Below are 144,179 nucleotides of genomic sequence, written 5' to 3'. Positions count from 1 at the left end.
CGACCGTTTTGTCCTTAGCTTTCTGAAAAGTTGTTTTACTAAATTTTCATAAAATTTTTCACGATACATAATGAACTTGCACACGAAGGTAGTTAGTTATGTTATTCCCAAGATAAGGACGGTTCGCGTTTGCGCTACATTCGTTCTTCTATAAATTACAGAGAGAGCAACAATATAAGGTGATCCCATGTTGGTTGACCCAAATGTGCGAACACATCTTCAAAATGTTTGTTTTTTAATGCTTGCAACGATTTACGCAAGCAAACAGAAATTATGTTATGTTTCATTTTTCACAGCTGTCCTTTTATCGATCGTCGGCCACCGATGACAACGCCGTTGTTGTGGACATTCACTTTTCAAGTCGACCTTTCAACATTTCATTTTTTTTTTTTTTTACATTTCGTTATTTGTTCTTTCTTTCCTTTTCATTTTAACACAGTAAATATGTCGACTAGACAAAACGGGTTTAATTAAGATTTTTATCTTTTCATTTAATTGTTATAAAAATAAAATTAAAAAATTCAGGAGTGCACGTTCGTATCAATATGCTAGTGACAGAACGATTCGAATATTTTCCCGTTTCCGAGACAATTACCGATTATGGTATGAATTCGCGATTACGTTACAATTACTGATTCTGATTCTAAAATCGCTCAATCGTCTACAAGAATAGAATTTAATTTTTTAGGGGATAGGAGCAAAAAAGTGCTAATCTACAATTTTTGGAGTTTAGATATAATTTTCTTTTTAATTTGATAATCTTTTTAATGGTGTCCTGTTATATATAGTATTTAAAATTTTGATAACCTCATTCCGGGATTTTTTTTTTCTATATTTTTCACTTGTGCTATTTTCTCCATTCATTAACTCGTGACATCTTTTATCTCTGACATTTTGTCTCGTGCCATTTCCACCTTAATTCGTTATTATAATTTATAAATTTTAATTTTACTGATAGTTTATTGTTTATCTTTAGTAGGAAATCAAGCTTGAAACAACAACAACAAAAAAAAATTAATGAATCGTTTTGGGAACCAGAAATGATTTCGTTACCGTCAAAAGTTCCAATTTTTTCCATTCCGATTTCGATTAATAGTCCCAACGACATGATATTTTCCTTACGTCAGGTGGTAGAAAAGGTCCGTGAGAAAAATCAGGAATTGTATATGGTGTTTGTTGACCTGACGAAGGCCTTCGACATTGTCAAGTTTTAAGAAGGCTTGGTATTCCAGAAAACATGCTGAACGTGATTATTTCCTTTCACGATGGGATGAAGGCCAGTGTTGTCTCAGATGGTATGATGTCTGATCCATTTGATGTTACGAATGGGACCAAACAGGGATGTGTAATGGCGCCAGCCCTCTTTGCGCTCTTCTTTTCACTAATGCTGAAACATGCATTTGATGATTTGGACACTACGTCAAGTTTCAATTTCGGTCATCCGGTGGCTTATTTAACCATCAATGGTTTAAGGCCAAGACTCTTCTTCACACCGAAATTATTCGCGACTTGCTCTTCGCTGACGATGCCGCACTGGTAGCCACGTCCTTTGAGGAAGCCCAGGTTCTTCTTGATCGATTTTCAGCCGCGTGCAGGGCCTTTGGCCTGACAATTAGCATAAGGAAGACTGAGGTAGTGCATCAGCCACACCCTACCCCAAAACAAGTTGAAGGCGTAAAGCAAAATCCACCAGAGTATAGATTTCCTGCGCGCAAGCTGAAAGTCGACGGTCATGATATCAATTATGTCAAGTCCTTTTCTTAACTTGGTAGCAAGGTGAACCAGGGCGGTTCTCTTGATGATGAAATTGTCAACAGGATTGCTAAGGCCACTTCTGCCTTTGGAAATCTTCGCCATCGCTTGTGGAACGAAAGGGGTATTCGACTAGACACAAAAATCCTTGTCTACCGTGCTGTTGTTCTTTCCATTCTTCTTTATGGATCTGAGTCATGGACTCCATACAGACATCACATTAATCAGCTGGACGTTTTCCACAAAAGCTGTCTACGCTCCATATGTGGTCTTAGCCTCCGCGACAAGGTATCAAATGCCGAATTATTCACAAAATGCAAAATATCTGGCATTGAATTATTCCTTATTCAATCGCAATTGTGGTGGGCTGGTCATGTATTGAGGATGCCCGATGACAGAATTCCAAAAATTGCGATGTACAGTCAATTTGAGGGTGGTAAAAGAATTGTCGGACGTCCTTGGCTTAGGTACAAGGATAAGTTGAAGAGTAACTTGTCTGCAGTGAACATACCATATAGGAGTCTTGAAGATGAGGTGAATGACCAAAAAGGATGGAGATCAAGGTGTTTTGAAGGTCTCCAGAGGTTTCAATCTGAAAGCTTAAGGCAACTGAAAGGAAACAGAGTAAGAGCAAAACGACTAGCAGCCGCACCAATATCTGCAGCGTTAAATCCACATTCATGTTCTATTTGTGGCCTTGTCTGCAAGTCCCTTGCTGGACTAAAAAGTGATGAGAGGCAAAAGCATAAATGAGTTTTAGAAATATGGGTTGTCCGAACCTCATACGTCGAAATCGACGGGAGAGTCCATCATATACCACACATAGATACACATTTAGGCAACTTCGAAAAAGTGGAAAAGTGCTATCAGTCATAATAATCGATGGTTCGAAAGGGTTCTTATAGTTGTTTAAGGAAAAGTACTTGTTTCTTGATAGCATTATATATGATCATCAATATAATGCCGCATTCAACTAAAGGTTTATTTTTAAAGATCCCGCCATTGCCTTGCTTGTGTGGACATTCCATCAGTGTAGGATTGACAATTTCTGTTGGTCATTAGATGTGATTATCACTAATTAATGTTACATAGTATTACTATATATATATATATATATATATATATATATATATATAACTACTTAATTTACTCACATAAAATTAATATACGAAAGTATAGATTTATGCGTAAACTTTAAGTATTTACTTCAAAAGTGCTCAATACGTAGGTAGAGCTAGTTAGTAATTTATAAAATATGTATGGCGATTAAGCTACACTGAATATTCCGCGTTTCATCCACTCTAGGACTCTTCAGGCTTATGTGCGAATTATGTGGCTGTCTATCGTTTTTATATGATCCTCTTCTATTGAGATTTTAACGATATTAACGATAACGATATTAAAAATAACGATAACGATAACGATATTTAATAAAAACGATAAACAACCACAGAATTCGCGCATAAGCCTGAAGAGTCCTAGAGTGGATGAAACGCGGAATATTCAGTGTAGCTTAATCGCCATGTATATTTTATAAATTACTATATATATATATATATATATATATATATATATATATATATATATATATATATATATAAAATAAATTTTTTTGTTGTTGATTTTTTAAACGATAATAAGGTTATCGTCTCCACCTTGGAGATCCGGTGTTTTCTTAAAAAGTAGCCCTCTTTTTATTTGGGCGTATTTATTTATTTATTATTATTTAAAAAAACAGTAATCTATGTACACGCGTGTTTCGGGGTCCCACCCCTCTTCAGCGTAGCTGACTGTTGTTAGGACTCAAACCCCCGACCTTTGTATTTCAGTCCAGTGTTTTAATCCATCACGCTATGATGACATAGACAGTTTACTGCTTAGTTTTTATCGTTTATCTATTTACGTAGTTTTGTTGATTTTTAAACGATATTAAGGTTATCGTCTCCGCCTTGGAGATCCGGTGTTTTCTTAGAAAGTCGCCCTCTTTTTATTTGAACGTATTTATTTATTATTTTTTAAAAACAGTAATCTACGTATATATATATATATATATATATATATATATATATATATATATATATATATATATACTAGCAAAAGTACCCGTCGTTGACTGGGTGCAAAAACAGCCTTCAGAAAATGGACTCTGATTTATGAAAGTATGATAGGTTATGAAAAGGAATGTTTGTAAAGAGATAGCTTCAAATTTGGGGGTATCAAAACCAAAGCAAAATATGATGAAAGTAAATATAGAATAGATGAACCCCATAATTTATCATACCATACCTGTTCACACCGAAACACTTATCACAATATTCTGTGGATCTATATTAAAAACCTTGTTAAACTTTGTGACATATTTCCATTCTATGGAGGTCAGGCGCGAACGAACATCCCATAATTTTATTATATCATATTTCTTCAAACTGAAACATAATTATCAAAGTATACTTACGCAGATAGATATGAAAAGTCTTTATTAAAATTTGTGCCTATTTACATTCTATGGAGGCCAGGCGCGAACGCAGACCCCACAATTTTATTATACCATCCCTATTTAAGTTAAAACATACTTATCAAAGAATTATTATGTACATCTATATCAAAAACACTTGTAAATGTTTTGTTTTTTAATTTTTTTATTTCCATACTTTGTGGACCAGGCGCGTACCCAGACCCCACAATTTTAATGAATCATCATTATGCCAGATCAAACATACCCATTCCTGTGTCTCGATACATTTTCTATCATTATATGTGAACAGTTTTCTATAATAGTCAACCATATAGGAGCCTATTCGTGACCAGACACACGCAGACGTTCAGCTTTATATATATATATCCATATCTTCTTCTATCTATCTATATCTATCTATATCTTCTATACTCCTATAAATTCGTGTTTCTTTTGTGTGTATTGACATTCATATTAAAAACCCTCTTCTCTATTTATTTAAAAAGAAAATACAATTTTCTTATATATTGGTTGTGGAATTGCAGTCACTAGCAAAAGATCTAGCTAATTTGCATATTCTTTTAAAAATTCATTTTAATTAATTGCCTATTAGCTTTTTTCGGTTTTCTTATGGGATAATCATTTTTAGTTAACTATTACGTGTAATTATATTCAAGCAGATATTCTACATGATTTATACTCGCATAATATTTGCGTAAAAAGTTTACAGCAAACACAAAATTGTTTCCATATATATTTATGTATACGTATATATTTTTGTTGCATCTATAAAAGTGAAAGTGTCTGTCCGTCTGTGTGTCTGTGTACATTTCCCTACGCAATAACTCTGTCAATTTTTAGTCTACAGACTTGAAATTTGATATACAGAGTACTGAGATTTGGGAAAATCTATGTTATCGGTTTTCGGTCAGAAATTTGTCTATTAAGGGGTAAAAGTCTAACGATTTGACTTTTGAGAACTCTAACAAACTCCTCCGACAATTCTGGGTATAAACACTTGAAATTTTAGATATAGGTTCCTTGGACATGGATCTAACTTAATATTTTGATTTGAGTCCAAAACAATAAATGTTAAGGGGTCATAATAGGGATCAAAGTTAAAAAATTGACCTTTTTTTTTCTCAGCATACACCTCCAAACACCCGGGCAATGCCGGGCCGAAATGCTAGTATATATATATATATATATATATATATATATATATATATATATATATATATATATATATATATATATATATCCAACCACCCAAAGCATATAATTAACCACATCCCCAAATCCATAGAAAACAGAATCGGTACCAACTCCTCAACACGGGAAATATTTATTAAGCACAAAACCTTCTACCAACCAGCCTTAAAAAACAGTAGATATACCAATACCACCATCAACTACATTGAACCAAACCTCCTTAACAATAATAATAACAATAATAATAATAATAATAATAATAATAATAATAATAATAATAATAATAATAATAATAAGATACAGAGCTAGGAAAATCATTTGGTTCAACCCTATTTTTAATATTATGATCAAGAATAAACTTGGAAAAAATCTTTAATTTGTTAAAACTCACTTCCCCTCAAACAACATATTGCATAAAATATTTAATAAAAATTCTATAAAGCTCAGCTACATTTGAAGTGATAATTCTGAAAGAATAATAAAAACAACACAACAATAGAATACTAAACAGTAACAATAATAATTACAATAATATTAATAACACACAAAATTGCAACTGCATAAATAAGGCAGAATGCCTACTTGGACAACACTGCTTACAATCTGAAGTTGTCTACAAGACTACTATTGCACCAATAGAAAATATAAATAATAAAAAATATTATATCGAGCTTGCCGAAACCTCATTTAAAGATCGCATTAGAGTCCACAAAATCTCCTCTACTAACCCCAAAGACCCGAACAAAACACCCCTAACTAACCACTACCTAAGCCTAATCTAAAATAATCTTACACCCACTATAAACTGGGAAATTCTTTAAAAAATCCAATACTTGTAAATCTCTATATTCACCTTGCTCTCTTTGTGTACATAATTTTTTTTCGTTTTTCTTTTTTATTCTTTATATATTTTTATATTTGTATTTTTATTGCATTAGTAATGATAATAATAGCTTTTAAATCTTTATCTCATCTGTAATAATAGTAAATATAATAATTTTCTATCCTATCAACTTTTACTAATTATTTACAAAAATATACATTTATAATCATTACCCCTTTCATTTATATAAAAGATTTTATCTTAAATCCTTTGGACGCATGTATCCACCGTCTTTTAAACTGAGCGTATCTTTGCCCTATCTACCACCACGACAGTAGCTGGACACAATAAAGCTTCTAACCGATGTATGACTGAATTAGCACGTGCAATTTTCTTTACCGCTGTCCTCTATTGATACTTGTCTGACACACTCCGTTCCGTTATTTATCCCTTTCGCTTTCCTTTTCTAACTCTGTAATATTTTCGCTTTCTTTCTTCCTCTCTTAACAAACAATCTCCTCTCTACTTTTTAATTCGTTTTAACTTTAATTTCTTTCTTTCTACCCTTAATCTTTAACTATGATTCTAACTACATATAATCTATATTTCTCCTCCACCCCTTTTCCTCCCTTTTCTTTTTCCTCCCTTTCACTACACCCTCTCCTCTCTCTATCCAGCACTTCAAATCTTGGTTTTTGGTGCTCCTTTGTAATTTTAAATAATCTTTTATTTTGAATTGAATTGTCTAAAGAGATCGGCAGGATAATATTATTGTCCTGTCGATTGAGACAATTTGTAATGATTTAAGCAAAAAAAAAACGAGATTGAAATAAACGCACACACACACACGCACACACATACACACACACATATATATATGTATGCATATATATATATATATATATATATATATATATATATATATATTAATAAATAAATAGTGATGTAAATATATAAAGTATTAATAATAGAAGATGGTGATAAGTAGTAAAATGGATTAATCCTAATCTTATAAATACAACACTGGTAAATTAAAAAATCATTTCCATTTTGAATTTGGAGACACGGACCAATCTCACGGGTAAAGGAGACAGTTTTCTATAACATGAATAGGTTAGCCTAATTAATTATGAGTAGGTAACTAGATCCAATATCTGGAACATTTTTTGTTCTTGTGATTAATGGAAGTGGTGTTTGATCAATACTGTTGGGGAGTCATGATTTAATATACGAGGGGCGTGCAATAAGTAATACCCCTGACCCACTTCCCATAGCGGTAGAGCAACGAAACTTGGCACAGTTATTAGTTTTTCTCTACATTGGAACCACCCAGTGTTATGAATTTCTCCCATCGTTTGATGCAGCTCTGGAGACTGTTTTTGTAGAACACCCCAGGTTGGTCCTCCAACCACGACGTGACTTCAAAAATCAAGGCTGCATCATCTGGGGAAACGCTTTCCTTTCAAAAACAACTTCATGGCTGGGAAGAGGTGGACGTCAGAGGGTGCAAGGTCAGGAGAGTAGAGAGGATGAGGGAGGATTTCATAACCACACGCCCGTGCTTCTGATCTGGCGACATGCGAGTTGTGGACCGGAGCGTTGTCCTGCAGGAGGAGGGTATCTTTGCTGATCTTGTCCCGCCTCTTGATTTTGATAGCTTTCCTTAATTTCCTCAAAAGTGAAGCATAATAGGCTCCTGTAATTGTGGTACCCTTTGTCAGGAAATCTGCCATCACTACCCCGTCCTGGTCCCAGAAGTCTGTGAGCATGACCTTGTCAGCGGAGGGCTGCACCCTTGCCTTCTTTGGAGGTGGTGAGTCCAAGTGCATTGACTGGGCTTTGGTCTCTGGATCATAGTGATGTACCAAGGTTTCATCCTGTGTAATCAGTCTTTTGAAAAACTTTGATCCATCTTCTTGGCACATCTCCAAATTCATCCTCGAGCACTCGACGTATCCTCGCTTCTGGAATGGTGTGAGCAACCTGGGAATCTATCTGGCAGACACTTTATGCATATGCAAATGGTCATGAATGATAGTTTCCACAGACCCTGTACTAATCTTGACATCTTGGGCTATTTGGTGAATAGCAATGCGCTGATCTTTCAAAATGGCAGCCTCAACTTGACGGACAGATGCCTCATCAATGACAGGAGGGGGAGCGACCAGGTCTGGAGCTGTTTCCACAGACTTCCGGCCATGTTTGAATAAACGATGCCAGCGTTTTACAAGGTCATATTATGGGGCATTATCACCATAAGTTTCTTTCATTCCATCAAAAGTCTCCTGTGGTGTGCGTCCTTTCAAATACAAAAACCGGATCACTGCTCGACATTCAACAGGCTCCATTTTACACCTGACTTAGTTCAAACACCTGTAAAACAGAAACCACAATCAGTTCATAGCTGTAATTTGCTACATAACCCGTAGAGATAAAATCATTGCACATGCAAAATTTCAGCTAGACCAGACAACTGAAAGTGGGTCAGGGGCATTACTTATTGCACGCCCCTCGTACTGTTTTGTTTTTAAATCCCCGAAACAGTGTTTCATGGTAAACAACTAATGATCCTTTAAATTAATATTAGGACAATTGTGAATTCGAGAGAGCAAGTTGATGCATTGATTGCAGGTGATTTAATGACTTACTGACTAAATAGTTTTCCAACGAATACTAAAAAAATATAAAAATTAAATAAGTTTTTTATACAGTTTTAAAGGTTAAAAAACTTCCAATATATATATATATATATATATATATATATATATATATATATATATATATATATATATATATATATACATACATACACACACACAAACACACACACACACACACACACACATATATATATATATATATATATATATATATATATATATATATATATATATATATATATAGCAATAATATGTACATCTACAATCTACAAATAAAATAAGTTTAAGTCTCCTAAAAATCGTACTAGAATTGTCTGCAAGGACTCGGAGCGCGGTGGTTAGAATACTTGGAAAAGTTCAGTTGTAAAAGTTGAAGTTTTAATCCTCAGTATCGGCGGCAATTACTTTTCTCCTAATTCTATCACAACTGACGGAATGCGAGTATTCTATCCCCGTGGATTAAATAAAAATCGAAATTCCGTGCAGTTTCTCGAGATCTACAATAAACACCTGAAGAAGGTCGGAGCTTACATCAACCGAAACCTTGTTAATATGACATTTGAGTAGTCCTAAGAATCCAAATAATACAGGTGGTTCACGTATATTAGAGTCAGTTTAAACTGCGGGTTGTCAACCTGAGACGCACTCACACTATTGTGCCTAACAGAATAAATCTATATTTTATATCTATGTATTGTTTTACACTAGACAGTACAACAATCTTCTAGAAATCCTATATTCACATTAACTGGTAATGTGTTTGTGCGTCCGTACAGTCCTAACTCTTTTCATTTAACTACAGAGAGCATAGACGCTGTACTGCAGTTTTATTCGGCGATAATTTAGGCGGTTATCAAAATTATTTTTAAAATGTTATGTCACTTCTCGCAGGCAGTTAGACTTCAATTGTCATCAATCCAATGTTACAAGAATGTATTAATGGTCATGAAATTCACAATTTTAATTTTTTTTATATTTTATTCTATGTTGTTAATTCATCAATGACTCACCGTTTATCGAGTTCTAAAGCCACTCGAAAATACAAGTAAAATACTTATACACCGGGAATGTCACAGCGATCAACCGCAAGGTTTTACCAACAAAAAAATGTTTGAATTATTGTTTTACTTTCGCTCACACCAAGCAAAGCACTGAAACGTAAGGGGTTACTGTGAATTAGAGGCATCCTATATCGGGAGTTGTACAGCAAGATATTTGTTTATGTTACATTGAAACTTCTACATGTTGCTAAATTCAGGGAAACAAAGAGCGTGGTCAGAATTCCGAAGGTTAGCAGTTCGAGAAAAAAATGCTATTAGAGTATACAAGCTTCAGGACTTATACAGTGAAGGGGTGGGAGTTTGCTGACTAACGATATGGTCAGAGCAATTTACATCGACGTGGCACCAATGAAGCAAGTTCATCTGAGTATATTTCATTAAAGTACTCGTAAAACAAGCACATGGGTGCAACATTGCGGTGATGGGACAGAGACTGAAGGTTGATAGATAGTGCGGTGACCACCTAAGTTAGAGATATTTTTTGAACCCAGTCTAAAAGTGAGAGGTTAGTGGCCAGATTTGACAATAATACCCCATGCATGGGCGAATTGTGACTTTATAGCAAGTAAGAGAAGTTTTCTAGTCCGGTAGAGGGAGCCTACATTCTTTGCAGCAGACATGGCAGTATCTTTTATAGATTTATTCCAATTCATGTTATCCGTGAATGTTAAGCCGAGTAGCTTGAATGATATACTCTTGACTCAGGTGCTATTAGCCGTGACAACCGATGGTTGAAAAGGTTGTCAACTAATTGCCGTGAATGAAAAGATATTATTGAGAGGAAATGAATAGAGGGCGTTGGTTTTTTAAACTTTTATAGAATTTACGCATAATAAGAATTTCATGTTTTAAAACACTTCTATTGACGATAAACCTATGTGGGTTAGCATTTCTATTACTGACATAAATTATTTAAAAAGAAAATACAGTTGATTTTTTTACCTATTCATATTCAACCTATTTGCATTTTTCAATAATATTCAATGGAAAAGATAAGTATTTTAAGATCGGTTGTAAGTAAAGTTATCTGTCATCCCCACGTTCCCTCTTTTCTACAGAAGAGACATATCTGCTCTATCGTTATTTTCATGGAAAGTTTCAATCTATGATCTATATTGCTAAACTTTCACAAAAACACTCATCTAGCTACCACCACGAGAAAAGTTTCATCCACTCTTTGTCTGTGCCTAAATCTAAACACAAATTCCATGAACAAAACTTCCCGCTGTGGAACTCTGTTCCAGTGGCCTGCTTACTAGCTGACTACAATATGATTGTTTTAAAGTTTAATGTAAACAAATTCTTGTTGAGCCGTCCCCTAAAATAATCAAATTTTATCCAATTTCCATCACTACTACACTGTTGTCCCGGTGACCACCATCGAGTGGCTTCTGGGCTTTGATAAATGGTGACTTCTTTGTAAAATAAAAATGATATAATTTTCGAAAGTACGGCCAGATTAGAAAGGACTAAAATAAAGTTTAAATTCCAAATGCAAAAGTAAAGTTTTTGCTCTTATGCATCTTAATCTCTTCCAGTCTGTTCGTATATTTTACTTGCGTAAATAAAATGATTGGCCACTGAATACTTTACTCACAACCGATCTTTACATGCTTATATGCTTTATATCAAATATCATTTTTAACGTAAATACGCCACGAATTAGTAACCAAACCAAAATAAATTTTGGATTTTCCACTGTAATTTCTTTTACATAATTTATGTCGGTAATAGTAATTTTTCCTGAATCTCCTCTGGGACAAAGTGCTGAGATACGATAAGAATTATTAGTCATGGTCTCCGTTCAGTCGAAGAGACAATGGATACCTTCTGTAAGGGTGGTTGCGCGTATAATTGTGAAGCACGGGTTGTGTAATCTCCAACAATACCTTTCTGAATCGACACGGTTTAATTTCGGACACTGGCTGAAGGCGATCGACAGACGAAAGAAAGACTTTCACGGGCTACTAAACACAGCGTTAACATATACATACACGCAGTTTATACACCCATGTAAATGCACATGCCGCCAGTCGAAATAAATATTACAAAAGACACGACAATATGCAAACATATGCCTATGCATTTACACACACATAAACGCACATAGCGTTTATCTCAATTTCTCTCTATCGTTCGCTAAAAACTTCTCGGACTATTTGAAGTCTTACTTTTTACAGATACCTATTTCGCATTGTCTTAATTAAATTGTCAATTAATATTTTCTATGCATGAATTTTGTAATTTTCTTCATTTGAAAATGTCCTGTTCTTTTTATCATTATTAGTGAAATGCCGCATTTTTGTGCTTTGTATTCTCCGTATCTGATTAACGTTTAATGAAGATAGAGTTTAAGATATTAGTTGGATGTTCGTGAAGAAAAGGAATCAGTTATACAGCGTTTCATGGGGTTGTTTTCTTATCTTGTAACTGGTGTGATACTTTGTTTATTTTCCCAGAGAAAATGTGTAAATGATAAAAATATGTGGGCATTGGAGGAATTAATCTTCGAGCGAATGCAACTCGAGCACTGTTCAATCTAGGAAATTGCCTCAGAATTCCTGACTGGTAATGTTTTATAGACGGTGTATATAACGCGTGTGTATATTTACGAGTATCTTTAACATCTGTAATGTCATGTTATATACAGAGTATATTCCGCGTGTGTACGGAACGTGTTTGTGGTCGTTTAGTGTTCATGTACGTTTATATCACCGTCCGTAAGGGTGGTTACATGAAATGATAATCATAAGAAACTTCTTAAGCCACTGATTACCATGGTGAATACGACCATGCTCGATAGTTTTAACATTCAAACTCCTTGACCTAACATTCACATACAAATTGAATTAGAATAAATTCATAAAAGATGCTGCCAAGTCTACACATCACAAGCAACACAATAAATTAGAGTTCAAATAGTGAAAAACCACTATAGACATTTAGTAGCACGTACACACATTCAGATGAACTCTCCGGCACAAGTACATATCTCTGTATCCCATGTTGGTATCCTATTATATAACACAGGGGGGTTACAATTTCAGCTGGTCGGGAGATTCGGACCTGGCCACAAAGCCATCTCCTACTCCATTAGCAAGAAACAAATCACACGACCAACGTTAACCGCGAGAAATACAGTTGAAATTAACATTTATATACAGCGTAAATGTCAAGACGGTGAGAGTGATCTTATAACATCATAATCTGCGCATTTGAGCTTAAGTGACCGACTTTAATTTCAACTTAGATTGCTCAATAATAAGAACCGAGTTCTTAAAGGGCTGGAAGAGAGAGAGAGAGAGAGAGAGAGAGAGAGAGAGAGAGAGGGAGAGAGGGAGATAGAGAAAGATAGAGGGAGAGTCAGAGAAAAGAAAGATACGAAGGTAGTTTGCGTCACTATGGTATGCTTCCTTGAGGCTATGGCTGAAAAGTGACGAGAAACCACTTTTCCAGAAATCCCGTTATATTCACAACTTCTGTTTACACATTGAGGTCATCCTGTAAACCACTATTTGTCAATCATTCTTACCAACTGAATTGAGAGATTTAATTTATTCATTTGTAAACGTATTTGTTTTTAGTTTTCTTTATACTTTTCTTCTCGGGCAGAAAAAAAATCGACCGTAGTCAAAATGAATGCGCAATTGTCTCAGGAACAAAACATAAGATTTTTACATAATCAATAAGTAAGAGAGGGACCGGTAACCATTGTTTGCTCTTCTCGGACGGCTGGCCAATATTTTATGACAATTTCCCCATTTACTTTCCTACTGGTCAACAGAATTCATTCGAATATGTTGGTCAATTAAAGAAAAGAGGGACGTGTAAATTCTTAAAGTGCGCCTATTTAATCCATGTATTAAAATTCAATTTGAAACTTTGAAGCGACAAAGCTGCTTGTTGAAATGCTTAAACGTATGTAAAATAAAGCGCATATACACTCATGAGCAAAAAAAAAAAAAAAAAAATAGGCTAAGAGTGAAAGAAGGAAAAAATCGATTTTTCAATATTTTTCCATGAATTTTTGTTAATTTTAACTGAAAATATCTATTTTGCAGATCATTATTATGATAGCATATAATAATAAGTGGAAAAATTAATCCTAAAAATGGTAAGACCGCATCTTGGCGAGGATATAAAAACTCGAATTGCAGGATTAAGGCAGTCCAAAATGACTTACAAGCAGATTTTTGATATTTTAAGAAAAGAAAATGTGAAAACATTTGTTTTTTTCTGCAGTGAAACGAATTGGTCAAAGGTTTGAAATCGACGCTTGGTAAAAGGGAAATCTGGATCTGGTCGCCCTAGAGCATCCACTTTGAAGGACGACCACAGACTTAAATCAACTGTTTTGAAAGATTGAAAGAAAACTTATGTTGACCATAGCAAAGAATTCAAAACAGGGACCGGAAATTCTCTTTCTAGATATACAATATCTAGACGAATGAAAGAAATGGGATTTTCCTTTAAAAGGTGTGCAAAGAAGCCATTTTTATCTAAGAAGAACATCAATGATATAAAGAGATTTTTCTCATGTTATGGCAAGAAAGATACAGACTGGTTCAGGAACGTTTTCTGGTGAGATGAATCAAGATTTTGACTTGTTAGTGATGCTCCCGATGCTCCCGATGCTCCCGAATGGTGCAATCGAAGAAGTGGAGAAAGATTTTCGCCAAGTTGCATAAAAGCGACAGGTAAACACGGGAATGGAGGGATAATGGTATGGGGAACTTTTACTGCATCAGGAGTTGAGGAACTTATTAGATGTTAAAAGTCAATCAATGCAAAGGAATAGATTCGAATATTAGAAACAGAACTGTTAATAAGTATTCAGAAGCTGGGAATATTCCAGAACATTATTTTTCAACATGATAATACCCCTGCACACATGATTTTCTGATAACTCAATTGATGTGATATTTTGACCAGGTCAAAGCCCCGATTAAAACCCAATCGAGAATATTTGGTTCATATCTCGTGCATTAGCCGGAAGAACTTTTTTGAACAATGACAAACTGTGGGAAGCTGTACAAAGCGAATGGAATAACATCTCCTCTTCACAATGTTCCACTTTGGTTGAGAGTATGTCTAAAAGGATTGATCTTTTAAAGAAATCAAAAAGGAATGTGATTCCATCCTAAGCATTTATTAAAGTAAATGTCTTGTTCTGTGTTATTAGTCTTGTTTAAGTTTCTTTGTTCAATTGTTCTTTGTTCAATATAGCTTTTAGTGCAATAAAATGTATAAAATGTGTTTGCCTCATTTTTTTTTTGCTCACGAGTCTGTATATATATATATATATATATATATATATATATATATATATATATATATTTATATATATATATATATATATATTTATATATATATATATATATATATATATATATATATATAGAGAGAGAGAGAGAGAGAGAGAGAGAGAGAGAGAGTTTTGGAAGGCTTTTAAACTTAAAAACTATATTTTAGAAAATTCCATTTTTAGTCTTTCGTTGGAAAATTATTTTTCAGTAAATAAATTACTCTCCTGCAATCGTGAACAAACCAGCTTTCTCGAACTAACAATATTCATGTGTTCTTAGGGATTATCAGTTGTTTACCATGAAACTCTGTTTTGGGGGAATTTAAAAACAAAATAGTATATTAAATAATGACTCCCTAGCACTGTTGATTAAACACTACTTCCTCTGAATAAAAGAAAAGAAAAACGTCCCGGATAATGGATCTAGATTTTTAGAGAGAGAATGAGAGACAGACAGACAGACAGACAGACAGACAGAGAGAGACAGAGAGACAGAGAGATTAATATTATATAAGCCACACCAATTGGAAATTTTAAGGAAGACAAAAACAGCAACTCAAAACAAGAACTCAAAACAAAACCTCAGAAAGGATAAATAAAAGGGGAAAATGCGAAGACGAATACAATAAAAGTTAGTCTATACATTCATCTTAGGTTTGCATATAATTAAAAGAATTCTACCCCCCCCACCAACTGTCAACAGCTTAGCCACATGAAACGGCACTTCCATTGCCCCTCACCCCTACTCTGAAACTAGAAGACTAAAAACAAATGAACGAATAATAAACGAGGGATAAAACATAAAAAATAACACATCAAAAGGAAATTAAAGTGATCAGCAATAAAAGATATACAACCATGAAAACAACCGAAGATATGGAAAAATTTAAATCAAAGGCAATAAATAACTACCAAACTAAAAGAATCACCTGACACTTCCTTACTAAATGACGCCTTAAACACTGGAAACAGCATCCCACCTTCTCATACCACACTACCGAAAAAACCCTACTCCTCACATTGACAAAGTATACACCCCAATTTTACCCCCGGAATATCTTATAAAAAGCAATGTAATCTTGACACATTTTAATATCAATTCTTTTTTTTTTGGCCTGATGAAGTGTTGTCCCTAAATTGAGACTCCACTAGAACATGTATGCACACATATATATATATATATATATATATATATGTATGTGTGTGTGTGTGTGTGTGTGTGAAAGTAATATAACAAACGGCCATTAGCGTATAGACACGATACACTCTTTGTAATCAAATGAAGCTTATGACATTTTACCATATTTATCATCGTGATTTCAACTGTCTCAGAAGTAAAATAGTTATAAATGCTGGTTTCTAAACGGTCGAGTCTCGATTCCGGCTTTAGGTAATTGCTTGTCTTCTTGTTTTCCTTTTAATTGAGCACTCTGCTGGAATTCTTTTTCCAAAAAAAACTAATCATATATATATATATATATATATATATATATATATATATATTATATGTGTGTGTGTGTGTGTGTGTGTGTGTGTGTGTGTGTGTGTGTGTGTGTGTGTGTGTGTGTGTGTGTGTGTTTGATCGTTTATGTATATTCATGATTATATTTAATTTATTTATTTGTTTATTTTCTATTGTTTTAAAACTATTTTGTATCGCTATCCTAGAGTAAATTTTATCTTGTTCTAATAAATCAGTTCTAATAAATAACAATAACCAATGGATAAAAACTAAAATGAAAAATTCGTTTGATTTGGCGATGGGTGGCAGGGATTCTGCAGAGGCATCAGATCTTGTGGGATTATTCATTCTATATACCCTCACAAGCATATTTGATACTACGGATATCGGCCTATATAGAGATGATGGACTAGCTATAATAAAAAACTCCAACAAAGTCAAGTGAGATAACTTTAAGAAAATCATACACAAGGAAATGAAAAAATTAGGCCTAAAAGCAGGTGTATTAGCTAACATAAAAATAACAAACTTAAATTTAGATGAAAACACATATGAACCCTACTTAAAAGATAACGCTACTCAAATATACGTAAACCCTGTCCAATCACCCACCATCAATTATAAAACACATTCCTAACTCGAGCGTAAGTAGACTCAGTAATAACTGAAGCGATAAAAATGCATTTAACAGGTCAACCAATATCTATGAAACAGCCCTAAAAAATAGTGGATACAAAAATATCGATATCAAATATAAGCAACAAAACACCAATAACTATAATAGAATTAAAAATAGAAGAAAAAGAACTATAATTTGGTATACAGCCCCATACAATCAAATGTTAAAAACAAAACTTGGCAAGAAATTTCTAGATCTTATTGAAAAACACTTTCCCGCAACCAACCCCTTACAAAAAATTTTCAATAAAAATACCTTAAAGTTATCCTACAGTTGTTGCGAAAATTTAGAGATGATAATTAAAGCACATAATAACAAAATGTTAAATAAAAACAATGTAAACAACAACAAAATAAACAATAAAAAAATAGACACTATGACAAAAATAAAACTAACACTAGCAGAAATAATAATAATAATAATAATAATAATAATAATAATAATAATAATAATAATAATAATAATAATAATAATAATAAACCAACCCCGGACAAGAACAACTATACTATAAATAAAAATACTAATAACGAACAAAATAAATGCAACTGTAGACACCGCACACTTTGCCCACTTACAAATAAATGTCTAACCAAAAGCATAGTTTACCAGGCCACAATATTTGCGAAAGAAAACCCGAATAACAAGAAATATTACCTAGGTATGACTTCCTTAGATTTAAAAACTCGATACTATGACCACAAAAGTACATTCAACAATAAAAAACACCGTATGAAAACAACATTAGCGAATAAATACTGGGAACTCAAAGAAAGCGGACATTCGCCGGTAGTTGCGAGCCTATCCTTGTTTTATCGTTATTTTCATGGCAGGTGCTCGTCTGAACTCCAATCCCTGGTCCCCCCTCGCCAATCTTTCACGAAAAACACCCGTCTAGCTGAATCCACTGTGAAAAATTTCCCCCACTCTATATCTGTGCCTAAATCAAAACGCGGATTTCATGAGCAAAGCTTCTTTCTTAGAACTGCACGCCTGTGGAACTCTGTTCCGTCTGCCTGCTTCCCTCCGGACTACAACTTGGATGTCTTCAAGTCTAATGTTAACAAATTCCTAATGAACCGCCCCCCTAATTAAACACTTCATAAAATCTCCTCACTAACGTGATGTACTTACAATAACCCTTATCCCTGAGTGGCTTCCGGGCCTTGATAAGTGGTGATCACTGTGTAAAAAAAAAAAAAAAAAAATAGTCGAATGAAAAATAATAAGACAAGCTAACACGTGTAGGGACCTAGACGACCCATGTAGATTATGCCTTCATGAAAATTTGGAAATGGAATATTCAGATGAGACTGTTGATGAAATAATGATCTTGTACAGCAGCGCGGTCGCTAAAGCGAGACATCGAGATTTTTAAAAGTCACTGCTGGTGTTCTTCGGGATGATACTACAGCTCCCGATTTATTTATAATCTGTTTGGATGTCATCCAAACAGATTATACAGTCTATAAATTGAAAAGAAAGCGATTAACATTGGTACCTGCAAGAAGGAGATATCCTACAGAGAAAAATACCGAGGCAAGCTATGTCGATGGCCTTACAATGTTTGCTGACACAACAAAACAAGGTGAAGACCAATTATGCTCCATCAAAACAAAAATGGAAATGCATATGACCTAAATGTCTACAAAATGTTGATGAGCTTTCCTATCATGAAGTAAACTTCCAAACAGACTGAGCAAGATGAAAGTCAAATCCTCGTACAAATATGAAACGTGGCATCTTTGAATTCGTGTAGCAGTATACAAAACAACATCTTTCTCGGATGTAAGCTTAAACAGAGAAAGACGAAACAAATTTGCTGGTCACTTAGCTATTACTTCTGTCCTTTTAAATTAATCGATCGTATATCTGTATTTATTTATTATTTTACATATATTTCAGCTTAACAATTGCCTATGGGGATGAAACGCGGAAGGCACTGTGTAGATTAATTACCATAACTATATTTTTATAAATTACTTTAGATTTTATGTGTGTGTATATATATATATATATATATATATATATATATATATATATATATATATATGGTAAAACTGGAAATTAGTAAAAACCTGAAGAGAGTGCTCAATACTATTGCAAAGCAAATATGTGTTTTATTTTTTTATTACCGTTTTATCTGTTTGGTTACATATGTTTCGGATGTTGGACCGTGTTTACGATTTTTTCCCCCTCTTTTTTTTTTCTCGTATTCTTTCTAAAAACAATTCTTCCTAATATTAACCAACCATTTCTGTAGGGTCTGACGAGGTTGTTAGATCGTAAACACGGTCCAACATCCGAAACATATGTAACCAAACAGATAAAACGGTAATAAAACATATATATATATATATATATATATATATATATATATATATATATATATATATATGCACCCCCAGTATTCGTTAAGACATGCATCTAAGAAAAGGAAAACTGATGCAAAACTTGAGGTTAGCTGCCTGCTCTGTTTTGTGGAAGCCATTGCACCAAATACATATACCAAAGGGTGTACTTGGTTCCGCACAAAGCCTTCGCCACTATAAACAAATCATCTGTGTGTATTTACGAACAATGTAGTTATTGTAGCGTAGCTCATCCGTCGAAATCAACGGGAGGGTCCTCATATTTTAACGGAAATAAATATTCAATTATGTGTTCTCGATTCTTCAACCTTATCTCTTCATAAATTGTATTCCTCTATCATTTAAGCAATTTTTACTTTCATTAAAAACAAATAACCGTTAATTTTGAATAAGAGATTTTTAAGATTCTCCTAAAATTCTAGCAATGAAAGTTTGTGTTTTAACCGATCGCTATAAAGACGAGTGGAGACATAGGCCCCGCTACACGCATCTTTCTTAACAGCCTGGGACCGTTAACGCCGCGCCACATCGAGGACCGATGTGTATTCACTTGGCTTTACGAGTGCCTCTCTGTCGCCACTATTCGTGGAAACGCCTTCAGTCTTCTCTCGGCCTGACAAGTCACTAGGACATCCGATAAAACTTCCTGATATTTGCATGGTGGTTTCGGGAAAGTCATTTTATTAATTAACTAACAGAGGAGCGCCCAACCTTGTTTGTCGTAAAATACGCTTAAATATATTTTAATTCATGCAGATTTCATATTTATTATTACAATGCCAGATTGAATATTATATATAGTATTGATTTCAAAAGTTTTTAAAGAAAATGCCTTGGGTGCAACAGCTAGAATCGAAACCAAAACATTTAGCTCACTAGTAGCGTTACCTAACATTTGAGCTAACCCGAAAGACAGCTAAAAAAGATTTCAAATTAAATTACTTCTAGCTATGGTTGAATTTGCGCATGCGTAAAACTTATAAAAATATGTTGCCAAATTGAAATTAATATTTTGCATTTCAAGTTGGCGACATATTTCTGTACGCGTTATTCACTCATCCAAACAAAAGTTTAACTCGTTATAAACCATCGTTGGTGCATCATTATTATTTCCTGTTAATTTCAATATTATGTGACCTGTAGTTTAAGAGTTTATTGGTTAAATATTTACACACACACACACACACACACACACACACACACACACACACACACACACATATATATATATATATATATATATATATATATATATATATATATATATATATATATATACTGTTTTATTTTTAAAGGAGATGATCATTTGCCTCCCCATTTTTCTTTTCAATCTTGTTTTTAGTTAACTGTCGCTGAACATTTTCCCATTTTGATTAGTGGTTCTTGTCTTTGTGTGTTATTTACTCTTTATTATATATAATTTTTACTGTATTTGACAGTTTCATTTGTTGAATAATGTTTTGTTTATTCACACAAAAATTAAATTTTTTACATGAAAAGAGAAGTTTAGCCTAATTTTATTCTCATACATTCCTTCTTAAATTAAAAATAAATATTTCTTTTTATTGTTAAGTTTAAACACTAAATTACAATATTACACAAAAATATACATGACATACTTTTACTAATGAAGCTTTTCTGTTCATCATTTAAATGTCTTGCAAGATGAACCTTGAACGGTATTTATCTAAAATAAAAAAAACTCCTAACTTTCGGTCGTCATTAATAAGTGAATGACTAAACCATACCGCAATAATTAAATTTAACTATTAGAATATTTTTGAAATAAATTACTGTAATTAAATCAAAGAGAATCAAAATAAAATGAAAGTAATAAAAGAACCAACTGACAATGCCTGCCAAATGCGGGTAAGAAGACGAGTGACAATTTATGGTTAAAAATTACGAAAACTGCTGTTGTAAAGTGATCAAGACGTTGCCTTTAAATTAAGTTAATATTTAAAAATAGCTTCCGTTTGAAAACCATTGCGCATGTTATAATCCTATATTTCGACATGACGTTTTTGTACGATCTGTTATCTCGACAATTGTGTGTGACTTTATGCGATGTTAACTTGAGCGCGGTCGATTAGATATAAAAATAGGCCATTTCTTATCGACAAATCGGATTAAACCAATGAGAAAATTAAAATATGTTTGTTACTGAAAGGTTTTGTGACTAAGACCGTAGATAACATATCAACAATTTGGTGGGTCGCATCTGAGTTTTTATGGAAAGCAAATTAAAAATGATTTGGATTATTTGGATTATTCGGACTACTGTTCTCACCTAAGTGTTATTTTTACAACATTTTGGTTGCTCCAGCTTTCTTCAGGTGTATCTTGTCGAGCTTGGGGATTTTTCTGTCAAACTCGGAAATCGGCATAGAATTTCAAAGGAAAACTTTCATTTAATTCACGGGGGAAGAATGCTCTCGTCCCGTCAGTCATAACTGGGTAGAACAATGTCAGAGGTCACGTCGACTGAAACGTTGTAAAATAACACTGAAGATGAGAACAGTAGCGTTTTCTTTTCTTTCTTTTTTTTTTTTTTTTTTTCAATACCACAAATTGTACTCGTTTACTTAGGTCGAATAGCAGACTTGAAAATTAGGTGTTACCTGACCAAACAAAAATATATAAGTCCCATGAAAACAATGTTTTGACTAAGAGCCCAATAACACAGCTTGTCCGGAGTGGCACTTGGGCCCAACAGAACGGGAGCTGTAAAAAAACTAACTCCTCAAAGATCCAACTCCTGCGTCTCTAACTGATTCAACTGTCTCATTTTGTCGAATCTCTTTATCGTTGACCAAAAATCTTGGATGTCGGCCTTTGTTAGTGGTCATCATTCAACCACACAGAATCTGACTACTCGAAATATCCACTGAAAATAACGACTGGACAATCCATTCAAGGAGGTTTATGGGCATCATATCTTTCATATTTCAAATATGTCGGTTTCAGCGCGATTCCCGATTTAATGAGATACTTATTTTATTCCACACAAAGAAAACATCATGTATCGGCCCACTCATTGTTCGATTCAGTCACTTCTACAATAAAGAAATTCTAGTTAAAGAAACACACACAGTTTAAAAAAATTACCATGTGTTTTTTTTGTTTGTTTTTTTTTGTTTTTGTTTTTTTTGCTGTTTTTTTTAAAGTCAATTTTCACTCTAAACAAGTCACAGTGCCACTTTAAAATAGGGAGCTACTATCGGGGACATAAGTTGCAGGGATATTATGAAGGGAGATGAGGAGCAAGATGTCTGTTCACACTACATTTGAACTTCTGCATGTCAGTACAGTTGAGAAAGCAGAATCCCGGAAGGGAGTTCCAAAGTCTAGCAATTCTGGGGGAAAAAAAACTATTGGAGTAGATGGCCTTCTTACACCTAGGGATCTCTACTGTGTAGGGATGGGATTTAGCTGCTTGTCGGGTTTGTCAGGGGTATGCACGCTGAGAGGTTACAAGTGCTTGTAGTTCATCAGAGTATTCACCATTAAAATACTTGTAGAACAGGCAGAGGGATGCAACATTTCATCAATGAGACAGAGGCTTAAGCCTAGATGACAGGTCAGGACCTATTAGGTTGGTGACTCTCTTTTGAACCCTGTCCAGGAGTGAGAGACAAGTAACAGATGCACCAGCCCAAATGTGACAACAGTACTCTATACATGGGTGAATGGTGGCCTTATAGAAGTAGAGGATACTTTCAGGCATAAGTAGCTTTCTAGCACGGTAGAGCGAGTCCACCTTCTTCACGGCAGCCTTGAACGTTGGGCCGAGGAGTTTAAAAGAAGTACTTTCAGTCAATGTGTTTTTGGCCATTGCTATTCCTGGTTGAGAAGGTTTTTGTAATTATTGAAGGAAACAAGTTTAGTCTTGGCAGCATTAAATGTGACCATCCATTTTTGTTCCCATTCCACTAGAGATTGGAGGTCTTCATCTAATGTTTCTGCCATTTGCCTAGATATGTGTTCATTTGTTTTCCCCTCGAGCCCGTTAGAGAGAGTAGTGTCATCAGCAAATATACTCATCTCAGAAACAATTTTATCAGCGAATAATGTTTGCCTGAATATATATATATATATATATATATATATATTTATTTACCAGTGGTAAAAATATATATATATATATATATATATATATATATATATATATATATATATATATATATATATATATATTAGAAATTGGTATACTTAGACAGCATTTTTCATTCAAGCAAACATTATTAAATGCAACGGAAACACTTTGATTTATGATTGTATTTTTTTTTTTAATTTTTCGATTTTTCATACAATCCTTTTTATATCAAAATAAAAAAAATATCAATAAAGGTTTCATTGTTGTTAAAGCGCTTGTGACATTAACAACTATAGAATCTTTATTAATATTTTCGATTTCGATATAAAAAAGATTATACGAAAAATTGAAAAATTAAAAAAGAATCATAAAGCAAAGAGTCTCTCTTGCATTTAATAATGTAATATATATATATATATATATATATATATATATATATATATATATATATATATATATATATAAGAGCAAATAGTTAATAAAACATGTTAAAAAGCACTTTGAAAAAGAGTTAAAAATATATTTAATCTGAAAAGGAAACACTTAATAAGTGGACAGTCCTTAATCCGCGGAGTTTCGAAGAAATACTTTCCTTCTCATCAGAGGGTAGGAATTAGCAAAATACGGGATCGGATTTTGCATACAAAAGTATTTGATGAAACCCCAAGTAAGTCAAAGATCTTACTTGATAACAAAAAGTGAAGCAAAGGGAATATGGTGAAGAAAAAGGTGATTTCACGTGAATGGATAGTCTGGTGAAAGGTAAATCCAAAAATATAAATCCAAGAAAGTTAATTAAATTTCCATTCGCACAAGTAAAATCCAAGGAAATCACGTAATTGGAAGATGGCCCAAAATAATCCAAAAGGCCGAAATCCATGGAATAATTCACAAATATGTACAAGGAAAATGGGGGAAAATTCCAATATTATTAATAAAAGAATATATGCGTTTGACACGGCTGCCGAAACAAAATGTAATTTTATATATTTATTTATATATATATATATATATATATATATATATATATATATATATTTATATATATATATATATATATATATATATATATATATATATAGATAGATAGATATGTGCATATATATATATAGTATATATATATTATATATATATATATATGCATATATATATTTATATATATATATATATATATATATATATATATATATATATATATATATATGCACATACACATACAGTCACACGATGGAATCGTTTTTATTTTCTACTGTGAAACATATAATATATACGGATGAAGATATTGATCTTTAAACTCTGTCAGCGATCATCTTGTAATCATAAGCAATTTTTTCATCTTCTTCTTGGTTGAAGCATTACCAATCTTAAAACTAATGGTGTTAATATTCTTCAAAAGAAAATTAGTTTATTAGTTGTTTTAATTTCTTAAAGATTCTTAAAGATTTTGGTCCATCCATACAGTGATGTTATTAAATCTGACGCACATTATATTTGGAGTTATCTTGTTTATTATTTTTTCACATCACCAGTAAGTAAAATACATATTTTTGTACAATCTTTTGTGTTACTCTTGTTTCTTTAGGATCTTGTGTTTATGGATATCTTATCTGACAGCAAAATAGTGTTCGGGAACAAACCATTTTTATTTTTGCTTTTTTTTTTTTGTCTTATTTAGAAAATATTGGTTCACGCAATGATGCATTTCATTTCCTTCTGTAACACATCACAGCAAGTTGGCAACAATATTTACGTATGGCGTCATTCATTTATTGTTCAATGAGTAATTTAAGAAATAATAATTTTATGTTTTATATCAAACATATTTTATTCAGTAAATAACAAATAATAGTTAATTAATTAAAATAAACATACACAATTCATCTTTTTTAACACCTCCTCAAAAAATCTGGCTATATACACGTCAAATACTATCTAGTAAGATAATGAACCAAAATGGGTGATTTTTTTTTTTTTTTTTTTTTTTTTTTACACAGTGATCACCACTTATCAAGGCCCGGAAGCCACTCAGGGATAAGGGTTATTGCAAGTACATCACGTTAGTGAGGAGATTTTATGAAGTGTTTAATTAGGGGGGCGGTTCATTAGGAATTTGTTAACATTAGACTTGAAGACATCCAAGTTGTAGTCCGGAGGGAAGCAGGCAGACGGAACAGAGTTCCACAGGCGTGCAGTTCTAAGAAAGAAGCTTTGCTCATGAAATCCGCGTTTTGATTTAGGCACAGATATAGAGTGGGGGAAATTTTTCACAGTGGATTCAGCTAGACGGGTGATTTTCGTGAAAGTTTGGCGAGGGGGGACCAGGGATTGGAGTTCAGACGAGCACCTGCCATGAAAATAACGATAAAACAAGGATAGGCTCGCAACGTCTCTTCTGTGGGAGAGGGGTTGCAGGGTAGAGAAAAGGGCATCCCCCACTAAACCACGAAGTCTATTTTGTACTCTGTCAAGGCATGATAGGCTGTTTTTGGCAGCTCCTGCCCAGATATGGCAACAGTATTCCATCCTTGGCCGTACTTGGCTTTTATATAGATAGAGAATTGCATCAGTAGTGAGATATCTTCTGGAGCGGTAGAAGGATCCCACCATCTTTCCAGCGACCTTGGCAACAGACTTGATGTACGTGTTCCATTTCAGATCAGGAGTAAAGGTCAAACCCAGAAGCTTGTCAAAACACGGGGCCTCACCCAGACGAGAGCCATCCATCACAATTGATGCCAGCTGGGGATCAGAGCGTTGATGATGTAAGGATAGGAGTTTGGTTTTAGATGCATTAAAGGTAACTAGCCACATCTTCCCCCACTGAACCACACGCTCGAGATCAGAGGAGAGAGAATCCGAGAGAACTTCGTCATTTACAGCCTTTGATGTGTTGCCGTAGATGGTCGTGTCATCAGCATAGATGTCAACGAATGATTTAAGTATGTGTTTAGGGAGGTCATTGATGTAGATCAGGAAGAGAGTTGGGCCGAGGATTGACCCCTGAGGGACTCCAGCATTTATATTGCAGGCCTCCGATTTTTGTCCATCTACCACTACTCTTATGAGCCTATCGGAGAGAAATGATTTAATGATTGAGAAAACATTTCCAGTTATACCGTAGCTGGAAATCTTGTGAAGTAGACCCTTATGCCATACTTTGTCAAAGGCCTTTGATATGTCAAGAGCAATTGCCCTAGAAAGGAAGCCTTTGTCAAGAGATTCTTTTTATCATTTTACATTAAATTATATGCGAAACTGATCCCCCACTCTAAATTCTATTCTATCTCCCTCCATATTTTTTATAATTCTTCTTTTTTTTTACATAAGAGTTACCACTTATTAAAGCCAAAAGTCCACTCGAGGATACGGGTTAATGTGACAACAACATAGTAATCGTTAGTGGTAGAAATCAGGTATAATTTGATTATTTAAGGGAACAGCTCAATAAAAATGTGTTTACATTGAACTTTAAGACGATCATATTATAATCAGATGGAAATCAAGCCAGCGGAACAAAGTTTTAACTTGCGGGCAGTTCTAGAGTAGAAGCTTTGTTCATGGAATCTGCGTTTAGATTTAGATATGTTTACAAGTAATCGCTTAAAAAGTAGAATCTCATTTCATTGGTGCGAGGAGGGGTAATTTAGCTGATGGCCCTAATCTACAAAATTAATAGCTTTTAAATTGTAAAATCCCCTGTTATTAACTAGAAAATCATAAACTTATAGTTATTTGCCCTTGAGTTCGTGTTAACTTGTTTATGAAGACGACAAATATATTTTCCAGCCTAGTTCAGGCATTACACATAAACTATATAATTTGTCATAACTTATGTGTTTCCACAGTTTTTCTTACTAAGTCATTATTTGAGTAAATAAAGTTGTTTTGGAAGAATGCCAATTTCACTCGAAATAACCTACGTGACCGAAATAGAAATTAACCTAAATTTGTTAATCTCTCCTCTTTCTGATTGGTCAATCGGGTACAAAACGGAAATCTATTAAAACTCACATCATTTTGTTAAAAAGCAAAAACAGTTTGATAAATTTGTTAACATCACAAGCACAGCTAAATCACTCTCACCAACACACAAAATGAGATGCAGCATTTCAGGCGATTACACGTGAACAACCTGAAAACTTGACCGGAAGAAAGGAAACAAAAATAAAAATAACAATGCCACCTCATTTCTGTGACACTAACTTTTTAGGGCAGTTAACTAAAAACAATGACACTATCCTCCCTATTCTAAAGAAATTATTATTTTTTTTTTTTTTGTTATTACTGTTTTTCCAACAAGTTTTTCGAGGTGTTCACGCATAAAAAGGTAAAATGTCATTCAAGGAAGGTAATTTAGTGAGGTGTTAATCTAAAATACTAGCATTGTTGCTGCTTCTAATTGAAAATAAATCAATAATCATTTTTTGTTCGTTTTTTTTTATTGGTTTCATGAATTGTCATTGAATTGTTTTCTCTCCTTTTTTTTTTTATAAAAAGGGTCAGTACAAAAATCTTGATACGTTTTCGTCTGTCCCAGTTTTTAATCTGAAAGTATATTTTGCGGGTTTAATGTCCAGTTTGGAAATTATTTTAACAAACAAAACGTGTCACGCATGACTAATCAATCTGAATATCTGATTAACGTTATAGAAACGACGTGTAATTTTTTTTTTTTTAATCTCTTACAATATGTGGGGTTCTTCTTCTATTAAATATATTTAAATTTACAAATTAATAATTTATTTGAGTTTCTTTTCTTTGTTTATATTTGTATTTGTCAGACATAAATATTGATTTAACATTTATGAGAATTTACCTTAATTAATTAAAGCTGTCATATCGATCGTCTCAGCGGTCATATGTTTATCTTATTAGTACGATATAAATAACTACAACATATTTGCTTATGTAAATAATATCTGTATACATAAAAAGTTGAGGGGTTTTTTTTCTTGCTCTTTTAGAGTTGGAAGAGAGTCACCGGTACAGCGGTTACACGTGCTGGTATTTTATAGATCTAGAGGAAGATAACTCCTGCTTACTGCCGATTAGTTCAAGGGGCATAACTGTCACCTCCACATACCCCACTCCTCTGTGACCACGGAATGTATGAACGTGGTCAATTTCTTTGGTCCGAGAATTCATGCGATTTCCCATGTCTTGTAGGGACAGACCTCTCCACTCTCATCTTATACGACTTTCCGGTGGTTATCCGACTGCTTGCAAATATTCTCCAGTGTCGCTTTTCTTCATGCCTGTTATGTCATCCACTTCCATTTCATCATCTCGACTGTGTTGTGGATCCACTTCCTGACCAATTTCGATTAGTTTGTCAGAGGTCTGATTTGGAGGTGGCGCTGGTGTATCCAATGTGACGTGAAATGGACCATCCATGACTGGGTAGATTTTCTGACGGAATCAGCGGTTGCATAGCATTACCAAACCATTACCATCGACTCATACCTGGTACTGCCAATTATCCCATATTTTACGATCCTCCCCATTTTCATTCACTGATAGGGATGTTTACCCTTCTGGTTCTGGATCAATACTAAGTCTCCAATCTGAAGTTTACGGAGTGGATGGCAGTGTTGTTTATAGAACTGTTTGTTCTGCATGTGTCTTTTAGTCATCGCCAGTTCTCTTAGTTTGCCTATCTCCTTCCATTGCCTCTGCGTTTGGTACTTGTATTTAAGGAGAGGGAATTGATCCTTAATGACTCGACCATAGAGAATTACGATCAGGGACATGTCAAGGAGCTGGCCAGAACAATTTGCCTTGCGTTCACCAGCATGCTGTTTACTCCTGATGTGTGGCATTGAGTGATTCCAACACCTCCACCCAGAGTTGTCGAGGTATTAAAATTTTTGCCTTGATTGTTATCCCTTCTAAGCAATACAATTCTCTGCACATTGGCCAGAACACTTGAGCTATGGGCAAGAGGTTGTTTCTTGATTTAGGGAAGCCGTTTCTGATTATGCCTGCTAAGGTTCAGTTTTCTTCATTGCGGTCATGGCGGCGACAATCCTCTCTCATGTGATAGCTCTCAGCTTGGGGTCGCTTCCATACATCAATGAGAATGTGGTTTTCACTGCAGTGTAGATGGTCTGAGTAAAGTCTTCATGTTGGGTGCCTATATCAGGATGCATAGTCGGGTGCTAAATTTAAATTTCCAAGACAATGTTTTATTTTTAATTTGTACATCAACGTCCCTTCTTTAAGATTTACCAGGCAGATATTTTTAATATTTTTTATATTATTTATATTTATAAATATTTTCTTATCAGAAAATATTTTTACCCAAGTACAAATATTCGGATTGACTAGCCTTTAGACAAGGGATAAGGCTTCACCTTTCACTCGTGCATATCAAGATTTCGCCTCACTGGTTAAACGGGAACCTGCCAGAATAATTTTCTAGTAACCCTCCCGCACCCTATGTTCAGCTCGCTAGGACATCTGCAATATTTTTGAAATAGAAAATAGGAAATCCCTGTTTTGCTGTAGTCAGTTGACAACCTAGTCAGTCTGTTCATTTTAAACATCTCAACGCCCTTCCCAATTTCCTTCACTATTATCCTCTTTGATTTTTGAAATTTGCATTCCAGCATATCATCCCGATAGAACTTCATATTCTTTGTTTTCAATAATTCCTGGAAAGGTGCTATCACCTTTGCTTGGGAAAAAGCATATGATAAATGATTCACAAGTCCAAACAAGCACCTGATACCATTAATACTTGTAGGTGTAGGGAAATGGAGACTAGCTTCTATTATCCTCTTCATGGGCTTAATACAACTATTGGTGATTAGGAATCTCACAAACTCCACTTCTGTCTTGGCAAAATTAAACTTATATGGGTTGAACACAATGCCCTTGTCCACACAGTGATTGATGAACTCAATCGTATGCCAGAATGAGGATTCTATAGAGTCATCCCATAGGAGGCTGTTGTCTATGCTATAGGTTGATTGGGTCATATCCACCACAATGTCGTCAAACCAAAGAGTATATCCATCATCTGACCTGTGGAACCTTGAGGAGCCTGGTAGTATCTGTACCAGCCCTACTTGATGGTGATGAATGTGGTAGTATCCTGTGCAGCTGGGGATAGCGGTAGGTTGTGGTATCCATTCCATGCATTCAGAAGCATCTTTCACATATTTGCAGGTATCATGGACACTTGGTCAAATGGGGACAGTGTATGGTGTGTCTCTCTCATGGTGGCATCATTCAGCTTCTTTAAGTCTACCATTCGCCTTGGGGAAGCATCTTTCTTTGGTGCCATAATAATCCTTGAACACCTGGTACTGGCTCTATTATTCCTAGAGCGATTTCTCTGTCAAACTCTTCTTTAATTCTCTTCTTTCAGTGGTGGGGAACAGGCATCAGTGTATGTATAATTGTAGACTTTAATGTCTAGTTCTTTACTCTCCATTGTCTGCAGTGATTGATAAGGACATGTGCTAAATGCACTGGATTTAAAGTGGTCTAGCAACCATTGCTGAAATTTGTGTCTATTGGCTTGTATAAGCTTGAAAGGTACAGTTTCTGGCTTTGAGGAAGCTGGTGCTTTGTGCAGGCACCCACAAAGGGCTGTTTTCTTTCATCCTCACAGAGTTGCTCTGTAACAATGATGCCGGGAAATTATAAGGCAAAAGACCCATATCTTTTAATACAATTTGCGATAAGTAAAAACCAAATGTATTGTTCAATACATATACTGCTTGCTATGTTTCTTTTGACCTCACCATTATGTGTAAAAATAGGCCTCCCTTAATGTGTAGCTGATTATTGGTTATGCCTATTATCTGCTGGGTGCTTGGTACCAAGTACTCATCTAGATACCCAAGGAGTCTCTGAATCTAGGGCCTGACTGATAAAGTCTGGGCCCCTGTATTTGCAAACACTTGGATTGATTGGGTGAGTGTAGTCTCAGCTTTCTTTGGTACTCGTTGAAAGGTTGCATGCATTTTGGGTATCATCGTCATTTCTTCCCCTGTTGTGTCGGTGAGTGAAATTTATTCTGGAGTGGTCCCCTGAAATCATTTCCCATTCCATTCAAGATGAGGACAATTATTGACTGTACACTATTGGTCTTGCAAGTGTATCGATTCTTCAGAGTTGGCGAAAATAAATAACTTCTCACCTCTCAAAGTTTCATTTTCATCTCCAACCATTTTCCAGCACACCTTCTTCACGTGACCGGTTATTCCACAGAACTGGCATTTTAATTTTACCACCGGACAATCGTCCTAGCTCTGGGTCTCCTGTATCAGCCATTTCTGGTTTGATTTTTACACTTTGGACGATGCAAGGGACGACACAGTACCAACGAGAGCAAAATGTGACACAAATTCGTTTTAAATGCTAGAGAAAATCAGCTCTCTAAAAAGAGGCTCTCTAGGTGTAAATAAAAATAAAAATTGCCTCAGTAGAGAAGGATTTTCTCCTACGTTGACTAAAGACAAATTAACTTAAGTGTACCTATTTACTATGCCTCCCCACGGGACAGAGTTAGACACCAGGGTCGTTTTTTAACGTGGAGAAAAGGTACAAAAATAAAAATTGTCTCAGTCGTGAAGGATTTCTCCTCCACTGAAAGAGAACAAGAAATAGAAGTGCAGCATCTGAAGAACAGATACTACACTTTGATCTTGACCAAGTGTAGCATCAGAACATATACTAGACTGTGATCTTAGCTTGAGGGCCAAATTTTACTTTTCCTATTTAAAAATTATTAAAACAAACTTCTTAATATACTCAGTCATAGATATGCGAGCGACTACATGAAGGTTAACTAATTTGCATATTCCTTTGAAAAACAAGCGTCGATTAATTACTTATTTTATGGTTTCTTATTAGATGATTGGTTGCATTTCACTATTATGTTTAATTCTATTTATGCATAGTTTCTATATTCTGCATAATTGTGTAGAATTTAAGATGAAAATGTTCTAGTATACAGAAATATATATATATATATATATATATATATATATATATATATATATATATATATAAGTGACCATGTTGGTATGGGTGTGAAAAGTTTCTACAAAACTTCTCTCTGAAGATTTGGTCTACAGAGTTGAAATTTGATATATAAGGTATTTGGACCTGTAGCATACTTTCGATTGGGCTATTAGCTGGCAAAACTTGCTGCTGAGGGGTCAAAATTGAAAATAAAACAGTTGATCTTGGTAGGGTAATCAACTAAAACATTACTCCTGCTGTTACTTAAATATTTATAACTCAAAGTCACTTCATTTTTAATCTTCCATATCAATCTGTCGGTAGCTCAGCTGGTAACTATACTGGAGAGATAAATAACAATTAAGGCTGGAGTGCTTAACATTCTGGGTTTGATTTTAGTGGATGATACCCAAGTCATATTTTTTTATAACTTTTGAAATCATTACTATATATTGGATAATAATCAATATCGAATTGGCTCTATAATAAGAAATAAGAAATCTGCATGAATTAAAATATAATATTTTTGCATATTTTACAATTGGGCAATGCCGGGCAGTATGCTAGTATCAGTATAAGAGTTAAAAACAAAGTTATAGAGATATATATGCACACACATACAATTCAGAATTAAAATCATTCTCGTCGTGTTCAATTATATTTACTTTTAACATCTATTTTGATTATTTTTATTTGCATACATATGTGGATATAAATTTCATTTGATATTGTCAATATCTGTTCTGTTCAATTAAAATGTTTTGCACCAAGGGAGCTTTTCTTTTTACAACATATAATCACCGCTCATCAAGGCCTGGAGGCCACTCAAGGGTAAGGCTTAATGGATACCGTAATGGTCGATGATGATGGAATTTGATAAGTTAATTTATTTTAGAGGACACTTCTTCAAGAATCTGTTCACATTGGACTTGAAAACGATTATGCTACAGTCAACCAAGAAGCAGATCCAAGGTATTGTCTTCCACAGATGAGCAGTTCTAAGAAAAAAACTCTGCTCAGAATTTTCACTTAGATTTAGGCACAGACAGAAAGTAAAAGAAATTGCTGATAGTTGTTATAGCTAGTCAGGTGTTTGTCACGAGAGATCTATAGGCGGGAACCATAAAGTGAAGTTCAGATTAGCACTTGCCATGAAAATAACGATAGAACAGAGATGTATAATTAATTAAACGGATTAAATACAGAGATAGGTTTGAAATTCCATACAGAGTTCCAAGTTTGACTAAAAGGTTCACAAATTTAAAATAAATGTGGAGCAGTTATAAATAATGACTTATTTATTCTCTCTCAGAGAAATGTCCCTGTTATGCAATTTGATCAATCAGCTTGCAAGGTGCATTGATTACATCTGCCCTAAAAGACTACTTCAGCTCCTTTGGAAGTCATGATTGCTCAGCAAAGAAATTCCTCTGTTTACTAGACACTAAAGTATTGAATATCTTCACCTAAAGAAAACTGCAAGGTCCTTGAAAGGAAAAAATGTGCAAAACCTTTGCTGGGCCCTCCTTTCCAACACTGGTCATATCGAAATAATTTAGTTGCTGCAGCTGAATAAGGTGTTTGTATAATTTGGAAGTAGATGATTGCTTCTGGAATGCATTCAGCAGCATCATTACCACATAAATTAAGTGTGTGCCAACCATAAGAAGAGAATATAGTAGTTTTTTTTTTTTTTTTTTTAAATTCAATTTTCACCCCAAACAAGGCACAGTGCCACTTTGAAGCAGGGGGCTACTATTAGGGACTTAATTAGCAGGGTCATTATGAAGGGAGAAGAGTAGAAAGATGTTTGTTAACATTACACTTGAACTTCTGCATATCATTGCAGTTGGGAAAGCAGAATCCCAGAAGGGAGTTCCAAAGACCCGCAGTTCTGGGGAAGAAACTATTGGAGTAAAAGGCTTTCTTGCACCTAGGGATCTCTACTGTAAAGGGATGAGACTTAGTAGCTTGTCGGGTTTGTCGGGGGTAGTTACGTCGGGGAGGTACAAGTGTTTGCAGTTCGTCAGAGCATTCACCATTAAAGTATTTGTAGAACAGGCAGAGGGATGCAACATCTCATCGATGGGACAGAGGTTGAAGCCTAGATGACAGTTCAGGACCTATCAGGTTGGCGACTCTCTTTTGAACCCTGTCCAGGAGCGAGAGACAAGCAGCAGATGCACCAGCCCAGATGTGACAACAGTACTCCATACATGGGCGAATGGTTGCCTTATAGAGGTATAGGATACTGGCAGGCGTAAGTAGTTTTCTAGCACGGTAGAGGGAGCCAACCTTCCTTGCAGCAGCCTTGGCAATGCTCTCAATGTATCTATTCCAGTTCATATTCCCTGTAAACGTTAGGCCGAGGAGTTTAAAAGAAGTACTTTCAGGCAATGTGTTCTTGGCCATTGCTATTGGTGGTAGAGAAGGTTTCTTGTAGTTATTGAAGGAAACAAGCTTAGTCTTAGCAGCATTGAATGTGACCAACCATTTTTGTCCCCATTCCACTACGGATTGGAGGTCATCCTCTAGTGTTTCTGCCATTTTCTTGGATATGTGTTCATTTGTTTTCCCTTCATATCTGTTATAGAGAGTGGTGTCATCGGCAAATATACCCATCTCTGAAACAATATTATCAGGGAGGTCGTTTATGAATATCAGGAATAATAGAGGTCCAAGGATAGACCCCTGAGGTACTCCCGCATTTATGTCATATTGTTTGGATGTATGTCCGTCGAGGACAACTTTGATTTTTCTATTACTTAAGAAGGATTTAATTACATTATGAATTCTTCCAGTGATTCCATATGATCTAATTTTCCTTAGAAGACCATCATGCCATACCCTGTCAAAAGCCTTAGATATATCAAGGGCCACCGCTCTACCCTCCCCTGTTTTATCCAATGAACGGTATATACGTTCAGAAACTACAGTTAAGATATCTACTGTTGAACGGGCTTGCCTGAATCCATAGTGTTTGTCAGTCAGGAGTTTAGCAGCTGTTAGGTGCTGGACTAGGGCTTGATTAACTAAGGACTCAAATATTTTGGCGAAAAGCGGGAGGAGGCTAATGGGGCGATAATTTAGTGGGTCAGTTCTTTCACCAGAATTCTTGAAGACTGGTACCACAGAGGCGGTTTTCCAGCAGTCGGGAAAACAAGATTCGTTAAGGCATTTATTGTAAAGTTTGGACAGAACTGGAGCAACCTCGGTAGAGCATTTTTTTAATAGCACAGCCGGGTATTGTTCTTTTATTTTTGCCACATTATCATGACCTTGTGCCTTACAATCAGCAAGTGGAATAGCATGGCTTTCGAATGTTTCAATAATCATTTGAGCAATTGTACATCCTGCTTTGTCACTACAATTTACATATTTCAAATATCGTTGCTCACGTTCTTTACCTCCTCATCATCTGGGAGCATGGTAGGCTGGTTTAAGGCTGTGGATGGAGATCTATTCGGGTTTGTCTCGGATGATCATTTTTTTCTGAAGTTTTTTGATGGCATAGAACGTATTTTTTTTACTTCCTGGCAGAATAGTGGATGCTCAAATCAACAACCATCAATTATGTGCCGGTCTGGCATGGTATATAATTCTTTCAATGTTTCGATGTTGATGATTTGTGTTAGTCGGTTATGCAAACATCAAACACATACTTATAGATATTGTGTTTTTATATATGTATATATATGTGTGTGTTGCATGTCTCTCTCTCTCTCTCTCTCTCTCTCTCTCTCTCTCTCTCTCTCTCTCTCTCTCTCTCTCTCTGTGTATATATCCCAAGTTCAGATGTCTAACTGATAAGCACAATGAGGGCAAACCTCGAATCTTGGACTTCCAGCTTGTTGGCTGTCTTGGCTTTTGTGAGCTGCAACGTTAATCTGGCTGTGGAAATAATTATATATATATATAAAATGAAATCAAGATTTAAGACAAAAATTAAATATAGGCATATCTGGATTTATTTGTAAGTTCTATAAGGAAGAAAAAATGTATAGAAAGAGAAGTTATAAATGCTCTTCATACCTAGGCATTGTGAAGCCTAATATTTTTCGTCAGAAAAGAAGAACTGAGCTAGGTTACAGATATAAGGAAATGTGACATCTAGCTTAGGATATGTTAGGAAGGAAATGCAAAATAAAAAAGAAGGAAGATAAATGAAATATAAAACATAAATAATGAAAGAAAAACAAAACAAAAAGTAGGGAGAAATATGGCAATTTCATAATTGGGGGGAGGGCTATTGAGGCCAGAGAGGATCGATAGTAGTGATTAAAATAGGGTAAAATTCTAATAGAAGAATGATACCGGTATCCAAAATGAAATGAATAAACGCGTTTCTTCACACATTTTCTGTGCATGAACCAGCCTGAATTAATAAAAACAAATAATTATATTTTGAACCAATCAGAGAACTTTCCTTAAAAAGCCAGATAATTCTACATAAATAAAACTGTAGATGTATGTTTCTGTCTGTGTGTAAATATTTAACTGATAAACTCTCAAACTGCTGGTCGCATAACACTGAAATTAACAGGAAATCATACACCAAGGATGGTTTATAATGAGGTAAAATCTTTTCTTGGATGGATGAATAATGCATACAGACATATATCAGCAAATTGAAATGCAAACTGCTCATTTCAACTTAAGGGCATATTTTTACTTGTTTCTGCACATGCCTGAATTAAATTCATTTCTTCTAGTCATTTGAGATTTAATCTTTCTTTCTTATCTATCTCTAGCGAGCTGCATCAGTGGGAGACATGGCTGGAGCACTAACTGTTTTGGTTTTGATTCTAGCTGATGGCACCCAATTTATTTTTTGTTTTAACCTTTGAAATTACTACTATATATTCAATAGAGAATTGGCTATGTTAGAATGAATATAAAATCTGCATGAATTAAAATATATTTAACTGTATTTTATGACCTGGTAAGGCCAGGCTACACCCTCCACATCAGCTAGTCTTCAATATGCCAGTTGAAACGAAATTCATGGATTGGTGTCATCGGCACCTCTCTGTCAGGTTTTGAGCTTGCTGGAATCTCAAGTCATGCATGCTTATACCTACAAAGCATGGCACGTGCACACACACACACACACACACACACACACACACATACACACACACACACACACACACACACTGCTTAAATTCCTTCATTGTTGTATGCTCATTTAAAACCAACTCATCCACTGAAATATTTCTAACTTTACTCAATGAATTTTCTTTCTAATATGAAAAAAACAATGAACATTGACTCTTATTAACAACTTCTGATGAAATAGAATCGAGCATAGAAGTTTTGATTACGATTTTCTGACCTGTGTAATGCACGGCAGCTACTATCGACTCTAGTCATAATCATATTTCAATATATCCAGTGGAAATCTTGAAAGCAGGAATCATTTAGGGGAAGATATATATAAGGCTTTTGAGGTGGGTATTTAAATGTGTATTGTGTGGGTATTTAAATCAAATGTATGATTATCTTGTGTAGGAGACGGGGAGTCTCGTCGTGGGCGACGAAGCGTTTCACTGAAGAACCACGGCAACACACAGCGAACCAACAAACAATGACAGCCACGGCGCGAAGGTAACTAACAAAGCTCAGCTGACTGCACGAATAGAAATGGAACCCAACGGTCACTGTACTGATCGCCACGAACGTCAGAACCCGACTGCCTCGCACCTCCAATGGACCGATTTTTATTCCTCAAGATGGCCTAGCTAATTTGCATCCCCGCGAGATCTCGCGCGATCCTGCGAGATTCCGTCTCTAATAAAAGCAGGCAGGCGCCATCTTGAAACTCTTTCGTCCGCTGCCCCAACCACAGGATCAGCCACCACACAACACGCCAGGCACACACGGACCCTCTTGCGCCGAGGGCTACGGTTAGTCTCACACTCCCCCCTGGTCTCCAGATCACATACGTGACACGGCGGACGTGGCCGTTTGATTCGAGCACTCCTGCGGAGGGGTATTGCTGGGACTTCCTCATCGGAGCTCTCAGAAGTGTCATCGGCAGCATCAGCATCAGCATTAGAGCTCGCAGTTGAGTCATCAGGTTCGTGGGGAACAGGTTGGATCCATCGCTCATCGTCGGATGACTCGCTCCTTCCACTGCTCGCAGTTGAGTCACCAGGTTCGTGGGGCACGGGTTGGATCCATCGCTCATCGTCGGATGACTCGCTACTTCCACTGCTCGCCGATTGGTCAGCGCTTAGAGCGGGCCGGACATCCCTTACGTGGCGCGGAGTATCATCAACTAGTATGGCCTGTTCACTGATGACGCCGGTGACCCACCCCCTCCAAAAGCTGCTGGTGCACCGGCTGCCGGGTGGCTTCACCCAGACGGTGTCTCCCATTTGGTACGTCCCCTGGGGTTCTCGTTGGTCGGGTAGACACACTTCAACGTCCTTGACGCGCACGTGGTAGTGATGAATCGCATCAGCGGGCGCACTGCCGCCAGTCACGGCGTCCTTAGGCGTTGTGTTGTATCTGTAAACCGCCTCCGCGATCGTACACTTCTTCCTGGCCGTGATCCTCTTCACGGTTCGGTGGCACCGCTCCGCTATGCCGTTGCCGCTCGGCACATACGCGCATCGGTGTCGAAGGCGGATCCCCCAGTTGTCCATAAAATGCCTAAATTTCCTGCTGCAGAACGCTGTGTCGTTATCCGTGAGGATCTCCTCAGGCGGCCCCCTTTCGTAGAATATGGATTCCAATTCGTGGATGACACTGGTGGAATCCTGCCTCGCTAATTGGCGCCAAATCGCGAACCTCATTGGTCCGCAGTCTATCAGCGTGAGGAAGTGTTGGCTGCCGTAGTGGGTTATATCCATACCCAACCGTCACATCCATTCCCAGCTGTCCTTTCCGCCATCTGGCTGGGGTGGGGTCGATGGACTGGCACGTTTGGCACTCCCTGACCACTGCTCTTACTGCGCTTTTTGGTATTGATGGTCTAGCCAACTTCACAAAGTAGTAGGTCCGTTGTACTCCGGGGTGCCCACTGTCGTGATGTATCTTCCTGATTTCGTCCTCCTCGACGGAGGCAGCACACAGAGGCAATGGCTTAGCTTCTTTCTTCATAGCCTCATACCATCTCCGTGGTACCCGAGTGAGCTTGTCGGCGAGGTTGTAGTCCGAGGTGACGAGCACTACGTCTACGGACAGGTTGTACTCCATCACCAGTTTTTTCACAGTCTCCAGCCTCCGTCTTATCAGCATTTCGCTAGCTGCCTTGGTGCGTGCCCTGGCCTTGCTCGTGAGTGTGTCTGACACCCAGTGGTGCACGCAAAATGAGTCAGTGTGCACACTCAGTTTCTTCACTTCCCATTGAAGTGCCAGGTTAATGCCCTTTATTACAGCGTCGAGTTCTGCCAGGTTGATATGGGCAGCATCATTTGCCGGTCGCAGCCAGCAGGCATCCTCAACTACGGCCCCATCTTTCTCCAAAATTACACCGATCGCTAGAGAACTTGCGTCCACCCACACGCTCAGTTCGTCTCCCTGCACGCACCAGTCCCCTGTGGCGGGGTCATTCTTTTTCACACTAGCGACGGTCTCCTTTAACATTCGAACCAATAGTTCATCGGTTATCTCATCGTCCCAGCCTTTAGTGACCGCATTTGCCCTCCTTTTTATGACGCCTGTCGCCGCACAAACCCATCCGCATACTGGAAGGTGCCCCGCAAGTTTCCCGCACAGGGAAAACACGGCACGTCTTGTGTAAACGTTGGGTACGTCGGGAACTGCGGTTCCACGCCTCCACTTCAGGATCCCTCGCTCCTCTTGAACACTCAAGCCCAATACGCGGGCGCCATCCTCAAGCCGCTCAGAGTCCTTGCAGTTTAGACCAAACTCGGCAAGTTTGGATCTTACGCGCGAAGATGACACGATATCTTCGTTCACGTATACATCGTCAATATACGCCGATGTTCCCTTTCTGATCCATTCTTCTTGTGATAACACGGCATTGACGATAGCCTTCATTATCTGGGGTGCTACGTTTAGCCCAAATCCGAGTCGCGTAAGACAGTATCTCTTCCCGGAAAACATCACTGTCTGGAAAGGCCACATCGCCTCTCCGATTCGGACCTACAAGTATGCTTTTCTCAAGTCCAGTAGGGACACATTGGACCCCTGCCGGCGCCACTCTCGCAGCTTGCTGGCACAGACATCGGCGTCCGCTGTGAACGCATCAACATGCGCATTCAACTCGCGGTAGTCCATTACCGGCCTCACCTTTGACTTGTTAGGTTGGGCAACTGCCATCAGCGGTATCAGGCCCTTGGGGGGCCCAAGTTTGTCGTAGGGGTATGGAATCATTCACGGAGCTCGCTTTCGTATGCAGGCCTTATCTGGTCAGGCATACGGTACTCTGCCACTTTGTTTTGTAGTTTGGCCGGTTCCTTGTCTTCTGACCACCTCCAAGTGGCGGTCCATGCCTTCTGTTGGTCGTCGAATTCCGCACTGAAGTCCGGCTGGTCGACTCTTAGTGCTGCGCACACCGGGGGCCTATCCTGAAACTCTACAACGCCAGCGCGCATTATGCGCACGCCGCCCAGGGCTTTGATGGCATCGTCGCCTAGCAACAGGTCGAAACTCAGCGGCTTTTCGCGTGTCACCAGCGCTTCGACGTTGGCCGAGTTCCCAGTTCTTGTGCGAATGTGTACCACACCCACGCCGCAACACATTCGTATTTTTCCAGTAATGGTAGTTATCCTGATGTTCTTCTTTTTCCACGCCCGACAGAAGTCCGCACACACTATGGTGCGGGAGCAACCGGAATCAAGGAGGGCTGAACATAACGTGTCGTTAACTCGGACCTGAATGACAGGGAGCGCCTTGTTTATTTTCTGTTCGGGGAAGAGGTCGGCACTGGCACCTTGTCCCCGTCCCCATTTCCCGCACAGTCTCAGGCCATGTGCCCAGTCTTGTTACAGCGGTAGCAGCGAACAGCCATCGACCGCCTTCTACAATTTCTTGCCATGTCGCCCCACCCGTTGCATCTGTAGCAGATGACATCACCTTGCGGGCTGGGTCCCTGAGACGGTCCTTCGCCACTTGGTGGGGCCTGTGCGACGGCGACTACCGGTTCCTGCACCGTCGAGTCATCCTTCATTATTGTCCTGGCTCTGTCCACTAGGTCACTCAGCGGTAGTGAGGACATGGTAGAGGTTGCTCGCAGGAGCTGCTTTGCTCCAGCGGGGAGTCCTGACAGGAATTTGTAGGCTAGGGCCCTCTCGGGAAGACCGCCGAACAACACCGTCAGCTTCTTAAGTTCGGCGAGATACACGTCCACAGTTTCGCCCAAGCGTATAGACCTCGTCTCAAACTGCTCCCATGCAGTGGCGGGGTCAGTTGCGAACGCCCTGTACAACGCCGCCTTGATACTTGAGTAGTCACACTTCTCCTCAGCGCTGAGTTGCTGATATACAGCGAAGGCCCCGCCGGTCAGCCGCAGAGGAATCACGCGCTCAACATTTTTCACGCCGGACAACTGACAATGTAACTCGACCTTCTCAACGCAGCTGAGTACCGGGTCGGATCCGTCGAATTCCGGCATCAACTTTAGATCGAACCTATCCGCCATTGAAGAAAAGAAAACCAAGTTCGGAGTGGGAGGGCCGAAATAGCTTGTATGATTATCTTGTGTAGGAGACGGGGAGTCTCGTCGTGGGCGACGAAGCGTTTCACTGAAGAACCACGGCAACACACAGCGAACCAACAAACAATGACAGCCACGGCGCGAAGGTAACTAACAAAGCTCAGCTGACTGCACGAATAGAAACGGAACCCAACGGTCACTGTACTGATCGCCACGAACGTCAGAACCCGACTGCCTCGCACCTCCAATGGACCGATTTTTATTCCTCAAGATGGCCTAGCTAATTTGCATCCCCGCGAGATCTCGCGCGATCCTGCGAGATTCCGTCTCTAATAAAAGCAGGCAGGCGCCATCTTGAAACTCTTTCGTCCGCTGCCCCAACCACAGGATCAGCCACCACCCAACACGCCAGGCACACACGGGCTACGGTTAGTCTCACAGTTATGGATGGCAACGTTATTTCTGGTTTGAAAAAAATTAAGTTTGGACTCAGAGAGATCGTTAGAATGGAAAATTAATAGGGTGGAATGGCACCGGATTAATAGTGAATAGGCTGACAGCTACCTAAAAACCTGAAATTCACTAAATTCAATGGGAGCTTATTTGAGGAGAGGGAGTAGCAACATAGCATAAGAGTCAAGGTGCAGTGCTCTTATAGGGTTTTCAGAGTGGGAAAAAGAGACAGGTCAAGCATAGCAGGTGCTATACAAGATATATGAGGATGATAAGTTAAATATATTAGTCAGTTGAAGTTAAATTAATTTAAAATAAAGTTAAATGGGTTCTGATCAGTTTAAGACAATTAATATTAAGATATGGAATTATTAAAATAGGATTATTAAGGGCAAAGTAGAGATTCTGGATCACTATTTTCTTCCTCCAAAATTTTTTTTGTATAATTAAAATTTATAAAAATAGGACGTATTTTATGTTTTAAGGAGATTATGCCCTCATAGTCCCCTTACAAGTGTACTCAGATATTCTGAAACACTTTCACTGTTTTCCCTGTTTAATTTTCTATAAGTATACACGTTTAGATTTTTTGTAGATTCTCTAACCTTTCTTTGTATAGGACACACACAGACATTGAGTTATATATATATATATATATATATATATATATATATATATATATATATATATATATATATATATATATATATATAGATAGATAGATAGATAGATAGATAGGTAGGTAGAGAGAGAGAGAGAGAGAGAGAGAGAGAGTGAGAGAGAGGAGATATAAAAGAGAGTAGGAACTTATGGCATGTACACATAAATATATATATACACTCGTTATGAACACTTATATACCCCCCCTACATCCAAACAAGATAGGCTCGTAAATAGACGTTTATATACATGCATTAAATAGATCCTGTTTAGATACATTCCCGACTATGGGACAATTAATTCTCTAAATAAAGATTGAATAACCGAGATAAATTTGAAAATGAACAGTTCAAGGGGAGTAACTCTGAGAATTATAAATTTTCATTCAGTTTTTTTTTTTGTTCAGTTTTTGTAAGATAATCTTGAGTGTAACAATTGATAACATTATTATTATTATTATTATTATTATTATTATTATTATTATTATTATTATTATTATTATTATTATTATTATCATCATTATTTTTAAAAAATAAAAAGATTATGTTTTTTTTTTAAATGTTTTTTTTTTTTAAATAAAAAGATTATGTTTTTTTAATTTTTTAGATGAGGGTTATTATCATATTATTTGGATTATTTGAACTATTGAGTGTTATTTGCACATTTCGGCAAATGTAACTTCTACAAGGACTTGTGATGTAACAGCAAAAGTACTTGCAAAATTCTTGGTAACACTTTTGAAGGTTGAAGGTTCAATCATAAGTGTGGACGATACTAAGAATACAATTGCAAATTATAACTTTTCTCTGGTCATGGCTCAACAAGAGCATGAATTAAATAAAAGTTTCCATTCCAAATTTCATGAAGATTCCCAAATTCGACAGAAAAATTCCCGAGTATGATAAGATGCACCTAAAGAAGGTCAGGGGTTACATCAGCCGGAATATTGTGAAAATAACATTCAAGATAAGAATAGTAGTCAGACTCTATTAGACCTGTCAGATGACGGGATCAGGGAAATAAGAAGAAACAAGAAACTTAATTTTGGAGATGGGTTTCTTTGTGCCAATAATTTGCATATGAGGAGTGTCAATTAATTGGTGAAAACAATTAGTTACGTTTTAGACAGTTAAGAGAGCAGAGACTTGAGAATTGCTGCCGTGAAGTTTATGTTAAGAGAAGTTTGTGCAAATTCATGAGTAGTTCTGACATTTTTTTTTTTTTTTTCAATAGACACCTTTTTATTTTTAGATTTTGTTTCATATACATGTAAATTTACAGTCAGTAGAAGAGGAAAAGAAAGAGATGACTGTTGTTGCTGCTGCCTTTTTGTCATGGAAAAACTACATGGAACAAAATCCAACTCTACACCTTTTGTCACTCAAATTAAAAAAACAAGGCATTCAAATTAAAAACTAATGCATTCAAACTAAAAAGTAGTGCATTCAATTTAAAACTAAGGCAATCAATTTTCAATCAAGTTTTCAATTTTATAAACAAATTTTTTTGCAAACAATTCATGATGAAACAAGAAGTAAAGAAAGACATGATACTGGGTAAATATAAGACAACATCAATTGATGCAAAATGCCATATATCAAACCTGCTCAAAATCATGAAGATTAGTGTTCCCTAGCAAGGGCAAATGGCTGTACTGAAAGTACAGTGATAAAATGGGTTGTCAAGGGTGAAAATGCATCAAAACGAATCCATGAGGAGGAGCCAAAAATGAATTAAAAATGTTTTTATCTTGTCACAAGGATTATTTAATAAAACTGTTAGAGGATAATTGTTAAGTAATCTTGAAATATTTACTTGAAAATTACAGAACCACCCAAATCCAGAAATAGTAATAAATGTATCTACAAGTACAATCAAACAACATCTTGATGGAATTTGTTTTACCCTGAAAAAGATTATAGGCATGTCTATTGGTGTAAATGCATCAGCTAATAAATCTAAAAGAAATATTTTTTAAGGTTTACTTCAGATCATAAAATTATTTATTATCAAGATGAAAGTAATTTAAATATGTTCTGTAGAATGTAGATCTCTATATGGTCAACAATGCAGAAGGTCATCATCTAATTCGAAGGGACCAAATGTACATAGTGTTGTATTGTATGGTATTGTAAGGTGTTGTCTATTTTGAAATATATGAAGGCTGCATAAAAAGGTGATTTCATCTAATGGATTGTACAAGCACTTGAATATTTGGCTAAGACAGTGAATTTAGATTAGGTAGTGGTTGTTAAAGATAATGCTCCATCTCATTCTTCTGTAGAAAATTCTTTGCTCACAATCTTAAAGGTATTACAATTCTTCAGCTGGGACCATATAGTGCACCATTATCTCCAATAGAGCTTTTTTGGTCTTCTATAAAGTCAAAATCAAAAGAGATAATGTAAGAATGGTTAGTTGATGTATTGGCGGATTTTTTTTATCAGACTAACAATTCCAATATCGGTTGAATTATGCAAAAGAAGTGTTTAGACTAGCAGTCACCCAAGTCGATAACATGCTTTATGTGATTTAGTATTTTTAACATGCCCAAATGAAATATGCAGTTGTAATTGCTGAAGAAGATTTGTTGTATAGAGAATGATTATAAAATAAATATTTATTTTTCGTTTTTTTCATACTTATTAGGTTATTTATTATTCAAAAAAAGTTCTGTATCATGGCCAATCGCCCATTGGATTGATGAAAATTTATGGAAATATATAAAAATAATTTTTTATGAATAAAAAATTTAAAAAATTAAATATTATATACAAAAAATTGAAAATATAAACATTTGGTAAAATTCTAATTTTAAATACGTGATTATTGTCTACAAAAATCCTTATTTTTAAATTGAATGCACTATATTTTAATTTGAATGCATTAGTTTTAAATTATATGCCTTATTTTTAATTTGATTGATAAGAGGCATAGTCTGCAAAAGAATTTACATGATTGAAATAGGAATTAATTCCCTGAAAACATCATTCAGTCATGAAAACTATAGACAATCATTCAAATTTCACCAGGGCCTATGTGAGATATAAGAAAAGCAAAATAATTGCATTAATTATCTTCCTTATCTCCCAAAACTTTGAATTATCTCCCTTGACTTATATGCTTCTATGTTATCTAAAAAAAATGGTCGCAGGGAATAACCAAAAACTAACTATATGATTTGTGTACTGTTCTGGAAATGTAGAAAAAAAGACAATGTTATGATACAAAACTAACACCAACTACATGCAAACAAACTTAGTACGAAATTCCCTCCTAACCCGTCTCCGTCTATGTTCTTCACCCTACCTATCACATCATGATGAGGGTCTGAAACGGCTCAACACCAGTGGTTTGACAGACCAAGAAAAACGGTCACCACAAAAACGATGGAAGTTTTATGAAGCACAAATAAACACTAACGTGCACTTCTGAATACACAGACTGCATTTAATGCAGTATATGCAAAAACCTGACGAAAGTTTAGACGACTTTGTCACCAGAGCCAGAACGCTTGCACTAAAGTGCAACTTCTCTGAAGAAGAGCTGCATGAGAGAATCATCGAGCTAATAATTGCCTCCACACCTTATGAAGCCTTCAGGAATGAACTATACAGCAAACCCAAAGGACACAGGATCGCTGACGTCCTCACTGAAGGCAGAAAATTCGAAGCCCTCACAGCTGGAAACGACCAACTTCAATAAATCCACGAGTCACAAAAAGAGAATATCCATAGCATACACAGGGGCAGGAAATGCAAGAACTGTGACACATGCCACAAACCACGACAGTGCCCCGCATATCACGATAAATGCTCCGCATGTGGGAACAAGGGTCACTGGGCCAGATGCTGTAGGTCCATGAAACAGCACAGAGAGGGTAGACCTCCTAGTAGAGGCCACAAAAGGCAACCCCACTACCACCGGCATCATAGTCAGAAAAGAAGACCAGAACGTGAAAGAAGAAACCAAAATGTGGACAACATAGACATTGATAGCGATAGTGACAACTATCACAAACACTTTTATGCGATCACGATCAGTGACAAATGCATGGACAGCATCGACAAGGAACCCAGGAATGAGGCATACATAACCCTAACCGTCAAGCCTCCCCACATACCCAACTCACCACATACACTCCAGTTGAAGGTTGACTCTGGGGCATCAGGGAACACTCTCCCAATGAGAACGTTCCGACAAATGTATGGAACACACAAAGCCACCCTAAACATACTACGACCATCATCACACATAAGACTCACATCTTATAGCAGCAACACAATCACCTGCGCAGGAACCATCAACATTCCATGCCGACACAAGAACTCCAAATGGATAAACGCCGTATTCTATGTAGTAGATGTTCCAGGCCATCCGTTGTAGGCCTGCCTGCAAGCGAACAGCTCAACCTCATCACAATAAATGTTGACACTATAAAGAAGGCAGTGCCAGAACTTCCGCATACATCTATCCACGATGTCATGCAACTTAAGGAAGCGTATCCAGAACAGTTTGACAGAATCGGAAACTTCAGCGGAACGGCTAAACTTCTGCTAAAAAATGATGCAGAACCATTCATTGAACCTCCTCATAAATGCAGCATCCATCTCAAGGACAAAATCAAACAAGAAATTGAGAGAGTGATAGAAGAGGATGTGCTAACAAAAGTAGAGGAGCACACAGACTGGTGCTCCAGCCTGACTTTTAGCACAAAAAAGGATGGATCTCTCAGGATATGCATCGACCCTCAGAAACTTAACTCGTTTGAAAAGGTGTCCGTACAAAATACCCACGGTTGAAGAACTGAACCCGAAATTTACAAAAGGAAAAGTATTCAGTAAGCTAGATGCCAAAGCAGGATTCACCTGGATGAACAATCCCAGCTACTGACAACCTGTAAAACACCATTTGGAAGGGTCTGTTCGAAACGATTACCATTTGGCCTAAGTGTCTCGCAAGACATATTCCAAGCAAAGATGGACCAGATCCTTGAAGGTTTGGAAGGTGTAGCTAGCATAGCTGACGATGTGGCAGTATATGGAGAGGACGACGAGGAACATGACAGAAATTTACGAAACCTTATGGAAAGAGCAGCTAAAACTGGTCTGGTGTTTAACAGTAAGAAATGTGCCATCAGAAAAAACATCACATTTTTCGGAAACATATACACACCCACCGGCATCAAGCCAGACCCTACCAAAGTACATAACATCCAACAGATGCCACAGCCACAAAGCAAGGACGAATTACAGTGCTTCTTAGGAATGTTGAACTATCTTTCCCGATATATACCAAACTTCGCTGAGAAAGCACACCCTCTGCGCAGTCTCCTGAGATCACAAACACCCTGGATATGGGATCTAGACCACCAAAAATGCTATGATGACCTAAAACAAATGATCACTGCCGATGCCCTTTTATCCTACTACGACCAAACAAAACCAGTAACACTGGAAGTGGATGCATCACAGAAGGGTCTGGGGGTAGCACTGACACAGGCAGACAAGCCAATCGCATTCGGTTCTAAAACGCTGACCAAATGCCAATCCAGATACAGTAACATCGAGCACAAAAACCCATCGCCTGGCAAGAGAGAGCATATACTGGCCTAACATTAACAAGGACATCGAAAAATGTGCCAGTCATGCTCACTCTGCCAGCAACACCAGGATGCCAACAGACGGGAACCACTCAAGCCACACAACATTCCATCACAACCATGGCAATACATTGCATCAGACCTGTTCGAAATAAATGGATGGCAATATCTCCTCACCGTGGACAGGTACTCAAAATACCCAGTGGTTGACGAAATGCCCACACCCATTACCAGCAAAGCAGTAGCTGACAAAATGAAGGGCTACGCATCCCTATTTGGGCGACCTGACCAAATCATGATGGACAATGGCCCACAATTCACCGGGCAAGCCTTCCAGAATATCATTACATCGTGGGGTATTAAACATATCACCAGCTCACCACGCTTTGCTAGAAGCAATGGATTTATTGAGAGACATATGCAACATGTCAAATCAGTAATGAAAAAATGCCTTAAAGGCAAGGGTGACATACAACTAGCACTACTGCAGATCAGAGCAATGCCAATAGATAGCAACCTACCATCACCCGCTGAACTACTGTTCAGACGAGCTATACCCATGACACTCCCCAGCCGAGCAGAGCCCAGAAAGGAAGAGCACCGGCAGCAACTAGAAGAAAGGTCAGACGAAATAAAGAGAAACCATGACAGTAAGATGCAAACCAGAGACCTACCACCACTATACCCAGGTCAACATGTGACCATAGCAAACCAAGATGACAAGCTATGGTACTCCGGGACAATTGTTCAGAAGGATAGGGACAACCCAAGGAGCTACATTGTACAGACTCAAAACGGGACCAGACTCCGCCGCAACAGAGCCCACCTTCGTGCTGTACCAATACGGATGGCAATGAAGGAAGTCTGCTTTGACGACCCAGCACCAACAACAATGCAGAACACAGGACAAACCCATGTACACAATGGACAAAAACAAACTAAAACCCACGGCAAAAATACAAAAGGTACACAGGAAGACCCAGTCCAAGAAAGTCCAACCCGTACTCGATCTGGACAAGTCATAAAAACCCCAACAAGATTCAAGGACTAAAAAAAAAAAAAAAAAAAAAAACAACAACACACTAATACATAACTAAACAGGGGGGATGTTATGATACGAAACTAACACCAATTACATGCAAACAAACTTATTACAAAACTAATAATAGCTTTACTCTCTATGTAATTATCCTGATTAAAAACACACGTATTCCGTTCCCTCCTAACCCGTCTTCGTCTATGTTCTTCACCCTACCTATCACATCAGACAATTGAAAAGCAAAAACATAAAATAAAAAATTGCCATAAAAAGTTTAGGAATTTCAAAAATTGCCCCATAAAATCGTAAAATATTATTGTTGTGTGCATAGATTTCTGATTTGGAATAATTGCTTTAATTTCATTGTGTTTTTAAATCTTCCCTAAAAAGTTATATTTATAGGAAGTTGTTTCATATAATAGTTTATTTAAAGATTAAATTATCAAACTGGGAAAATACCCCTCTTTATCTTGAGAAATCTTTTATGAATAATATTTATTTAACAGATATCCACAAAAAGCAAAAATTTACCTCCCCACAAGGGCACAGTTAGACATATGTTTCATGTGTTTAGGTATCTCAACACATAAAGAATAATCAACAACACTACATCAAGTTTTCACTGTGCCTCTGGGGGCATCCTTTATTGAACTGCTAAAAAGGGAATTCATAAATGATTCAGCCATATGTAGCAGCAGCAGCAACTCACATATACAAATGACAAGGCCATGGTACCAGCTGACTTCACAGCAAAGGAAAAGAAAAGGAGAGAGATTTGGAAACACATAGGGGGTGACAGTGAGGCAAAGCACATACCAGCGAGAGAGATTTGAAAAACCCACGTGGCGGCGACTGGATTTGAGCAGATGTGTTGATGCAAGACGAGAAAAAGCATGTGTTTGACATGGCAGAGTTTTGTTAACCACATGGTGAATGAAGAAACGTGTGAAATCAAGATGCAGGCATAGTTTATGAATAAATGCTTTTTATTTCAAGTAAAAAAAAAAGCTGAGTCAAATTTCTGTCTTTTGTTTCTTTGCAAGACTTTCGTATAGAGTTGGTGTTAACACTGACTAAATGTTTCATTTTTTAAATCTTTTGTAAGGCCAAATCTGGATATATGGTTAGGTGGGGTGTTACTCTCTGGGTTTATACCATGTGTTGTGGTTGTGTGTGAAGTATGTTTTTGATATGTCCTAAGGTGGCCTATTAATTCAGACAATCAAAGATAAAGTATTCTGTGAAAGGAATAAATAAATATATACTCTGGTTTGAATGCTGAAAGAGAAGTTTATTTGCGTATTTACATAGAGACAAATAAAGCGTGTTAATGTTCAGGGGGAAGTCTCTGTTTTTTCTTAAGGGTCCGGTGAAAACCGGTGACTCAGTTCTTTATGTAGAATGTTCCAGGTTAGTTACTTATCTCCACATAACTCCCCCCCCCCAAGCCAATTTCTCCTTGGAGAATTTTGCTTAATACCATTTGTTATTAGATCTGGGGCTCAGTCGGTTAACTTTTCTTTTCACCCTAGTACTTTTTCTCCTCTACACCGTTTGTGGGGGTGGAGCTGGTGGTGAAACTGGTACTCTCTGACCTGAAGTAGAAGATACTACTCTCGGAGTAGGTTGTGCTATGGGTAGAGGAATATTAAAAGAGCCATACAATATCTCTAAGGGCAGTTCATTATCTTCTGCCTGTTTGTAATCATCAGTGTGTCGAGGTCTTAGCTGATTCATATGCCTGTGACAGTCAAATTTACTACTTCTTACTGAATATAGCATGTTCCCAATTCTTTTCATAATCATCCCCTCCTCCGAAAAGCTTTGCCTAGTCCTATAATTCAAGAAGAATATTTTGTCACCAGGTTTGTAGAACCTTGTCGAGTGATTTTCTCTCATTGCTGTTGTCTTAGTTGCATTTGGTAAAATCCTGTCAAATATGCATCTGATTTTCCGTGCGAACATTAGTTCAGCTGGTGACAAACCAGCATTCGTGTTTGGGTTAGGAGTGATCCTGTATACAGACAAAAAATTTTCAAGACTCTTCTCATCAGTGTCCATTCCTTGATGTTTTCTTAAAGCTCTTTTGAATGTATCAACAAATCTCTCTGCGAGGCCATTTGACCTTGGATGGTATATTGCAGTTGTTAAATGTTCAATGGATAGGGCCTTGCAGAATTCTTCAAACTCTTTGCTGGTAAATTGGGTGCTGTTGTCACTGACGATAGTTTTAGGTACTCCAAAACGACTGAAGAGATGTTTTAATGCATCTATAGTACTAGTCGATGGCGGATGTTTACACTTAAGCACATCCGGCCATTTTGCAAAGCTGTCGATACCCACTAGGAAGTAATAGCCATTCAATGGATCTGCATAGTCAATGTGTAATCGCATCCATGGTGCATCCATCTTCGGCCACTATTGTGTCTGTACAGGTGGTACCTTTGCTGCTAGCTGACACCCTTAACATTCTCTTACCATTTTTTCGATGTCCCGGTACATATTAGGCCAATATGTATATCTGTGCCTGAAGGCCTTCATTCTGGACATGCCTGGATGACCGTTATGGAATTCTTTTAGTATTCTCTTTTGCAGTGTGGTCGGTATGACAATTCTGTCTGCACACAATAAAGTCTGTGAGCAAATCGAAAATGGCGAAATTTTTTAGTCTTTCTTTAACTTGTCATTTAGCTGCACCTGGTTTTTCGTTCTTACAATGAATTCATCTGTTTCAGCTGCCTTATTGATGTCGTCCAGAGCCACTAGTAGCTCTCGAATCGTGTTGTACAGCAGTTCGGAGAGTTATCTTTTAATGCAGCTATCACTGTGTCCTCTAGAGGTTCTGCACACTTTTGAATCAATCTTGATAGTCCATCTACATGTCCAATATTTTTGGATGAAATGTACTCCATTTTAGAATTATAATTCAACAGAATTATGCTCCATCGTTGAAGTCTGTTTGAAGTGTGAGTGGGTATGCCTTTTTTATATCCAAAAATAGTCAACAAGGGCTTGTGGTCAGTCTGCAACGTAAAAATCCTGCCATGAATAAATCTATGGAATTTTCTAATTACATAAATTATTGCTAAACGTTCTTTTACAATTTGAGAATAGTTTCTCTCTGCAGGCAAAAGTGATCTGGAAGTATGAACTATTGGCAGTGCTAAATCAGATAGCAGGCATTTCTTAATCTCTTCAAATGCACTTTGGCACTCCTTTGACCAAATCCACTTTCGTCCTTTTTTTAATAATTCGTTCAATGGTGCTCTCAACTTATGCATTTTTGTGATATAGATAGCATAATATTGTGCTAAACCCAAAAAGATTGTAACTGGGCAACATTGCTAGGTGCTGGCATCCTCTATATGGCTTCTGTTCTCTGAGGATCCAGTCTTCTGCCTTGGCTGTCAATGATTTAACCCAGATATTTTATCTGTTTTAAAAAAAAATTCACATTTTTCGGCACTCAATTTGAAACCAAATTCCTCAATTCTTGGGAAAACTGTTCCTGCACATTTCTACTGTTTACAAGAATGTCATCCAAATATGCGATTGCAAAACCTAAATCGGCAAACATTGTGTCCATTATTTGCTGAAATAATGCTGGAACTACTTTCAAACCAAAAGAGAGCCTTTTGAGTCCGAAGAGTCCTAAATGGGTATTGATACAAAAATACTTCAAACATTCTTCACTTACTTTTATCTGAAAGTAAGCCTCAGATAAATCAATTTTGGAGAAAATTTTCCCTCCATTCAGCTTTGTAAAAATGTCTTCAGGGGATGGGAGTGGATAACTATGATCCATAAGACAGTCACTGAGGTCTGTAGAAAAATCGGCACATACCCAAATCCTCTTATTTTTCTTTTTAACATATACAGTGGAGCTTGCCCACTCAGAATAGTCAACTTTTTTTACTACAGCATTTTCCTGCAGTCTTACCAGTTCAATTTCAATATCTTCTTTTGAAGAAAAAGGCACGTTTCTTTTTAGCTTAAAAGCAGGTTTCACATTTTGCTTTAGTTCAAAATTCACTTCGGTCTTAATACACATACCTAACCCCTCAGAAAAAAACCTGGGGAATTCACTTTTTAAGACCGTAAGAAAATCCTATTTTGTTTGGAATTTTTCTTTTCAGCTACACTCACACTGTTGCAAAATGAATTTATGGATAGCTCCCATAAATCAAACAAAACGATCCAATCAATTCTGAAAAGGTAAGAATTGATACTTGGAACAACTGACACTTTTGTAGAAAAAGTTTTGATCCAAGGGATACACTGCAATTAAATTCTCCCATGAATTTTAATCTCTTGCCGAATACTCCTTTGGCAATTTTAAATGTTTTTTCCAGTTTTGGACACCCAATCCTCTTCCAGGTCACTTCGTTGATGATTGAAATATTGCTACCTGTATCCAAAAGTAGTTTCACTATGTGACCATTTATTTTGGTATTGATAAATTTTCTTTTACTTCCTTGTCTCACTTCTTCTTTTGACAACACCGCATTTACTTTAGACTTAAATTTTTGTGTTTATTTAATTTGTTTAGTTTGGCACTGGGAAGCTCGGTATCCGACTAAACCACATTTGGCACAAGGTTGGTCTTTAAAAGGGCAATGTTTTCTTAAGTGCGAACCCGTACAGCTCCAATATTCCAAACTTTTTCCTTTGTTCTTGGGGAATGTTTTTTGTTTTACCATTAGAACGTGGGATGTAGTTTTTCCCTCTATCCTAGTGGCATCACTTTTCACATTTATCAATTTCTGACATTCTTCTGTCACTTTTTGCAACTTAATTTCTGGATCTTGCTCCATAATCAATAAAATCCTTGACCTTGACCTTAAATCCTTGTCCTTCAGTGCTGTCAATCCCTGAACAAATATATAACACTTAAACATGTCAACTGACAAGTCTTTTAATTTAAATAGTTCACACTGGGCGTTGACTTTACCCGCATATGTGACAATATCCTCAGTTTCTTCTTTTTGCATGCTCAAGCACTTATACCTTGTATGAAAAAGGTTGTCTCTTTCACCAAATATCGAGCACAAAATTCAAACCGTTTCTGAAAAAGAAATATCTTCTGGTTTCTTTGGTAAAATCAAATTTGTAAATTTTATGTTTTCCTCCATACCCCATTTCTGAAGTAGGAGTATGATTCTTTCCTCGTCCGACCATTTCGACATCTTTTTGTAAAAATCGTCTCGAACCTACGATAATAAGCAGGAAATGTATTACCTCATTCTGGGTCGTATTTGAAAAAAAATCTAGATGCGCCATTTTCAGATTTTTGTGACAATACAGTTTCACATAATAGACATAATAGACGACTCTCTGTAGTTTGCTGAATGACGAATGATTCAAAACGTTTTTGCTGAATCAAAATCTGTTTTTGAAATTCAATTTAAGCTTTTTGGTGAGCGATCAAGCTTTCAGTTAACATTTTCATTAATTCTGTTATTTATTCCAAAGACATTTTTTTAAACGCACAATACAAAGTCAACGTATACAAAATTTTGTTCCAAAAAATAAGATGTTCCCCTTCAGACATCGTCACAAAAAAATTGTCAGCACTTGAGAAATGTTCAAAGAGAAAGAAAAAAAATTCACCATACAAAATATCAATAGTTTACAAATTTTCAGAGATCCTTTTTGTCTTTTTCAAATATGTAAACTTCTTTTAAGAATTTCTTTATGACAGAAAAACAATTTCCACAGTACAATTCATTTTATCGTATTAACCAAAAACAAAACACCTCCAAATTGCTTTTCAACACGAGACGATATGATGTCAACTTTTCAGAAAGTTCAAAGAAAAAGGGCAATAAGAATATAAAAATTCTTTGTACTTGCGTGAATAGTTGTCTTTCGCTTTCTAAGAACTATTGAAGAAATTTTATTATCCACTTCTTCCCGTGGAAGGTAATTCTTCTTAATCAATTAGTCGTTACTACTAAACTCTGAAACTTAAGGAAGAAAACAAACAAAAAGAGAAAAATAGGAGAAATAGAATTTATTAAATATATCAAAAGGAAAGGTTCGTGACCTCTATGGGCTGCCAAAAATGTCCATCTGCCTTACAAGCAATCTTGTAGTAGTAACCGAAGGGGGAGAGAGTGAAGGGAAAGAGAAGGAAAGAGAGATAGAGAAGGAGGAACAAAGAAAGAAAAAAAGGAGGGGAGCACTTACTGGAAGCTTCTGGGCGCCCTTTCTCGAATGGAAGATTTAGAAAGTTCGTTTTTTGGGGCTTTTATTTTCTGAGTTTGTGTTGTTTAAAAAGTTCTTTTTGTCAGTCCCTTTCCTGGAAATTTGTTTCCGTTGTCCTTTTAGCAAAGGTTAAAAGTCCATGTAGGCAGAATATTTTTGAGTTTTCAAGTATCTTCGAAACTCCCAGCGGCGAATTTTCTTCTCAAACTTCAATTATCTTTTCTTGATAATTATATTCAGTTTTCAAGTGTCTTAGAAAACTTTCAGTGGCGAATTTTCTTCTCTTGGTTCTTTTTTTTCAACGACTTTAATGTCTCGTCAAGAAATTTCCAGGCGCCCCCTTTTATCCGAGACCGTCAGGGAATTCTTTCGATAGTTCTTGTCTCGACGACGCCTTCTCCACAACTGTCGAATTAACTCAAAAATATCACACACGTGCTTCAATTTAGCACGAAAACGTCTCATCCAATCAACAGGCATAAGGGAGTCAGGTGACATAAAAAAAAGGGGGGAGCTAGGAAAGCGGGTAGGAAAGTGGTTAAGAAGAAAGGAAGGAAGAACCGAGACAGGAGAAAGAAGGAAAGAAAGATGGAGGAAGATAATTTCCACGCTATTTCCTTAATTGGATATAAACTCTTTGAGAATTTTTTTTTTTTTCCAAATTTCACGCTCACCACGTGCTCACTTTTTTTTCTTTTACTGAGCTTGCATCTCGTCTATGTCGCCAGTTTGATATGTACTAAGGTGGCCTATTACTTTGGACAATCAAATATAAAGTATTCTTTGAAGGAATAAATAAATATACACTGTGGTTTGAATACTGAAAGGGAAGTTTATTTACGTATTTACATAAAGACAAATAAAGCGTGTTAATGTTCAGGGAGGAAGTCTTTGTTTTTTCTTAAGGGTCTGGTGAAGACCGGTGACTCGGTTCCTTATGTAGAATGTTCCGGGTTGGTTACCTATCTCCACATAATAGTTTTATATGTGGCGTGTGAGTTTTGCATGTGCTCCCTCTTTCGATGGGACTACTTTGTGTATAGCATGCTTCTACTTTGGGTGTCACGCTTCTGATGGAATCCTACAGGGCCTCAGATAGGTAAACTGGAGGGGGGCATCATTGAAGCCTCAGATCAATCTTCCCTGAGATTCTGTTGATTCCTGTGGAATAATTTTCTTGGAGAGGGTCTGCATTATGTACAATCTGGGCTCCATACATACTTGTGTAATAACTATGGGGATCATGGCCCGCATCCTTTTCCAGTATTTTAACATGCTGTCTGACCTGCAGATTGGGGAGATCTCTGGAGTGGTGATCATAATTTTTTTTCTTTGGCTTGCCTTTGGTATAAGTGAGTTGTCACTTCCTCTCTTTGTCCAGTATGATTGACACATCTTACTGAAAGTTTCCCAACCAACTTCTTGTACAGTAGGGGATGGGATTGCATGATTGATCAGGTTGTTCAAAGGTACAACAACACCATATCCAGGTCACACCCACTTGAAGTGGCCTCCTTTGATAGTCATTTTTATTGCCTGTATACAGCGTTCCACTAGGCCATTTGATTGCAAATATCTGAATGATAAAGTGTGATACTCAAAACCACATTCCTTAGTGAATTGCTTAAAGAAAGCAGAGTAACAATGTAGGTCATTACAACTGATAATCTCTTTGGGATTCCCTGTTCCACCCAAATTTTTCTGGTTAAATTCATGACCTTCTGACTAAATAAGTACTTTAATTTTCTGCTAAATAGATATTTGAAGTAGTAGTTCACTATTACCATATAGTTAGATCTGTTGAAGTGAAACAGGTCTGCAGCTATTATCTGCCATAGTCTAACTGCAGTCTCGTGCTGCATCAGGAATCTCATACTCTGCGATTTCTGTTTTTCCTGGCACATAACAGACTGCACTGTTTACGTATTTATTGATCTTATTCCAGAATAGACAGTTTTTTTTTTTTTGTTCTCAATTTGCACTTTTCGCTCTCTTGATACCCATAATAGACCTGGTGTATTATCTGTTGTTGCAATGACTTGAGTATTATAATCTAATCATCCTTGGTTAAGATCACATTTTTGATGGTCAGCTCATCCTAATAGGGCCACTAGGGTCGCATTCTTGGTCAACCCTCCTTAATGGTGTCAGGTCAGCCTCACACAATCAAATCCCTCAGCTCACAGAGTGACATCTGCATTTGTGACCTAGTACATTTATGTCTATTTCTTTGCTGAGAATTGTACAAAATCAACCCTGAGGTCAAGGTTTATTGCTTCCTTGGCTTTCTTGTTGGGTATCTTTGAGAAACCGTCAGCTAAAGTCATTTCCTTGTGTGGACAATACGCAATGGTTAGGTTATAATATGCAGTAATATTCAAGGTGGGCTGCAGTCAGGTTCTTCACATTGATCATTTCGAGTGATCTGTAATCACTCTCAACTTGGGATGAACAACCGTAGAGGTACATCCTGAAGCTCACACCCAAACATGACTGTAAGCAGCTTGTGTTCGATGTTAGCATATAACTGCTCTTTTTCCATTAAAAACTAATTTGCTGAAAGGATTTTTAATAGCTTTTGGTCTTCCTGTATTTGGTTTCATTCTTTAATAGATCTCTCAGGAGAGATGTGAGATCTGAGAGATGCGAAATGAAGGGTGTCAAGTAGGTGATGATCCCCAACATCTTTTGTAGGTCAGTAATGTTCATAGGACTGGGCAATGCAGTTCTTTGGTTTTGCCATATATTATGACATCATCGACTAAACCTACAGTGCCAAGGAATTTCTCCAATCAATATCATATCTATATTTTTGCATGAAGACATCTTGCAACATCACTAACCCAAGGGACATTCACTGAAGCAAAATCTTTCAAATGTTGAGTTAACAGAAGTCAGTACATGGGATTCAGCGTCTAGCTTGACAGACCAGTACCTATATTTTACATTCAGTTTAGTGAAATACTTAGCATCAACGAGCTTGTGTGTGAACTCTTCCATTGTGGAAGTCTTGTAGTAGCATCACATGATCATCCCATTTTCCCTTGTCTTTGACCCATTCTGTTGATTCACTTATTTTCCATATGATGCCTTGTTTCACCATATCTTTTAGAGTAGCTTGGATTTCATCTCTCTGTGAGTAAAACGTTTCCAGGGTGCATGAAGTATGGGATTGCTATTTGGTTTAAAATGTACTAGTAATTAGTACATATGCCTGTCTCCTTTTTTTTTTTTACATAGGCATCACCACTTATCAAGGCCCAGAGACCACTCGAGGGTAAGGATTAAGAGTGTACATTAGTCAATTTGGCAATATAGTAATCGTTAGTAATGGAAATTCGATAAATTTGTTAAGTGGAACAGCTCATTAAGAACTTGTTTACATTGAACTTGAAGACAATCAGACTGTAGTCAGCTGGAAAGCAGGAAAAACTGAAAACAGTTCCACAGGTGTGCACTTCTAAGAAAGAAGCTTTGTTCATGGAATCAATGTTTAGGTTTAGGCACAGATAAAGAGTGGAGGGAATTATTGATAGTGCTTTCAGCTAAACGAGTGTTTCTTGTGAAAGTTTGGCAAGAGGGGGACCATAGATTGAAGCTCAGTTGAGCACTTGCAATGAAAATAAAAATAAAGGAAAGACAAACTTGCAACATCTCTTCTGTGAGATAGAGGTTACAGAGAAGAGAAAGGACATATTCTACGAGGCTACAAAGTCTATTTTGAATTCTATCAAAGCAGGATAAGTCCTTTCTAGTAGTCCCTGCCCAGATGTGGCAGCAGTACTCCATCCGTGTACGTACCTGCTCTTATATAGAGAATTGAATCAGCAGTGCCATGTCTACAGGATTGATAGAAGGATCCCATCATTTTTCCAGCAGCCTTGGAAACAGATTTGATGCATGTGTTCCATTTCAGATCAGGAGCAAAGGTCAAGCCAAAAAGCTTGTTAAAACATGAGGTCTACCCAAGGTGAGAGCCATTCATTTCAATTGATGCCAGATGGGGATCAGAGCGTTGATGATGTAAAGATAGAAGCTTGGTTTTAGATACATACACAGACTTGTAGTCTATATTTGAAACACCTTCCCCAACACAACCTAAAATCAAATTACCAAACCTTCATATGCTTTAGACTAAATTTGTAACACTGTTTCTTATATTTTCTCTACTGTTCTCTCTTGCCCGTACTTTAATCAACCATATTTCTGACAGTATAGATGCAGCACTCACACTAGATAATAACACCCAAGTACAAGTATTTGGGGGTTTTAATGTCCACTACTGTAGTTGGCTTGATTTCTCGAGCTACACAGAAATTGGAAGTAACACACATAACTCCTCTATAGCTCATTCTCTGATACAGACAGTTATGTTCCTGACACGCCTCCCAGATAATGATGATCAGCAAGCCTCATTTCTAGATCTACTCCTAACGAGAGATTGTGTAATAAATGTCCATAGGTCACTTGGGAACGCCAATCACCTTGTAATATTTCTAGACATCACCCTTAGTTCTCCACCTCAAACTGAGGAGCCAATGCTCAAAATGACAAGATGCTTCAAAAAGGTTAACTTTGAAACCATCAGAGAACATATCAGAGATGCCTCATGGACTGATATATTTTCTCTTCCTGCTGAACAATGTTCCATTGAGACAATTGAATGATGCAAAGAAAGTATTGAAGCACATATTCTCACATGGAAGTATTATAGCAAGCCTTACTCTTCTATATGCTAGAAATAATTGTTAGAGTGAAATAGCCGTGGCCAAGGAAAGGCATATTGAGGTGACCAGAAAACATATTGGATTGTAAAAAGAAGAACTTGTAATTTCTGAAAAATTTATAATAGTGTTATGAATACTGGACAATCAACAACCATCTTAAGGTCACATGCATGACATACTTGACTGGTCGTTTGTCTCCAACTCCACCTTAGACACCATAAACCATTCCCAACAAAATTTTCCTTCATGGACAGAAGCCATACACATAGATCTGAAAATCACCCCTTCTCATATTCATATCATAAAAAGTTAGACACATTGAAAGTGTGTGGGCCTGATCTCATCCCTGCTATACTAATTAAGAAATGCTCCACTGAACTAGCCCTATCCTCTCCAGCAGTTGAGTAAACGATATCGTTTTGAAGAGAGATGGTGTTAAAATCTCCCTAAAGAATAATAGAAGGTGAACTGTTTCTGTATTCTGGAAAACGCTCTTATAATTCCAAAATTTAAACAAAATATATTTTGTTTAAATTTTGGAATTAGAAGAACGTTTTCCAGAATACAGAATGTTTCTGTATTCTGGAAAACGCTCTTATAATTCCAAAATTTAAACAAAATATATTTTGTTTAAATTTTGGAATTAGAAGAACGTTTTCCAGAATACAGAAACACAGTTCATTATCTGGGAGGAGTGTCAAGAACATAACTGTCTGTGTCAGAGAATGAGCTATAGAAAAGCTATGTGTGCTATTTCCAATTTCTGTGTAGCTCGAGAAATCAAGCCAACTACAGTAGTGGACATTAAAATCCCCAAATACTTGTACTTGAGTGTTAGTACCTAGTGAGAGTGCTGCATCTATCCTGTCAGGAACATGGTTGATTTAGGTACAGTCAAGAGAGAACAGTAGCGAAAATAGAAGAAAAAGTGTTGCAAGTTTAGTCTAAAGCATATGAAGGTTTAGTAATCTGATTCATTCATTAAAAATGTCTGACAAGATGATTAGTTACACTCTGTTGATCTCCATCGTCCTTAAGCCATTTACAACCGTGATAATTCAGAAAAAAAGGCCAATGACTTTAGTCAATTTGACGTTGCAAAGAAAAAAAAAAGAGCACACAAATCTTCAGCTCACTGCAGCAGCGTCGTCCATCAGTACTTTCTATAGACCCGTTTTCACATCTGTCTCATCTGCTTCAATGGCCTGTTTTTATAAAAGACAGAGTCCTCTAAATTTGCATATTTGCATATGTGCATGAGAGCACACGAGGTCCAGTGAAACTGCATTGTTATATAACGCTGCAGGCGCCATCTTGGACCCTTTTCAGCATCATGACGCTGTGTCGGCAAAGTGCACACTGAGGCCGTTTAAGAGGTAAGCCTGCGTTACCACAATTTTCGCCACACTCCCCCCTGATATCATCATCACAGAGAGGGTAGGGACACGGTGGCCTTTTTCTTCAGGTGCTTCTTCGGAGAGGGGGACCGGGGGCTTCATCCTCACCTGTGCTTTCATTCTCAGTTTCAGGGTCGGTGAACCTAAGGCTGCTAATCTTGGGGTCACTGTCCGACGAAGTCGGCATAACCCAAAATGATGGTTCACTGGTCATGAATCCAGTCTCACTCTCATCGCCGAATGGCGGCTGCGCGTGTGATGTCAATCAAAGATCCTTGATGTGATGGGGCGCCCCATCAACCCGCACTGATTGTGGGCTGATCACCTCAGTAACATGCCCGGTACCGTAGCATGTGGTGCACTTGCCATGGGGGTTCTTAACCAAGATGGCATCCCCCTCTTTGATACTCTCTCCCATCACCTCTGGCTTGGGCAGTGGGCTGGTCTCCATGCCTCTCACCCTGACATGGTATCTGTGCAGTGCTTTGGTTGGTGCAGTAGAGGGTTAAATGTCGTCCTTAGGGGTGACATTATACCATTAGACCGCCTCAGGCACCATACACCCCTTCCTAGCTGCGATGGTCTTTACAGTCCTGCGGTTTCTCTCGATAATTTCATTTCCACGCAGACGTATACCCCAGCTGCGAGTCCTGCTGGCGAAAGGGTCCCCACAATGCAAATCTAGATGGTTCGCAATCGATAAGCATCAAAAAATGCCCACCGTTGTGGTGAGTTACGTCCATTGCAAGCCTGTTTCAATTTACTCTTACATTCAGTTTTCCCTTCTTCCACTGGACGGGTGCTGGGTCAGTCGACCAACAGATCTCGCAGCTCCCCACAACAGATTTCACATCTCTCTTTGACACATGGGGGTCCACCAGCCTGGCGAAGTAAAGGGTTCGGTTTACACTGGGGTGCCCGCTTTGGCAATGGACATTAGCAACATAGTACGGGCTAAGCCGACGCCTAACTGTGGCGCAATGCACAGGTGCTGGTTCGTTCACTTCTTTTGGCAGGTTCAGCCAACGACGTGGCACTCTGGTCTGGCGATCGGCATGATTCTGACAGGACTGCACCAGTGTTATATCTACAGACAAGTTGAATTCCTTGACAATCCCAGTCAGGTTAGCAAGTCGTCTCTGTATTAGTATTTCGGCTGATGCCTTCGTTGTCAACCGTGCTTTCCCACTCAAGGCATCAGCTATCCACCGATGCACACACGTAGAGTCTGTGGTGAGGTCAGAGAATTAATGGAAAGGTGAGACAATGCATCTGCTACTACGTTCTGCTCACCCGAGATATGTCGGATATTGCTGGTAAATTACGAAACAAAATCCAATTGGCGTGTTTCGCGGGAAGAATATTTGTCCAGCTTAGAATGAAGTGCGTATGTAAGCGGATGGTGATCAGTGTAGATCACAAATTGACGACCCTCATGTGAATGTTGGAAGTGTTTCACTGCGAGGTACATTGCCAGCAGTTCACGGCCAAACGTGCTGTAATATTGTTCTAATATTTGTCACGAAAAGTATGCGAGAGGTTGTAACTGTTGTTGGTGCTGCTGTTGCAACACTACACTTACAGCTGTGCCTGATGCGTCAATGACCAGTGAAAACTGGGCATCGGGTGTTTCGTCGGGTCCCTGTAATTTCTATGCCCCCACATGGTGACCGCTGCTACTACATTTTAGAGCGGGAAGGAAAGAACCAGAAACGCATTCGTTCACATCAAATACTTTATTTAGACTCCCCCTGATATTAACCAAGGGCAAGTAACTCTTTATTATTACACATCTCCGTTTGTCGAAATCCTTTTTTTTTTCCTTCTTTATTTACAAACAGTTTTAACCTTTATTTACAAACAGTTTTAACCTTTATTTACAAACGGTAACATTTATTATCTTTGCAAACAAAGTCTTTCAAGTAGTTCGTTTTTTTTTGATAATCGTCCTCTGCTTGATATAGTTGTCACCTGTTTTTGCTTAACTTCGCTTCTTCTGGAGAAGTTGTCTACATTTTCCAAAATAGGTAGTAAATGTTTTCTGTTCCTTTTTAGACTTTCTCCAGAGTTCAACTTTACTGTATATGTCCTATTTTTCTTATTTGTTGCTGTGACTATACCAGTATTCCTCCACATTTTCTCTTCATCCGTTTTCTCTCGGATTCTGTGTCCCACTCTTAGTGGTTTCAAGTCTTTACTTCCATGTCTTTTATCGTAATTTATTTTACTTTTTGTTTTGTAAACCCCATCTCTCTCTCTTTTACTTTTCGTAAATTTGGCCATTTGGGTTTTAATTTATTTGGATGACTGGGTAAAGTTGTTTTAATTTTTCTACCCATCAAGAGTTCTGCTGGACTAACTCCCGTAGCAGTTATTGGTGTACTTCGGTAAGCCATTAATGCGAGAAATATGTTTGGCTGTCGTAATATTCTTTTCGCAATTTTCACTGCGCTTTCGGCAGCTCCATTCGCCTGAGGGAAATGCAGACTCACTGTGGTGTGTGTGAATCCATATTGTTTTGCAAATTCTTTGAAATATGTGCTTGTGAACTGTCCTCCATTATCACTTACTATCTCCTCAGGTATTCCCCATCGAGCAAATATTTCTCGTAATTTCCCAATTATCGTTTTGCTGGTTAGTGGATTTAATCTCGCGATTTCCAAGTAACGGGAGAAATAGTCTGTTACGACTAATTAATTTTCTCCCTCCAATTTTAGGATGTCTGTCCCCAATTTCTGCCATGGCCTATCTGGCAAAGTAGTTGGTTTCAATGTTTCATTGGGATTTGCAGCACGATGACTATTGCAAAAATCACATCGTCTAATGAGATCTTCTATTTCTTGTGATATTCTCGGCCACCATACTGACATTTTGGCTCGTTCTCGGCATTTGTTTAACCCCAGATGTCCTGTATGTATTGCTTGTAATATTTCTGCTCTGAGATTTTGTGGAACCACTATTCGATCTTGATAAAATAAAATTTCCTGATGAACTGATAGATCATTCCTAAAGTTAAAGTAAGGTTTAACTCCCTTGTTTAATCTATCCTCCTTGCTCGGCCAACCATTTGATGTTAAATGGATAATCTCCTGTAGTTTTGAATCCTTAGATGTAGCATTCCTAATTTCTTTTAATTTTCTATCAGTAGCTGATCTGGTCTTTATGATAGTGTCTATATACATTTCTACATCTTTCTCCATGGTGCTTTCTGCTTTTTCGGTTGGACTTCTAGACAGTGCATCTGATACCAGCAAAAGTTTCCCAGGAACATACTCTGCTATAGGATTGTATCTCCTAAGTCTCATCAACAGTCTTTGACATCTCAAAGGAGTGTTATTCAGATCCTGAGTATTTATCAACGGTACCAAAGGTTTATGATCTGTTAGAAGACAAAACTGATTTAGTCCCGCGATGTATCTGTCAAATTTCTCACAGGCCCATACGCTCGCTAAACATTCTTTTTCAATTTGAGCATAGTTTTGTTCTGTTTGTGTCAGCGTACGAGAGGCATAAGCTATGATTCTCAATATTTTATTTTCTTCTTGGAAAATGGCAGCGCCAAGTCCATAGCTGCTCGCATCCGCACTAATCGTGATGGGCTTTTTTGGATCATAATAAGTCAATATCGGTGCCTGTGTCAATAGTTCTTTAACACTTTGGAATGACTTTTCTTGAGGTTCATTCCAAGCCCAAACCGTATCTTTTTTCAATAATTCCAGCATTGGTTGTAATGCCACTGCTAAGTTAGGCACAAATTTCCCTAGATACTGACTCATTCCCAAAAATCTTCTGAGCTCTGTGACTGATGTAGGGGCAGACAACTTTTTTATCGCTTCTAACCGTTCTTCAGTGGGTTGTATCCCCTTAGCTGATATGCTGTGTCCGAAGTATTTTATAATGCTTTTCCTGAATTCGCACTTCTCTTTTTAATTTTATTCCTGCTTGCTCTATTATTTTTAGTGCTACTGTAAGCCTTCTATCATGTTCCTCCATCGTTTTCCCATGAATTAATATGTCATCTATTATGACGTATGACGTGAACACCTTCCACATTTTCTAGAAGCTTGGACATTTTCCGTTGAAAAATTTCCGGTGTTGATGATATTCCAAAGGGCAATCTTTTTTTTTTTTTTTACATAAACGGCACCACTTATCAAGGCCGATAGGCCATTCAAGGATAAGGGTTAAAGAGTGTAGAGTAGTTAAAAGGACAATATAGTAATCGATAGTAATGGAAGTTCAGTAAATTTGTTAACTTAAGTGGAACGGCTCATTAGAAATTTGTTCACGTTGGACTTGAAGACAACCATATTATAGAAAGCTGGAAAGCAGGAAAACGGAAGACAATTCCACAGGCGTGCAGTTCTAAGAAAGAAGCTTTGATCATGGAATCTATGTTTAGGTTTAGGTACAGATAAAGAGTGGGGAAAATTATTGATAATGTTTTCAGCTAGTCTCGTGTTTCTTGTGAAAGTTTGGCGAGGGGGGACCATAGATTGAAGCTCAGTTGAACACTTTCCATGAAAATAATGATAAAGCAGAGACAAACTCGCAACGTCTCTTCTGTGAGACAGAGGTTGAAGCGAAGAGAAAAGGACATCTCCCACCAGGCCAAGAAGTCTATTTTGAACTCTATCAAGGCAGGACAAGTTTTTTCTAGCAGCTCCTGCCCATATGTGGCAACAGTACTCCATCCTTGGACGTATCTGGCTCTTATATAGATAGAGAATTGCATCAGCAGTGAGATATCTACTGGATCGATAGAAGGATCCGACCATTTTTCCAGCGGCCTTGGCAACAGATTTGATGTACGTATTCCATTTAAGATCAGGAGTAAAGGTCAAGCCCAGAAGCCTGTCAAAACTTGAGGCCTCCTCAAGACGAGAGCCATTCATTTTAATTGATGCCAGATGGGGATCAGAACGTTGATGATGTAAAGATAGAAGCTTGGTTTTAGATGCATTAAAAGTAACCAGACACTCCTTTCTCCATTGTACAACGTGATCAAGATCAGAGGAGAGAGAATCAGAGAGAACTTGGTCGTTTACTGTCTTAGATGTGCTACCATAGATGGTAGTGTCATCAGCAAAAATGTCTACGAATGATGTAAGGATGTGATTTGGAAGATCATTAATGTAGATCAGGAAAAGAGTTGGGCCCAGGATCGACCCCTGAGGGACTCCAGCATTTATACTGTGAGCTTCTGATTTTCGCCCATCAACTACTACTCTTATGAACCTATCAGAGAGAAATGATTTAATAATTGAGAAGACATTTCCAGCAATACCATAGCTGGAGATCTTGTGAAGTAAACCTTTATGCCATACCCTATCAAAGGCCTTTGATATGTCAAGAGCAATTGCCCTAGAAAGGTTGCCTCTGTCGAGAGATTCGCTAATCCTATGAGATATAACTGTAAGCACATCTGCTGTAGATCTAGCAGAACGGAAACCATATTGTGTATCACTAAGAAGGTTATTTTTGCTGAGATGGTTGATTACTTCTCTATTTAACACAGATTCCAGCAACTTACTCATGACGCACAGGAGACTTATTGGCCTGTACTGAGAGGGGGATGAGCGATCACCTGAATTCTTAAATACAGGGCATACTGATGAGATTTTCCAGGGTGATGGGAAGCAATTCTCCTTAAGACAACGTTTAAACAGTTTTGTAAGCATGGGTGCTAGTTCTGGTTGAAGTTTTTTGAGTACTATAATTGGAATACCGTCAGGGCCGATTGCTTTACTGGAATCAAGGTTTTTGATTAGCTTGGCAACATCACATACAGATATTTGTATATCACATAGTGTGTTTTCTGATACAGGAGGAAATATTGGGGGTTGGCGGCCTTGGTCGCAAAGGGTAGAATTGACTGCAAAGTTCTTGGCAGAGAGTTTGGCTTTGTCTGATGCTGACGAGATTAACTCAGGTCTATTGATGATAGTTGGGATGGAGCACACGCTTCTGCTCAAGATTCTGTTTGCAATTTGCCAAAACTGGTGGGAACCAAGCCGCTGCTCAGCTACTTTGGACTTGACGGACTGAGCATATAACTCTCTTGCGTTCTTTATTACTTTCTTACAATGGTTGCTGGCAGTCCTGAAAGCGGCTTTAGTTTCCATACATCTATTACGTTGTAAGCAGTGGAAAAAGTGATTTCTGTGTGCAATACCAGCAGCACATTCTGGAGAAAACCATGGCTGGCTGTTAGGTTTTTGCTGGAACTTTTTCGAGCGTATGAAATTGTCTATACCTACAATTAACCATTCTGTCAGGTCTGATACTATAGACGACACATCCTTTTTAAACATGGAACGCAGAGGAAGATCCGATATAAATGTACGGAAACTATCCCAGTCAGCCATAGTGTATCGATATACTGTACGATGGAGAGGTACATCTGAGGACTTATTACATTTCATTTTTATCTTAATTGATACAACTGAGTGGTCGGAAGATCCAAGAGGAGACAGAATGGAAACTGAACATAGTTCAGGGCAAGTTGTGAGAAAAAGGTCTAGGAGACTTGCATACTGGCCGTCATTGTCGGGCACACGGGTGGGTTCGTGAACAATCTGAGTGAGGTCATAAGCAATGGAGAAATCATGACAGAATCTCCCCTCATCATCGGTCTTGTTTGAGTGGGTCAACCATTCCACATTGTGAACATTGAAGTCTCCACATACGTGAATGTTAGCTGAAGGATATGCTAATAGAACTTGGTCAATTTTCTCAGATACGCTTTTAAAGATAGTAACTCCGCTGTTATGGGGGCGATAGAGAGTAAATATAAATGCCGTAGTGTGAGCTAGTGCTACTCAGAAGCACATATAGGGTAAGTTAGGATCTTCTCTGGAGATGTCCCTACCACATGGAAAGCCATCTTTTATATAGGCACATATTCCATGCCCATGGCGATCTTGGGGGTCAGTTTTGGAAGTTAGGTTGGAGTATCCTTTAATTACAAACTCATTTAGGGAAATAGTCTGTCCAATTCCAGTTTCACTTAAAAAGAAAAGGTCTGGTTTAGTCTCCTGTAATTGGGCTTCAACCTCTGGAAGGTTAGAACGTAGACCTCTGATGTTGGAGAAGGAGACATGGTAGTGGGGATCTACGTTTAAAACAATATCTCCCGAATGGGGTTATGAAAGTCGTAAGCAACCGACTCTCTTTTGCCAATGGAATTTGGTGAAACCCACTGGCTGCATCCAGTTTTGAAAATATCACTGAGCCTTTCAATTTGGGTGATATATCCTCCAAATTCGGCAGCATATAATATTCGCGTTTTACTGCTGAATTTAATTTTTTTAGATCGACACACAACCGTACTTCTCCGTTTTGTTTTCTCACCGGAACGATTGGACTGCACCAATCCGTTGGTTGTGTGACTTTCTTGATCACACCATCGTCCTCTAAATGTCGAAGTTCCTTCTTTACTTTTGGCATAATGGGAAATGCTATCCGTCAAGCCGTCGGGGTACAATACGGTTTCACACCGTCTTTTAACGCTATTTCCACTGGGTCTGTTTTCATGACTCCAGTTACCTCCCCTTTGTTTACATTTGACACGAATTTAACCAAATTCATTCGATACGCTGTTTCTCTCGATAGCAAGTTGTCTGTACTGCTATCAATAACATGTATTTCGAATGAGTATCTGCTATCCTTATGTCTCATATCAACCGTAAACTTCCCTATACAGTTCAATATACCTCCGGGGCTTTTGTATATGCCATATGCTGGTTTCAAAACAGGGTTTTTTCTCAAGCTACGAAACGTTTCGTAATTGATAACATTTATGTCCGCTCCGGTGTCGATTTTAAAAATTAAATTATTTTCACATACCTTTAACCGCACGTTCCATGGGTCTGTTGCATTTTCTCTGAATTCTTTTCTTTTATAAATAGCCCCAAGAAAGTATTCCTCTGACGTATGCTTTTCCACTTGTCTGACATTATGGGCTTTGAATCTGCAACATATCGCGAAGTGATTTATTTTGTCACAGTTTGGACATCGTTTTCCGTTCGCTGGACAATAATCTTGCCGTTTGTGTTTTTTTTGTTACATTTTCCACATCTCTGTTGCTGCGTTTCTTTTTGTGGATAATTTTGTTTCCATTCGTTTTGTTTTACTGCGTCGACCAATTTTTCCTTCATTTCAGCCATTTGCTGTCTCACTTGTTCGTAGCTGCGTGCTATTTCTATAGCCTTTTCCAAGCTTTGGTCATCTCTAAGTTGTAGTTTTTTGGATAGCTCTCCACTTCTTAACCCGATGACCAGCCTGTCTCTTATTTGGTAAATTTTGTGTGGAAAATCACAGTTCTCCGATAGTTCGTGAAGTCCCCGAATAAATTGTTCTATCGATTCACCTTCCTTTTGTGTTCTGAGGTGAAATTTTGCGCGCTCATGTATAATATTTTTTTTTGGCATGAAGTGGCCTTCAAATTTGTTCAGTATCACGTCGAAACTCTTTTCATCTTCCTTTTTCTTGAAAGAGAACGACTTATATATCTGTTCGGCGTCCGGTCCCATACAATACACAAGCGTGCTAATTTGTGTATCGGGTGACTCTTCATATAATTTTGTCGCACTACGAAAATGTTGAAATCGCTCTCGCCATGTCCTCCACTGGTTCGGTTGCGTAAAGTCAAAACGCTCTGGGGGCTGAAGTCTAAACATATTTCTTTTTGAAATAGTTGACGTTAATCCTTTTTTTTTCTTTTTTTTTTTTTCGTTATAAGGTTTCCTTACCCAAAGAAAAAAATTCATCCCAATCTGACACCATGTTTCGTCGGGTCCCTGTAATTTCTATGCCCCCACGTGGTGACCGCTGCTACTACATTTTAGAGCGGGAAGGAAAGAACCAGAAACGCGTTCGTTCACATCAAATACTTTATTTAGACTCCCCCTGATGTTAACCAAGGGCAAGTAACTCTTTATTATTACACATCGGGTACAGGTGTGCAAGTAGAGATGTTGTCGCTAGTTTTGTTTTCACTTCATTGAAAGCTTTGAGCTGGACCTCATTAAGTGAGATTTGCTCATTTTCTTCTTCCTGTTATGTAACAGGTAGGAAAGAGGAGCTAGAGAGAATTCACATTGCCTCCATGCAACCGCATGGAGGCAACGTGGATTCTCTCCCAGGTATGCATGTCAAACACTAGCTGCTGCTGCAATTGGTTCCTGTTCCTTACAGATATTTCGAGCTCGGGCCAATAACTCATCCATTGTCAATTCATCAATTCATGATGATGCCCACAATAATTTACTGATCTCCTTAGGTAAGCCTACTAAAAAGTGTTGCGGACCAGGATATAATAATCCTAACTCGCTACAAAAAGAAAATAATGAAATGAATGGAAGGAAGGAAAGAAACTCAACAGCTGAATAAAATAAACATGTCGTTTATCTTCTGTTGAAAATAAATGGCTTAGAGGGAACACGTGTTCAGTCCAGTCATTGACGACTATGCGCGTGAAAAAAAAGAGGAAAGAGAAATGGAAATCCCACATGTAGAAAAGGAAAGAGAGAGAGAGTGTTGGCCTCAGCAAAGCCACGCATGCATGGTAGCAGTCGTCCACATGGAAGTGTCTTCAGGCCACAAGCTGTGAATGTGAACTTGTCTGGTTGATGAACCAAGGCAAAAGGGAAGAAAGAGGAAGTTGAACGTTGTTGTTGACTTTTATACCGGGGTCAGTGTTCTGACTGTGCATGTTTGGATTTCCTTTAAAGGGAAGTGACGTTGCGTATGTGTGCACGTATGTGTGTACGTTAGTGTGTGTGTGTGTATGCACATGAATGTGAGTGTATGTACGTTAACGTGAATATATGTATGTGTGTATGTGTGTGTGTGTGTGTGCGTACATGTGGGTGTGTGTAGGTGAGGACAAAAACATGTTCGAACGAAAGGCACGGCTTAATATCTTGTTGTTGACCCCACCAAACAGTACAGATAACTTTCTTAGGTCGGCTAGGTACATGTCAACCATTTCCTTGGGGTGAAGTCACCGTTTGTCAGGTATCAAGTAAAAGTCGAATCTGTCCATTTTTGTTTTTTTTCTTTCCTGCTTTTTGAGTCACCACACACCAAGGGCCGAAATAGTATATAATTAAATAACTCGTGTGTTATTTCTTCTGCCCTTCACATCAACAATTTCTTGGTTAAGTTTGACACTGTTGTCCTAACTTCCAACTTCCAAACTTCTGTATATGTAGCGCACCTTCCCTCAACTCCAAAAGCACTTCTGCTGATTGAACTTACTTCTTCAAAATCCAACTTCAAAATGAACATATTCTCTGAAAAACCAACCCTCTTTTATCTTTTTTTTTTTTTTTTTTTTACACAGTGATCACCACTTATCAAGGCCTGGAAGCCACTCAGGGATAAGGGTTATTGCAAGTACATTACGTTTGTGTGGAGATTTGTATGAAGTGTTTACTTAAGGGGGCGGTTCATTAGGAATTTGTTAACGTTGGACTTGAACACATCCAAGTTGTAGTCAGGTGGGAAGCAGGCAGACGGAACAGAGTTCCACAGGCGTGCAGTTCTAAGAAAGAAGCTTTGTTCATGGAATCCACGTTTTGATTTAGGCACAGATAAAGAGTGGGGGAAATTTTTCATAGTGGATTCAGCTAGACGGGTGTTTTTCGTGAAAGATTGGCGAGGGGGGACCAGAGATTGGGTTTCAGACGAGCATCTGCCATGGAACAGCATCTCATCTGCATATCAGGTGGTAATATTGCAGATATATAAAGAGATAAGGTAGCCATTTTTGTTTCTTTCTTCTTCATTCATTTTGTTCCATGACTGACCCGTTGAATTATGCACACATGCTAGTTAGGTAAGTCACGTGTTTCCCTACAGTAACAGATGCTAACAATGAGGAACTGGGTACCATACTGCTTCACAAATTTTAGGATGGATCTACAAAGTCAATAGCACACGCTTTAAGAACGTTGCTGCCCACAGAACAAAATTATAGTCAAATTGAAAAAGAGAGTTTAACAATAATTTACACTGTAAAAGTTTCACAGGTTTTATACAGAATTTTTGGTTCGGAAAAAGATATACCAATACACATGGCAAATACATGGTACATTGGAGCATAATTCTATTGAATTATAATTTTAAAATAGAATAGGTACTGTCAAAAAGGATAAGTCAAAAATGACTTAACAAGACTGATGCCTAAAATCTGGGACCATTTGAAAAAACAGTAATAACGGCACTAAGAGATGAAACTGAATTGTTGGGTCTGTTATGCAATATAATTAGAGAACTTCAAGTGATGTAGGAAGATATGAAAAAACCAGTTGAGAAAGATGATTTCATTAGTACAATGAAAAAGCAAGTCTGGAAATAGTGTGTCACCCTTTTTTCTATATGTGACCACTGTTGCGGACCAGGATATAAAATACCCTAACTCACTACAAGAAAAAATAATGAAACGAATTGAATGAAAGAAACAAAGAACTCAAATGCTGGAATAAAATAAACATGTTGTTTATTTTCTGTTGAGAAATGAAAGTCTTCGTGTACACGTGTTCATTCAGCCGTTGACGTGGAAAGAAAGGGGGAATGCAATAGAGAAACGCGAAGTGGCAAGCCGTCTGTAGAAAGAAAGGATTAAGCTCAGTAGAGCGTCACGCACATGTCTGTGTCGATGGACCAAAGCGAAGGGGAGATAGAGTGGCGTTAGAGCACGCGGTCGGTTCGTCGACTAAGCAGCTCGAACGCTGGTCCGGACGAAAAAAGGGAAGTTGACAGGTTTTGTTGACTTTTATACTGGGGTCAGTGTTCTGACTGCGCATGTCTGGCTTTCACTTTAAAGGAAGTGACGTCACAGCTCGGGTGTGTGTGTGTGTGCACGTTAGCGTGTGTGTATGCGCATGAATGTGAGTGTGTGTATGAGGATGTGTATAAGCGCGTGTGTGTGTGTGTGTGTATAAGCGTGTGTGTGTGTGTGTGCGTATGTGCGTGCGTAAGTGTGGGGGTGTATATGTGAAGAAAAACGTGTTCGGACACCACATATTGCTATATGCAGATAGAGTAGTAATGCCAACTACTCTGCAGAAGAGAGGACTCAAAGGATTCCACACAAGAGAAATCGAATATACAACACATGGGGATGGATTGAGAGAATTTATTGAAGACAAACAAAGAATTATGGAATTTTTATACAGAAAAGAACATAATAAGAAAGATGGGAGTTGTCAGACTTGCAACAATTTCTATCAGTATTTTGTTTAATTTTCGATTTTTGAGCAATTATCAAGCTTGACTATGACTTAGATTAAACCACTATTTTGTTTTTCGTTCTACTACGACAAACTTTAAATTACTTTTATTTTTAACTAAAAACACTTTAAAATAAGTTAAAATACAAAAAACTCATCAAGGTAGATAGAAGAGTAACTTAGTAATATTTATCGGTTGTGTATTTATTATTTTTTATGCGTTTGTTTGCTTTGTTGGCTATTCTGGAAAATCACACAAAACCGCTATTGCTAGAATGAAGGGTTATGTTAATTGGAAGATTTTTTTTTCTCCCCTATTTTACGTAATAATAAATTGATTTCATATAATATGTTTAGCACGTCATAATTTTTTAAAATATAATGTTTGCACATATTGCCTTTCCGATAAAATAATGAAAAAAAAAAAAAAAAAAATGAGTAAAATAATGATAATTTGTCAATTAAGTAGGGGCGAGAAAAAATTTCTTATTCGCGGGTTTTTCTTCGTGTTAAAGGGAGATAATTTCGCGGACTTTTTCATTTCTACCTGACGGTCCTCTTAATCTAAAGATAAAGCTCACCGTTTTACTTATCGTTTTATTTCTGAAATAAGAAGTCTTCATTTCCCCCCGAAGCATTTCTCGTTTATTTCACCCCAGCAATGTCCGATTCGAGTGAAGATGAAAAAGACTCCCAACTTCCAAGTGGCGATGAATGTAAACAGAGGTGTGAAGCATTTGCGAATGTGACCGGCACCGATTCAGCCCTTGCCATGTTTTTCTTACAGAATGTTAAATGGGATCTTCAAGTGAGTAACGAAAACTTTTTAAATATTTAAATATATATATATGATGAGAATAATGGAAATATTATTCCGACGAAATGAAGAGATAAAAAAAATGAACAAACCAAGTTATGATACTATCTCGCTTTTCGGCAAAACTTTTATAAAAACTCGAAAGTTATTTTTATTTTGTCCACGATGTAAGAAAAAAATGGTTTATGTACGTTTTCCGCGCTAACAAAAATAATAAAAAAAGTTTTTTTTTTCTTTTTTACGACCTGCCCCGGTGTAGTATAAACACCTCCAACCACCCCGGCACCCCATGTTAAGACGGCTTTCAGAATATCTCCCCAAACCTCCCCATGTTAAGAACGGCTTTCGAGGTGTGGGGGGGTATTCCGAAAGCTGTTCTTAACATGGGGAGGCTGGGGTGTTTATAATACGCTGGGGCACGTCGTAAAAATTTAAAAAAAAAAAAAAAAATGGTCATTCAAATCGAATAATCGGTACTTCACGTGGACGTGGACCCTGCGTAAACTTTTTTAATGACTACTCCCTGAAAGCGCATGCACAAAAGGTTTGCATTGGTTTATTTAATCACGAAAACTGTTTGAGGCCAAGAAAAAAGGCCAAAAGCATAAATTGGGAGGGGGGGTGTTACTTATCAAAAAACAGTAAATGAAACTGCAGAAGCACCTGTTAAATGTTGTACAAGTTCTATAATCGAATAACCCCCCCTAAAAAAAAAAAAAAAAACGAAAAATAAAAATGTTTTTTTTTATACCGCTCGTGTAAATTTATTTATTTGTTTTTATTTATTTATTTATTTTTTTTTTTTTAGATCAATTAAAAAGCATCAAACTAACACTGAAAAATGGACCACATTTCTTTGTTTTTGAAAACTTTCTTATTTCAAATGTCTGCTAAAAAAATTCTTCCGCGATGTGACAAGTCATTTTACTATGCGTGTGCACGCATAAAAATAGCATAAACAAAGGGCGGTGAGAGGCAGGCACTAGGCAGTGATGCACAAACTAGTGCGAGGGTTCAGGGGTTAATACCATGCAAACGGTAAATTTGCGACGTGTTTGAATATAAGATTCGTTATCAGCGACCCCGAAAACATGAAGAACCAAATTTTATTGGTCGATGTTCTGTTGTAGTTAAAGTAAACATTTACCGAAAAAATAATAAGCAAAAAATAAAAATATTTAGTGGAGAAAATATAAAAATAAAATAAAAACAAGCACGAAATAAAAGTAGGAATCAAATTTACTCTAAGATATAAAAAATAAATTCAAAAAATAAAGTAAAGTAAATACACGCTCGATTAAAAAAAAGTGTATGAGATTACACAAAGAAAGTGAAAGAAACCCTTTTGCGCATTTCATGGAACAGTCATTAAAAAAAAAAAACGTTTACGCAGGGTCCACGTTCTCTGAAGTACCAAATAATTATATTGAATGACCATTTTTTTCTCTTTTGTTACTTTTGCAGTATACGAACCATGCTGAAATAAAATTATTATTTAGAAAACCATTCTTAAGATGAGGTGGAGGACTGGAGGATGTTGATGACTGACATTGATCACGTGGAGTCTCAATCATCACTCAACAAACAATAGTAGCTCCAATTAACGGTACCTAAGTCAACTTGAGTAGAGTATTTTTGGCACAAGAGCAGTTTTACCAGTGTATTTTATTTTTAATTTAGAAGACTTCCATTCGGGACAAGGGAAGACAATCACTAAATTTGGACTTAACTCTATCCAATGTAAAGAAACTGTTCGTTGATTTATAGGGACTATCAAAAGTCACCACAAAATTACCCCACCCTATATGTAACACGATGTAACTTTATTATAAATTAATATTATCAGTATGACTTTTGTACCATTTAAAAGAAGGGCAAAATAAACCAGTAATAATTAAAAAAATTTTTTTTTCATCAAACGAAAATAATGAAATTGCGAGACGAAAATCATGTTTACATAATTGACGCTTTAAAATAACGTTCCCATGTAGTAGACATTCCAAATGTGAAAACATACCCGTATTTAATAAATCTAGCAAAAATCAACTAATGGTCAGATTTTTGTGAAATTTTCGATACTTATCCATTTTAGAATGAAATTATATATAAAATGCAGTTTTTGTAAAATATGAGGGGAAATATTTTTTTAGTGCGTGTCCCCCCCCCCATATTTATTTTTTCGAAATTCGAACAAAATATATTTAAATCTATATAAATTTCTATTTATTATGAAACATAAGAGTTCAAATAAGTAAAAAATATTTTTCTTTTAAATTTAAATACACATATTGAACAAAAATTTATCTGTAAGTTGCAATTAAAAAATTAGTATAAACTTAATATTATGTTTTTTTTTGTTTTTTTTTTAAATAGCGTTTTTTCGAATTAATATATATTATAATCAGTTGAATTGCCAAGAAAAAGAAACTTTGTAAACATTAATTAATTTTTAAAAGATTAAAACGATTAAAATTTCATTATTTCCGAATGTTCCGTTACAACATAGATTTTTAATTGTGTTTAAATTTTTTTTTTTAAATATTAAGTTTTAATATAAATATGACTCTTGTCAGCTATTTTATTGCCAGATTAAAACCAATTTGAAAATATTATTGCACAATATTAAGCATTTTGTAGCCCCCCCCCTCATATTTTGTTCGTCTCTTTTTACCGAACAAAATATGGAAGCCCGTAGGTAACCATAAAAACATTCAGTAAAACCGTATTTCGTATTTAATATACAAATGTTTATAATATTATTAATCATTAAACTGTGTAAATCTTAAAACCTAACAAAGATTAATTATTAATTGCAGTTTGAAGAAGATAAACAAAAGGTTTTAAAAAATCGTTAAGTCGCTTCTGCTTTTCCATAGTTCGTATAGTACACACAAATCTGACGTCATGGAAACATGCGGTCCAATCTTCATAATCGTTTGGCAATCCCTATCGATTTAATTTATTCCAAAATTTGAACAACTTTTACAATAGCCAACAGAGCAAAAGAAAAATAAATCTTCAACTAATAAATATTACCAAAGGTAACAGTAAGAACTGGCCTTCGGGCCAAGATCACAGTGTAGTATCTGTTCTGATGCTGCACTTCACCTTTTCTGTCCTCAGTCAGTGAAGGAGAAATCCTTCATGACTGAGATAATTTTTATTTTTGTTCCTATCCAAAGAGCTCTTTGGGGCGGGGGGCTGGATTTTCCCCACATTAAAAAGCCGGCCTTGTGTCTAACTTTGCCCTCGTGGGGAGGCAAATAAATAGGAACATAAATTACTTGTATTTATTTATTTTTTTTTTTTTACAAGATTAGTATAAACACCCCCAACCTCCCCTTGTTAAAAACGGCTTTTGAGGTTGAAGGTGTTTATACTACACTGGGTACTCTCGTATAAAAAAAAAATAAACGATTACTCTTCTACCTACCTGGATAGGTGTGTAATGTCACTAAATAGGGTTAATGGGTGATATGAGAAAAATAATGCATTCAAAATGTTTCTTATCTTAAACCTTATTACATGTGAAGTCATTAATTAAGTTCTCATAAAAAATTTCACTTAATTTAATCAAGTAGTTTTTTTACAGAAGAAAATGACTCCTCATAAGATAAGAAATTTAATTTATTTTACCCATATAAACTAGAGAAAGCCTGATTAAAATGTGTAAGAATCAAGATGGATGTTGTCAGCAATTTCGTAAACCTAAATTTCAAAAACAAAAATCGAATGAAACAACGAAATGCAAGAAAAAAATAGCATGACAAATAATTTATTTTTTTTTATAATTTAGAATAACAAATAATTTAAACAACTTTCTTTTTTTTTTTTTTTTTTTTTTTTTTTTTTTTTCAAAGCAAACCGAGATAAAGCTGACTAGTTGGAACCTGACAATTTAAACAACTTTTATTGGTGCTAATGCACTAATGCAGAGAGTGATTCATGCTATTTTTTAAATCGTATTTCCACGTTTAATTAAAGTTTTATGTTTTTTTTATTCAATTGTAAGGTTAAAGTACACAATGGCTTTTTAAATAATAATGTTATTATTTTAGCACGGATCACTCTCTGCACGAGTACCCTTTTATTTTTACTCATGTAGAATAAATGCAAGGAAAAAAGTTTAAATCATTTGTCATTCTGAATAATGGTACTTGCTTAGTTTAATCAAGACATTAAAAATGAAAATATTGAAAAAAAATATTGTACGTATCTGTTATAGTATTAAGTTCTCATAAAAAATTTTACTTAATTTGATCAAGTAGTTTTTTACAGAAGAAAATCAAATTTTAATGAGATCAATCATATCTTGGCCATCTTGCCTATTTCACAGACAAGGAAGATAACTCCATCACTACTTAAAAGTGTTTATTTACTTTGAATCGAAAGTAGTGTAAAATCTGTTGAGTTAAAAAAAAATGTCTCGTTGCATCCATATCTACTTTTGATAATCGCTTAAAAAGCAAAATATTAGCAAAATACATAGAAACCCATCCAACAAATGTAATGTTCTACCAGTATTTTGGTTAATTTTTTTATTTTTGAGCGATTATTGAGGGTTGGTAACTCGACCAGCACTTTTTTCATTCTAATTGAACAGATTCGACACTATTTTTTTTTTTCAAAATAAATTAACACTTAAAAAAAACATCTAAGTAAATAGAAAATTCACTTATCTTGCCTTTGATAACATTTATTGGTTGTATACTTTTTACCTTTTTTGTTTTGTTGGCAATTATAAAAAAATGCCCCTAAATTTTAATCTGTTAAGAAAACTGTTTGTTTTCAAAAACAGTCACTCATTTTCAAAATTTCAATTCAATAACTGTTCTATTGATTAATATTTTGTTTTACATTGTCAAAACATTTCACTAATTTGACCAAAACTTCAATAAATTCAGTCATTCTCTTTCCTTGTCACATGTGAAATTATTCTAAAATGAAAAAGTTTGCTTTGGTAGGCTAAACTGCACTCGTATTGACATTTTTTTTTTTTTTTTTTTTTTTGACAAATCCCCCAAGAAATAATTATCAACTCCAAGTCATCATTTTTTTGTTTGTCTTAAAATTACAAAGTAAACTCTTCCTTTTCAATAAAGAATTCTGAAAATTTTGCTTTTTAATAGTAATTTAAAAATTTAATTGTAAACAAATCAAAAAGTGTTCAAGCAGTCACTGTTATCATTTCTAACTTTAACTAATGTACGATGACTGGACAAAAGTTCACCAAATGAAATTTGAAAACTTGTTACATTTTGTAAATTATTTAAAAAAAAAATGGTACTTCTGCGCTTTGACACAAATAATCAGAAATGGTCTATTGCATTGCTTGGAATGCTTAGGCCGATCTCACTGATAGAAACGATTAATCAATGAGAAATCAATAGCAAATGCTCTGTTGGGCTTTAGCTGATAAGAATATAAGCAGATTTTTTTTTTTTTTTTTTTTTTGTTTACATGAATTGGAAGAAATAAAATTTTAATTTTAATCCTGCTAAAAATTCAAGTAAGCCAAATGGAAGATAGTGTTACAAATTTATCGTTGCTGGATAGATTGCTGTAGACACCAGAGGGTGTGCTAGTTTTTTTGTCAGAAAAGAAATTATATCCACACATCGTTGACATTCAAGATCTGTGGCATATAAGAAAACTACCATCAGTGAGTGCTGGTTTTATTTGGAGGTGCACTGATGCTAAATGCAGGCAATGGACTTCCTTGCGTCATGGCCAATTTTTTTCTTAGTCAAAACTTGAAATCCCTACAATTCTAACAATAATATATCTATGGTCCCACAACATATTCCCAAAAAATTTCTGGAGGGAATATGGGACACATTTTGACCATACTATGGTAGACTGAAGAAACTTTATAAAGCACATTTGCCAGGACTATTTCCTAAGGAATCCTCTGTAACTTGGAGGCCCAGTGCACACAGTTGAAATCGATGAGTTAGTATTTAATCGATGAAAGTATAATGTCGACTAGCTGCTTGAACTGCTCTATGACACTACCAAGAGGATGTCTTGGTCATTGTACCAAAGTGAAAATCCTCCTTCATATAATTAAGAAATATATTCTATCGGGAACCACCGTCATATCAGACTGTTGGAAGGCCTACAGCAGTTTAGGAGGTGAAGGGTTTCACCACATCACGGTTAACCATAGCCTTCATTTCATAGACCTCTCGATGAAGGTTACAACATATCATGTGGAGCGTATATGGAAGGAGGTGAGGCAGTGCAACAAACAGGAACACAGAACCAGCTAGGAACTTTTAGAAAGTTACCTAACTGAGTTTATGTGGAGGGCAAAATTTGGGAAAAATCCATTTGTCTTCATTATAAACTAAATTGCAGAAAGATACCAGCTAGGGGAGTTTCCTTTTTTCATATTCACTGGTTCTTTTAATCCCATTTTGCGTACAGCTGTCCTACAGTCGACTAAAAAAAATCCTAAGAAAATATCCTAGCCTGTAGCAAATTCGTCCCTCAAACACGCACCCCCCCAAAAAAATAAAAACACATTCCTGCGCACAAAAAAAAAATTAAAAACAAAGCTTTCCTTACAATTTTTCTTCAGTTTTTTTAATCATTCTTTCTTGATACAATAAACTTAAAAAATAAAAATTACTTTCTTGAAAAATAAAACAAAAACAAAACATTTGTAAACATGTTGAGCAACCCCCCCCCCCCCAAAAAAAAGGTTTTCCTAACAATTTATCTTAAAAGCATGAGTTGGTAGATGGAGAAGTACCAATAAAATCATGATACTTATGCATTTTAATATCCCCAGAAAATTTTCATTTTAGGAGTGGTTCATCTACAGCAAGGAAAGAGCTAACAGTTCCTTACCCCACCATGTTAGGAATGGCTTGCTAAATTTGATGAGGGTGTTAAAATGCATAAGTGCCAAATTTAATGTACTTTTTTGCTTGTAGTTTCCTACTATTCCACAAAACAGCATCTAATGGTGAGACCCACCTGGGAGTTTTGGGGAATCATGAGTGACTTCTTAGTTTTCAGTACTCTCAGGTCCATTCTAAGCGAGAATGGGGGTACATGTTACAGTACCATTTAATGGTTGAATAAAGATTATCATTTACAAAATAAAGAAAAAATAAATCTACAATGACTCTTTTCGTATAATTAATTAAAAAAGATATCTTAAATGGAAGAATACTCCCAATCAAGCAAGATCCCATTCCTTCACTGTAGAGGTCTCCAGATGCTACAGGCTTTCTACTCCCAACTTCTTTACTTGAACTCTTAACCTTTAAAATTCCCTTCCTGCTTCCTTGACTGTATCAACATGCAAAAGTTTAATATAATGTGAACAAGCACCTCGCTGCACAACTCCACATTTAGGATTCTCCTAATTCACAGTAGCCCCTTAAGTCTCAGTAGCATTGGACCTTGTTTGGGGTTGAACAAATGTTTAAAGAAAATGAAAGAATTGAAGTATTTTGTAAATGAAATGTATTTCTTATCATATAATCTTTTTTATTTCACATTTTGTTAATTTTGTTTTGTGTTGAAGATAATTTTCTTTGAAATTATTAAAATTTGATGATGAAGCAGTTTTTTTACAAAGTCATTTATCTTATTAAAAATTATCTTAATAAGTAAACGTCATGTGTGTGGCTAAAAGTTCCTTACAAACACATCATTGGATATCATATGATGCTGACCTTGTAATTTTTTTTTTTTTTTTAAGGATCAATTATACTAGAGGCACCTCAGAAACGGCCAAAAGGACATATTTTGGCTTGACACTGGTATCTTTTATTTCTAGTTAAATTATAAACAATTGTAGAAAACAGATTTGCAAAATTCTGTATCAGCAAAAGGCCACACACACGCGCAAACACAACCTGTTATTCGTTTCCAGTAATAATAACCACATGAGTTGTTGCATTTGGTTGGTGCATAGTTCTTATAATCACTGCAAACGTTTGGTGGTGCAACTAACTCCTCTTTGCCACATGCATTGAAAGATCAATCTCTTTGTAAACATGGGTTTTTAAGCTCCAGTTTTTCTAATCGATGCCTTGGACATCTTACTACTGCTGTTGCTGAATGCTTTCTCTAAGAACAACTGGTTGTAATTGTATGAGCTGAGGAACTTTACAATTAATTTAGGTTTGACATTCAAACATTTACAAACTGTATACTTCATTCATAAGTAAACATGTATTGTCATATTTGCACTGATTTCACTAAATATACAAATAAATATTATAATAATTATAATTAAATGTGTGTATGTATGTTTGTATGTGTGTTTGTGTGTCTGCTAAAAACTTTCGACAGACAGAACAAAAATTCACAAACTTGGTATCATATTGAAGCTTCATCCTTCGCCCGAAAAATATTGAATAATTGGCCAAAAACGTTAATTTTTTCACACCGAAATCGACAATTTTCTACAGGGGGAGGGTCAACAAAAACCGTCCTCTCATGACGAGATTGGTTCTACACATGCGTCAGATGACGTCATGACCTAATTTAGTTTAAATAGTTGAAGAACTGACTGAATTTCATGTATGTCGTATTAACTCAGTTGGTTAGAGCGTTGGTTCATTATCTAAACGTTCTGGGTTCGAATCGTGTGAGATGTCTTTTTTTTTTTTTTTTCAATTTTTTAAATTTAAATATTGAACCAGTGTTATTTAAGCCATTTTTTACATAAGGTTCGTTTTTCTGTTTTTTTGTTTTTTTTTACTTCGCTTATTCTTAGGTTTTCATTAACACCCCCGACCGACCACACACACCCAAAAATCCCCGGGTACCCACCTATGTTTTTAAAATTTTAATATCGAAACAGGCTTATTTAAGCCATTTTTCACATGTTTTTTTTTTAACGTTCATTTTTCTATTTTCTTTTTGTTTTTGTTTTTTTCGATTTTTTTACATTTAACATCGTTTGTTTGCGTTACGTTAGGTCAACAAAAACGGTCCTCTTGTGACAATGACCGATTCTACGCATGCGTCAGATGACGTCGTGACCTGATTTACTTTAAATAGTTGAAAAACCGAACAAATTTTGTGAACGTCACCTTAGCTCAGTTGGTTAAAGCCTTGGTTCATTATCTAGACGTTTTGGGTTCGAATCGTGGTGTGAGATGGGTTTTCTTTTTTTCGATTTTTTATTTTTTTATTTTTTTAAATTTTAATATCGAAACAGGTGTATTTACGCCTTTTTTCACGCGTTCGTTTTTTGTTTTCATCGTTCGTTTGCCTTACGTTAGTTTTATTTGTGTTTTTTTTCCCGCTTAGTGTTAACGTTGTTTTCTTTTTTACTTTGCTTATAACAAACAAACCTATGTCGTCGTAATGCTTGACGACTTCTGGTTGCGCACCTGTCAATTTGGTTCTTAAATTCAAACATCTTTCAATAACTCATTCTGGCTGGCCGATTTTATTTTCAAACTTTGCCTCAGAGCTTCGGGTTTGATCCCCCCCTCACTCAGGTTCTTTTTTATTTAACACCACACACACCTCCAAACACCCGGGCATCGCTGGGTACCCCCACCCCTCCGAGCTAGTCTATATATATAAAAGCAAAAATGTGCGTATGTATGTTTGTATGTGTGTTTGTGTGTCTGCTAAAAACTTTCGACAGACACAACGAAAATTCACAAACTTGGTATCATATTGAAGCCTCATCCTTTGCCCGAAAAATATTGAAAAATTAGCCAAAAACGTGAAGTTTTTCACCCCGAAATCGACAATTTTCGACAGGGGGGGGTGTCAACAAAAACGTACTTTCGTGACGACGACCAGTTCTACGCATGCATCAGATGACGTCATGACCTGATTTTGTTTAAATAGTTGAAGAACTGACTAAATTTCATGTACGTTGCGTTAGCTCAATTGGTTAGCGCGTTGGTTCATTATATAAACGTTTTGGGTTCAAATCGTGGTGTGAGATTTTTTTTTTGATTTTTTTAAAATTTAAATATTGAACCAGTGTTATTTAAGCCATTTTTCACGTAACGTTTGTTTTACTGTTTTTTTTTTTTTTTACTTAGCTTATCCATCCCCGACCACACACCCAAAAACACCTGGGTACCCACCGATTTTTTAAATTTTAATATCGAAACAGGCTTATTTAAGCCATTTTTCACGTTTTTGTTTGGTTTTAACGTTCATTTTTCTATTTTCTTTTTGTTTTTTCGATTTTTACATTTAACATCGTTCGTTTGCCTTACGTTAGTTTTTTTTTTCGATGTTTTGATTACCCCCCCCCATCCCACGCTTAAGTTTTAACGTTCGTTTTTGTTTTCTTTTTTTACTTTGCTTATAACAAACAAACCTGGTCATTGACCTCATTTGCTGAATAGCTATTGCTTACGTCGTCGTCGGTGTGGGTACCTGTCAATTTGGTTCTTACTTAAATAAATTCAAACATCTTTCAGTAACTCATTCAGGCTGGCCGAACGGTTCATGTTTTTTTTTTCACATTTTATTTTCAAACTTCGCCTCAGGGCTTCGGGTTCGCCCCCCCCCTCCCCCCGGTTTCTTTTTTATTTAAGAGCACACACACACCTCCAAACACCCGGGCAATGCCGGGTACCCCCACTAGTCTATATATATAAAAGCGAAAATGTGTGTGTGTATGTTCGCTTTTTGTGTATATCTGCAAAAGGCCTTTTTCAGAGAAGCGATTGGTCGGCTCACAACTTCTTAAAACTTTTTATATCACGCCTAAATCATAATATCTACCAGTTAACAACGGGTTGCCTATTTAATTTGCTCGACTTTGAAAAGATAAATATTCAACATTTTTCGATCGCCACATGTGGATTCGGCTTTTTCGTATAATAAAAGCGAAACTAATTTTGGCGGCATAGTTCCAGTCGCGATCGCCGGAAACGTCTAAAAGCAATCAGCTTTGATCAGTGTGGAGTTTCTCCTTAGATCATACAATGACTATTCAATTTGGACAATCCCCTTTTTATGAGGAGTTGGTTTCCCCCCCAACATCTTGGAGAAACAAAGAAAAAATTTTTAAAAGCTGCCCCGCAGTGAATAAAATACTGCGCCGCAGTCAAAGTTAACCTCACTAAGTCATTAAGTACGGGCACCTGCCAATTCTTAATACTTAAATAAATTCAAACATGTTTCTGTTACTATTTCGTGGTAGCCCAGTGGTTAACGTCGCACTTTTTTTCACACTTTAATTTCCTACTTCGCCTCAAGGATTCGGGTTCGAAACTTCATACTTAGCTAGCAAAACTTGTTTTTTATTTTACCCCCCCCCCCCGACACAAACATCCGGGCAAGATTTGATGAGGATGGAAGATCAAAGAATACTTTCTTAATGCCTTTTTAAAGTATGGGAGAACCACATTGAAAGCAGGGATGGGAGTTTTTGGGTTAGATGTAGGACAGTTGAGGTAGCAATCAGTTCAATGGGGAAGGCCAAGGAAAACATGGTCCATTTCTAAAATCTTTCTGGCACATGTCAGCATGTAAACACATTAAACTGATGATGATGATATTTTGCCCTTTATTAAGCCACTATTGCCCGGGTGTTTGGAGTGGTGTGTGCTGTTAAATAAAAAAGAAACTGGGGGGGGGGAGGGGGTAGTATCGAACCCGAAGCCCTGAGGCGAAGTTTGAAAATAAAATTGGCCAGCCAAAATGAGTTACTGAAAGATGTTTGAATTAATTTAAGTAAGAACCAAATTGACAGGTGCGCGCAGTCGTCGAGCGTTACGACGACAGCAAATGAGGTCAATGACCAGGTTTGTTTGTTATAAGCGAAGTAAAAAAGAAAACAACATTAAAACTTAAGCGGGGGGGGGATTAAAACATCGAAAAAAAAAACAAAAAAAAACAACGTAAGGCGAACGAATGATGTTAAATGTAAAAATCGAAAAAACAAGAAAGAAAAATGGCTTAAATAAGCCTGTTTTGATATTAAAATTTTAAAAATCGGTGGGTACCCGGGTGTTTTTGGGTGTGTGTGGTCGGTCGGGGGTGGGGGTGTTAATGAAAATCTAATAATAAGCGAATTAAAAAAAAAAACAGAAAAATGATCATTACGTGAAATATGGCTTAAATAACATTAAATTTAATATTAAAATTTAAAACATCGAAAACAAAAAAAATCTCACACTACGATTCCAACCCAAAACATTTAGATAATGAACCAACACTCTAACCAACTGAGCTAACTTGACATGCATGAAATTGTGTCAGTTCTTCAAATATTTCAACTAAATCAGGTCATGACGTCATCTGACGCCTGTGTAGAACCGATCCCGTCATGAGAGAACGGTTTTTATTGACCCCCCCCCCTCCCGCCTTTAGAAAAGTGTTGATTTCAGGGTGGAAAAATTAACGTTTTTAGCCAATTTTTCAATATTTTTCGGGCAACGGATGGGGGCTTTCATATGAGACCAAATTTGTGAATTTTTGTTCTGTCTGTCAAAGTTTTTAACAGACACACAAACATACACACATACATACATACATACATTTTCGCTTATATATATTTACTAGCGAGGGGTACCCGGCGTTACCCGGGTGTTTGGAGGTGTGTGTGTGTGGGGGGGTTTTAAAAAAAAAGTAAGTATGAGGATCGAACCCGAACCGTTGAGGCAAAGTTGTAAATTAAAGTGTGAAAAAAAAAAGTGCGACGTTAACCATTGCCCCACCGCGAGATGCTTACGGAAACACGTTTGAATTTATATAATTACTTGGATTTAGCAGGTGCTCGTTTTAATGAGTTAATGAGGTTAAGTTTGACTGCGGGATTTCATTTACTGCTGAACGCTTTTTTTTTCCCCCCCAAAGATGTTGTAGGAAAAAGACTAACCCACATGCGACGAGCGACAAATATTGAATATTTATCTTCCCATTTATTTGTTCTGATCAGTTTTCTTAATTTAATTCTGGGACTTTCACGTGCATATCTAAGCTGACCTAATTTTTAACGCTAATTTTCGTGCTTCTTGTCTGGGTCAGTTTGACCTTGCTTTGCAAAGTTAAATCTTCACCGCTTTTCGGGTGTTTTTTTTTTTTTTTTTTAAACCTTAAATTTTTTTGATTCATCCAGCCTTGACAGATGTGTTTTTAAATATTCTCTCCAGTACTTTTCTTTTAATGATTTGGAATTCATTCCATTTGCGCTTTTTTCCAAGGAACTCTGCCTTTTGGATTATTTTGGACCATTTGGAATTTACCCATTGGATTGAAATTTTAAATTCGACCGTTTTGGATTTTACCATTTTTGGATTTTTACCCTTCACCGGACTGTCCATTCATGTGAAATCTTTTTATCATTTTTCTTTTGCCTCCTGTTCCCCTTACCTCACCCTTTTTTTTAACCAAGTAAGATCTGTGACTTACTTGTAATTTAATTAAATACTTTTATATGCAAAATCCGATCCTGCATTTTGCTAATTCCTGCCCTCTGATGAGAAGGAGTATTTCTTCGAAACTCTGCGGATTAAGGACTATCCACTTGTGTTTCATTTTTTAAAATTAAATATGTTTTTAACTCTTTTTCAAGATGTCTTTTAACATGTTTTATTAATCATTTGTTCATATTATAAGCTCTATTTCCTTTTCGGTTTTATTGAGCTTTTACATCTGGTTGAGATTACTTATAAATATTAACTCTTTAATACTTATAATATATTTTAAGTTTACCATTTTGATTACCTTGGTAAACTTATTGTAATTTTTTATTTATATTTATATTTAATTTCTATTAAGAATAAAAAGGCCAGATTGTTATTTGCCGAAAAACATTTGTGTTGGGAAGAAAAAAAATGGGAAAAGGTTCATTTTACTGATGAATCTAAATTTAATCTTTTCGGATCAGATAAAAGACCACATGTCAGAAGAAAAAATGGAGAAAGACTGTCCCCTAAGTGCGTTAAAAGTACAGTAAATTTGGAGGCGGCAGTATAATGGTATGGGGCATGATATCTTCAAAAGGAACTGGCCCCCTTGTGAGAATTCATGGAAAAGTTAATGCCCGAATGTACAAAGAATTGATTAGAGAACATGTGGTACCTAATCTTTCTAATTCTGATATCTTTATGCAAGACAACGCACCGTGCCATAAAGCAAAAATAGTTTTAGAAGAGCTAAATAGATCCAATATTTACGTTATGGATTGGCCAACTCAGAGCCCAGACCTTAATCCAATTGAAAATGTTTGGAAAATTATTGGTGATAAGATCACAGAAAAAACCCAAAAAAATCTTGATGATTTATGGGAATGTATAAAAACATCCTGGAATAATATTTCACCTGTAACATGTGAACGATTGGTTCTATCTTGCAGCAAAAGATGCCATAGTGTGATTGAAAACAAGGGGCTTTTCACTAAATACTGAAAGGATTCTTTATTTTTTCATAATGAATTTCCCTCGTTCCTTAACTTTTGGACGCCTGTAATTTAATTAAATTTATTTATATGTAAAAAAAACTAATATGTATTAAAATCAAAAATTAAAATTTTTTTTTCTTTAACTACCATTATTAAACATTGGAAAATTCACCAAAAATTTTTTTTTTCCTAAAGTTAGAAGCCATTAAAAAAAAAAAAAAAATGATCGATCGTTCCTAAACTTTTGGACGCTACTGTATATATATACAAATTGTACTTGCAAAACTTTTTATGATGAACAAACCAAACAAATATTGAAAAAAAAAAAAACATTGAGTGATAGAATCCTTATTTACTTTCCTGTAGACAAGGTCAGTTTTTTACATAGGAAAAATTCAGCTCTGCAACATGGAGAACTTTAGATTAAATAAAAAAGTTTTATTTACAAAACAAAAAAAAGTTACAAACTTTTATTAACCAAAATATATAAACAAATAAAAATTTAATGTTTTAAAAAAAATTTTTTAAATATATTAATTTTTACTCACTAAATTTAATATTTTACAGAAATATTTAATACATTTTTTGAAACGATCCTCTGTTTTGGTTAGGAACAATGTGTAGTATCTGTTTTGATACTATACCCCATCTTTTCTGTCTACACTCTGTAAAAGAGGTCTTTCTAGACTCAAGCACTTTTCATTCTAGAGTTTCTCCTCCTTAGGGAACAGAATGTTCCCCACATTAAAAACCAACCCTGTGTCAAACTCTGCTCTCATGGGGAAGTAATAAATATGAACGCCCTCCAAAGTTTACAAAGCAAAACATTTTATAAAACAATCTGCAAATACATAAGATTATTTGTTTGAAAGAATTCAATATCTAGTCAAAATGTGTCCTTTTCGTTGTTTCTGAATTTGGTGGGCCTCAAGTATAATTAGTCCCTTCCTCCTCTCTAAACATATTGTAATGGTTCTTTCCTTTAGTCATTGGTTAAAAATAAGGTTAATTTTTTCTATTAGACCTCTAAATAAATAGGTCACATTGTCAATCTATCAAAGTAATTTGAAATTGTATATAAATAAGTTTTTGTCTCATTTGGGTTATTCCAACTACTGTTCTCATCTTGAGTGTTGTTCTCACAATGTTTCTGTTGATATAACCTTCAACCTTCTTTTGGGTGGGGGTGGGGGATGTTTCTGCTGAACTAAGGAGTCTTTTTGTCAAACTTGGAAATCAAAACAGAATTTTGAACAGAGCTCTTTTTAATCCACAAGGTTGGAGCAATAACTGGGTAGAAGTCGTAAATAGTTCACAATTGTATTCTATGTATTGCCTGTACCAAGAATTGAACTGCAAGGTCTCAAGTTTGACAGAAAGATTTTCGAGTTTGACGGAATACAGCTGAAGAGGGTCGGACGTTACATCAACCAAAATGTTGTAAAAATAACTTGAGATGAGAACAGTAGTCTGAATAATTCAAATGATACAAAGCAAAATAAATGATTGATTTTTAAACTTTGTTTTTCCCATAATTGTTGTTGAAAAACTTTACCTCTGACTATCAAACTTGAAGAATAGGAATTAGTTATTCAGGTTTGTAGTTTGCAAACACAGTATTTGCTGCCCTCATCTCCATCTGAGATTTGGTAAATATGGAAGCATGCGATGTTCAAGCCTTAAAAGTCACACCAACCGACCTAACCAAGCAAAAGTTAACTTCATATTAGACATCACAAATCATCGTAGAGTTTTGCGTGAAAACGAATAAATATGGAAAAATTCCTTTCAATTTCAACATATCTCATTTCGTTTTGAAGTATTATTTATCACCCAACTTACGATAGGAAGATGTGACATAAGGTTAGGAAAGTGGGATTTAAAAAGCCAGCACCTTAGAAGAAAAGCACTCTGTCTGAATAAAAATTGCCTGGGCAACACCCTTGGCATTTCTCAATAGAGGTATCTCAAGCAATTAGCAATAAACTTCTCAAAGGATGAGATGGCAAAGTTTTGGAAAGTGGATCTCCTAGAGCTGTACATGACCATATCTCAGGCTTACAGAAAACAAGCCATCTTAAAAAGTAGCATAGACTTTGCCAGTCCGATTAAGGTATGAACTAACCCTGAAGGGTTAAGTTTTTGGAATTCTTTTGATAAAATTTGGATTCAAACAAAAGTTCACCTGTTTTTCTCTTTATAAATGTGCAATGTTTTTCTCTTGTGCCATTAGTCTTTTTTTTCTTTTTTTTTGTGCAATTACACTATAATAGTAAAATTTGGAAAACAAAAAATCTATTAAAAAAAACAATGGTATCTACTGACTTTTTGTGTCACTTTCAACTAAAAGTAATTGTATCTACTTAATTGGTAAATCAGAAGTACTTAAATATTATCGCATTATTTGAAAATAACATGCGTTTTCCATCTTTATTGTAAAAACCCTTGCCATATTTCTTTGGGAACACGTGACATAATAACAAGGAAACAAGGTTAATGATCATTAACCTACAATTTATTAAAAAATTGTCAAGAGTTACATAGTTGGATCTCTCTGGTGTGTTTTTTTTTTTTTTTTAGCGGAACATTTTATTTTCATTAATTTTCGTCAAAAAAATGTTTTCTTTAATAATTTTTTAATGTATTCATTACTATGACATGACAGTTAAGTAGAGGCCATTGGTTTGCCTTGAAATTCAATATTAAAAATTTTCAATCTCGCTATTATAATGTAGTTGCATTTTTTAAATTAATTTTTTTTTTTTTTTTTTTTTTTTAAATTAGTTTACTATTTTCATTGACGGGTGATTTCTTTGTTAATTCAAGTTTTTGCTATGCAATATGTATGATTATATATCTGCATATGAAAAGAAATCCATCTTAAAGATGAAAGCCCAGTCATTTGTGTAGTGGACTCTCTAGAGAATTTGAAATTGTTTTTCACAATAGACATCCAAGTTGAAGAGTTTAGTGAGTGAAATTTTTACCCTATTATCCAATTGGTTTTCCATTTGTTTTTACATGGTCATATCTGAGATTTTTCTTTATTTACTATTAAAAGAAACTTGACCACTCCTTTACTATAAATCATATTACAAAGATTTTATATATTAGCTGTTGAAATTGCATTTCTGTATCTTTTATTTTTATTTTTTTGTACTTTTTTTTCAAGAGATAATGGGATTTTTGCCCAATATTTAGGTTGGCTGGATTATTGTTTTCATTTACCAAAAGGTGACATTACATTTCTACATGTCTGCATTTTTAGTTATACATCAGATATAAAGAAAATTTCAATATATTTTGCCATTTTGGTACACTAACCTCTTAGCTGGTTTGTGATACCTGCTGATACATTTGATAGGCTAATGCAAACACAATTGTTGTTATTTTAGTTTTCTTTCTATACTTCCCAAAATTGAGTTGTTTACCTTACCGTTTTACCCATAGCTGGAAAGAGAAGGACCACAGATGGATTCATAAGTTAAAATGATGGAAGAGCCCCAATATCACTGCCATTTCTGTTTTATATTAGATATAACAAAATTGTTCAAAGTAGACAAACAAAATCTAAAAAAATAATTTAAAATTAATTTCTTTCAAATCATTTAAATTTTTTTTTCAGGCTGCAATAAATTACTATTTTGAGAAGAATAGTGGGTCTCCTCGTCCTCTTCCATCCACTGAAGGTCAGGCAAAACGAAAGCGAGAACCAGAACCAACCACAGCAGACTCATGTCAAAGTGCAAAACGACATTCTTCTGTAGAACCACATTCTTTGATGTAAGTAAATATTTATTATCAATGAAATTAAAAAATAAAATAAAAAAGGATTAGACCTTACTTTAAAAGTAGATTTTTTTTATTTTCACTTTTTAATTTTGTTAATATATTATGTTTTTAGATGTTTTTATTTCAATTAAAATGTCTATTTTAATCTTTACTTTTTTTTTTACTTTAAATTTTTTTTATTAAACCAGGAGTGTTTAATATAGAAGGTCAATTCTTACAGTTCTTTTTGAAATAAATGGTTTAAATGTTAGTAAAACTAATCATCAAACCTGCTTTTATATTTATTGATGATGTCTGCTTAGAAGGCAAAATTGTTTGATATATAAATTTAGTTTCAATTTTGTTTAATTGTTCATAGATTATTTTTTAATGAAATCATAACGCTTTATTTTGAGAAGTTCAGGTGGCCTCTACCATTTCCCAGTACAAACTCTTCACTTGCCATATCATATTTGATTGATTCAAAGTGATTCAACAATTCTGACAGAACTCAAATACATTCAGTTTGCAGTTATCTGCATCGCACTGCAGGAAATCTACTATTGATTTTAAAGAATTATCTGTAAATAATGACTTCAGAGTGTAAAATGCAAAAGTCGAGTATCATGGTTCCATTGTACTCTAACAAGAAACATTCATTTTGAATACGCCAGTCTTATCAAAGAACTAACTGTTGATTTTATGAAATTATTTTTACATAATTACTTGAATTAAAGTTAAACATACAAAAGTCGAGTATCAGTAGCATTACAAGCATATGTGCTTCAACAAGTCATATCTTTTTTATTTGTGGGTCAATTTTTTAAAGAATTACATTGCTGGAAAGAGAATACGATAAGCATTCCAAAGATGTTAATTTATTTTTCTTTTTTGCGTTCAATGTTTTTATGCTCCTAGTTAAAAATGAAAAAAATGGTAAAAAATGACGACCGCAGAAAGGGAAACTGTTTATTCAATGTTTACATTTCATACGTTAGGTTTGGATACGTATGCGCAGGGTCAAATTTGATTGGATATGGCTGAAATTTTACAAAGCATAGAAGTTCATCTCTACTGGACTTTGATTTATATTTTTACGACCATAGGAAGCAAAGTTATGATCAAGCAATGTTGACGAAGACTATTTCAAGATTGATAAAATAAATCGGTATATATCATCAATTTTCATATAGATAATAGTTTCGGAATTATTTTCGTGTATAATATGTAAATATTTAATAATTATTGTGTGGAAATTTCTTTTAAATGTTATCTATTTATAGAAATTCAAATCTGCTTAACAGGGGAAAAACAGCTTGTAATGTGCTCAGCTGACTAAAGTTAGTGCATTAACGAGTTTCGTTTATATTCTATTAAAAATAAAAAACTTTTTTCTTTCAAAACAAAAACAGAAAAATCAGTCTCATTTTTTATTCTTAGTTTGTCAATTTAAAAAAATCATTTTCAAGTTTTTCAAATTTGATTTCCAAACAATACTATTGTTTTTAACGCTTTTAGTACACATGTACTAAAAGCGTTAAAAGGCAACAAAATGTACGAAGTACATGCGTTTCTGTTATCATTGTATTTATAACTTCTTGTACTTAAGATAGAATTGTGTTTTTAGTGGTAACAAAAAAACAAAACAAATATATAACAAATAAAAGGTACTTGTGCACTTATGCTACCATGCTGAAATAATATTATTATTTAGAAATCCATTCTTAACATGGGGAAGCAGGGTATTTTGTTAACTATTCTGTACTTTCACCTAACAATTAAATAAAATATATCGTGAAACTTGAATTTATTTTTAACTCCTTGTAAAAACCATTTTTTCGAATCTGTAAAACAACCCCCTTTCTTTTTTTTTTAACTGAGGATATCTAAATATCAATAATAATAATTAGGTGGTTCGATAAAGAATTTCATTGTGATGCATTTTGTAACTTTTTACCTGTTTTTCACCTTAACATTTTTCTTTAAAATGACTAAAGGTTTTCGGGTATGCTGAAAACGAATATCACATTTAAATTTTCCGCAAATAATTAACTTTCCAGATATTAAGCAATGTCATTTCTTCTGTTATTGCTGGTGGCCATCTTGGTACATGCATTTGTGCATAGTTTCTCAGGGTTACGTTTGTGCGCTGGCCACCAGCGATTACATAAGAAATGACATTGCTTAATATTCTTATTTGCAGTAAATTTAAATGTGATATTCATTTTCAGCATACCCTAAAACCTATAAAAGTAATCATTTTAAATGTTAAGGTGAAAACAAGGTAAAAAAATTACTGTTTTATTTCTTTGTTTACATAGTTAAATTTTCAGTAAAACAACAGAATAGAAATGGCAAAAATTTCCATCAAAATACATGGCTGAAAAATACATCTCCCTCAAAACCTTTAAAAGAAACCAATCATAAAGATACCCAATCTCTACTTAAAGTAAAAATTTCCATGAGGATAAGTGCAGTCTTTCCTCATGAAAGACTAAAATCTTCAAAAGGAGTGATTAGAAGCTATGAGCTATCATTAGCAACATTAATTAGAAAGAATTAAAAACTGAACTGAAAAAGCAAGGAGTGATCAACCACACCAGTATCAACATAAAGACACAACAAAATAACTACAAATACATATATATTAACTTTCAACACACCAACAATACCCAAAGAAATTAAGATTGTCTACTTAAACGTAAAAGTAGACCAATACATTCCAGCCCTGTTAAGGTGTTTCAACTGCCAAAAATATGGACATTATAAAGAAGTCTCTAAAGGAAAAAAGAATATGTGGAAAATGCGGCAACAGAGAACCAGACCACACCAAAGAAGAATGCATAAATGAGGTGAAATGCACTAACTGCAGAGAAGACCATCCGGTGTTCTCTAAAATATGTAAAACATATGAAAAAGAAATAATGGAAGTAAAGTACAAAAAAACATAACATTCCCAGAAGCCAGAAAAATAGTTGATATGAACCTGAAAGGCAACACATATGCTAACACGATAAAAAAGACAACTAAACCATGCCGACATAATGAAATACATGATCAATATAAGGAACTGATAAACAAACTGATAATGTTAAAGAATTGCTAGAATTTCAAAATAGTCTAAAAGAAAAATACTCAAACCTGGAAAATAAAACAATAGAAATGACAAATCCAAAAAAAAGAAAGTAAGATTCCATCTACAACAGAAATATTTAAAAAAAATATCACAGAAACCAACAAAACAACCACCAGAAATTAATAAAAATATAAGCAATGATAAAACAGCAAATAAAGAATGCTCCAGAAAAGAAGAAAACCAAACAATAGACACTCAAAATAGATTCCAAATTCTATAAAAAATGGAAATCGAAAAAACCCTAGATAAAAAAGAAAACAAAAACAATTAAAATGGAAAAAATGAACAAGAAGCCAAAAAAGCAACATCCCAAGGAAGACCCAGATAGACATCCAGATCCAAACAAAAAAGAAAAAACTCAACAAAACACTTCACCAAAGATACAAACTCTGACAAAAGACAAACCCTCTACCTCTAAAGAGATGGAAATAGAGGAAAATTAAGTAACCTCATCGATAAAAATAAAGCACGACAAATCATTCAATGGAATTGTGGAATAAGATCTAATTATAATGAACTTTTTACACTCGTTTCACTCTTCAACCCAGCCATTCTCTGCTTACAAAAAACCTTCCTACAAAACAATTACAATTTCAAAACACCAAACAAAATATAAATCAAAGTCCAGTAGAGATGAACTTCTATGCTTTGTAAAATACAATGAACAATACAACTATTTCCATAACACAGGCCTTCTTGCTAATAGAGGCACCTCAATTCTTGTAAGGAATGTCATGTCTCAAAGCAATTTCTCTGTCAAAACAAATCTCCACGCAATCACAACTGAAGTCACATTACACAAGATGATCACAATCTGCTCAATATACTTCCCTCCTCATGAACCTATAAATGAAAATGAACTAGAAAATTTAATAAAACAACTACCTTCACCCTTCATCCTCCTAGGAGACTTTAACTGCCACAGTATGCTATGGTGATGTGAAGGCACAAACTCAAAAGTAAATGAAATCGAAAAACTAATTAAACAAAAATAACTTATGCCTCCTCAATCCAAAAAATCCCACATACTTAAATCCAACAAACGGATCAACTAGTGTCATTGATCTTCCCATGTGCAATCCATCAAGCTTATTGTATTATACATGAAGAACCATGTGGAAGTGATCATTACCCTATTATAATTAATTGCAATAACTCCATCCAAAACCACATACCCAGATGGAACACAAACAAAGCCTACTGGGCTAAATTCAAAGAACTTTGTTCACTACAATAAACAGAACACTAAATCGAAATAATAGAAGAATTCACTGAAATACTCATAATAGCCAAAAAATGCATACCCAAAAATTCTCTTGGAAAAAAAAAACAAACCATGGTTCAATTCAGAATGTAAAACTGCTCTCGGACAAAGAAAGGCAGCCTTAAGACAATTTAAAAAACAACCAATAACTTAATAGAATACAAACACCAAAGAGCTAAAACCTGAAAAACAATTAAAGAATCCAAAAGAATCTTCTGGCAACAATTTGTAAACAAAATCAACACCGCCACTAAACCCAAAACCGTTTGGAAAATGATGAGGAAAATACCCGGAAAATATAATCCTAACTCAATCAAACACCTCCTTACAAAAAAAAAAAAAAAAAAAAAAAGATATTGTCAACACACTAGCCAAAAATTCATCATCAAAACACTACAATAAACAATTTCAAATACTTAAGAAACCTGAAGACAAATACAAAATAAACTTTAACTCCAAAACCAACAGCCTTACAATGAAATCTTTTCACTCAATGAACTAGAAACCACCATAGAAAAATCCCATAACATAGGACCAGATGAAGTGCACTACAGCTTCCTTATTTAAATTCTGCCTGAATCATTAAAACTCCTCAAAATTTATAGTAAGATATGGAAAACAAGATTTCCCAAGTTCATGGAACAAGCAACAGTAATACTGATATCCAAATTGGGAAAAGATATATCAAACCCAGAAAACTGCAGACTAATAGCTCTCATATGCTGCCTATGCAAAATGTTTGAAAGAATGATCAACTACTGTTTTGTATGGTATTTAGATAACAAAATTATTTCTAAAACCCAATGTGGATACCAAAAATTTGAGAATGTATAGACAACATCACTAACCTCGAAAATTACATCAAAGAAGCTTTCATTAATAAGGAAAACATATTACTTTTTTTCTTTTATCCTGAGAAAGCATACAAAACTACTTGGAAACACGGCATCATAACAGATCTCCACAACATTGGATTAAGAGGGTGACAACCTGAATTCATAAAAATCTTCCTAACAGACAGATCGTTCCAGATTCACATAGACTCTACTTTATCAGGCCCACAAAATCAAGGAGTGCCCCAAAGATAGCATATTGTCAAAATTCTTTTAACCTCAAAATCAACAATATCATAAAAGAACTCTCTCCTGAGATACATAGCTCTTTATACGTAGATGACTGCTCAATCAGCTACGGATCAAAAGATAAAAATGAAATGCAATAAGTCTTCAGATGTACCTCTCCATCGTACTGTATATCGATACTCTATGGCAGACTGGGATAGCTTCCGTACATTCATATCTGATCTACCTCTGTATTCCATGTTTAAAAAGGATGTATCCTCTATAGTATCAGACCTGACTGAATGATTAATTGTAGGCATAGACTGATTCATACCATCCAAAAAATTCCAACAAAAACCTAAAAGCCAGCCATGGTTCTCCCCAGAATGTGCTGCTGTCATTGCGCACAGAAATCACTTTTTCCATAGCTACCAACGTAATAGATGTACTAAGACTAAAGCTGCTTTCAGGACTGCCAGCAACCACTGTAAAAGAGTAATAAAAAATGCAAGATAGCTATACGCTCAGTCTGTTAAATCCAAAGTAGCTGAGCAATGGCTTGATTCCCACCAGTTTTGGCAAACAGCAAACAAGATCCTGAACAGAAGCATGCGTTCTCTCCCAACCATCATCAATGGACCTGAGATCATCTTGTCAGCATCAGACAAGACCAAACTATTTGCAAAGAACTTTGCAGCTAATTCTACCTTCTACCGCTCCAGAAGATATCTCACTACTGATGCAAACCAAGTACGTCCAAAGATTGAGTACTGCTACCACATCTGGGCTGGAGCTGCTTAAAATAGCCTATCCTGTCTTGACAGAGTACAAAATAGACTTTGTAGCTTAGTGGGGGATGCCCTTTTCTCTCCCACAGAAAAGACATTGCGAGCCTGTCTTCGTTCGAGCTCCAATCTCTGGTCTTCCCCTTGCCAATCTTTCACAATAAACACCCGTCTAGCTGAAACCATTGTCAGTAATTTTCCCCACTCTTTATCTGTGCCTAAATCAAAACGTAGATTCCATGAACTTAGAAGTGCACGCCTGTGGAATTCTCTTCCGTTTGCCTGTTTCCCACCTGACTACAACTTGGATGGCTTCAAGTCCAACATAAACAAATTCCTGATGAATCGCCCCCCCCCCCCTTAAGTACGACACTTTATCAACTCTCCAATACTAACTATTACTACGATACTATCCCATTGATTACTGTACCCGTAATAACCCTTATCCCTGAGTGGCTTCCGGGCTTTGACAAGTGGTGATCTCCATGTAAAAAAAAAAAACAATAACACTATTGAAAGAAAATTACAACACAATATAAATAAAATTAATAAATGGACAACAAAAAAATGGTTTCAAATTTTCTAAAACTAAAATAAAATGTATCCATTTCTGTAACCAATGCAAACTCCACCCTGACCCAAACTTACAGATTGAAGGTGAAATTCCATTTGTAAATGAACACAAACACCTAGGAATCATTTTTGACAAAAAATTGAACTTTATTCCGCACATCAATTACGTCAAAACCAAATGCAATAATACACTACGACTCCTCTGAGTAATCACCAATACAGATTGCGGAGCCGACAAGAACACATTACTCAAACTATGTAGAGCACTAATTAGATCAAAAATAGATTATGGCAGCTTTATATATCAATCCACTAGAAAGTCATATCTAAAAACCCTCAACACAATATGCCACTCCGGACTAAGACTAGCACTAGGAGCGTTTCAAACCTCCCCTGTAGAAAACCTATATGCAGAAGGGGAGGGAGGCCTCTTCAGTCTTGGATGACAACCTTCCTAGAGCTGGTGACTCAAACAAATTACCGGTTTGCAAACCTAAATTGCTTAAGGAGTAGATAGGTTCTGTCTATCGCCCGGCTTCCATACTCCTTCTTTGCCTATTAGTCAGGCGCAGAGATACTATCACAGTGATTCGACAGAAACACCCAGTGGTAGATCTTGTTTCTTGTCTGGGGCAGTGAACGCCATCTCCCCACTCCCGACACACCCCACCCCTAAAGCTGGGTGCTTGAGTACCATATATGCCTGAGCAATTAGATTGGGTTGACCTTCCTCTGATGGGTTGAGGGTACCGGATTGACAGTTACTGGCTGCTGTTTCCGACTGGTAGTACAGGAGCCCTAACTCTTTGGTAGCGCTTAGAGCGGCTGCTCCATCAACAGTTGTATAATATCGGGATGTTTGCAGTGCCATGTCGCGCATGGAAAGGGACCCTGCACTCATCCCCGGTGGGTTTTCCTGAGGCCACAGTCCTAGTTGATAGAGGGTCAGCTGATGGTCTACTTGTGATGCATGTGTGATACTCTGCATAACCTCCTGTTCGGCTCCCCCTAACCTAACTGAAACTCGTTAAAAAATATGATGACAGTACAATCTAAAAATAAGCTTAAACCAGGCTTAGGGTCAAACAAATCCAACTTTCATCCTCCCTTGAGGCTTGCATTCACAAATATCCATGGGCTTAGAACTAATTTAGCTGATGTTGAAGCATTTCTCCTAACAAATACCCCAGATATCTTAGCACTAAGTGAGACTAACCTACACTCCTCCATCCCCTCTAACTACTTTAACATGCCTGGATATCTCCCACTCTGCCGTAAGGACTCTGACAGACATATGCACGGACTTGGAGTTTACATTTGTAATATCCTTCCCTTGACTAGAGAAACAAACCTAGAAACGGATGATCAAGCCTTTATGTGCTTTAGACTAATTATGCAACACAACATTAGCTACTTTTACTTTCTCTACCGCTCTCCCTCGACCCAAGACTGCACCATAATAAACAAAGTATCTGACAGCATAGACACAGCACTCTCCTTTGACACTAGCGCCCAAGTACATGTATTTGGTGACTTTAATGTCCATCACAAAAACTGGCTTGGATTCTCTACTTACACAGATGCAGCGGGCAGCGCAACTCATAGCTTATCTATATCTCACTCCCTATCACAAATTGTTACTTTTTCAACCCGTTTCCCTGATCAGGAAGAACAACACGCATCACTTTTAGATCTGTTTTTGACCACAGTTCCTGATGATTGTATAACGAAAGCCGACAGCCCACTTGGGAACGCTGATCATGCAGTGATAATGGTTGAAATCGCCCTAAACTCTAGACCCAAAACTGAAGAGCCAGTGCTCAAAACAATAAGATATTATAAAAAGGCTGACTGGCAAGCCATCAGAGATCTTATCAGAGACGCCCCATGGGGAAATATTTTTTCTCTTCCTGCTGAACAGTGTGCAAACGAGACCACTGAATGGTTCAAAACTGCAATCGAAGCACATGTTCCCATGCGGAAATTCTATAGCAAGCCCCACTCTCCCCAATGGTTTACTTCGACTTGCGCAACTGCCATTGCTCAAAAGCAGCATGCATTCCGCAGGTTTAACCGACATAAGTCCAGTTCAAACAGACAGAAGTACATAGAAGCTAGAAGTAACGTTAAGAAAGAAATAGCGACAGCTAAGAGGGAATTTACGGAAATCACTAAAAAACGCATCAAAGCACAAAAACTAGGAACTCGTGACTTCTGGAAAATCTACAACAGTGTAGTAAATAATGGGCAATCAACAATTCCCCCACTAACCAACAATCACGAGGTTGTTTGCTCAGCAACCGCAAAGGCTAACATGCTTGCCAGTCGGTTTGCCTCAAACTCCACACTGGACCCTTCCAACCACCCCTACCTCAATTTCCTATGCAGACAGACCCCACGCTAGACGATCTGAAAATCACCCCTGCTCAGGTGCATGCTATCATAAAAAAACCTTGACACTTCAAAAGCATGTGGACCCGATCTCATCACAGCTGTGCTATTAATAAAATGCTCTGCCGAAGTAGCTTCAGTTCTCTCCAAACTCTACAACAAATGCCTTAATGAATCTTGCTTTCCGGGCTGTTGGAAAACTGCTTCTGTTGTACCAGTATTCAAGAATTCTGGCGAAAGAACTGACCCATTAAATTATCGCCCAATTAGCCTCCTCCAACTTTTTGCCAAAATATTTGAGACCTTAATTAACCATGCTCTAGTCCAGCACCTTACAGATGCTAAACTTCTGACCGACCAACAATATGGATTTAGACAAGCCCGTTCCACAGCAGACATCCTCACTGTAATCTCTGAACGCATATACCATTCACTGGACAAAGCGGGAGAGGGCAGAGCGGTAGCTCTAAATATATCTAAGGCTTTTGACAGGGTATGGCATGAGGGTCTCCTCAGGAAGATTAGATCATACGGTATCACTGGTAGAATACTTAACATAATTAAATCCTTCTTAGATAAGAGAAAAATCCAGGTTGTCCTCGACGGTCGTACATCTAAACAATATGATATAAATGCGGGAGTGCCCCAGGGATCTATCCTTGGACCTCTACTGTTCCTGATATTCATAAATGACCTCCCCGACAAAATTGCCTCTGAGATGGGTATATATGCTGATGACACCACACTCTATAGCAGTCACGACAGGAAAACAAATGAACATATATCTAAAGTAATGGCAGAAACACTAGAGGATGACCTCCAATCAGTAGTGGAATGGGGACAAAAATGGATGGTCACGTTCAATGCCGCCAAGACTAAACTAGTTTCATTCAATAATTACAAGAAACCTTCTCTACCACCTATAGCAATGGCCAGCGACTCTTTATCTGAGAGTACGTCTTTCAAGCTCCTTGGCCTAACGTTCACAGGAAACATGATTTGGAACAATTACATCGAGGACATTGCCAGGGCCGCTGCAAGGAAGGTGGGCTCTCTCTACCGTGCTAGAAAACTACTAACACCCGAAAGTATCCTGTACCTCTATAAGGCAACCATTCGCCCATGTATGGAGTATTGCTGTCATATTTGGGCTGGTGCATCGGTTACTAGTCTCTCGCTCCTTGACAGGGTTCAAAAGAGAGTCGCAAATCTGATAGGCTCTAAACTGGCATCTAAGCTTCAGCCTCTGTCCCATCGACGAAACGTTGCATCCCTCTGCCTGTTCTACAAGTATTTTAATGGTGAATGCTCTGATGAACTGCAAGCACTTGTGCCCCCACGACGTGAACACCCTCGACAGACCCGACAAGCTGCAAAATCCCACCCCCACACTGTAGAGATCCCTAGATGTAAAAGATCTTTCTACTCCAGTAGTTTCTTCCCCAGAACCGCTAGACTTTGGAATTCCATTCCAGGTCATTGCTTCCCCAACTGTACTGACATGCAGAAGTTCAAGTGCAACGTGAACCAACATCTTGCTGCCCAAATCCCTACATAGTACCCCAGTAGTTGTTTCCCCTGATAGTAGCCCCCTACACCAAAGTGGCAATGTGCCTTGTTTGGGGTGAAAATGTAATAAAAAAAAAACATAAAACCCCTTCAATGATTATAAACCAAAACCTATTACACAAAATTAACAGCCAACCCTATAAACCCAGCATACAATAGCATTTTAAACCCAAATTGTAAACACTTTTTCAACCAAAAAGAAAATGCAATCAAAACTTTTGGACTCAGAATAAAATCGATCTCCAAAGAAGCAAATCTACCCATAATCAAAATCCATGAAACCGTCCAACTCAAAACCTTTCCCTGGAAAATTGCAACCCTTAATATCGATCTAAGTTTAAGTAAACATGAAAAGAAACATACCCATCCAATAACTTACCATGATAATCTCAATAAAATCAAAGAAAAGTATCCAAACCACACACACACCCATACAGATGGGTCTAAACAAAATAACGCAACAGCCAGTGTAGCAATACTCAACAAATCAATCAAAAAACAAACAAACCTCCCAAAAGAAACATCAATTTTCAGTGCCAAAATACATGCTCTAATCTTAATTTAGCCTCCAATAACAAAGAATTCAGATTCATAATCCTTTCAGACTCCCAATTACTCTAAAAGCTATCAAGAATAAAAAGATAGACAGCCCCTAATTGCAAAATTACTCCACAAATTAACTGAATTAAACAGTAAAAAAGAAATCATTTTCTGCTGGATATCGAGTCATTCTGGTATCAAAGGTAATGAATTAGCAGATTCATCAGCAAAAAAACGCCTTAAATCTCCCAATTGATACAAATTTTAAAATTCTATACACAGATCTTAAAAAACATATCAACACATATACAACAGAGAAATGGCAAACTTACTGGAATGAACCTCCTAACAACAAACTTCACAAAATAATGCCAAAAATTAACAAACAAGAACAAAATACAAAACTAAACAAAAGAAGTCAAACTAACAAGAATAAAAATAAGCCATACACATTTAACGCATTCATATCTCCTAAAAAAAAGAAAACCAACCCATTTGTATACCTTGTCAAACATCACTCACAGTAAAACACATATTAACTGAATGCACTGATTTTGTAACGAGGAATCATTTCTACAAAGAAAACAATATTAAGGATTATTTGAGAAAAACAATCCCTACATCATACTTTTATATCTTAAAAAAATTGGCCTTTTTATAAAAATTTTTTTAAAAGAACCCTTTATGCAACAGCTCCCTGAACCCATAGATACTCAGAATAAAATAACCCAAAGAGTTGGCATGCTGTGAACCCCAACAAAACAAACAAACAATCTGCTGAATGACTTGCAAATCAAGGCAAGCATATTTTCCAACTGAACAGTTATTCAGCTTAAAATTTAAAGACCCATCTGCCTGTGAGACCGACAGAAAGCCAACTAACATCTTCTGTCAACTCCACTGAAATATGCATAAACATCACATAGACTGTAGTACAAGACCGCTCAAGATTTATCTTCTTAACCAAAAATTATATAAAAAGATTTTTGTCTTTCTTTTCCGCCCTAAATTTCAGTTAAAGTTAAGAGCCAAAACATTCTTTCTGATCACATTTACAGATTTTAAGATTTAGTCCGACTTGAATTTTAACGAGAAGGTAGAAGTATTTTCACTTACTGTTTGGTATTTTCTCTGACTTTACTCCTCATCATTGCCACAAAAATATTTGTAGCATACATTTCCGCTGTGCACCAATCTCTTGCTTTATTGCTGATTGGTTAATATCTGTACATTTGTTTGCTGCAAAACAATAACAGTGCAATCTGATTTAGGCTGTTTAAAATATTCTGTGCACTTGTAATATTTGCAGATTTAATATAGTATTTTTATTTATTACTATCAAGATGGTGCCTGACCTTGCCGGTCATAAAATATGCTTAATATATTTTAATTCATGCAAATTTTGTATTTATTATTACAGAGCCAATTCATATATATATATATATATATATATATATATAGTACTCATTTCAAAAGTTTACATAAAAAGTAACTTGGGTGCCATCAGCTAGAATCGAAACCAAAACATTTAGCGCTACAGCCTCATTCACTACCATTTTAGCTAATCCAATAGATGAATAAGAAAGTTATAAAATTAAACCACTTTTAGTTATGATTAGTTTATGCATGTGCAAACTAATAGAAATGTCGGCAAATTGAAATGACCATTTTGCAACTAGTCGACCTTTTGTACGTGCTATTCATCCATCCAGAGATTTTACTCGTTATAAACTGTCCTTGGTGTAAGATTATTTCCTGTTATGTGACCAGTATTTTAAGAGTTTATTGGTTAAATATTTTCACACAGACACACATACATCTACTGTTTTATTTATGTAGAAGATTACACATAGATTTACTTTACTACTACTAATGAGATTATTAAGTAAAGAGATAGTCATGGGCTCCTTTTTTCATCGACTACTACACATGTAGGGGAGGGTACTACTACTGATGATTAAGCCATAATCCAGGCGTCGGCAATCTCTGGCCTTTGAGTGAATTTTATTTGGAATGCCACTTTACTTAGGAAACTCTATAAGAGATTTTTTTGTAAAATGTGTTTGTAATTTTTCTTTTTCTTTTGATATTCCTATAGTAAAATAAGTGTTATCATTTAAATATAATCATATTATATTTAATATTTGTTTCTTCAAACGCACACAAAATTTATTTACATATTTAATAACATTGTTGTCCGCCATGATAAAGTAGTTAAAGCTGTTTGGTCCTCCTCCCATAATCAGCATAGCTTTTTGGCCCTCACGTTTCAAAAGGTTGCCGATCCCTACTGTAGTCTCTTGTTTTATTAGTAACGTTCATCTCATAGAATCTTATTTTCCTTTTGCTTGATTTTTGTTTGCAACAATATCTGATTTTCTATTTCTCTCTGGAATTTTTTTTTAGATTACCCTCTTCTTTGTTGTCTCTTTGTTTTTCCAATGAAGAAGTTACTTATAACAGCCTAGATCAGGGGTTTCAAAAATTTTGGAATGGAGGGCTATGTTGTTAACTTTTTTAGAGTTACATGAAAAAAAAAAAATAATAATAACATGGATGTGTTTTATACTGTTTTGCTCATTAGCTTTGCTTTGTAGTGAAACTGATTCTCCAAAACCTCATTCTTTTAATCATTTTTCTGAACACCACAGAAAAATATTTCATACATTTTTCCGGTTTGTATTTTTTTTACTATACACATAGATTCGAAAAAGTTGTCAAAAAACAAATATATAACAAATAAATGTTATCAAAGGCAAGATAAGTTACTTTTCTACCTAACTGGATATATTTTTTGTGTTTTTATTCAATGTAACATATTTATTCAGCTCGAAAAACATAGTGTTTACCGACGTATTGGAAAATTCAAGATGGCGTCTCACACCCTCTTTAACACCATAAGTTTGGGAAAAGGTGTTATAAATAAAAAAACTATACAAAATACTATTAAAAACCCGCCGAATATATGTCAACCTATGTCACGGTAACATATATTGAGTGAGTTTTTAACAGTATTTTAACCGGTTTTTCATTTATAACACTTTTTCCCAAACTTACCGTGTTAAAGAGAGAATCCGACACCATCTTGAATGTTCCAATACATCGGTAAACACTGTATGGTTTTCGAGCTGAATAAACATGTTACATTGAATAAAAACACAAAAAATATATCCAGTTAGTTAGAAAAGTAACTTATCTTGCCTTTGATAACATTTATTTGTTATATATTTGTTTTTTGACAACTTTTTCAAATCTGTGTATAGTAATACAAACCCCATTTTTCATTTAAAACATTTTTGCTAAATATTTTACATTTTGTATAAGAGCTCCGCAACCTTGAATAAAATACATTGGGGGGTCCAGATCTGGCTCGCGTGCCGTAGTTAGGAGACCCCTGTCCTATATTCCCATCGATTGTTTCTGACTTCTCCAGAAACATGTGAAAGTTATTTTCCAGGATTGTCATTAAATAATAGAATGATATAACTTTGAACTTAATTCTTTTTTTTTCTTTTTTTTTTTATTATTAACTAATTATAAACAAGTTATTATTAACTATTGGATATTAAAAAGCTCAATATTAAATTTTCAGCTTCATCTTTGGTTTTGGAAATTGAATTTGTGTCGAATTAATCTGAATTGTAGAAATTTACTTTCTATTATTTTTTGTATATGCGCAGGGTGTTATGACAAAATTCAACACCTGACAAAGAAAATGAAATCGGCAATAAAAACAAAAGTTGTATATGCAGAGACCCCACAGTTTATTTAGCACCAGTTAGAATTACATTTTTCAGTGTAACTACTGCCGGTAAAGACTACCGTCTCAAGGTGGGTGTAAAATGAGTTGCGATCTTTGACGACCATGTCATTGTCTATAGCAGTGATGCTTTCATGATGCCAACCTTTAGATTCAACTGTGTTGTGGGCATGATTGTTGCTTTTGGCTTTGATCGCACCCCGGTAGAAATAGTCAAGGGGTTTGCAGTCAGAGGAGAAGGGCAGTCATAAGTCTGACAATCAGTAATAAAGAACATTGTTGAGCTGCCACAATTGCATAGTCTTGTTTCTTGTGTGCAGGAACAAAGTCCTGCTGAAAGATGTAGGAGTGTCCGGATGCAATCTCATCCATCCAGGGCTTCACTATGCTCTTTGGCACCTGATATTTCATTTACTATTATCAAGTGTTGCATTTTGCTGCACCACCATATATATATATATATATATATATATATATATCAGCGCCTTAAAAAAAAAAGTCCCCACTTGTTAATTTTTCAAACACTGCAAACTTAAGCTAAATTGAATGTAACTGTTTAAACCACCTATACCTCATTTGATTCACCTTTTATTCCTCAATAATTTTACCTATTCATATTTGACTTTCAATTGAAGTATCATAGTGTTCACATCAATTTAAAAAATCAACTTCAAATCGAGAAGGCAAAACGAAACTCAACAGCAATAAATGAGCTTAAAACCAGCTTAAAATATCCACCTTTTAGCCTCTTTAATTGTAATTGTTGTTCCTTGGTTAACGTAACATTTAGTCCATATACCTCGAGTCTCTCTTATTGATGATCAGGAACTCATTAATCTCCACCTTTCTGGTTTTTCCAATCAAGAAATCGGCCGCAGATTGAAATGTGATGAGAGAACAGTACAAATAACTGTACAAAAGCACCAAAACACCATCAGTGTTCATGATGCCTCTAAATCTGGTCATTCTAGAGTTACTTATGAGGAAGACAATGCTATCAAGATTCGAAGCCTCAAAAACAGATTTGAAATGGCTCCCCATATCCAACAATAGTGTAATCTTGTTAAAAATTGCTCTCTTTCTACAATTAAGAACAGATTGAAGGAATTTAATTTGCGAGGCTTTTTTCCAAGACGCAAGCCAATGATTTCTGTAAAAAACAGAAAGCGCCGTGTGGACTTCGTCAGATGCAATGTAGATCATGACTCTTCATTTGGTTGGAAGTGATTTTTAGCGACAAAAGCAAGTTCAATGGGCTAGGCAGAGATGGCAGGCAGTACATCTGTTGAAGGAAGAACAAACAATTTAATCCTAGGTGCAGTTTCAACACTGCAAGGTGGTGGAGGTTCAATTTTGGTGTAGGGCGTTATTAGTGTTAATTGTCCAGGGCCTGTAGTTCGCTCACAAGGTCGAATTAATTTAACCAAGTACATTAATATGTTTACTGAGAATTTTCTACCCTACTTTGAGCCGAATTTGGATAATAATCCCATCTTCATGCAGCATAAATTTCCTATTCACACAGCTGACGATGTCAAGAAATTCATTGAAGAGCATGATATTCCATGTTTGGATTGATCTGCACAATCTCCAGACCTTCATCCTATCGAAAATGTATGGCATTGCATCAAGCAACAGGTACGCAATGATAAAATTTCAAATCGGGAAGAACTTTAAACAAAAATTAAAGTGAGATGCTCTTTCACTGGAGTATTGTCATCAACTAATTCAACAGAATGCCCCAAAATTTGCAGACTGTCAAATTCAGAAGGGCTAAGCTACTAAATATTAACTAGTTCATTGTGTTCTGTTCTATTTGTGTTGAATTAATGTTCTAAAGTTATATTTAAATAACAATTTTCCATTGTGCAGAGTTTTTTTACCTTCTCGATTTGAAGTTAATTTTTTAAATTCACGTGAACACTAGAATACTTCAATTAAAAGTCAAATATGAACAGGTAAAATTATAAAGGAATAAAAGGTGAATCAAATTAAGAATGAGTTGTTTAAACAGTTACCTTCGATTTAGCTTAAATTTGTTGTTTTTGAAAAATGACAAGTGCAGGCTTTCTTTTTGGTGGCACTGTATATATATATATATATGTGTGTGTGTGTGTGATCCACGAATGGCTGTTTCACTGTGTCAAGGTTTTTAGTGTAATTAGATCTGATGAACATTTCCAGAAGTTGAGATTGTACAATAGTCAGCAATCTTACTCATAAGACATTTCGTCCATTATGAAATGATAATGTATTTTTATTGTTTACATTATCAATTCCAAAGAACTCTATAATTATACTAAGTGGAAACTGTTATTTCATTTATTGGCAAGCTCAACTGTGACATTACCACTTAGGCAAGGTTCTGAAGGCTGCCAGATCACCATTACAAATAAATGACTCTGCAGCAACACCGTGAGATTCAACCCCTAGGCCAAGTGAGTTGAGCTGATATCTTGCCAACTGATTATCATAAATAATTGGAAAAGTACAGAATTGTCATTTGACCATTAGCCTCCTAGTGGGGAATTGTGTGGCAAGCTTTGATTGGTTATTGAAGGTGGTTGCAACTTACCGACAGCCACCTCAATAGAAAACAGGCTGTGTGCCTAATTTTAGTAAGTTGTGAAGAGTCACAGAGAGTTCCAGGTGCAACAAAGTTGAGTTGACAAGCCAGTTAACTCTGGGCATGAAGCTAACCAGGATTGGTATGATAAGCCAGCGAGATCTTTAATACTTCTGAAGGAATAGTAACTTAAAAAAAAAGTCCCTTTTTGAAAGCAGAGAAATGATGGAAGCCAGCATAGTTTGAACCCGTAAATTCTAACCACAAGTTCCTTGTAGACAGAGGAATTTATGTAGCGAATTAAAACCAGAAAAGCTTATTTCATTGTCTCAGACATGGCAAAAGAAAGAAAGAACCAAATTATGAAATACAGACTGATTTGTGAACCTGTAGTGAGAGAGAACTGAATTCTTCCTCACCTCTCTCATAGACAACAATTACTACTACAACCCACTTAGTAACAGAGAGATGAAGACCGTATGACAATACTTTTCTGTTTGCTTTTTTTATTTTATTATTTTTTCTCATTAGTCTTTTTTTTAACAGAAAACCTTTATACAAATTCATTTGTGTATGTATATCATTTTTCTTTCTTCATTTTTCCTTCTCTTCTGTTTGGAATGGTTATTGACAGCATTTTTAATGCACTCTTGTATATGACAGGGATACAACACCAGCTGCATAGAGGAGCGTTCCTTTTTACAGCAGTGACACCATATCAACTGAATGAATGAAAAAATCTATTTTAAAATAGAAATGCTGCACAATGCACGGGAGTGCTGTATTACGGTCATAGAATCGATCACTAACTGGGATTGTCCATTTAGTGAACTTTGGGTCATCATAAGACTCAGTGATCTTGTGACATGGATTAAAAAAATAACACAACATGGGCATGTCACAGAGGTCATATTTGCTGTCCGATTCCGGATACTAAAAACTCTTGCATAAACTGGGTCTGTCTTTGATTGTGGGATCCTCAAGATGTTACATTTTGTAACTAGTCGGGTGTGACTCTGATCTCCTTAGAATTGGTACTAATGATCAATGATTTTTTGTGTTTTGTAAGAGGTTTGGTCGTGACCCCTTTGATCGTGTTATAATTGTTACCTGACTATGTTATACAATGCAAAAAATAAATCTTTACAATAAAAATCTGAAACTTGTGAATTAAAATTAGTTTTTAAAGATAATTGTATGAATTTCAATTTGATTGGAAATTTATTTTTAACCTAATCTCATATCATAAAATATTAAAAGAAAATCTTTTTCTTTTCTTTTAGGCAAAACGCTGCTAAAAATGAAGATAAGCGAATCCGTCTGCTTTCTTGGAATCTTGATGGTTTAGATACAAACAATTTGAAGACTAGGACAAAATATGTTTGCCAAGTTATTGCAAAGTAATTTTGTTTTCGTTTTTTTATTTTTTTTTTTGTTTTATGGTACAAAATTTTCATTGTTTATTTCATTTGCTTAATGTGATGATGATGATAATTAATACACTTAAACCACTAACTTCAAAAAGGAAAACACTCTAACTAATATTGGTCAATATCATCTGTCACATTTATGCTTTGTACAAAAGTAATTGAAGGAAGGGGCTGTATTCTTACTTCTTTTCTCCACTTATGTATATCTAGTTATAAATTAAGAAAAGACAATTTTTGAAAATCATGCCAGACAAGGCATGAGGCCATTTGATATAAGGAGCTAAAAAAGTAAGGTATAAAATTAGCCAACGATAAGTCTAGATGGAATAAATTCTGACCTAGAAAACACTAATTTTTCCCCCTTTGTCAAAAATATTGCTCATGAAATACATGTTCTAAAGGAGAAAATAAGGGAAACAATAATTAGTAGTAATGTCAACTGAAACTGCTATTTCTACTCTCTTTACTTGCCCAATGTTATTTGGGAGACTTACTTTCTTTTCTTTTTTTTTTGATTATTCTGTTTGTAATTTCTTTTTCACAACTTGAAATTTTGTAAACAAACGTTTTGTTTTGAACTTACATGACGACATCGCATGTCACTCATGACAGACGGCACTTCAAAAAGATCAAATATCAGTGCTCGCTATCATTTCTATCGATGCGCACGTAAAAGGTTTTTAAGCAATTCTTTTCAAATTTTATAACAGAAATATATTGGCTATTACATACCGTTTGAACAAAGTATCTATCTTGATTTATTTTTGTACTAGAAAGCCTCAACTTCAAGATGTTCCAAGTTTTGATTGGAAAGTCACACATGTTTTGTTCAAATTCTTTTTCTCTTATTGTTTTAAAAATATAAAATGTCATCGACTAGGAGAACTTCCGTGTCAAGTATTTATATGAACAATACTGCTGCCATATCTGGGCAGGAGCTGCTAAAAACGGCCTATCCTGCCTTGACAGAGTACAAAATAGATTTCGTGGCTTAGTGAGGGATGCCCTTTTCTTTACCCTGCAACCTCTCTCCCACAGAAGAGACGTTGCGAGCCTATCCTTGTTTTATCGTTATTTCCATGGCAGGTGCTCGTCTGAACTCCAATCTCTGGTCCCCCCTCGCCAATCTTTCACAATAAACACCCGTCTAGCTGAATCCACTGTAAAAAATTTCACCCACTCTTTATCTGTGCCTAAATCAAAACGTGGATTCCATGAGCAAAGCTTCTTTCTTAGAACTGCACCCCTGTGGAACTCTGTTCCGTATGCCTGCTTCCCACTTGACTACAACTTGGATGTCTTCAAGTCCAACGTTAACAAATTCCTAATGAACTACCCCCTTAAGTAAACACTTCATCAAATCTCCACACTAATGTAATGTACTTGCAATAACCCTTATCCCTGAGTGGCTTCCAGGCCTTGATAAGTGGTGACCACCGTGTAAAAACAAAAACAAAAAAAACAAACTTAAAACGCATAGATCCAAAAAGGCATCTACTGTTCAGACACACCATGACTGCATATTTCATTGTCAATAGGCAAAATTAAATCACGATTTCTTAGAATATACAAATCACAACAAAAATATTAAAATACCATTTTAAAGAAAATTTTATTTTGAATCGTCATAAGTTTTCTATTCATTCACATAGGAGAAATCTACTAATTGATGATTTAAAAGTTATAACTGCCAGATTAAGTAACAAATTGTGCTTTGTCCAATGCTAAACGGAATCGCGTTTGATATTTCTAATTGTATCGTTAGCGTCACTCTCTTTTATATGCACAAAAAAAAATTTATGAACCAAAATTACAAAAAGACTTTTCTCTGAAAGGTTGATAGTTAAATCAAAATATATAAAATATCTCCAATGAATCAGAAAAACATGAGTATTATCACTATTTCAAAAGAATCCATAAAATATTTGGAGAGTAAATTTAAAATTTAGCATACCTGAAGCTTTATTATGGAATAGTAGTCATCACACATTTTGTTGAGTCTCACCCTTCCTTGCTCGACTAATGTTTTTATAAAGAGAAAAGATTAATTTTTATTTGCATCCAATTTTTATCAAAAGAACTAAATAAATGTTATCACGCTGAAAATGAAGGAAACTAAACAGGTTGTACTTGTGATAACTACACTAAATACAAGGTTTGTTTGGTTTGGATATGTATGCATGAATTCAGTTGATCATAAAATGATAATCAGTTTTTAATTTTCTTTTTCAGGGAAAATCCTCATGTTATTTTCTTACAAGAAGTTGTTCCGGATTCTTTGATAATTCTAAAAAAACTTTGCCCAGGTTATCGCATAAGCGCTTCGGGTCTTGTTGGTTACTTTACTGTCACTCTTCTCAAAGAATCGGATATGAAATTTGAAACTGAAGACGTCCAGCCTTTTTTTTCCAGTGTTATGAGTCGGTCTTTGCTTTATAATCAGGTAATTTAACTTAAGGTTTTTGAACTGATAGAAATAAAAATGAGAAAATTCGTGATCATTAAATTTCAAATATTTACTGACTTTAGTTTTGAGGAATTAAGAAAATGCACAATGTAATGTACACCTGACAATTTGTGCATTGATATATAGTTGGGGAATGAAAAATAATTCCTCAAGTGTTAATTGGGTTTGTTGAACATTATTTTCTTTTATAGAAATCATTCCAAACAAGGCATGAAGCCACTTGATATAAGGAGCTTAAAAAAAAGCATACTTTTTAAAGTAAAAAATTAACTGACAATAAGTATTAGATGGATAGATTCCAACCTAGAAACAGCAATTCTCCCTCCTTTGTCAGAAATGGCATTCATGACATGTGAAGACTAAAGGACAAAATAAGAAGAGAGTTATGAGGCTGCCTAAAGTAAACCCAAGATTCACTTTCTATTCTCGTATACAGTTTGCATTTGTTCAGAATTAAATAAAAATGGAAGTATGCATGTTATCATGCATCATCATTCTGTCTGGAGATCCCAAGTGGTTGTAGCTATATAATTAGTTGCAGATGATACGAATGACTTTGTGCGTCACTAGGATAATGTATCCTTCTGTATATGTATAGGTCTAAATATCTCTTTTCATCATTGAATGATTGACTATGGTGCACTCTGATCCGATGATGCTATGCTCACCATTAAGTGCACTAGGTTGTATGTTTAGTGGATCATATGTTTGCGGTGCATGCTGAGAAACAAACTGGATTTGAATTTGGCACACTCGGGTTTTCTGTTCGTGTTGTCAGCCACTGTCACCTCACAATGCATTTGCACGCATTGATGATAGTGACTTGACAAAAATTAAAATGATTTAATTGACTTAGTAAAGCAAGAAACTGCTCAAATTATATGCCACAAGGTCATCCACGACTTTTTCTGATTTGATACCACACTTACAGATGACAATTGAGATATAAAATGTGAAAATTGTCTGTGCCACTTTGATCACTCCACTGTATTGCCGTGTGTCTGTCTGGATTTTACGTTCATTAGTCTAGTTTAGCAGTATTCCTGTTTTTCTGTTGAGATCGCTTTTTTGTATTTTTTTTTATCTTATCAAGGCCCAAAAGTCACATCAGAATAAGGGTTAATGAGCGTTAGTTGAATGGTGAGACTTGACAATTCGTAATGATGGTGAAGTTTGATAGAATTTGATAATTTTAGAGGATGGCTCAACAAGAATTTGTTTATCTTGGATTTGACAATGACTGTTGTAGTTCACTAGGAAGCAATCCTGCTGTATTATATTCAACAGACAAGTAGTTTTAGGAAAAAATTTTGCCTATAGAACTCTGGGGAAGGAGAGGAAATTAATGACAGTGGTTGAAGTTAGTCTAGCTTTTGTTGTGAAAGGAGGGGGGGGGGCGTTTATTCTGAAAATAACAAAGTGTGAAAGAAATTGTTATATAGACATATATAAAATTTTGGTATTTTTTACAAGAGTACCCAGCGTAGTATAAAAAACCCCAACCTCCCCATGCTAAAAATGGCTTTCAAGGTTGGGGTAATTATTCTGAAAGCCGTTTTTAACACAGGGAGGTTGGGGTGTTTATACTACGTTGAGCACTCTTGTAAAAATGATACCTAAATTTTTGTTAAAAATTGTTAGCTATATAAAGATAAATATAAAATTTTGTATTATATAAAGACGTATAAAATTTTTTGTTTTATAAAATTGCTATATAAGGTCATAAAATTTTGTGTTATATAAAATCTATATATCTATGAAAGTGTGTGTGTGTGTGTAAAACACTTCTCAACCTATATACTCAAGGAATTTTTGATCAACAGACTTGAAATTTGGTATACATAATTGGACATATGGAAAACTTTTTAATCAGTTTTCACCCTGAAAAGGGCTGTTAAGGGATCAAAATTGGAATGTGGAGAGCCATTGGATTTTTATTTGTTTGTCAGCTGTTTCAGGAATGCACATGCGTGAATCATTCACATGACAAATTACTTATATTAAGAATAAATAGGTTTGAAAACACTTTTTAAAGATTGTGTCAAGCTGTTCTAATGGTTATTGTACTTGCCTCACTGTCTTTAGGTTTTGGTTTCGATCTCAGCTCGAGTATTTTTTACTTACAAGAAGTGAACTGTTTAGAAAAAAACAATACTTGCATGCACATGTCTTGGTTTGTTTCTTTAAAGGAATTTAACATTATGTTTATGTAGAGTTGAATGTAATAATCAAGAAGAAAGCGCCCACGTGTATGTGTGTGTGTGTGTGTGTGCATTGTGTGATTATACAACTTCCCTTCAGATGGGATCTGAGAGAGGTTAAAGATGGCAGCCATGGATTTATAAGGTGTAGTCTCATGGAATCTCACGAGATCTCATCGTCCACTGCACATGTATGCAAATGGAATGGAGTGAGTTTTCTAATAAAATGCCTGTTGGCAGAGGTGGATGGGAGAACACATGCTGGAAGTTGAGAAAGTTGACAGTGACAAATTCTAGCTGAACTTTTGCTTATTGTATGTATTTTATTGTGTTTTGCTGTTTACCAGCCCATTTAACTGCAGTTTAACATCTACAGTATTTCTGTTTATAATAATAAATAAGAAATCTGCATTAATTAAAATATAATATTTACGCATATTTTATGACCGGGCAATGCCGGGAGGCCTGCTAGTTATATAAAAACATATATAAAATTTTTTGTTATATAAAATTGTTATATAAAAACAAAAATTTTCTTATATAAAAACATAAAATTTTTGTTATATAAGATTTATATATAAAAGCATATATAAAATCCTTAATTGGCTCTTTTTTTTCTGCTGTTCCTCAATGATATCTTGACTTGTCAGAAGAACCTTTTTATTTTCAGTCGCCCTTATTGCATTAGTGGAGGAATTTGTTTTTGGTTTTTCAAGCTAGTTGCATTACATATGACGCGGATGAACTAAATAAGATCTTCATTGTTTTTTAATGTTCATACTTATAAAATGGTTTCTTTTTACACTATAATGGGATTTCAAACAAATGCATTTCAGGTAAAAACACTATCATGTATTTATGTGTCATGTTGAAATTAGTATAGATTCCAAAAATTATGAAAAATGATCCAGTAAAAAAATACAATAAAAAATAAAACTTATTGAATTATTGTGTTTTATGGTATGTTTTAATGTGGAAGAGTTCTTAAAATCTATGGGAGGTAATTGCAATTTATTATTTTGACTTATTTCCATTGCTTTCGATGAAAATTTACCATTTAAAAATAGAAATTCGTATTGCTAGTATCTATATTGTATAAAAATAATATACTTAGCACATCTACCAGATTATTTTTCTTGATTTTTGGAATTTTTACTAATTTCAACATGCATGTAAGAATGCTTCTACCTGAAATGCTTTTTTTTTTTAATCCTATTATACTGCCAAAGCATCCTAAAATTATTTTCACTTTAACTTTTCTGTGGTTTATTTAAGCAAAGAATTAAATAACTTTTCAGCTTTTGTTTTGAATTTCTTCAATAAAAATCTGTAAAAATTCCTTTTTCTTATATTTGTTCTGAAAGTGTCGAATAAAAGAAATGCCATTGTTGCTCATCAATACGCACTTGGAAAGTATGGCGAGCCACTCTGATGAAAGGAAAAAACAGCTGAAATTAAGCTTTCAGAAAGTCGAAGAAGGTGAAAGCTGCAGGACTGTTGTATTTGGAGGTGATCTTAATTTACGAGATAAAGATGTAAGTACAACTTTACAGTTTCTCATCAAACAATGTGGATTTCTACCATCATTGAAACTAACAGTTATCGTCAGCATTGTGAGTTTTTATATTTAAACTAGCAATACTAAATTGACTTTTAATCTAAAATATTCTTTATGTATATATTCTGTCATAATTTTTATAAAATTGGTTCTTATTTAAAATTTGACTTGCTTAAAAATAAAAAATACAGAAGTATATTTATGTATGTACTTGTCACAAAATAAAGATATCATATTTCAAAAATGACATGAATTGATCGAGTGATTTTTTTTTTAACTAGGAAAATTTACAATTTTTAGTGAAACAAAGTTTTGATTATCTTGAATACAAATTTTCTTTTGTTTTTTTACACGGAGGTCACCACTTATCAAGGCCTGGAGGCCACTGTGGGATAAGGGTTATTGCATGTACAGTAATCAATGAGACAATATCATAGTAATCATTAGTAATGGAGATCTGATAAAGTGTCTTACTTAAGGAGGCGGTTCAACAGGAACTTGTTTATGTTGGATTTGAAGACGTCCGAGTTGGAGTCAGGTGGGAAACGGGCAAACGGAAGAGAGTTCCACAGGCGTGCACTTCTAAGAAAGAAGCTTTGTTTATGGAATCTACGTTTTGATTTAGGCACAGATAAAGAGTGGGGAAAGTTACTGACAGTGGTTTCAGCTAGATGGGTGTTTTTTGTGAAAGATTGGCGAGGGGGGGACCAGAGATTGGAGCTCAGACGAGCACTTCCCATGGAGGTAACGGTAAAACACCAACAGGCTCACAACATCCCTTCTGTGGGAGAGAGGTTGTGGGAGAGAGGTAGGGAAGAGAAAAGGGCATCCCCCACTAGGCTACGAAGTCTATTTTGTACTCTGTCAAGGCAGGATAGGCTGTTTTTATCAGCTCCTGTCCAGATATGGCAGCAGTACTCCATCGTTAGACGTACTTGGCTTTTATATAGATAGAGAATTGCATCAGCAGTGAGATATCTTCTAGAGCGGTAGAAGGAACCCACCATTTTTCCAGTGACCTTGGCAACAGATTTGATGTACGTATTCCATTTCAGATCAGGTGTGAAGGTCAATCCCAGAAGCTTATCAAAACATGGAGCCTCCCCAAGACCAGAGCCATCTATTTCAATTGATGCCAAATGGGGATCAGAGCGTTGATAATGTAAAGATAGAAGCTTGGTTTTAGATGCATTAAAAGTAATCAGCCACTTCTTCCCCCTCAAGATCAGAGGAGAGAGAATCAGAGAGAACTTTGTCATTTACAACCTTTGATGTGTTGCCATAGATGGTCGTGTCATCAGCATAGATGTCAACGAATGATTTAAGTATGTGTTTTGGGAGATCATTGATGTAGATCAGCAAGAGAGTTGGGCCCAGGATTGACTCTTGAGGGACACCAGCATTAATACTGTGGGCTTCTGATTTCTGCCTATCAACCATTACTCTTATAAACCTATCAGAGAGTAATGATTTAAGAATTGAAAAAACATTTCCAGTTATACCGTAGCTGGAAATCTTGTGAAGTAGGCCTTTATGCTATACCTTATCGGAGGCCTTTGGTATATCAAGAGCAATTGCCCTAGAAAGGAAGCTTTTGCCGAGAGATTCACTAATCCTATGAGATATAACCGTTATCACATCTGCTGTAGATCTAGCAGAACGGAAACCATATTGGATGTCACTAAGAAGTTCTACTTCTTTATTTAATATGGATTCCAGCAATTTACTTATAACACATAGGAGACTTATTGGTCTGTACTGAGAGAGAGATGACCTGTCACCTGAATTCTTAAATACAGGGCATATTGATGAGGTTTTCCAGGGTGTTGGAAAGCACTTCTCCTTAAGGCAACGCTTAAACAGTTTTGTAAGTATGGGAGCAAATTCTGGTTGGAGCTTTTTCAACACTATAATTGGGATGCCGTCTGGGCCAGTTGCTTTACTGGAATCAAGGCTCTTGATTAGCTTGGCGACATCATGTACAGATATTTGTATGTTGCATAGCGTGTTGTGTGTTATAGGAGGAAATACGGGGAGTTGATGGCCTTCGTCGCATAGGGTAGAATTAGCTGCAAAGTTCTCGGCAAATAGTTTGGCCTTGTCTGATGCTGACGAGATGACCTCAGGTCCATTGATCATGGTTGGAATAGAACACATGCTTCTGTTCGGGATCCTGTTTGCTATTTGCCACAACTGGTGGGAATCAAGTCGTTGCTCAGCTACTTTGAATGTAACAAACTGAGCATATAGCTCTCTTGCATTTTTTTATTACTCTTTTACAGTGGTTGCTGGCAGTCCTGAAAGCAGCTTTAATCTCAGTACATCTATTACATTGGTAGCTATGGAAAAACTGATTTTCGTGCGTGATTGCAGCAGCACATTCTGGGGAGAACCATGGCTGGCTGTTAGGTTTTTGTTTGAATTTTTGGGATGGTATGAATCAGTCTATGTCTACAACTAACCATTCGGTCAGGTCATACTATAGATGACACATCCTTTTTAAACATGGAATGCAGAGGTAGATCAGATATGAATGTACGGAAGCTATCCCAGTCAGCCATAAAGTATCGATATACAGTACGATGGAGAGGTATATCTGAAGACTTGTTGAATTTCATTTTTATCTTAACTGATACAACCGAGTGGTCGGAAGATCCCAAAGGAGATAGAATGGAACATGAACACAGCTCAGGAGAAGTTGTGAGAAAAAGGTCTAGAAGGCATGCATACTGACCGGTAGTATTGGGCACACTGGTGGGTTCATGAACAATCTGAGTGAGGTCATAGGCGATGAAGAAGTCATGACAGAACCTCCCCTCATCATCTGTCTTGTTTGAGTGGGTCAGCCTTTCCATATTATGGACATTAAAGTCACCACACATGTGAATGTTAACTGAAGGATGAGCAGACAAGATGTGGTCAATTTTCTCAGATATGCTCTTAAAGAGAGTAATTCTGCTGTTGTGGGGGCGATGGAGGGCAAATATAAATGCAGTGATGTAAGCAAGTGCAACCCTGAAGCGCATATAAAGTAAATTAGGGTCTTCACTGAAGATATCCCTACCACACGGAAAGCCATCTTTAATGTAGGCACATATTCCATGCCCATGACGATCTTGGGGTCAGATTTAGATGTTAAGTTAAAGTATCCATTAATTATGAACTCATCTAGGGAAGTGGTCGGCCCTATGCCAGTTTCACTTAGGAACAATATGTCCAGTTTCATCTCCTGCAATTGGGGTTCAACCTTTGGAAGGTTGGAACGTAGACCCCTGATGTTGGAGAAGGATACATGGTAGTAGGGATCTACGTTGGAGGATGGGGTTCTAGGTTTGTTTGTGTTTTTTTTTTCTGGAGATATTTCATGTTGAGGTTTTGGGATTTGTAGAACAGGTCAACAGACTTAGAGAGCGAAAGTAAGAGAAAAAGACAGGAATTTTTTTTTTTTTTTTTTTTTGTAGCACATAAGATAAAGCCATAACAATTACCCACTAGTATGGCATCAAGAGGCCTCACCAGAAACTACTGCATGGTCCAGAATCCATTCACCAAATGGCACAATACAGCAGCCTCAGTACTTTGCATCTGCTGATAGGACAGTCTCTTTAGTGGTTAATCCAAGGTTCGGGTCCCTGACTATCAGGCGGATAATGTCAGCCCAGATGAAACGTTTACGTCCAGCACTCTTACTAGTGACATGGCCACAAGGATAGACATAGAAACAGAAATTTTCCGACATCTCCGGCTACTGTTCATGCAAGTACTGCCAACCTAGAAAGCAGTTTTTTCTTCACCCTTTATCAGAAAAATCACTCATTGGAAATGAGGACTGAAGGACAAATAAGGAGAAGCAAGAGTTACTGGAGCTGCCGATAGCACATCCACAGTGCATTATCTACTCTCCATTTTAAAAAAAAAAAAAAGAAAAAAAAAGTAAAGGTTAAAAATAAAGAGGTTTAAAAAAAAAAAAAATTAGGTACGAGGAACTTATTAATATTTACTTAATATAAGTCCGTTGCTCCATTTCAACTTTAGGAAGATATTTGAAAATAGTCTCTCCTCCCATATTAATGTGTAGATTTGAGATGTTATACACAAATTACGTATCAGGTATGATTAATAGTAATAAAAACAACTTAACCCTTCCATAAGTAGACATTTTCTCCTTGTTAGGTTGCTGCCGCAAAAAGAACTCACCCTGAAATGGCTTCGTTCACATTAAAACGCGTAAGTCGTACAATATCCACGAGTTCTAAGAACTATATACTAAAAAAAAAAAAAAAAAAGCGGGAGAAGAAACTAGCTAATCCCAGCATGCATTTTTGTTTCCGTTTGTACGTTTTCCGAGGTTTCTGAATGATGTTTAAACTTAAGGAATTATGTACAGATACAATGACGCTGAAATAAATAGATTAAATAATAATTTTAACACATTCTAAAACAACATGGCAGCACCCGGCTCCCTCATCATAAAATTTGATTCTAAAATCAAACGAAAAAACTAATAGATCAATTTGTTATTTTTGGAATATGACATCTTCGTTCCATGATGGGTAGGTATGTTATACGAATTTGTATTTTTGTAAGCATAATTCTAAATAAGAACCATATGTATATATATCTCATCTATACAGTAATTTTATTCAAATTTTTTTAAGAAGCCGTTTAACCTTTCAAACTGCTCATTTTTGCCAGTGTTGCTTAGGTGAAGATGTGTTGGCAAGTGGAGGTTTAAGAATAATTCAAAATATAGTCATGTTTACCATTAAAAAATTTTGTTAGTGATATGTAGTGCTAGTATTTGTAAGATGTAGGACGTATGTAAAAAAAAAAAAAAAAATAATAATTTAATAAAACTGTTATTATATTAGTTTGGTGCAAAAATGATGTCCTTTTTTGACATGAAGTTGAATGTTAAAAAAAACATTTTTGCATCAACCTAATATAAATCGTGCATTAACATTTATTCTCCATTTACAAGTGAAGAAAAGAATTACTTAGTCAAAAACATCTTACTTGAAGAGAGATTTGTAACCGGTGTTAATCGAAGATTGTTTCTTTCTAGAATGTGCAAAGGGCATAACTTTTTTTTTTCTCAAAGTTCTTTGACACAAGCGAGATCGCCAAGGCAAAGAATTACTTCCCTTTTGATATGTTTCTCAGGGATAGGGTGCGGGAGGGGTGATTAATCTATACACATTACATTGATATTAAAAGCCTACATTTTCTATTGAAAATTTTTAAAACAAACTTAATAAATTCTGTCTTGGATATGTGAGTGAATAAATAATGGTAAACTAATTTGCATATTCTTTTAAAAACGAACATTCATTAATTAATTATTCATTTTTTTATGGTTTCTTATTTCTTATTGATTTTATTTACGCTCTGTTCTATTTAGGCATATTGTCTATATTGTGCATAATTGCATAACATTTAGAATGAAAATATTCTAACACATGCATTTATCTCTCTCTCATACACATATATATATATGTGACTTTTTGTGTGGAACAGTCTCTACTAAACTCCTCTCCTCCCTCAATTTTTGGTCTAAAGACTTGAAACTTGATATATATGGAATTTGAATCTGTAGAACAAATTCAATTTGGTTTTTAACCAATAAAAATAGTTGCTAAGAGATTAAAATTGAAAAAAAATGTTGACCTTGGCGGGAGTAAATCGACTAAACCTGTTACTTCAGCGCATATGCAAATATACAGTTATAGGTTAAAGTTCCTGTTTACTTTGCCTCCCCATGAGGGCAGAGTTAGACACCAAGGAAAGGAACTAAAAAATAAAAATTGTCTCAGTCGTGAAGGATTTCTCCTCCACAAATTAAGAACAAAAAAGTGTAGTATCAGAACAGATACTGCACTTTGATCTTGGCCAAGAATCTCTTAATAGGTTAAAGTTGCTTAATTTTTACTTATCCATCTGTCAACAGCTCAAACAGTAACAACTTAAGCTGGATCACTAAATATTTCAGTTTTGGTTCTACCTGATGACGCTCAAATTATTTTTTTTTTTTAACTTTTGAAATCATTACTATATATTGGATGAAATAAAATAATCAATAGAATGTTGGCTCTATAATAATAAATATGAAATCTGCATAAATTAAAATATATTTAAATGTATTTTATGGCCAGGAAATGCTGGGCAGTCTGCTAATAAAATAATGAAAATTTCCCAGGGACTCATAAAAATCAAATTTTAAAATTAAATCTAAAAGGTATCCTCATTACTTTCGTGTTTAAATATTTTTAATTCAAGTTTATTTTCTTGTTCAGGGGGAGAGGGGGCGATTGCAGAGAAATTGTTTATTTCTCATGATTGAAAGAGACTGATTTTTTTGCAGTTGAATGAAATTGGTGGTCTTCCTCAGCGCATCATCGATATTTGGTCTGCAACAGGAGAGCGACCCGAAGCAAAGTTTACATGGGACATGAGTCGAAATGACAACAAAGGATTTGAAGGAAAATTCCGGCCAAAATGCCGTTTTGATAGGATTTATTTACGTCACCCAAAAAAAGGGACCTCAATAAAACCTGTTTATTTTGAACTTGTTGGTCTTGAACGGATTCCAAAATGTCAGCGCTTTGCCAGTGATCATTGGGGTTTGCTAATTCATTTTGATATTCAATCTTAGTGAAGCACGCCCTTCTTGTTAATAATGATGAAAGTCTTGGAAGAAAACAGATTAAGCATCAAAAAATTTTCATTTTGTAGGTTCATGATTGCATTTCATTGTTAGTTTTGGAGGTGGTGTGGGTATTTCCTTTTCTCTCTATTTCTTTTCAGTGTTTGTTTCTCTCCAGCTATGTCTCAAATAATATTGATACTTGTGATATTCATTGTTGTTTATATATGACAATGATAACCCTTTGTGTTATAGTTGGTTTTTGCCTTTAGCTAGTAATAGACACACAAGAAGAGGGAAATAAAAAGATTGTGGAAATGCTAAAAAGCAAAGATTTATGAATTTTAAATAAAAACGTGAGAGTAATAAGACAGAAACTTAGTAAGACATGGATATCATGGTGAGCAAATTATGAATTAGTCCCAATTACAACAATTAAAATGGATTCATACAAAAATTTATCTAAACCTTGACACCAAAGACTATTTAAACATATATTTTATGTTATCATATGTGTTAGTAAAAAAAATAAGAAATAATGTTAGGAAAAATATTAACTAAGCTTTTTTTTCCCAGAAAAACTTTGTTTATGTCTAAATAATTATTGATTATTTCTAAATTTTATATAAAATTTGGATATTTATAAATTTTAAAGATTTTATAGAAACAGTTTTTAAATATAGATAAAAAAAAAGTGAAACTACATGAATGTTTACTGCTTCAGCATTATAAGTGGATATCAAAAAAGAAAAAAAAGCATTGTTAGTAAAAACACTCTTATGAAATTATGCGCCATGTCGGAATAAATAAAAAATTGTCTTAACAAGTTCCAAAAATTATGTAAAAATGAATAAAAATTTAAAAGAATAATTGAGTAGAAAAATAGTTACAAGAAAAAATAAAATAATGCCATTTTGTTAAGTTAGTCAAACTGACTTATTTCCCTTAGTTAGTCAAACTGACTTATTTCCCTTGGTTTCAAATAACTTCACTATTTCAAATTATAAAATGGTGTTTTGTTTTGTTTTTCGTGAAAGAACAGTTCTAGATCTACTTGATCATTTTTCATAATTTTTGGAATTCTTTTTTACTAATTTCAACATGACACATAATTATGTAACGATGTTTTCACTTAAAATGCATTTTTTTTTAAATTTTAGGTATTATTATTATATTATATTATTTAGATATTATTGCTCAAGCACCAAATGATTTTTTTATATAAATATTTCTGTATGATTAGGAGAGGGGTGTGTCATGATTCTTCTTAGAATTTTCAGATTATTTCATTTTGTTAGACCTGAAATTTAGTTGTACAGGTTTTTATTCTTAAATTTGTCTTTGAAAGAATAAATTGTTTTCATATTGTAAATGTGATGTTTTTTGGCATGATGGAGCCAGACATCAAGATCATTTTTTTTTTTTTTTTTAAAGAATTATAATTTTTATGTTTTTATAAAAACACAAAAATCATTGTTGCCAACTCTTACAATAAATGACTTTGTTTTCTTTTTTCTCATTTACATTTAAGAAATTCTGCTTTCTTGAAAAACTTTAAAAATGCATTTTAAATTGCTTTAATAACTAACCCTAAGAGTCATTTTCTTTTTATTACGATTAAGTTTTATAAAATAATAGCTTAAATGTAATCAAGTTTTAGTTGAAAGATTATCCACGTAAAATTTAAAACTGATTTGTATTTTTAAGTGGTGGTGCAGTAAATTCACTGCTGAAAAAAAATTGAAAGTAAAGATTTTTAAAAATCATCTTTAAAACCTAAAACTTCCATTTAAAAAATTTAAAGATCAATCACTGTAGCTATCAGCTGCTTTTAAATGAAAAGAGTGAAGATTTAGACTGATGATAAACATTTTATTAATGCTGTAAAAATAACTTTCTCATCAACATGAAAACATAGTCTCTTCAAGGCCCAATAGCTAAAATAGTTCCTAATTGTTTTTTCTTTTTCTACTTCTGCTTTTGCCACAGCCCAAAGCAAATAAAGAAGACAGCATCGATTGGTCAACAAAGGAAGCAGGGAGAGGGGAATTATTTCAATTGGTGGCAGTTACAATTGGATTTTATAAGAATATTTGAGCTATCCTAATGAGAATCAATAGAACTTTTACTATTTACACTTTTATTCTTTAAATAAATTACATTAAATATGTTTATGTTTAAAAAGTAAGTATTTCTATTCTAAGTATTATGGGCTGCTGTACATAATTTTTATGCACTTTTATTTTTAAAAATTATTCCTAAACACGAGTCTTTTCATTTCTTTTAGTTAAAAAAAAATAGTGATACAATTTGATTTTTAAGAAAAATTATCAATACTATTGCCTCTATATAAAAAATTGCTTTAAAAATTTATGAAAAAATTGTTTGGATTGTTAAAAACAATTACAAAAAAAATTGGTATATAAAAAATTACCCAAATATTGCTAAAGAAATACTCCCATAATTGCTTCTATTTTTAAAATGTTTTTAAAAGAATTATTCCTGAAATTTGTTTCACTTTTTTTAGTAAAAAAAATAAAAATTAGTGAAACATTACTTTGATTTCAAGAAAAATTACCAAAAAAATTGCTTTTTTTTTATAAATATCAAAAAGATTGTTCTGATATAAAAAATTACCCAAGATTTCTAAAAAGAACTTACAAAAAATTGTTTCTGTATAAAAAAATATCAAACATCGCTACCAAAATTAGCAAAAAGATTGTTTCCCCATAAAACTTACTAAACAGATTGCCTCTATATAAAAATAAAATTATCAAAAAATTGGTAAAAAAAACATAAAAAAGATTGATTATATATAAATAATTTCTAATAAAATTTACTGAATTTATTGCTTTCTTTGAGCGAGAAATTTCACTATTTGTAACACATTGAAAGATCCACACTTAAAAACAATGAAAATGCAGATGTAAAGATTGTTAATGTAATGTGTGATCAAAAGTTCTCTTCCTTTGTAAAGCTTTGTTAATTTTTATTAATTTTATTTTATTTATTTTTTTATTTTCTTTGGAAAAAAAAGTTGTGCAGTTTTCAAGAATTGAAACTTGAATTGTGATTGTTAGGCATTGTGATACAATCATTGAGTTTGAATGGAAAATTTGATTTGGTTTATTGTACAAGCAAGATCTCAAACTTAAGTTCACATCACTGATTATCAGTCAATTGTCTACTGGATTAAAAATTTGGAACTCTGTAAGTTAAAGAAGATTGAATACATGTTTGCAATGCATCTGATGGACCGAACATTCTGTGTATGTCACTGAGAAAAAGAGATTAAGTTACATAAAAAATGCATTATTTTTGGCTTTTACAACCGATTCCTTTACAGCCTGTGAACACATTCTACTGTGAAAGGAAAATTTCTCATTAGCCTTATATGTACCTTTATTGCTGGCCTGCAAGAATGGTATCGACACACTTCTTTTACCCCCACCTACTAATGCGTTATATGAGTATTTCTGAGCTGCACAATTTGTAGCTTTCATTGGCCAATGAATGTAATTTGTTATCTCCAAACTGAAGACGTTTTTTGAATGGCTATTACATCTTGGCATGGCACAATCAGCTCTCAGGTTGTTAAGCACATCTCCTAATCAAAGAGTTAATCAGTTGCTAAGCATGACAGGTCTTTGTTCAAGTTTTCAGTGTCATTAATTTTCTCTGTAGAATTATCTTAGGCTGGGACCATCAGCTGAAATTGAATGCTTGTATGTAAAAAATATGGTTTTTTGTGTAGATTGGTTGATCTTTTAAATCAACTCATTTCAGGTGAAAACATTAGATAATTCGTATAAAGTATAAAAATATGAAAAATGATCCAGTAGAAAAATAATTACAAATAAAAATAGAATTTATTGAATTATCAAGTTGTATTGTAAGTTTTAATGAGGAAGAGTTGTGTGATTAATGCTGTATGACAAACTGACTTATCTACCTTAACTTACAAGGTCCCCCATTTTTAAACACAATCTCACAATATGTTTGTTTAAAAATTAAGTATTTCTATCTTAAGTATTATGGGCTGCTGTACATAATTTTTATGTAATTGTTAATGATTTTTTTTTTTTTTTTTTTTTTTTTTTTTTTTTTTTTTGTTAAAAATATATATAGCATTTCCACTGGATCATTTTTTTGTAATTTTTGGAAATTATGCTAATTTTAACATGACATGTAATTATATAATGTTTGCACCTAAAATGTGCTTCTTTAAAAGATCAATCTACACAAGGATCAACATATGTAATTTATTTTTACATTTCAGCTTCTGAAGAAACATTTAATAACTTTAAAATCGGCAGAGATGGTCTTGTACGAGCGATCCTTGCCCATAAATTTGAAACTCCAATGATAAATATTCTCTCTCATGTTGACAAAACAAGAAAAAGGAAACACGAATACATTTCAAAAAGAAGGAATAGAAAATCTTGATCCACAAGTGATAAGTTTGTTGGGTTCACCTTTCCTGACCTTTGGACTCTCGATTTTATAAACTTCTGTCATTTAGCTACAATTAAATCTGATTGAGGGCAGAGATTTAAGAAATAACAAAGCTGATAGCCATTAGTCGCGTGCTCTCGTGTAATGAATGTAGGATTGACATGAAATTCTTAAAGATAAACTGACCGAAAAATGGGTTGAAATGACTTAAATAAATAAAAAGTAAATGACTTTAATGAACTTAAGGATGAATTGAATGACCTTAAGAATGACTTGAATGCTTAAAAAATAACTGGAATCCTTCAAAAACAACTTGAATGATCTGGAGAATGACTTGAATGGCTTTGAGACTGACTGGTTGTAAAGTGGGTGATCATTTTATCCCCCACTTTATATCACAAAGTAACAAACATAAGTACAGCATGTAGTAAGAACATATACTACACTTTGATCCTGGCCAAAAGACCAAGAAAAGGGTATTTATTTGCTCCCTCACTGAGCAAATTAGGCACAAGACCGATTTTTAATGTGAGGAGTGAAGGGGAAATGGGGAGTGGGGGAGCTGGATTGTGACAATTGGTATGAAGGGTTTCCCTTACATTGACCAAGGTCTTATATGTGGTGTTGCCCCCACATATGGTCTTTGCTTGCAATATCTGCCTGTTACGACCCGGAATGTCTAGGGGTAAAAGTCGTAACATAAAATATGAAAAAAATTATTTAAAAGAAATTAGTTTTCCTGGGTTTTTAGGTACGGGAGGGATATATCCATTTTCTCGAAAGACATTTATAAACACAAGACAGGAAAAACACATTCAAGTAACAATACCGAGGCCAATGGAAAAATTAACACAATTTTATTCACACATATAAAAATATATTGTAACGAAAGTAAAAGAGAATGTGTAACTGGATGAACAAACAAACTTGAAATAGATTCGAGAGAGAATTTCCGCGCAAAAGAAATAAACAGTTCACACCCTGTCGTCTGCTTTTAACTCCAAAATGGAAGGATATCCTTTTTGTGTTTTTGTAGTTGCTTTCATATATGAGAGAGAGATATAGAGAGAGAAAAATAAACAATCGACTCACTCAGCGCCGGGTTTTAAATATTTCTGTCGCATTCCTTTCTTTTGAAACAATTTCGTTCCTTCGTCCATTGGATACATCGTCATTCCTCATTATCGCCTTTTTTCGTTTTCTATGTCGTCAAAATATATCGTTCATTTCTTCGCCGTCGTCAGCACCACAAACGCCGTCACCATCGCCAACAATGTCGCTTCCCTGACCCTCCTCCTCGGCTGCTATATCGTAACTGTCTCGCCACCCTGCGCCGCTCCTTTCCCTCTCTCTAATGGTATACCTTTCTCTCTCTCTCTTTAGCGCCCTCTCTCTCACTGTATGTACCTGCATCTCTCGCTCAATAACACGCGAGGCGGATGCCTGCAGCTTTCCCTCTCTCTAGTTTCATATCTTCTCTCTCCCCCTCTCTCTTTCTTTACAGTTTATAGGCATCCCCTAGCTGTATTTTGTATGTTCTCTCTCTCTCTTTTTCTTTTTCCGGATGTTTACAAATTCACTGAGAGCAGACGACAATATAAAGCGCGATAAAACAGAATTTTCTCTCTCGACTTTTTTTTTTTTTTTTTTTATAATATTAAAAGTAATTATTGTCTCAAATTATATATTTTTTTCACATATTTGTAACACCCCCCCCACATTAGAAAAAAAAAATCTTTTCCAAAGATTTTTTTTTTTTTTAAATTTTTTTTTATACTTATTTTGTCCAGTCCCACACGTTTTCGTGTGATATTGAAGTCTCTTGGAATTATCTTATGATCTTCTAAAAGAAACATACAAGAAGTGTTCTAGGTTATCCATATTATACACGGGATAAAGCATCAGCACAAACGTTGTTCACTCCTCTGATATGCTGGATTTTCAAGTTATATTCTTGTAGAATCAAACTCCAGTTTAATAATCGTCGATTTTGATTCTTCATCTTGTATAAGAAAGTAAGGGGGTTGTGGTCAGTATAAACGAGTATTTGCGTACACGAGGAAGAAACATACACGTCGAAATGCCTTAAGCTGAGGACGAGGGCTAACGTCTCCTTTTCAACAGTCGAATATCCCCTTTGATACGCATTAAACTTCCTGGAAAAGTAGCTAACTGGATGTTCAATACCGGCTGAATCTGTCTGGAGTAATACGGAACCAAGACCAGAATCACTGGCATCGATGGCTAAACGGAATGGCTGTGAGAAGTCAGGGGCTTTCAAAACAGGTTGAGAACATAGTAAAGATTTGATTTGCTCAAATGCTTTTTGACAAGTTGGGGTCCAGGAGAATTTCACCTTCTTGGACAGCATCTGGGTGAGTGGTAACGCTATGTCGGAAAAGTTTTGACAGAATTTCCTGTAATATCCGGCCATGCCGAGGAATTGCCTCAGACTCTTCAAATTAGCAGGGGCAGGGTAATCCACGATGCCTTGAATTTTTGCCTCAACCGGGGATACCTTCCCGTAGCCGACTGTATGTTCTAGGTATATAACTTCAGCCTTGCCAAAGTCACTTTTAGCTAAATGAACCGTGAGGTTTGCCCGCCGAAGTCTATCCAATACGGCTCTCAAGGACGTTATGTGTTCAGCCCAGCTCTCATTATATACGACGATGTCGTCAATATAGATTTCAACACTGGATAGATCTCGCAAACATGAATTCATCATTCTCTGAAAGGTGGCTTGGGAGTTCTTCATCCCGAAGGGCATGACTCTATATTGGTACAAACCATGGGGTGTAATGAAAGCCGATATCTCCTTAGCACGCTCAGTCAAGGGTACACACCAATATCCTTTGAGTAGGTCTAGCTTAGAAATGTATGTGACCTTGCCAATTTTGTCGATGCAGTCATCCATCCTGGGTATGGGGTGAGAGTCTGACTTTTGATAGCGTTCACTTTGCGGTAATCTGTGCAAAAGCGAACGGATCCGTCTGGTTTTCCAACTAACACACAAGGAGATGACCAGCTGCTCTGGCTAGGTTCAATGATGCCATGCTCGAGCATGTATCTGACTTCTTGTCTAATCATTTCTGGTTTATGTGGGCTTACACGATATGGATGTTACTTAATGGGGGTGACCTTTTCGATTTCCACATCATGTTGCACGATGTTCGCTTGTTTAGAAACGTCGGGAAAGAGATCGCTATAGCTCCGAATGAGGACGGTCATATCGTTTCTTTCGCTATTTGTTAAATGAGATAGTACGGGTGTAAGATTGGCTAATATCTCTGAGTTTGATAGCCTCGGAGGGTGGTTGTCTTTCCCCGGGATCCTTTCACTGTCCTCCTCGGGTCCTTTTATGGAAGCGGACGGAGTTGTGACTACAATAAGGTTTATTTTATCCCTTTCAAAATACGGTTTGAGCATATTGATATGGCACATCTGTGTCGCCTTTCTACGATCAGGAGTATTTATTATATAGTTCACTGACCTTCAAGCAATGGTGTAGGGGCCGTGGAACCGAGCCTTAAGTGGATGACCAGATAATGGTAACAAAACAAGCACATTGTCTCCGGCTTTGAAAGTCCTGGGGGTAGTATTTCGGTCATAATGTTGTTTCATTCTGGCTTGAGCTGTTCGTAATCTTTCACGTGCCAGTCGGCTGGTTTCATATAGTCGGTTTCTGAACCTTGACGCATACTCCAGTATGGATTCACAGGTGACTCCTTCCTGCAGCCATTTTTCTTTTAACAATGCTAGGGGTCCACGTACTGAGTGGCCAAATATTAGTTCGAACGGGCTGAATCCTAGAGACTCCTGTGTGGCGTCTCACGCTGCAAACATCAAAAAGGGAATACCCTCATCCCAATCTTTCTGGTGACTAAGGCAATAGGTCCGGATCATGGTTTTCAGTGTAGAGTGAAATCTCTCTAGGGTACCTTGGGACTGGGGATGGTATGCGCTTGACTTTACGGTTTGTACGCCCAGCACACTCATGGACTGTCGAAACATCCTGGACATGAAATTCGATCCTTGATCAGACTGTATTACCCTCGGTAGTCCGACCATGGAGAAGAAGTTGAGAAGAGCCCTTGTGATTTTCTCAGCAGATATGTCCCTCAGCGGGACTGCTTCTGGAAATCTGGTAGATGCGCGGAGGATAGTGAATATATACTGATTTCCTCATTTGGTCTTAGGAAGTGGACCCACACAGTCGATTAAAACGCGGCAAAATGGTTCTTCAAAAGCGGGTATAAGATGTAGGGGGGCGATTGGTATCTTCTGATTCGGCTTGCCTGCCATCTGGCAGGTGTGGCAAGTTCGGCAAAAGTTGGATACATCTTTGCAGACTCCAGGCCAGTAAAAGTGTTTGGTGATCCTATCATAGGTTTTACGGACGCCTAAGTGGCTTCCCAAGGGAGTTTCGTGCGCTATTTCCAACACTTCTGCCCTACGTGCCTTTGGTAACACTAGTTGGTATATCACCGCCCAGTCTTCGTGAGCTGGGGATTGCGGGGGCCTCCATTTCCTCATCAGTACACCATTTTTTATAAAATATCCGGAGGGTATTTTTTCCAGTTCTTCTTTGGGCAGTGCTTCTTCGAAGAGGGGGGAAATCCCATCATCCTTCCACTGTTCTTGTATGATCAGTTGCTGCGAAGCGGGAACTTGTAGGGAGGTTTTGTTGGTATGGGTATTATTTGGATCTGTGGGTGGCGAGTTGAGCTTCCCCTCAAGATTCATGAATGATTTCGATAGGTCGATTTCCTCATCTTCCCTGGACCGATCTTTTGCCTCTAACCTTTCCTCTGCTGTTCTTTTTGTGGACTGGGCACGGGTTACTGCACACGCTGGGAAGATGCCGGGGTGTTGTTCCTCTATCATCTCAGTGTTTTCTGAAGTGTTTGGCTCCACCATCACTCTCGGGTGAGGAACAACTCTTTCGCCGGCTAGATCATTCCCGAGTAACATCGAGATACCCTTCATGGGTAGGCTATCGACTACGCCTACTTCCACTAGACCACGTACTATGTTCGAATCAAGAGAGATTCGGTGGATCGGTACGTTAATATACCTTCCCCCAATTCCGCGAATTATGACGGATTCTCCTGTCGCCGTCTGTGACTCGCATGGCATACTCTGTTTTAAAACCAGCGATTGGGTTGCTCCAGTGTCGCGAAGGATTTTTACTTTCTGCCAATTCGTGTGGTCAGTTATCGGATATATCAGACCATCCGACAAAAATGGTTGGAACTCCTCCCTGATTTTATCGCCGTCATTCTCTGCAGGGGGTTGGTAGGTGGTGATAAATCCTTGTGGTTTACCAAGTGGTCTTTTCATCGAGTTCACATTTTCCCTTGCTGGGCAGTTCATTGCAATATGTCCAACCTTCCTGCAATAATAGCATGTTACAGGCCTATGTCTCTTTGTCATTTGATAGGTGGGGTGGTCGGATCGAGTTGTTTGGGAATCTGTTTCTGATGTCAGGTGGTCGATATATCTTACTGTCTGGACTATGCCCTAAGCTGTGGGTAACGCTACTTGTTTTCCGGGAGTTCGAGCGGGTCTCAGATAATTTTAGGGGTTTATTTCCCTCGCATGCATGCGTCAGGGCGTACTCGTCGGCAAGGATCGCCATTTCATATGTTGTGTCGATCCGCCTCTCGTCCAGGAATAATTTTAGTTCACTAGGGAGGCAGCTCTTGAACTCCTCCATCAAGATCATTTGACGGAGTTTTTCGTAATCAAAGATGGCATCTTTAGCCGAGGTCCACCTATTGAAATGAGTTTCTTTCTGACGGAAGAATTCGACGTACGTCTGGTCTTCTTCCTTTTGGCATGACCGAAATCGTTGCCGATATGCCTCAGGCACTAACTCGTAATTATGGAGGATGGCACGTATCAGGCGGTCGTAGTCGTTGCAATCTGCTAAAGATAGGGAGGTATATACTTCCTGTGCTTTTCCTTTCAGCGCCGTCTGTAGCAGCATCGGCCATGCATCCCTGGGCCATTTAGCGCTCAAAGCTATCTTCTCAAAATGTAGGAAATACCCGTCTACATTTTCTTCGTGGAACGTTGGCACGAGCCGGATATTTCTGGGGATGTCAAATTCTTCCCTTCTTTCCTGACGGGGTTCAGGTCTGCTCTCTGTCAAAATCCGCAACACGGACTCGTCCACTAGGTCATTATCGACCAAATGTTCTGTCACTATCTCAATTAGTTTGGCTTTCCGCATACCCGGTCTGTAGTCTAACTCATACTCTCTCGCTATCGATAATATGTCATCTCTTTTCATCTTGCACAGTTCTTCAAATGACGGTGACTCTAGGAATGCTTGAACCAGTGCCATCTTTTTTTTTTTTTTTTTTTTTTTTTTTTTTTTTTAAACACCTCTTGTTACTTTAAATGTGTCCACTGTCTAGTGTCCTTGGAGAAGATTAATCCCGGACGAGAACCCCATTTATGTTACGACCCGGAATGTCTAGGGGTAAAAGTCGTAACAAAATATAAAAAAAATTATTTAAAAGAAATTAGTTTTCCCGGGTTTTTAGGTACGGGAGGGATATATCCATTTTCTCGAAAGACATTTATAAACACAAGACAGGAAAAACACATCCAAGTAACAATACTGAGGCCAATGGAAAAATTAACACAATTTTATTTACATATATAAAAATATATTGTAACGAAAGTAAAAGAGAATGTGTAACTGGATGAACACACAAACTTGAAATAGATTCGAGAGAGAATTTCCGCGCAAAAGAAATAAACAGTTCACACCCTGTCGTCTGCTTTTAACTCCAAAATGGAAGGATATCCTTTTTGTGTTTTTGTTTTTGTAGTTGCTTTCATATATGAGAGAGAGATATAGAGAGAGAAAAATAAACAATCGACTCACTCAGCGCCGGGTTTTAAATATTTCTGTCGCATTCCTTTCTTTTGAAACAATTTCGTTCCTTCGTCCATTGGATACATCGTCATTCCTCATTATCGCCTTTTTTCATTTTCTCTGTCGTCAAAATATATCGTTCATTTCTTCGCTGTCATCAGCACCACAAACGCCGTCACCATCGCCAACAATGTCGCTTCCCTGACCCTCTTCCTCGGCTGCTATATCGTAACTGTCTCGCCACCCTGCACCGCTCCTTTCCCTCTCTCTAATGGTATACCTTTCTCTCTCTCTCTTTAGCGCCCCCTCTCTCACTGTATGTACCTGCATCTCTCGCGTCACTCGCTCAAAAACACGCGAGGCGGATGCCTGCAGCTTTCCCTCTCTCTAGTTTCATATCTTCTCTCTCCCCCTCTCTCTTTCTTTACAGTTTATAGGCGTCCCCTCGCTGTATTTTTATATGTTCTCTCTCTCTCTTTTTCTTTTTCCGAAAAGTAATTATTGTCTCAAATTATATATTTTTTTCACATATTTGTAACACTGCCGGAACAAATATTACACTTTGATCTTAGCCAAAAGGCCAAGAAAAGCTGTATTTATTTGCTCCCCCACTGAGAAAATTAGGCACAAGGCCGATTTTTAATGTGAGGAGTGAAGGGGAAATGGGGACCAACTCCCCGGGGAGTAGGGGAGCTGGATAGTGACAATTGGTATGAAGGGTTGCCCCTACATGGACCAAGGTCTTATGTGTGGGGTCGCTCCCACACATGGTCTTTGCTTGCAGTATCTGCCGGAACAGATACTACACTTTGATCTTCATATTTAATTTATTTCGTTTAAAGAAAAAATTCCAATTAAAAAAAATTCCAATATAAAATTAAAAAATTTTAAAAAGTAAAATCTCCAAAAGACAAAAAAAATTTAGGCGCAAGGCCCTATAAGATTGGGGGAGGGGAGTGTTGCAGGGTCTTTGTAACTAAAGTAAAAATTGGAGTCTTTGGCGACTTTACTCTTGACTGGCAACATTTACCACAATACCTCTTTCACTCTATGGACTTTAAACTAACTAATGAAAACCCCAGCGTTTTTGCAAAAACGATATATATGCAATTTCTGTGTGTGCGTGTGTGTGCATTTTTTTTTTTTTTTTTTTTTTTTTAAATAAAATGTGTGTGTGTGTGTGTGTGTGTGAAAAAAGTTCAATTCATTGGAAAATAAAAAGTTCTTGAATTTGGAAGAAAAACAGTTGGTGTTGGGGAGTGGGAAATCTAGAAAAAAAATTATACAAAAAATAAAATTTCCTAGTGCATTGTTAGTAAGGTCCCTCCCTGAGCTAATCTAAGTAGTTAGATCGCCTACTGTTTTCCGGGGCACCGAAAACAAGCGGGGAGATCCCTAATGGGAACTGGGAAGAATTCATATCGGGTGTAGGGAGTAAAATAAATAGATTTTTAAAAACAAAAAAGGGGAATATATTAGGCGGCGACCTTTGAGTAGGGGTTGACCAGGGGGAGATAAAACAAAAAAGATGGGGGGGGGTAGTGGTAGGGTAGCCTCGGAAGGTTCTCTAGTGCCAAAAAACAAACAATCGGGGGACAGGATCTCATTTGTACCACCAGTCAAGAGTCTCTTTACTTTTTATTTGTCTAACCTAGCGAGATGGGCTCCTTAGAACCCAGTATCGCATGTGTCATGCCTATGGTGGTAACACGAATTCAAACTTGGCGCCTCATCGGATGCACAAGTTAGCGTAAAAACTTAAAAAGCTAAGAACAGCATCTGGTAACAACAGACCTTTGATCTTAACCAAAAAGGCCAAGCACAATAGTGTTACAGACAGATGGACCCATGGCGTGACTTATAGAGTCACTTGCACGCGACTAAAAATGAACCATTTGTAACTTCCAAACCAGATAATGCTAATTAGTGATAAGTAAAATTATTTTAATGTTTAGTTTTTAAATTTCCATTACATTTAATAAGAGATCTATTCTTTGCCCTTGAACTTATTTAAAAGCATGCTTTTAGTTAAAACAAACGTAGTGTCTACTTGAAGGTTGAATAAAAAAAATGGCTGCCCTATGAATTTACATTTAATAGGGGTTCTATTCTAGGCCCCACACTTTCTTCTCTATAGCAATGATTTTCTTTAGAATATTATTCAGAAGATTAATATCCATGTTAATGATGGCACTCTGTATTCTGGTATTGCTTATCGTTCATCTCTCTAGGATCAGTTGAAATATATGCCTGATCTAGAAATCGACCTTGGTTTGGTTGCGGATTCGGGTATGAAATGCATTGCTCTGTTTAATCCTGTTCTGACTTTGGTTGTATCTTTCAATTATAGGCATTTCCCTTTTAACAAAATTCTCATGGATGGCTTCGCTCTTCATAAGAAATTAACTAAAACTTCTTGGTCTTTCTCATCAAATCTATCTTGGAGTTCATATATTAGATTCATTGCTCTTTCTGCTATTCGTTAAAATGGTTCTCTATATCGCTTCATATTCGCACACCTGAGGTTAATCTCTATTCCTACAAATTTACTATCAGACCATATATGGAGTACTGTTGTCCTATGTTGGTCGATGAATCTATCTTCTTTGAAGATTCTTGATAGGATGCAGAAACATCTGTAATTTGATTAGCACCACCTTCTGCAACCACCCCTCTCTCTCTTTTTCTCTCTCTCTCATGATGTTGCTAATCTCAATCTTTTCTATAAATACTATGGCATATGTTATTTAGAATTGTTTAATCTTTTCCCTGCTTTCTTTGTCCGAGATCATTTGACTCCTTGGTCTAGTGGTCTTCATCAATTCTGTTTTGATACCTCGTTGTAATACAGTTTTCCAACAACTGCAAAGTTGTGGAACTCTCTTCCTACTTATTGGCCTTGGTCTTGAAAAGATGATGTAAGGAGTTAACAAGGACAAAAGATGATCAGAGAAGACCAAGGCTAATAGTTTTTTGTTTTTTGTTTTTTTGGAATAGTCATCTTTCTTCGTTCTTGTTAGCTCCTTACATCAAATGGCTTTATAACTTCTGTGTTGATTTCTATTTAAAAAAAAAAAAAAAAGAATAAAAGGCTTTTCTTTTTGCAAAAAATCATGTAGTCTTTTTTGGTGTGGTGGTGCAATAGTAGCATTATGATAAAAAAGAAGTTTAAAAAACATTTTTCTTCTTACAATATTATTTTTAGACAAAAAACTAACACCATAGAAAACTTGCTGATAAACTTTCTTCTATCTTAAAATTATTCAAGTAATCTGTCATATTTCCATGATTGGAAGAAGTCCTTTGTTGTCCCTATTTGTAAAAATGCTGGTAATAAATCGACCCAACTAAGTATCATCCGGCTAGTCGCTTTTTCCAAGAACTGCAGATTTCTGGAACTTTTGTTAATACTGTATTCCTCCTGCCTATAGCCTTGGTCTTTACAAGACTACAACTAATAAGCACTGCTTTTGCAATGATCATCTTTTGATTTTGTTAACTCCTTAGATCAAGTGGCTTCACACCTTATCAGGGGTGATTTCTGTAAAAAACAAAGATTTTTTTAATGGGTTAAACAAAAATACCCAATTAATCAAAATGCAATTAACTTAGTCAAAAAATTTTTAAAATGCTGACTTTTTTCTCCTCGGTCTGAAAGAAAAAAAATAATAATTATGCAAAAAACATACTTTTTAAATTTAATTTGTTTTTGACATAAAAGCAACAGTTAGAAAACTATGAAGTTTTCTAATAAAACAAGTTTTTTCAATACACAATTTATTAATTAATGAGGAAATCATGGAATATTAATTTAAATATAATAATTTCTTGAATATTTGGTGAATTTATAAAAACTGTGGGTTATGAAAGTTTTCATTTTGTTCCTTTTGAATGAAGATTCCGGCATAGTTGCCCGATTATTTCAAGTTTTCTTATTTCTCTTTTTTTATTCAAACGTGATTATCACAAGACGCGCCAAATATAAAGGTGCAAGAAAATTAGTTTCTAATTTTTTCCTGAACTGAATGGATGTAATTTAATATTCTCTAATTCAAGGGATCTCTTCCCACCTTATCAGAGACTTATGCTTTCTCTGACTGAATCCCCATTGTGGGGAAGTTGAATTAATTCCCAATTGGAAACTTGTATAAGAAATTACTGATTCAACACAATTTCTGATATGACTATATTAAACTTTCTACTTTACGACAAAGTGTAATTGGCTATTCCAAATTTTTGATTAGCCTCGGTCAAGGAGAGTGGATTACTTGGAGAGGTACTTATCATCCCATCGGCATGCAAAAATGCATCGCTTATTCAAGCATAGACAGAATCACAAAATCCACTCAAGGTAAGTGTCTTGGTGTTTGTGAATTTCATGTCCTTGGTCTACCTCTTATGTGAATTTTCTTCACAAAACCAATGACTTCTCAAAAGATAGTGTTGTTTTAATTTGGACAGACAACGAGCAGATGATCATAATCTGTACAAATATTTTTGATACGGCTTTTGTTGATAGTATTTTGACTCATGAATATCGAATTTTGGCTGTTTTCATGGAAACAAGATCAACATTACTCCTGGAAAATGAATAAAAAAAATGTTTTACAAATCAAATTCTTTTAAAAGTAACTTTTATTAGTCCTGGTAACATTTATTTATTTTATTTTTTTTGACAATTTTGTTCGTTTGCTATTTAAAAAAAAGTAAAAAGAAAAGTTAAATTCAAGTTTTATAATAGATTTTTTGTGACAAAATACTATGTACACGCAAATTTATTCATAATTGTAAAATTATTCAAGCACAACTGAATTTTTTTTTTAATTACACAACACCTTAAATTTAAATCAATGTATTCAAGCAGTCCTTCAAGTTTTATGATATCTTTTTGTGTATTAAATTGTTAGGTGAAAGTTCAGAAGAGTTACCATCCTCGAGCCCAATAACATAAGTGCATAAGTGCCAATAAAGTGATTTTTAATATCATATTCAGCTAAATCCATAACAAGCAACAAATGTTACTTTTCTACCTACATTGCTCATTATTTTTTAGTACTTATTTTTTTAGAAATAATTACACAACATTTTAAATATGAATCAGTGTATTCAAACAGTCTGTTGGAAAAGAAATATGTAAAAATAAAGTTACCGTAAAAATAATGTAACCGTGATATTTTTTTTTTTTTTTAATAGTATTTTCAAGTTTTACAATATCTTTTTGTTTATTAAATTGTTAGGTGAAAGTACAGAATAGTTACAATACGGCCGCTAGCCTGGTAACATAAGTGCATAAGTATCAATAAAGTGATTTTTAATATCGTATTCAGCTAAATCCATAACAAGCGACACTTGAATGAATGGTTTATTTTATTGATGCTACACCATAATCATGTGATTAAAATTTTAGCAGATGAAAAATTGGGAGACAGAAAAGTAAAGAGTTTCGCGCTGCCTTATAATGGATGCATTTCGTATTTATATCGCCCAAATTCATAATTTTTTATTTTCTTAATTATTAGCTACTTGATCAATTTACATGATTTTGGAAAAATCCACATGTGTACATAAAAATTTTCTCTGTGTGTTAAGTGTAATTCTAAATAACCACCGCATTTTTTAAAAAATTTTATTCACAGTTAATTCTTCTATTTAGTATAGTTTAATTGGCGAAGAAATAAATTTATTTTTCTAGTGTTTCCTTTATTGCATGTGCAATTCATGACATTACGCATGCTTAAAATGAAATACAATGTATGCACTTTATATCATGTATGTCATACATTTAAGCACACTTAAAATGACATACATAACACAAAACATGGGAAATAATTCATGTTTCCTTATCACATACGAATAAATTAATCTTTTTTATGCAGTTAAAACGGGAAATTACTTTAATCTGATTTGTAATTAATTCCATTATTTAGCAAAGTAAAAAAAAATGATAGAAACAACGGAAATAAATTTATTTTACTACAATTTTCTTTATTTATTTTGCAAATAATAATAGTTTATATTCCCTTTGCGCTGAGTAGCAAAATCTGTCCTGACTATTTGTTTATAGGCCAGCCATTTTTATAAATCCATTTGTGAGTAAGCCTTGATCTTCATTATATAGGAAATCTCCCATTATTAAACCATTGGGTTGGATCCTCCCTATCTAGTTGAACTCATCCAGAAAACTTTCTGCTCTCTTATGTTATTTCCATCCTCATTTTCTTGTTTTTATCTATTTTTCTTTATTTCTTCATTTGTTTGTGAGGCCTAGTCCTCTTCTCTTTTTATGTTATCATGCACATGTATTGGTTTCAGTATATCATCCTATGTAGGACTAACATTGTTCCGGTCTTGATATCAAGCCTTTTGATATTTTGTAGCCAGTCAATAATACCAAAACTATATGAGATGAAAAAGATTGCAAGCTGGTTAAGGCAGTTATATTGTATTGGGAGCTTAGTCCTGATTTTTGTTTTTAAAATTTTCTTTTTATTTTGTTTTAGCTGGAGGTTGGGCATGCCAGACCTTCACCTGCTACATTTTTAAACGATTTCAAGCATTTACCCGCTAACTCAAATATTCCAACCGAGAGATTGTTTTTAAGATTCTGACCATCCCTTAAAGTGCAATTATTTTAATTTCTCCTGCACTTGGTTCACCAGGTAGTTTTTAAACTTGTTTATCATGAGTTCAGCTGCTCCTATAATTACTGGAATTATAGAGATCTTCCTAAGATTCCAGTTTCTTTTTTATTTGCATTTCGTCATCTTTTCTATTTCAGCTCTGTTTAACCGAACATCATTGAAGGCACTAAATTCTATTAAGGTTGCTTCTTTCTACTTCTTGTCCCATATTACCATATCAGGTTTTATGGCTTCATTTCTTTTTTGCATGTAATTGTAGGAATTGCATAGTCAGGAATAGTTTATGACTTATTTCTGATTGTTCTTTCTGGTATATATTTCCATGACTTCCTGCTGCATTCGATATTCAACTTTTTACAGATCATCTAGTGGAGATATTTACACACTTCATGGTGCCGTGTCGTATAGTAGCAATCCCCTAGCAGAACCTTACTGTTGGATGTCAGGTGGCTTGAACTCTCTATTTCTGTGTAGCAGAATCGGCACTTATCATTGCTGAGACCA

General features: G+C 35.8%; 1 protein-coding gene across 3 annotated transcripts; it reads left to right on the top strand.

Annotated features, from left to right (window-relative positions):
• The first annotated feature begins 75,308 nt into the window (after positions 1–75,308).
• Positions 75,309–127,210, top strand: LOC145293675 (tyrosyl-DNA phosphodiesterase 2-like). Of its 3 annotated transcripts, none has more exons than XM_080140051.1 (6): positions 75,309–75,610; positions 93,598–93,755; positions 112,672–112,788; positions 115,051–115,261; positions 118,851–119,021; positions 125,406–127,210. In XM_080140051.1, exons 1-6 carry the CDS (start codon positions 75,464–75,466, stop codon positions 125,694–125,696), a joined length of 1,095 nt encoding a protein of 364 aa, XP_079996177.1. In that variant the 5' UTR covers positions 75,309–75,463; the 3' UTR covers positions 125,697–127,210. The 3 variants fall into 3 exon arrangements, with proteins under 3 accessions (XP_079996177.1, XP_079996178.1, XP_079996179.1); XM_080140052.1 differs by lacking the exon at positions 75,309–75,610 and adding an exon at positions 91,088–92,085; XM_080140053.1 differs by lacking the exon at positions 75,309–75,610 and adding an exon at positions 92,512–92,529.
• Positions 127,211–144,179: the final 16,969 nt, after the last annotated feature.

Source organism: Euprymna scolopes, chromosome 15 (genome assembly GCF_053919585.1).
Source record: "Euprymna scolopes isolate OS-2025 chromosome 15, ASM5391958v1, whole genome shotgun sequence".
In the NCBI taxonomy this organism is placed as follows: domain Eukaryota; kingdom Metazoa; phylum Mollusca; class Cephalopoda; order Sepiida; family Sepiolidae; genus Euprymna; species Euprymna scolopes.
The sequence above is the reverse complement of the archived record's forward strand: the minus strand, read 5'-3'. Positions and strand labels throughout refer to the sequence as shown.

What these genes read in the sequence shown, in the direction of transcription:
- LOC145293675 (XM_080140051.1), top strand. Translation starts at nt 75,464, where the DNA reads ATGTCCGATTCGAGTGAAGATGAAAAAGACTCCCAACTTCCAAGTGGC. An exon ending in GTAGAACCACATTCTTTGAT is followed by an intron (nt 93,756 to 112,671) that starts GTAAGTAAATAT and finishes CTTTTCTTTTAG; the next exon opens with GCAAAACGCTGCTAAAAATG. An exon ending in GGTCTTTGCTTTATAATCAG is followed by an intron (nt 115,262 to 118,850) that starts GTAATTTAACTT and finishes TTGTTCTGAAAG; the next exon opens with TGTCGAATAAAAGAAATGCC.